Genomic DNA, 123,925 nt, shown 5'->3' on the forward strand with positions numbered 1-123,925 from the left:
TGTGCGGATTGAGGTTAAGACGTCTGGAGGGGTTACGTAGAGGCAGCAGGCACAGGACCAGGTCAATTCGATGAATGTGGGAAAGGTCTTCACCCTGGATTGGGTATAGTAGGGCTGATGATGAAAACGCATCACTTAGAAAGCTTCACCTAGCTAAACCGTTGAATTTACTGTGATAAAGCTTGGAATTGCTTCCTCTGTGTTATTTTGGTATCAAATATTTTGTACTGTAATCGTTATTTGTTCAAACGACGGATACTCGAATTGTCTACGACGAAAAAGAAGCAAAACAAGCCGTTATTTCAGCGATGCCATCTCGTAGCTTTCCAAGTTCGAACCACATATTACTGTACACAAACAATATGAAGGAACACTGAACAAGGGTAAATGGGGAACGCCTCAGTTCGCAGGCTGAGACAACGTTTCGACAAGTGGACTTGTCTTCGACACAATACAGACGAAAACAAGTCCGCTTGTCGAAACGTTGGCTCGACTTGCGAGCTGAGGCGTACCCCCTTTACCCTTGTTCAGTACTCCTGCATACCGTGTAAACCATCTTCTTCCTCTCGTTCTACTTGTACACAAACAAAGCATACTATTGTTTGCATAACTGCATGAAGCTTATCTCCTTGTTTCTACTTGTTAGTTCCATTTAATGTGAAATAATTGGTGACTCATTAATGTTTCCGGGAGATGTTCTCATTGGGGTTTTCGTGCATGTTGTAGACAGAGAAGTATGTTACGATGGGAACATCGATAGGCCATGGTAGGGTGCTATGCACATGGAAGAGTACTCAGCTCGCTTAGCAATTCATAAATAGTTTAAACAAATTTCGAGCATTCAACAACAATCACCTTCTAAACAACAGCATCGTACCTGTTACGCAGGTCTTTTCTTCTTATGGTGTTCCTTTGTTAATAATTCAAGGAGAATGTAAATTGAAGAGATGGCTCGAGGACACTCCATTCGGGAAAACCTGAGTCTTACAATAAATCATAAAGATACCCCTAGATGTTGGTACATTCCAAACTCGCCGTTCCATTTACAACAAATACAGCAGCTGAAACAGTGTAGCAACATTACAATATAGCGAAATTGGTCAGAGTACTCACTAAATAGGCACGCGCTACGTTCACTGTTAAAAAAAAAAGGTGACTAAAACAGCATGATACAGTGTTTTTGTTGGTTGACACGGGCTCTTATCAGCACATGCACATGCACATGCACAGCATGCAGTTTAGCAACCGTATTTTCGAGCTGAAACGGATAGTTTTGGTGCCTCCAAGATCTAGGCCCGCATGGAAACAGCACGCGCAAAACTGGCCTTCTGTTCCCGCCACTTAGGCAGCACTGCACCCCTAACTGGTGCAGCTGGCTTTCTTCTGCAAAGTTCCAAACGCTGCTTCTCTGTGCTGCGTTCGGAGGCAATGCGACCACATTGAAAGAGCATAAGATAACAAAAGCTTCTTTAAGATCGGATTGATTTGGTTTGCGGGGCTTAACGTCCCAAAGCAACTCAGACTATTAGAGATGCCGTAGTGGAGGCTGCAAAAGAGGCTTCGAATTTCTTGCTCATAAAAAACAATGTCCGAATCAGAAAAAGTCAGATCTTGCAGCAGTTCTTCTGGTTAACACGCACTAATGCCATGTGATGCAAGCAAATATGGAACAAAAACAATCCCGAAGTTATAAAGTGGAATTACTTAAACACATCTTTTGGGTGCAGCAGCAATCCTAAATTCTTAACTTGCTTTTGCGATCTTCAAGAGCTTCGGTTGTGTTGCAGTGGTTAGGGCGCTCGACTACTCTACCCAAAGATGCGGGATCGAATCCCGGCCGCGGCGGCCACTTTTCCATGGAGGCGAAAAGCAAGGCATCCGTGTTCTGTGCGATGTCAGTGCACGTTAAAGAACCGCTTGTGGTCGAAATTTTCGAAGCCTCTTTTGCAGCTTCTTAAGCTTGCAGTCCGCCGATACACGGTGTGGACGACCAGTGCTCGGGGTCTACACTACTTACTTTTTTAGAACAGCCTTTTCAGCAATCCAAACGCAGTATTCGTCTCTGCTTCTCTGCTTAAAATGAAGACCATCGCTCCATGGATAAAAAGCGTTATTTCCGTTACATTGTCCAGATCGGCGGCTACCACATATCCTGACTAGATGTATTCCTTTGCCAGTCTCCGCGCCACCCCAACTATTGTAAACTGCTGCTCCTTTCATGTTCCTTTCAGAGGCTATTGAACATTCCTTTAGTCTTCTGCATAATAACATTTAGGCCTAGCATTCTGGTTTGCCTGTCTTGATTATTCAGCCTTTAAAATTCGTCTCCTGAAAACCTAAGCAATGAAATGCCATCAGCGAGTTGCAGATTACTCAGTTATTCTCCATCAGCTCTTATCTCTAACAGTTCTCATTTCGAGCCTCTCAATACTTCCCCTAAGAAAACGATAATAATTGCTGAAGAGTAGGTGTCTCCTTAGCTAACGCCCTTCCTAGTGGCAATTCATTACTTTCTTCATCAATGACTGTGGTTAATGCGCAGCCGCTATAGATGTGTTCTAGTAGTTCATAGATAGCTCGTATACATCCTGTCTTTGAAACGCGTGCATGACTGCGAAGGCTTCGACAGTGCGAAATTATTTTTCAAACCTTATGAACACCATGTTTAAGGGTTTGCTATATTCCGAGAATGTTTTAATAATCTGGTTGATACTGTGGATATGACCCATTATAGAGCAGCCTTTAAAAAATCCTGCCGATTGTTTGGTTGATCCAAGTGCATTGTGACCCCGTATCTATGAGCTCACTAAAAATTGGCTGGGTTATGTCTGTTAAATCGATTTTAGTGCAAAAACATGAGAAGCAGCAGTTTAAGCTGTATATGTGGTGTCATCTCGGAGCCAACGAGTCAAATAGCGACAATTTAATCATGGGCTTTCAGGCCTGCTCCGGCGCAACGGTGCACTTAACCGCGGAGGCTACGTGTATGTGGCGCCATCTTACAGCGATCGCGTCAAATGGAGTAGGGGGTGCTTTACTTTAAACTGGCTATAGCAAGCAAACCCAGCCGCAGCAGTGGCTCAGTGTTTAATGCGCTGACTTAATGAACCTCAGTAGCCCGTGTTCGACACCGACCTGTTCGAATCCGCTCCGATGCCTTGTTTAGTGTGAAAACACTAACAAGAGGTCATGGTCAGTCATCGTTCATCACTATTTTGGCTGGCGAACTTGAAAGACTAGACAAGGAGGCTCGCGCTTGGCATGGAGCCGTTATACCGGACTTCGTCTGAATTACCCGTCCGAGACCACGCGGTTGTGGCCTCACGAAACGGCGTAGCCAATCAGAGCGACGGCTAAAACAAGATCGGATAATACCTACAGTCGGTATTGGTGAGCGTATCAGTGCTTGCGCACTACACCTTATACGGAACGGTTAGTAACCTGATCGGTCTGCAATTTGTCAAGTATTTGACGACCCTTTCAATGGATGAAGAAAAATTTAACGTGCTGATGCCATAAGCCACCCTTTATTGTGATCACTTCTCTTGGATTTTGAACCAAATATGAATACACATGCTTCGCTTTTTTGCAATATTTGGACAAATTGTTTATTTCCTTTAGTATATATCATGTAATTTCAGGTATATTTTGTCAGCCATTACTCAGTGAGCTTATCTCTTAGATCTTAGAGATAAATGAAACAAACAATAATAACTGTGGCTCTTTGCAGGTTCCAAGACAAAAACGATTTGGACAATTTCTTTACCTTATTCAAAACATTTTTAAAATCATTCAATAATTCCCAAACACGTAATGAGTTTTGACTAAAGGTTACTTCTTATAAATAACGTAGAAGATTACAGTATGTCCCCCATAATAAACCTAAACGACGCCATAAATGATCCAGTCCTCTGGAAAGAACAGCCAATCGACTGTCCTTTTGCATGGAGATTTGCTATTTCCCTCTTGTTCATTTTCCCTGTAAGGCACACAGCTAGCAGACTGTAATCGTTTCCCTTGCGTTCAACAGTTTTCACCCTTGATTTCCTAATGGGACAGAATGAAAAGCGTGAGTTTTTTTTAGTCATTGGATGGCCCATGTAGGATGCAGTGTTCGGATGATTGAGGATTTTCTGAACACCAACACTGTACCAGACACGCAGGTCACTTTTTGAGACAATATTCACTGTCAACCGACACAAAATGTTAAAAATATGAGTCCTGAGCAATTCATTAAAGAAAAGCTGAGCATTACAGTCAGCCGGGAAGAACGTCCACAAGTCATACAGTCTACCAACTCAACGTCCCATTTAGGACGACAGCAAAGAAGAAACACGTCAACTGAAATCGATCAGCATGAAAATATAGCGAGGTTTGCCCAAACAGGCACGACCTCCAAATGCCCAAATAACTCTATTTAGAATGGGCGACTAAAATAACATGGCGTTGCAGTGCAATGTTTTGTTCGTGGGCAGAGGCCCTATTCCCCACTTGCAGGGGTCAATAGGACACAATTTAGCGTCGATTTTTCCGAGCCTACAAGAAACATTTTGATGCCTTGAAGTTGTTTATCCTTATGCAAGTGCGGCGCGCAGCCTTGGTCCAATGTTATCTGCTATTATGCAAAATTGTACGCTCGATAAATGTGCCAGGCTTCCTAACGCTCCTTTCCTGTGCGCAGTTGGAAGGCATCGCGGCAGCTTTTAGAGCTTAGGATTACTAATTCCTGCTGAAGATCATAAGGTTGTGCTATATCCTTAGTATATTTACAAATCCAGAATATCAAAATGCGTTTTTATATGTATCTCCTTATTTTGTGATTTTTTTTCTAATCGTCATTTTATTGCGTCGCAAGAGACTAATGCTCGTGAAATAAGCCAGCTGCTGCAGACCTGAAATTCCCTGATTCTGACAATGTTTTCTACGGACAGGATATTCAATAACCTTTTTGCGGTTGCTTACGTAGGTCGCTCTCACATATGCTGTGTGGGCGCGAAAATCTGGCAGTCTAGAATAATTGCATTCTCAAAACGAGTTGTCAGCAAACAGACCACAGTAGTAGTTTCTGCTGCTGTTCATGAACTGAGGGCAATCATTCTCTCCTTGTACAGAAAGCGTTACAGCAGCATATTAAGCTACTGTGTATTTTGTGTCAGTGACGAAGACATTGACTGAACCTATTAGCGAGATACTGCATAATTACATCGCATGCTTACCAGCCCTGTAAATATCAGTGACATGGACTCACCTCAGCTACTTCGCACCAAAGAAGTGACGCAAAATGTTGCCTGCAGAAATGTCACTCTTATAACCAGACGATAAAATGCCGAAGTATTAGAAGAAGGTCAAGGAAATATTAAGGCGAAACTATTCGCTTGGGTGTGTAATCGCCACATTCGCTGACGCGTGCTCAGACAAACGCAATTATATCTTCATCCAACTCCAAACACACAAAAAAACGTTTTAGCCATGATGACAGAGTGCACGACAAGTCCAAACGCTTCTTCGAGCCTCATGCTGCTCAAGACTAATATTATTCTTGCACCTATTGCACGTCTGTATCAAGTATCAGTTGTTATGACTTCCGGAGAGATGGATTTCACCTACCAGATTTTCTATGCCACAGTAAATTACACCCGTGTAATGTGTCTTTTAGAAGCTGTCGGTAGCTCGCACTTTGTGATTATTGCCTTTACATGCCTGTCGTGCTGCGTAGCAACCGCAGCAGTCTCTCGAAGGCTGCAAGTAAGAGCACGGTTTTGTTGATCCAGGCAAGTATTCCGCGCATTCTTTTCTCAGGAACAGAACTTTCAACCAAACACAAATATTAAGAACTGCGCTTTTACTGAGGTTTGAGAAAAAAAAACTATTTGGAAAATGCCTATTAATAAGCCCGGCCTTTCAAATCATTCCGTAATTTTCAATCACACGTGGTTTTATAAATGAAAGATAATTCTTGCTAAATAAAGTGGAGCATCACAGCACGTGTCTTCTAAGATATAAAAACAACGCCCTGTTGTCAACAACAAATCCTCTGGCGTAAAGGGTCAGTCGATTGCCCCTTTTCATACAGCATTGCTTTTGTTTTCCTCTCTCTTGTCTTTCCTCTTAACTGCAAAGATCAGAGACTGATATTATTTGCGCCTGCATTCAGTATTTTCCACTCTTGTGTGGCTGTATGACAGAATAGTTTGAGTTTGGTTCGGTTTGCGGGGTTTTAATGCCCAAAAACGACTAAGGCTATATGAGACGCCGTAGTGGAGGGCTCCGAAAACTTCGACTATGTGGGGTCATTTAACTTGCGCTGACGTCACACAGCACGCAGCCGCCTTGTTTTCTGACTCCACCGAAAAGCGGTCACCGCAGCCGGGATTCGGTCCCGCATCCTTGTGCTCAACAGTGGCGCGCCCCAGCAACTGCACCACGGCGGGGCTCTTATTAGACAGAATGATTAGTGTACATTTTTATTTTGGGATCGATTCGCAATAGTAAAAGTGTTATCATTCCGAAGAAGTATTGCGCTCGCTTATCTTATAAAATATTCTGCGCAAATCTTGAGATTCATAGATCCAAGGAATTCAGAACAGCACAGTACCATACATGCAAATCTTCTTTTCTCATGTTGTTCCCTTGCTGATTATTTACGAAAAATATTGAGCAGATCAGCTTTCAGCACTTCGATGAAGGAAAGCAGATAATTACAGTAAGTCCACAAAAATGCTATAGTCATGTACATTCCATTAGCTCGAAGTCTCCTTCAGAAATAAAGGAAATGGCATAGCATACGAAATCTTAAAACATGAAAATTTAGGGTGGGTAATTGGAATACATAAAATCTTCTTAGGTACTACTTTCTCTATTTAAAAAAATACCTAAAGAGCATGGCGTTCACAAATAGTGTTTTGATCGTAGGCAGACACCCTATGCGTCACGTGCGCTGATCAATAGGACACAATTTAGCATCAATTTTTTCCAGCCTACACGGGACTTGCCTTGGTTCCTTGACGTTCTTTATGCTTATTGAAATATGGCACGAAAATTTGGTCTAATGTTATCGCCAATTATGCAAAGCTGTAGGTTCGATAGATGCTCCAGGCTTTCTGACGCGAAGGTTCTAAAGTTCCTTTCCTGTGCGCTCTTCGAAGGCATCTAGGCGTCTTTTAAAGCTTAGCGTTAGAAAGAACGGCTGAAGATCATACGTTTGGGCTAAAAATTTCAGCATCCTAATAGTATTCAGAACATCAAAATGCGTCTATATATTATTCTCCTTTTTGTTGTGAATTTTTCTAATCTACATTTCATTGCATCGCCAGAGGCTGATGCTTATGAAATAGGAAAGCTACTGCAAAACCTGACCTTCCTTGGTGCTGACATTGTTTACAACAGGCAGGATATTCAATCGCCTTTCTTGCAGTTGCTTAAGCTTGTCCCTCGCACATATACAGTGTGGACGGGCAAATCCAATGGTCTATATTATTTACTTTCTCAAAACAGACTTGTCAGCAAACCGACCTCGGTGTTTGTGTCTGCTCCTATTCGTGAATTGAAGACAATCGTTCGTTCCTTACAAAGGAAGCCTTACAGCGGCATCCTAACCCACTGGATATTTCTTGGCAGTAGCGAAGACATGGAACCTATTGCAGACGTGCTGCGCAATTCTACCGCATGCGAGTTTACCAGCGCTGTACATATCGATGGCATGGAAAGGTCACAGCTTCTTCACACCAACGTATTGACGCAAAATTTTGTGTGCCCGAATTCTTACTCTTATCACCAAAGGCAAAAGCGCGGAAACATTCGAATAAGGTCGAGAGAATTTTCGGGAGAAACGATCCGCATTGGGTGCGTAAACGACCCGTTCACCGACACGTGCTCTGACAAACGGAATTCTATCTTTATCAAACTCTTAACGCAGAAAAATGTTTCAGTGACGATTACAGTGTATAATACACGCACCAAAGCTTTTTTCGACCTGATGCTGTTCAAGATTGATATGATTCTTGAACCTACTGCACTAGTGTACCACGCATCAAGTCTGATGACTTACGGAGAGGTGGATTTCGGTTACGAGACGTTCTACGCAAGAGTCAGTAATACCCGTGTAATGTCTCTGTTAGAAGCCATTGGGAGTTCGCAATGTGTCGTTATTGCCATTTTATGCCTGTCATTCTCTGCAGCAACCGCAGCAATTGCTCGAAGACTGCCAGTAAGAGCAGGGAGTGTGCCGCATGTCTCTGTAGAGGCTTTGTTATTGTTAGCATCCCTTTTTGGCACTTCGACAAATGAACTACAGCGAGCTAAGAAGGTGAAAGTGTGCGTATTGTTGTACGGAACATGGTTACTTTTTATTTTGCCCTTCTCTGTCTATCTCAGAAGTCAGTTGACATCTTTGGTGACAATAAGTCGGCAGGCAAACAACCTGGATACTTTTGACGAGCTCGAGGAGAGACTCGATGACGGTTCTGTTCTTCCCTGCGTGCCCAGATGGTTCAGCACCCACGTTCACATTGAAACGGAGGAAAAGCCTGTTGGCGTGTTGTTCAAAAAGCTTCGATCCGCTTATCTGGCTCACAAGAACGAAGGGCTTGTCACCAGTTCTGAGATCGACTGTCTTCGATGTGCAAAACAAGCAAGTCGTGTTTGCTTTGTCAATAGATTATATAAGTGTGAAGTAAAATATAACGTTGCTCAAATCGGAGAGTTCAAAGAACCCTTTAGCGTCTCCCTAGGTGCCTTTCCCTTGAGCAAAGATTTCAATGAAATTTTTGCAATGAGGAGGTTCAAGCAGGCCATTCGAGAGGGATCTCTGTTTCACAACATTGAGAAACGATGCAACGAAGAAGTGAGCGTTGGAGGCCGGTTGGAACTTCGGACCTTTTTTGCGCACTATTCGGTGATACTGTTTTTTTGTTGTAGGAGTGCTTTCGCAGAACTCTTTGTAGCCGTCTGTAATCGATTGACCTCAAGACTCTTCTCTTTGCGCTGCATGTTTTAATGGGGAGTGTGAACGTAATGCGAATAATGTCACACAGCAGAAGCTAAAAATCCGAAATGTAAAACATGAAACGTCCCTTTTAAAATGCCCTTTTCTTTATACACAGCAACCAAAAGAAGCAAATAATATCTGTCCTTATCACTTTAAAGAGTAGCAAATGCTTCAAGTGATAAATGCTGGCGCGGTAGCTAACTTAGCCGTTCGTAGCAAAGAACTTGAAGTGATGCTCACTCGAAGGCTACACACAATTCAACCACCTATTTACGATGACCTATTCCTTGCCACTATAGGACAAACACTGGCCTCCTAGTGTGAAGAGCACTAAGGTATTTTGCATACATCTCCTTCGTAACCGCTTGAAACAAAGAAGCTGTAATAAAGTCCACTCATTTTCTTAAAATTCTTGAATTCATTTTTCGGAAACTTCAGGCGAAATCGCACAGACACTCTCTTAACAGCTGAAAGTTTAGTACATGCCTTTGTTTCTGTAGAGTACGTTTTGAGCTAGGGAAGAAATGTCACCATTAAAAGAGTAACCAATACTGAGGCCGAAACGCGGTACATTTCACGCGAACGCAAAAAACGTATGAAGCTATGTACTGCTTTTGAGGCGTACAGACCATCCGATTGCATGATCGTATAATCTTACGTGCACGCCTGCTGCAATAACTGTCACGTGTACCTCTTCCTTTATTAACCTTGACTATTTCGCGTGGTTTAGCAGAAAAGCGAATCATTTTTTTTCAAACCAGCCAACGATTTATTTGTGCCCACATTTCACGTTCCACCGAGTAAGCGCTCTGCAGTGCAAGCACCACGACCTTCACGGTGTGTCTTGGCGGAGAGTGAATTCCACCATGTTGCCGTGCAAGAACAGATTTTCACTGTGTGCCGCATTTCACAGGAACCTAACCCAGAAAGTGCTCTGCATAAGACAAGCGTGTATATCTGTGGCGAACGCTTTGTTTTGAGATTGTGGTGATGCCTAGTCTACTTTAATACAACTACAAAAAGCCTGAAATTTGTTGCATGTTTTCTAACTCTTTTTTTATTTTAAATGAGCCGCCTTCTAAGATCTGCACTATTACTGTTCCTGTGCGTGCTCTTGTTCCAGTAAGTATACGATGTGTGCTGAGTCCATGGCATGACACAATGTTCTAAACCAGTATTGTAGAGTGCTTCAGATAGAGTGATTATGATACCTTCCTGCCAGATAATAAATAAGGATGGTGGGTATATTGAAACTCTGGCTGCTGTCTTTCTTGCCTATTACTAATACGCCACCATTAGGCGCGCACATATACACACGCTCTTTAGTTGCGCAGTTCGGCGGCTCTGTAATGACTAATACCACACAGTGGGCTTTAAGGTCGAAGTTCTTTTTTTCTGCCATACACTGGTCGAGTAATATAAGATATTGTCCGACAAATGTCCACGAACTGCATTTTGTATGTCTGCTTTTATATAAAGAGAAAAAACAACGTCATTGACTTACATGTTTTCAATTGAACAACGTGGCGGAGCCTTCAAATAAGCTTTGCTGCCAACATTTATAAGTGAGCTGCCGAGAGAATTCAGAATGAAACACAACTATTTCTTATAGCTCACTGCGTCTACTTACTAAACAAGCCTATGTAACTGGCAGCCCTATGCGTCATTAAACAGGACTAACAACACTTCGGATACGTCAAATATGTTAACAGAATTAAATAAAATGGCTAGGGGCCGGGCTAAAAACTCGCCAGTGCTGGACGGCGAGTTTACCAATAAAGAAAGCCGAAAGCCCAATCAGGTTTACTGGGAGGTAATAGAGACTATATCAGCAAGTCTTTTTCTTGTTTGTGTTTTCAATTTCTTCAGGCGTTTGTTGTAAGCATATTACGTACTTCACCCAAATGTTTTTTGGTATAACATCCTTGCTAGTGCTACTATGAGTAATAACGCCAGCTTTCTGCGGTGCAAAAAAGGCTAATATTTATTTAGTTGCCAGAGTGCTTCGAATGGGAAACGTCGTTTTGCATGTTTGTGGCAATTGTTTTCCCAGCTTCGTGCCAGGTGAGTACCTCAGCAGGCCGGCTACTTTGCCATGTCGCTTGCAGGGCGTTCCTGTAGTGTAGGAGACATTTTCTCTTCACTTCGCTACAAAAAGTATCGACGTTGAATTTATCACAACTTATTTATGTCGTGGAAAAAGAATCTACAGGCACTGCAAGAGAACCATCTAGTCGCTGTGCTTATACGGTACGGTTCTCAAATGGAACTTCTAGTGTGTTAGATTCCCGTTGGAATATTATTGCAGCCGACTTTATTCCTGAAACTTAACTGCCCAGAAAGCACTCCTCTATTGTTAGGAACGCTTCGTGCCACTGAAATCTGTCTACAAGATTATTCGCTGGTCTAGACTGCTTTTCCTGACTCGGTAAATTCTTGAGGGAGACATTCGTGGACACGTAGAGTGTCAATGATTATAAAAAGAGGAGACTGATAGCGCCACAAAAGTAAGCTAAGTAAAAGCGAACGGAATGAGAATACAGGACTCTCCATATCTTTTTTCATCCATCAAACTGTGACATCATGCGCGGGACAGAACTATGTTAACTAAGGCACCTTTCACCGCATGAAAAAAACTAGCTTTGATAACACAGCAACGTAGCAAACGCAGCCCAATACGATGTCAGCTCATGCCTTTCCTTTTGTGCTAGACAGATCTATTGCGTGTCAGAGAATATTGTAGTATTTGACCTCCACTTGTCTACTGGAAGGAGATATTGCAGTTGTCGACTGTACCTCTCAGTGTTCCTATACCATCATTCTAATGAGCGCACAGCTTCTTTATGGAGGGCACGGTGGCACTCTTCCGAGCATCATGATTCACCATGTCTAGATCGCTGTGCAGGTTCTTTTCTTTGTATCGCCGCTGTCAAGCATCAGCCGACCTTATTCGCCTGGTTTGTCAGGACATGCGCTGTGGGTTCCTGGATCTTCACGCAGCACGTGTAATCAACCGTTCTGGACACAGGACTACCCTACCTTTACCATCGCAGAAAACAGAATACCGCATGGGATTCACTGGTCAGTGGCGTCAACGGAATACGCCATAAAAGACCCGGATTCTTCGCATCGCCCCAGAGGGCACGGCGGCACTCTTACGAGCATCATGTTTCACCATGTCTGGATCGCTGCGCAGGCTCTTTTCTTCGCGCCCCCGCCGTCAAGCATCAGTCGACCTGATTCGGCTGGTTTGTCAGAACATGCGCTGTGGATTCCTGGATCTTCACGCAGCACGTGGAATCAACCGCTCTGGTAACACGACTGCCCTACATTTATTATCGCAGAAAACAAAATACTGCATGGGCTTCACTTCTCAGTGACGTCAACGGAATACGCCATAAAAGCCCCGGATTCTTCGCATCACCTCAGAGGGCACGGCGGCCCTAGCTCTTTCGAGCACCATGTTTCACCATGTCTGGATCACTGTGCAGGTTAGATTTCACAATCCGTTTTCTTCTATTCGGACAAATTCTCATGCGCTCGTCATGCTACCATACCCTCGCGATGTGCTCAGATTGCTATTGAGTGTTAGTGTGTTTTTCTACTCCTGCTTTGTGGCGATGTGGAAAGTAATCTCGGCCCCAATGTCAAAGAAAAACAATGGCATCATTGATGAACTTAAAGAGATAAAAGATGCTGGTAGAGTACGTGATGCTACCCTTTCAGAACTAAATAAAAAGCTTACCAAGTTAGACGAGGTCTTAGAGTTAAACAAAGTGAATGAATGCAAGATAAAAAAAAACTTGAAGAAACGATACACCACCTTGAAGAAGCATTGTTGGCTCAGAATAAAAAACTTGTTTATTTTGAGGACCGTGCTCGGCGGAATAACCTTTTGGTTTTTGATATTAAGGAGAGCTTGAATGAAAATAGACAGAATCTGGAATTCAAAGTTGTCCGCCAGGTTTTTGAGGAAAAGCTTAGCGTCAGTGTAAGTGCAGTGGAACGCATTCATAGATTGGCAGGCTACGGAAGGATCGTACACGACCTGTGATTGTCCGCCTATACAACTACAAGAACCATTCAAAGCTAAAGGGCTCTAGCATATCAATTTCTGAGGATTTTTCTCAAGAAACCTCAGAGATAAGAAAGAAATGGCAGTCTGGATTAGTTGATAGCGGTCCGAATGACAAAATGAAACTTGTCCACGACAAGTTGTTTCAAACCGATGATGTATATGTATGAGACAGTGATAAGAACAGCAAAGTTTTGTTTCGCAACAGTACTAAATCAGATAATTGACGTTCTCAGGCTAAAGAGAAGCCTGCGCAGAAGCTTCTTTGCATTGTTTGGTTGAATGCGCAAAGCGTGCTCAATAAGTCAGAAAAGCTTCAATGTATTTTGCTCTCATATGATCCCCACGTAGCCATCCTCACAGAAACTTGGCTTCACGATGATAAATCCCAGATAACTGCATATTTCCTCCTTCATATTGTCACGCACGCCCCGCGATGGGGCTGTATTGGAGGAAGATGAAGGGTTGGAGGAGAAGCTGAAGAGGAAGAGGAAGCTGGTTTGGTTCGCTCTGGGTGTGCTAACGACCAACGCATCTAACACCCGCCGTGCAAACAAACCACGTAACAACTGTGGTTGAGGTACGGGTGTGTTAATTATGCCCCTGTTGACTTGGTGTGGCTTTGGACGCCGTTGCGTAAGCGCGGCCTGTCCCAGAAACTGTTGCACCAGTATACTGGTCCTTTCGTTGTTGCTAGAACGCATCAGCGCAGGCACCTTTGTAGTCTCTCGCCTGACCACCCATGGTAGTCGTTCTTGAAAGACTCAAGTAGTTCACGTGGCTCGCATGAAGCACTGCTATCAGCGTGATGAACCTTGACTTGCCCGGCGGGCTCCGTCTGCGAAGGGGGCAGTGTCACGCACGTCCCGCGATGGTCCTGTATCGGAGGAAGATGATGGGGTGGAAGAGAAGCTGAAGAGGAAGAGGAAGCTGGTTTGGTTCGCTCTGGGTGTGCTAACGGCCAGCGCATCTAACACCCACCGTGTAAATAAACCACGTAGCAATATATCTGCTATCGAAAGGATCGTGAAACAAAAGGTGACGGTACTGCAGTCCTTGTGAAACATGGGTTTTCATCCTTTGCGTTACCAGATGTTGACAATGCTCGCGAAAGCGTATTTTGCATAGTTGAATTTAGCGGCAGCACAGTCATTATTGCGGGTGTTTACAGTCTACCGGGATCCCCACCGGAATTCTTACTAAAGCTTTACAACCACTTAGAAAAATACCGTGATCAAAATATTATAGTGGCTGGAGACTAACCTTCCGGCTAATAACTGGGTGGAAATGAAGTGTGGATCCGCTGACGCCCACAGTTCAGAAGTGTTGCTTGACATGCTACTTGCCTATAACCTCACCCAAACAGTGTTTGCCCCAACACGAGTAACAGATGCTCTTTCCTCAATTTTAGATCTTTTATTTTGTTCTCACAGTATTCGGGATCGTACAACTAAAGTTCACGATGGTATTTCGGACCATAGCCTCATTTACTATACCTGTGTTTTTCCACGGGGCTCGCGATCTTACAAGCCGAAACCTGTTTTTGTCAAGAATTACTTAGCTGCCGCTGATCTCCAAATCACGCATTATTTAGAGAATTCCTTTTTTTTTGTTTCATGACGATGGCATTGGAGCATTATGGACTAAGTTTAAATGCTGCTGTCCCGTTTGTATAGACAAATTTAATCCTGACAGATTGAAAAAGGCTGGTCAAAGCAGCCCTTAGGTAACCAGAGAGCTACTCCAGATAAAACACAGGCTAAAACGCCGCAGAAAATTTAAACGAATTAATGACGATGTAGTTTCAGAGCTAAAAAGTACCCTCGAATGTAAAATGCCAGAATCTCGAGAACGCTATTTCACTGAAACTCTTGGCCGGTTCGCTGCAGAAAGCCCCGAAAATTCTGACAGTTCCTTGGGAACAAGGCTCATGCACTTCCCCTGCCATCGGGCATGAAGGCAAGCGACGACGAAAAAAATCCAAAAACACTACTTCATGCTCGAAGGCCTACTCTGCCTTAATCCCGTGGCTCCTAAATGTGCACTAGCTCCAGCGGCGATTGTCCGCAAAAGACAGACGGTCGAAGCAATCACAGCAGCCAGCCATGACACAAGACCTGAAGAGGTAGCCGCAGCTCTCGCGACTACGCGTCTCGCCTCCTAATACATAAACACGAACTCTAAAATATCACATAGTAACTTTATTAGGGTAGGCCTTCCGCATTCACATCACTGACACTCCGAAGAAGACAAGCTCACACAAGAAGACATCAATTGGTGGCAAAAAGATGACGTCATCACATTGTTTCTCAACGATACATACAGGGTTAGCCCACTGCACTGACTCGGCGATTGGAAAATGCTGTTGACGCTATTTCAGATCCGACTGGCGGGGAAGGCCTGAAGGCGAAGAGAAAAAGCGTACGAAAGTAAGGACGGCATCTTAAGGATTATCCTGAAGCTGAGCAGAGACGTAGCAGTAATTATTAAGGGCAAAACATGCTCAAGCGCGCTTCATAGACGAGAGGCCACTGTGATAAACATCACCTGAGAATAAACGGTGACCATACTATAAATCGCCTCCTCTGCTCTCATCGCTACGACGTAAAGTTGCAAACTTGTGCCAATCTTTGTGGGCAAATAACCATGCATACGTGTCATATGCTAGGAAGGATCTTAATGAAAGAAACTCTGCCATTTAAAGGATAATTGCTTTCGCATTCCCAAACACTACCGGTCTTACGTGTCTCTGCAAAATTGTTTTTCTATGTAGTGTCGCATGATCCAGGGGAGGTTTTAAGGCAAGTACAATGAAAGAAAACGCTGGGGACGGCATTTCAGTTTTAAAACATTTACTGAATTTTAAATAATATCAGGAGTGTGCACACCGGTTGGCGATGCAGAGCCGGATTTCGAAGAGTAGGGATAACGGGCCGTGGTGAGATGCGCATGAGCTATTCTGCTGGTGGAGGTGCGCGAACTGGTCAACTGTTCGCCTTAATGACTACAACCCATCACATGTAAATAGGGTGTTCTTGTACTCTTCCCTTGACTGTTTCACAGCGCAGTATAGGTTTGCCGTGTATGTGCTGTCAGTTTCTAACAACAACGCAGCGCCATGGCTATGATTTCGGGCTGAGGGCATCTAACTCAACATTCCTAATGTGCCCATTTGAAGCGGCTCGAAGCCTCTGCAAATTCATTCTAAGATGGTTATAAGATGCATTCACCTATAGGTCACCTATAGCTATCCTCTGACGCGCGTAGCTTATTAAGGCGTTGAGGTGGACATCATCACTGACACTCTTATCGTACTCTTGATGCGCATATTACCGCCTTTGTTTAGGCACAATCGAAGGACGTTTGGTCACTCAGTGAAAATTGGTGCACTCGTCAGCATTATATACTTTCTCTAAACAATATATTTATCTTAATTTCATAATTCAGTCTTTACGCGTCTCCATGCACAAATTTCTCGACTCATTTTAACAACGCCGATGGAGCAGTACCGCTCTAACTGCAAGCTTTCATCGGAACAGGAAATTGCTGGAACCTCGTGCAAAATGTTCTCAGAAAGCGGCAGCTTGTTTCTGTCTCGCTTGATTTTGCAGCAGTAGACGAGTTATTGCGCTTGCGGCGACATAGCCCGTCTTTGATTTATTTATTCCCTCAGGGTATTCAGAGATATCATTTGCTGCGGCAGTCATTTAGGTAGACGCGATACATTCAATAAGTCAATTACATTAACTCTTTCCTTTCACGCTTATTTCCTTCAGCTCCTTCAGCTCCATTCCTGCACGCGGCACCAATAATGAATCTATTCATATCTAAAAGGTGTCGCTATTGGTGCCGCGTACAGGCGGAAAGGACATTTAATCGTGGTGTGGGTCGGCGGATGAACATTTATTGGTGGATGTGTATCCGTTAAATGCATTCCTGCATTATAACCACGCTTCATGAAATGGTGCATACAAAACATTTCAACAAGTTACCAAAATAAAGTAGGAGCAACGTCAGACGATGACATTTTCCCATTACGCTCTCACGAGATTTGCTTTGAATCGTGTACATTAAGTGCTGGGGACAGACGTAGCAGCCCATAGGAGGTTATTGAAATTTTTAAATGTCAAGGCACTGGAGCTTCCACCCCGACGTGCGTCAAGAAACTTATGCATGTGAAACCTGTACGGAAAATATACATGCAGCTTGGCGACCAGCCGGTGTAAATGGACGAAAATATGCACACTTTCTTGAAAAACGTGTTCACGGGTACTAATCACTTCCGGGCAAAATCCCTTATGGTTCTTTTCGGGGATTTAGAAAATAACATAGTGTAAAATTTAGCTAAACTCAAACAAAATTTCACGCAAGGGTTTTATATCAGCTATATCAACAGAAAATGAAAGTACATATGAGCATTTTTGCACTGTTGCTCAAAGTATTGAACTCCAGATGAAAGCAGAGAACCAGAACATATCTCACATTGATTACGCGTCATGCAACCACAGACAACGCTTCGATAATAATAATAATAATAATAATAATAATAATAATAATAATAATAATAATAATAATAATAATAATAATAATAATAATAATAATAATAATAATAATAATAATAATAATAATAATAATAATAATAATAATAATAATAATAATAATAATTAGTTTACAGGAAAGGAAAGGCGCAGTATCTGTCACACTTGCACTGTGGACACCTGAACCGCGATTTAAGGAAAGGAAGGGAAGTAGGAGTGAAAGTGGAAAGAGAGAAAGGGGAGTCCTAGTGGAGGGCTAAGAAATAATTTCGACCACCTGGGGATCTTTAACGTGCGCTGACATCCCACAGCACACGGATGCCACTTCCTTCAACCTCCATCGAAACGCAGCCGCCGCGGTCGGGATCGAACCTGGGAATAGTAGCACTTTTCGCCGAGACTGCTCTTGCGAAGTAAAGAATTGTCACCTTCGTCATTTCACACTTACTTCGGAGCTTAGAAATTTTGAGTGCATATAGCATGATCCTAGTCACATTCCCGCTTAATAGTCAGGCTAGTGATCTCAAGAGCACCGGTTGCATTTGCTCACCACAGCAGCAGTGTTCCTTGAGAAAATCAGCTCTAAACAATTATTTAACCTGGAAAGTGTTAGCAGGCCTTTTCAAAAATCACCTGGTCAAAAACCTGTAGCCTTCCAATATGCAGGTACTATTTGCTCATTCACTCTATCATTCACCATATCTTTGAGAAGTGAGACGGTCTCTATAGCCGCTCCTATTTCGCGAGAATGCTCAGACGTGATGTATAAATCCACAATTACATATTGCCCGCAACTGTTCTCTCCGGAGATTCCACTATATATAGTGTAAGAGGAGGCGGAGAACTTTTGAAGGCCCCTCTTTTATATACATCAGCTCACTGGACCCCCATATGTGTCATATTAAAACACATTCCTTCTTGTGCCTTAGAAAACATTATTTGGCGTATGCATTTATTTCCCTTTTTATAACACACTGGCCTAATCAATTAAAGGGAGAGAAAACCCAATCCTTAAGTTTGGCATGCCGTTGTGGCAACAATATTTAACACGTTCCTTTCGTCCTTGATTGGTCCTCAGCAAAGTTTTTCTGATTCTACAGTATATCATCTTAGTGAGAAAGATGGTTGCTAAACTGGTTCTGATTTTCTTTTTTCCACGGAAATGCTATTGCTCGCTGAAATTCAACCAGATATTCGCAAAGTATTATAGTCTTCGTAAGGACACGAGTACTGAGGTTCTGAAGGGTCTTCGAAAGGGGTACGAAAATTTACTGCTAGGTTTTCAAAACACCGAAAACAAAAAGAAACGAATCTAATCGACCGCTTCTGAAATGCTCCTCTTTGCAAATCCACACAGATGTGAAGACTTCGAAGTTAATACGAAAGTGCAGCCTGCTGGGAATGAGCTGTTCTTATAACACTAAAGCCTAAAAGAGATCAACGAGGCAGAATAAATGAACGATTTGTCCAGAAAAATTGATCGGAGAGCCCTTTCATGAAGAAAGCGAAGAAAGACATGCTGCACCTCCAATCTCCCTATAACATAAGATGTCGAGACACTCTCTCTTTAGTGGGGACTCAAAGCGCCCGGGTACGCGCAGAAAGTAAAGAAATATTCCGGTACCATTTATCAGGTTTCATCTTGTTGCATCATTCTTCTCAATGATGCCAACATTAAAAATGTTGAGCTGTCCATATGCATCGTCGTCTTCGTTTAAGCTATCATTCACAAGCGTATGTGTGAGACAGACCTTATCAATACATTTAATTAAAATTATGCAAAATGTTTCGACACTAATTAACGAAAACTACCATGATGAGCGAGCCAATGTAAAGAACGATTAAATCTATAAGAATAACAACGACGAACAAACTATTCGTCCAGGGCGCAGAGTATTTATAATGAATTTTGAAATCATGCATACATACCTCTCTCTAAGATTTCTCCCTAAGAAAAAAAATTCAGTTGCAAAAATGTCAAACGCCCCTGGCGTCGCTCCCGAACAATTTATTTCATATAATTATATGCGAGCAGCGGCAGCTGTCATCTGTGTATTCGGTATAGAAGCCTGAAGGGAACCAAGACACTTTATTCAGTGTTGTTCCCCTGAAAAGCCATGAAATGGACAGTTCATCGAAGGGTGAGATCTATTATCATCCTAGGAGGACTACTCTCATCGACTGGTACGATTCTCCTCTCTGACAGAGTTAGAGTTTAGCTTATCATGGGGCGGCGAAAACTATCTTGGACAGGTTGTTCCATGAAACTTGTACACTATCAATGCATATAACAATAAAATGAGGCCACAGCTTCTCACATTCTGAAGATATTGTGCAAATGTACTTCGTCTTAATACTGGCATGCCCCATGTCTGGTTTGAAGTACCGGTGACTGAGCGGGAATGCGAGAAGCTTCTTGTAATTAAAAACAGTTTCCTCAGAAATGAACAAAATTTCTGATAGGCCGTAATTGACGTCCGCATGCTGATCCCTAATTTCTTCTGTTAAAACAAAGTCCCATCACAAGAAAGATCAGAAAAAGGCCGAAAAGTCATTTCATAAAAATGCAGAATGTTTTGCCGTGGTTTTATAATTTCAAATGTTATAAAGTAGTGGTCACTCAGCAAGCCTAATGAATAAGTCAAAAAGCTGCAAAATTTTCAATCAATCCAAGCAGTAGTTAGCAAAAGAATACCATTTTCCGAAGGTTCTAAATTATACAAAGCGTTGTAACATTTTATAAGAACTAGAGGTAAATGGGCAGTGTATCACTTCTTAGAATGAAGTCCTAAATATTAAATGCATTTAAAAAATTAAAGAGCACTGCAGAATCTACAATGGAGTAATGCGAAAGCACAGATGCTGCTGTTGATTGCTTCTGGTTCCTTCTAGTTGATTAATTCATTTCTTATTTACCCATTTTACTCTTTGGTACTTTCATATTGCGCGCGAACTCCTTCTTATGCCCTCTTTCGGCTCTACCTCCGGTTGCGTGACGTCACATCTTTGACGTCCCATTAATTCACTTCTTGTTTACCCATTTTAGTCTTCAGTACTTTCAAATTGCGCGCAAATCCCTTCTTACGCCTTTTTTCGGCTCTACTTCAAGTTGCATGACGTCACATCCTTGGCGTCACCTTAATTGACTGACTTAACTATTTTAGCACTTGATACATTCAAATGTGGCGCCAAGCCATTGGCTAATGAGACCATTTTCGCCTTTACTTTTACATTTTTGCCTCTACGTATTCACCTAATTAACTTATTGGATCAATTATTGTTTCGAAAACAACATTATGTCACCCTCTATCGATTGACACGACTCCTTATTCTCTACCACTTCTCAATTACTCACAACTGCTGCGGACACGATTTTGCTTGTTTTGCCTCTAATTATTTACCTAATAACCTTTCTTGCCTAAATATTTTTTCGAACACAACATTACGTCACCCTCTATCGATCGAAACCACTCATTAGCCTCTACCACATCTCAATTACTCAAAGCTGCTGCGGACAACTTTTACATTGTTTGCCTGTAAATAATAACTTAAATAACTTATTGGCCTAATTATATTATCGGCATAAACATTACCTCACCTTCTATTGATTGAACCACTCATTAACCTCTCAGTTCAGTCGTTCAGTGGTGTCCAACTCTTCGTGACCCTATGGACCATGTCACGCCACGCTTTCCGGTCTCTCACTATCTTCCTAACATCACATAACTTCATCTGCAGTGCCTCGAGGATGCCATCTAACCATCGCGATCGCTGCCTACCCCTTCTCCGGCGACCCTCAACCTTTCCCAACATCAAATCTTTCTCCAGCGACTCCTCTCTTCTCATCAGATGACCAAAGTAGCTGAGCATTAACTTAAGAATTTGACCCTCCAATGAGCAGTCAGGGTTTATGGTCGACAATATCGACTGATTTGATCTTCTGGCAGTCCAAGGAACTCTCAATAGTCTTCGCCAGCACCACAATTCAAACGCGTCAATTCTTCGGCGGTCAGCTTTTTCACAGTCCAACTCTCACATCCATACATCACAACTGGAAAGACCATAGCACGAGTTATACCGATCTTGGTTGGCAGACTAATGTCTCTGCTCTTTACTAGGCGAACTATTGCTCTCTTTCCCAGAAGCAGGCGTCTCCTAATTTCATGGCTGCAGTCTCCTTCCGAGGTAATCTTGGAGCCCAAGAACAGAAAATCTGTCACAGCTTCCACTTCTTGTCTATTGATGCTCCAGGACTTGATAGGGCAAGACGCCATGATCTTTGTCTTTTTAATGTTCAGTTTAAGCCCAAACTTCTCACTCTCTTCTTGTACGCGCATCAGAAGTCTCTTGAGTTCCACTTCACTTTCTGCCATTAAAGTGGTATCATCCGCATATCTAAGGTTGTTGATACGTTTTCCAGCAATCTTCACTCCAGCTGAAGACTCGTCCAGGCCGGCCTTCCTCATGATGCACTCTGCATATAGGTTAAATAGGCAGGGCGACAGTATGCAGCCTTGCCTCACTCTTTCTCAATCGGAAACCAATCAGTAAGACCATGCCCAGTTCTGACTGTGGCCTCTTGCCCTTCATACAGGTTCCTGAGGAGACAGATGAGGTGAATTGGAACTCCCATTTCTTGGAGAGCTTGCCACAATCTGCTGTGATCTACGCAGTCAAATGCTTTCGCATAATCAATACAGCAGAAGTATATGGGTTTCTGGAACTCTCTTGCTTTTTCCATGATCCAGCGAAGGTTGGCAATTTGGTCTCTAGTTCCTCTGCCCTTGCGAAACCCAGCTTGCATGTCCGGAAGCTCCCGATCCACATACTGCTGCAGCCTACCTTGGAGGATTTTCAACATCACCTTGCTAGCATGCGAAATAAGCGCGATCGTGCGGTAGTTGGAACAATCTTTGGCACTGCCTTTCTTTGAAATGGGGATGTAAACTGACCTCCTCCAATCCTGTGGCCACTGCAGGGTTGTCCAAAGCTTCTGACATAATGTATACAGAATGTTAACAGCGTCATGGTTGAGGTTTTGAAGCAACTCAGCTGGAATGCCATCAATTCCGATAGCTTTGTTCTTAGCAAGGCTGGCTAAGGCCCATTCAACTTCACTCTTCAGGATGCCGGCTCGAGATCAGTAATAACAACCGTCTTATGTTGGGTTTGCACATTTGGGTCCTTCTTGTACAGTTCGTCTGTGTATTCCTGCCACCTCTTCTTTATCTCTGAGGCTTCAGTAAGGTCCTTGTTTCGCTTGTCCTTTATCACGCCCAGCTTAGCACAGAAGCTTCGTTTTATATCTTTGATTGTCTTATACAGAGCTCCTGTGTTCCTTAATTGGCTGTTGTCCTCAACTGCTTGGCACTGTATGTTCAGGAAGGCATTCTTATCTCTCCTTGCTATTTTCTGAAAATCCGCATTGAGAACCTTGTATCTTTCTCTTTCCCCCATAACTTTTGCCATCCTCCTTTCCTCAGCTATTTGCAAAGCCTCTTCAGATAACCACTTTGCTTTCTTGCATTTCTTTTGCTTTAGAACTACCTTAGTAGCAACATCTTGTATTATATCACGAACATCAGTCCACATCTCTCCGGGCTCTCTGTCTTCTAGATCTAATTCTTGAAATCGATTCCTCACTTCCACAGCATATTCTAACGGAATTTGATCCAGATCATACCTGAAAGGCCTTCTAGTTTTCTGCGTTTTCCTCAATCGAAGCTTAATTTTGGCAACAAGAAGCTGATGATCGGGGCCACAATCGGCCCCAGGCCTTGTTTTTACTGCTTGTATAGCGCTTCTCCATTTCTGCCGGCAAAGAATATAATCGATCTGATTCCTGTACAGACCGTCCGGTGAAGTTCATGTGTACAGGCGCCTCTTGTGCTGTTGAAAATTAGTATTCGCTATGGTGAGGTTGTTTTCTTGACAGAACTCTACTAGCCTCTGCCCAGCTTCATTTGGCTCGCCAAGACCGAACTTGCCTATAATTCCGGATATTTTTTCACTCCCGGCCTTAGCATTCCAGTCTCCAATGAGAACAACGACGTCTGATGGTGGAGTGCGGTCTAAAAGGCATTGTAGGTCCGCATAAAATCTCTCAACGTCAGCTTCTTCAGCAGTAGTGGTCGGTGCATAGACTTGGATAACTGTTATGTTGAAAGGGTGACCTTGGATCCGAAGTGAAATCATTCGGTCGTTTTTGGGGTTGTACCCTAGCACTGCTTTGCCCATTCTTCTGTTTACTGTGAGAGCGACGCCATTCCTTCTCTTGGATTCGTGCCCACAATAAAAGACATAATGGTCACCGGAGTTAAATTCTCCCATTCCGGTCCACTTGAGCTCGCTGATACCCAAGATATCAATGTTCAGTCTGTCCATTTCTCGCTTGACGACATCCAGTTTACCTTGCGTCATAGATCTTACATTCCATGTTGGTATGTGATATATCTCCTCGCAACATCGAACTTTCCGGTAGCTTCCCGACACATCCACAACTGAGCGTCCTTTTGGCTTTAGCCCAGCCTCTTCATTCGTCCTGGAGCTACTAGGAATCGCCCTTTGTTCATCCCCAGTAACATGTGGGACGCCTTCCAACCTGAGGGGCTCATCTTCCGGCGCCATATCAATAATGGTATTGTGACTGGCCATAGGGTTTTCTTGGCAGTAAATACTGGAGTGGGTTGCCATTACCTTCTCCAGTGAATCACATTTTGTCAGAACTCTCTGCCGTGACCTGTCTATCCTGGGTGGCCCTACACAGCAGAGCTCACGACTTCATCGAGTTTCGCAAGCCCCTCCGCCACGACAAGGCAGTGATCCATGAAGGGGGATTAACCTCTACCACTTCTCAATTACTCACAACTGCTGCGGCATGATGTTGTGGATGCGGTCTGCGGGTGCGGCCTGTGGACAGAAATCTGTGAACATAGCGAAGTAGTGCTCTCGCATTAATAAACGAGAGGCACACTACAACTGTGCAGTTGGGGCGATACGTGCCTTTAGTTCTGTATCGACCACAGTGCTTCTTCTTCTCACCTCTGTGCACAATGCCCACAATGCACAATACCGCAAGGTGAGTATGTGCCCATCTGGCAACGTCGAAGGCGATGAAAGGCTTATGCCCAGCGCACATGTGCGGCCTTTTTCAGTGCATCGATGGACTGTGCTGTACAGACACATCTTCACGCTCAGAGGAAAAGTCAGAGAGTCAGAGGAAAAGAAAGGGCAGAAGGAAACGACACGCGGAACACTGTTGGGGCCAATACCCACAAAGTAGGCATGTGCACATACCTGCACTATGGGCATTGGCCTCAACAGTACTTCGCGTGTCGTCTCTTTCTGCCCTTTTTCATCGGACTGAAGCGGAGCGCTCAGCCTTACTCTCAGTGTGAATATCTGTCTATAGAGCATAGTTCATTGATGCACTGAAAAAGGCCGCGCATGTGCGCTGGAGATATGCCCTGGGGCTAAATGCATTTTTCAGGGCACTTAGTTTCGAAAATGCCCCGCAAAGTGCTGACGCTACCATAGCCAGCAGCGCGGAGTATGCAACGCTGAATAACGACAAAAATCAATGTTTACTGATATTTCAACTCTGGAGCGTGAATCGTTCAAGGAGTATAACCTTAAAAAAAAACTTCCTGGCTATGTAGGCGTGGTCCGCAGATTTCAACACTCCGCACTAGACAATTACTATACGGCTGTGTTAATTCGCAATACCTTTGGAATCAGAAGCCATTAGAGTAGCTTTTAGAGCAGGGCCGCCAGAAATTGTTTAAAAGGCACAGGAGAGGGTGAAGCCGTCTTATAGACCAGGAATTTCACGCCACTGTGTAGTTTATCTGCATTTTTATTTGAACTTCACTACCCTTTCTTTTATTCTCACTGCCGCGTATATGCGTACAGCCCAAGTTAGGAATTTATTTCATCTTTCTATCGTTATTAGATGCATCCATTTCTGGTAATTTACGGATTATGTTTTTGCATTGCTCTTTACTTCATGTATAGCAGGTTACAACCCTATTGGGGATATGGCACCTGAGAAGCCCAAGACACTAGGTGAGGCAAATCATCATGAAAACAAATTTCTGTAACCTTATGAGCACATAGTTTCACAACAACGCTGTTGGAAGGGCACACGATTTTCATTATAGAAAGTGCAATATGTTGGTGCAAAGACGAGGGTGTTTAAAATCTGTCTGCTGCTGCAGGACCAGGCAGCATAAGATAGATGTAAGCAAAAATGTAACGTATACTTGTTGCATCGCACATGATAATTCTGATAACTTTACTGACAAATAATGGAGCTCTGCTGGTATATGTTCTATATAATATAATGTTCTATAAAACTAATGTTTAATAAAACGATGAATTTCATACCTTGGCCACATTTTCCTACTCCGTATGTTAATAATTATTGACATTACCGCCATTTCAATATTATATCTGGCCCACTGATGCAATATCGCTGATGAATTCGGTGTGTTCGAGCTGCTAAGCGTGAAACAAAGGCCAAAATTAGCAATTGTTTAAATCCCCTTAAATCGAGTAAGACGTGTGAAATCGCTGTTTGGCAGGGTTTTGATTAGCGGTATAAATGGAGTATGGCGTAGCACCAAGTTTGAAAAATTGTTACACCCTTTATTTACTCGGTTTTAGTGCGAAAACACGTATACGATCATCAGAGCCAAGCAACTATCTTCCTTGTGCTTGAATCCCAATTGGCCTGACAAATTGTGACGTCGCAATTCACGTGTCTTGGCGCGGTTAATTCAAACAGTGATTTCACGTGGCGTCATCGGATTGACCGAGTTAAACACTGAGTAATTTTAAATGTGACAACACTACATTATACAATGAAACAAAAAGAAAGTGTTGGAGTGGAGCGGATTCGCACCCAAGAATACCTCGTTGGAAGCGGCTATAGAACACCACGGCTACCGCCGGATTTTTTTCATTATGTATGGCCTTTGCGGCCTATAGTAGTCATTCCTGTCGTATATTTGTAATATAACGTGAAGAAAATCTGTTCATTCTTCAGTAGACATACATGTTTACTGTTTCACTGAGGGTTTCTTCCAGCAGTGTTGCTTGCTTTGGATATCCATTGATTAGCTGGCAGGCATGTAGCCCCTTATTGTCGCTCCCTCTTACTGATAAAGGAATTTGTTCTTGTTTCAGAAAAGAAACCACAATGCCTCTTACCTGTTGATATAGGTCGATGGGGTTTGGGTGGTGGATACAAGATGCTGTGGTACTACAACAAGACATATGGATTGTGTTATTACGGAGAGTTCCTTGGTGTTGGCGGCAATGCGAACAGGTTCCATACGTGTGTGCAGTGCATGCAAGAATGCCTCAGTGAGTAAATCTCTCCCGCTTTGACCCAATGTCTATGCTGGTTTAAATTGCTATTCTTTAATATTTAATTGTTTCCTTTTTTTGTTTAGAGGGTAATTGCTTCCCGCTTGTGTATATATATATGTCTCTACAAAATAAAATCATTCACCATTAGAACCTCAAGTTAATTCCCATCGTAAAGAATACCTTTCTACCTTCCCATAATTCCTTTACAATTAGGGCATTACAGTGATGAGATCTACTAACGCGATAGCGTTAACGGCCCTGTGTCGCAGAAAACTTGATGTAGGCTTTGTGGCTGTGCCGTAAAAATCAGAAATAAAGGAGCAATAACACTTTTGCGGAAACCCACGGAGTCGAACACTGTTTCCTCGCTGTGCGAGGCGAGCACGCAACCACTCCGCCACCGAACTACTTTTTTTCAGCATGGTATTTATTACACCAAAACCGAACCGCATTGCTTCTCTCCGAATAAAGGTAAACCCACTGTATGCATTACCTTATGCTGTTGTTCAGTTATGGGTTAGGTGCGCCATTAGAAAGAAACTAATTACGGAAGTAATAGTTGAGCGAATAGCAAAGAGCATTTCCGCTTCGCTTACGTGGGGTGCGGCGCTAAGAGGAAAATTATTTCGATCTTACGGCCAGCGCAGGATTAAAAGTTATTAGGGCCTGGTTAAAAGGATCCCTACAACCCCCCCCCCCCCCCCCCCGCACCTCTCGCACACTCCACACTACCTGCCCTCTATTGCAATGTTTGACACTTGGCGCGTTTTAAAATTTCCTACAGAGAACACCCACCTTATTTACTCAAAGAATCTGAGGACTGTATTAACATTGCTTGAGCATATACTTACCCGCAAAGCTCACGGATAGACTGGCATCTAGACGGAGCTATTCTAAGAAATAACACGACACACAACACCCTCCCTAAAAAATCATACTGCGCAGTCAGGAGAAATAAATTTCTCGAGTTATTAGGGAGTTCCGGAATAGGGGGAATATATAATGGGGATATATAATGAAGATGGGCGGAGGGGGGGGGGGGGGGGGGGGGGTTGCGGACCGACAATGCGCACGCGAGGAACTCTGCGATGAATAGGCGTGGGCAATCACTCTGAGCATGCCGAACATGCGCACTCGCGCTCCGCTATTACTGTATTCACCTAAGGGTCATCCTATCCTAAAGCTCCCCATTTTCTTGGGTATTTCAATGAAGCAGGATATTTTAGAACGGTTGCTTGGCGGGCTAGTTGGTTCATATCTAACTTGTATTACAGCGCGAACCACAAGAAGGGACGACGACAGACAGAGTGAAAAGAGCGCTCTTTTCACTCTGTCTGTCGTCGTCGCTTCTTGTGGTTCGCGCTGTAATACAAGTAGGATATTTTAGTTCTATGAAATCATCCAGCAAGACTAATTAAATCGCGCCTAAGGCATTGTTTCGATAGGAACTGCGATATTGTGTTCCCCTATGCTGACTTAAACCACATCAACAATTATTATTCCAAAAACTGTCGTAATGCAGGGAACTAAATCTTTTCAAGATGGTGGCGCCTGTAGAAAATTACATCGTTACTGAACAAACACAAAATTACATTTTTTGTGCACTCAAATAATCGGTATTATACATATATATATATATATATATATATATATATATATATATATATATATATATATATATATATATATATATATATATATATATATATATATATATATATATATATATATATATATAATACAATTCGCTCAAAATTTCCACTTTCAAAGCAGAAGGAACTACTTTTGCATGTATAACACACCTTTTCTGCTTTCAGTTTACAAAATAAATTTACGTTTTATACGAGATAGAGTGTGCAGTTGGTTACACCGAGAAGCCGCCGCTGACGTAGACGGCGGTTGTCTTTAAGTACGTTATAGGACAGTATTAGAGGCACCTATTTTCTGGCTCCCCATGCGGATTCTCATTAGCGCATGTGCACTTTCCTTTAAAGTAGGGTGAACACTTAAACTATGTAATCGCGTTTACAACGCGCAGATTAGCGTCCTCCTAATTTCTAGAGGAATTTAACTTTTAAATGGGCGTGTATTTGTCAGCTTTTTTCATTTCAGTGCCAAACAACTAAAGAAAGGTATTTACGTTTCAAAATGCGTTTTCGGGCCTTATTATAGGAGAATTTCTTGAGATCTTCAACGTTTACCGGCCCCAGCAACTCGCATCTCCAATAACAACACAGACAATTTACCATGGCGGCTGTCAGCTATGAGCAGTCCCTCCAACTATTAACCTATTGCTTTCGTCACAGCTTTCACTGCTCATGCTAAGTTTATTAAAACGCACAACTGACACCAACAGCAGTAATGACTGAGGTCAGTTGATGTACTCTGACTGAAATGAGCTGACTCTGGAATGAAAGCCAGCTAGAACCAGTTTATTCCACGCCAACTGGGACCCGCTGACTTCCAGCTGGTAGGCACCTGAAACCAGTTAATGCCAGTCGAGTACCAGCTAGGAATACCTGAAACCTATGAGAAACAGCTAAAAGTACTCAGGTTACTTTTTCTTTTCATCCATTTGGGCGAGCACTGTACAAAGTTTTGTACTTTTATAGGCGAAACATGAGGCTGGAGGTAAGCGTGCGATGCGACGAACAGCTTTTGAAGCTTTCAACATTATTATTCATAAGCTGTAATTTTTATCTTTAGAAATCATGAAAACGGTTTAACTCTTTTTCCGACAAAACCTCGAAATCCGCAAAAAAATTTTCCCAGCTATCGGGAGGCCCCTGAGAACGGAGGGTCCGTTTTAGAATGAACCCTTTGAACCCTGGATAATTTGGCCCCGCTTAAGCTCTCCTGCAACAGATGGCGCAGCTGCCGTCCGCATCAATGCCTTATACATCCATTCATCTTCTTCAAGGCATTGGGGTTTAAGGACAGCGGAGAAAAACAGACTGCAGACCGTGAGCGGGAAGAAATAATCAGACAGAAGTAATCTTCTAATTGGGGATTAAAATCAGGGCAGGAGTTAAATTTCAGCCTTCACTTAATGCAGAAAAGGAGTGGTGTGTCATGAGAAGTATGTTGTTGTGAGGCATGAAGAGCATGAGAAGGTGATGCAAACTGGGCCCGATAACGCTAATGCGCTGAACTCTTAAAGGCGATGCTTAGGTGTCCTCCAATGTGTTTTTGTTATTTTGCCATCATTTTCCGTAGTACTTATTCCGCCAATACTGAGCCGTTTCACTTACTGTGTTTGACCAAATATACTTGTTAAGCAAAAATGCTTAATTTTTATTTCTTTATTTTAGCGACTGCTACCGCTGTTCTAATTATATATATGTATTCCACAAAGGGGAATTTGTGGAGAGCAAGTAAGGTCCACATTTATGTTTGTCTACACCGAGAATAACTCCACTCGTTTTCTCGACATGTTACTGTTAACCGGCCTAAGCTGTTACGTTTCCACAACCAGATAAAATGCATGCTTGCTAATTTGTAGATTATCATCGTTTAATAGAGGTGGCCATTCGAATTAGCACACCTACGGAGACAATAGCAGAAAATTTTTGTAAAGGTATGACCGGTCCTTTCAACTAACAATCAAATTTGAGGTGCTTATTGCTATATCTTTTGTCTTATACAACTCTCATTATTTCCCTGGTGTACATATATCTCCGCCGAACATATAAAGCTGGATTTAGCGCTATAGGCGTACGTGTAGCGGAAAAATGCTACTTATGTACGTCCAGTGATCCCAGAGTACTTAAATAAAATTTATCTAAGCATCTGTGTCCCAGAACAAAAGACTTCCCATTTATATCCGCTGTGTCCCGAAGGCTATAGTGTTCGTAAAGTCTCAGAAAGAGATCATTTCCCGGTACTCCTGAAGGGTCCAAGCGGTTCCGGCATCAATATTGTTTTCTTATATAGCATGCTTGTACCTACAGCTTATATCTTGCCTCCCCATGTCCCTAAATTATAGTTTGTCGGTCAGAGAGCAACACGAGAAATGTCATGGAAATAATATAATTTCACAAATGATATATTCCAAACGATCGGTTTTGAACAGGAGCTATCTGGATGTAAAAGTGGAATCGATCATATTGCTTTAAAATAACCTGTTGTTTTTTCTGTCTGTGACATTTATTAGAACGCTGTGTGTTTGGTGACATGAATACTATACTAATCTGTCATGATGTACTAAAGAAGGGGTATAAAAAGTGCGGCAACAGTGTACTAGAAGAGGGACGACGCTGAGCAAGCATAAGGGCTTGCCACGTTGATTTTAAACATGTCTAGAAATTAACCCCAACAAAAGCACATTTTTTTGCACTTTTGGAATTTCGCAGAGCAAAGGTTCACTGCATGAAACATTCATTCTCGTTTTGCTTCGCTCCGCAGCCGTACCAGAAAAAAGATCAAGCATTTCAACATATTCCATGGCAGTAACATCGTCCTCGTCACGGCTTAACGCGTAGGTAACACGAGCCAGCTGCCTGACATTAGTCCCCCGGGAAGGAAGAGCATCGTCCCGATGTGAGAGTGTGTACAAACGCGAGGCAAAAAAAAAAAAAAAAGGTAGAGATGTAAATGGCAATTCCACGGCATAGAATGCATAACAAAAAACACGACGAACAGTCTACAAAAGAATAAATAAAACGGAGAAGACGAAAGCAGTTTAAAGTGCAGCGTTTTGCTGCCACGCGGCAATAAGTACGGCTTAAGTCGCATCACGTGCACAATGTCAGAGAGTGGTCGCCAACGACCGAGAGTTCATAAGGAACAAATTCTTAATCCACGCTGCCAACATGGCGGAGCACTTGATAAGGTCCGAAATAGTGGTGTAGCAGTTTTTTCGATAATCATTTTCGACAGAGAGGGGTCCACACCCAGATGCGCTCACCTGGGTTGTAGGTCACTTCCCTGTGGCGCAAGTTGTAGGGTGTGGAGTCCGCGCCTTTTTGTGTTGTAATGCTCTAGCGAGCAAGTTGGTGAGCTTTCCGGGCTTGTTCAACGAAGGTGCCCGTGTATGGTGTTAAGTCTTCATCCGCGCGTGGGAGAATTGCGTCCAACATCATCCGCACTTCTCTTCCGTAGACTAAACTGAACGGTGTAGAGTGAGCTGTTTCTTTAGCCAAAGTCTTGAACGCGAATGCAACGTAAGAGAGTATTTAGTCCGAGATGTGTGCTCCACATTCACTCACATAGAAATCATGCCGCTGTGCAGTTGGTCGTGAGCCCACTTGTTTGAGAATGGTATGCTTTCCTAGTTCGCTAGCTGGTGGGTCTCATCTCGAGAATGTCGTGAACAAGATGAGCTGTGAATGACTTGTCTCCTGGACTGTAATGACGACGGACGGAGCACCACGTCGGAACTCAATCGCGCGCTTAAAGTACAAAATTTTGATTGCCATGCATTGAAGGTGAGCCTACGTTTTGACATAACGTTTCAGATAATCTGTCTCAACATCTATTAATCTGCTTCCTCCGGACGACATAGGAAATGTTCCGAGAAGGTCCATTCCGACTTGTTTAAAAAGTGTTAGAAGCCTCGATAGAATGGCCAGACGGTTGGAAAAGTGGCGTCTTCCTACGCTTGAGCTCACGACAGATCCAAACTTATCGCTTCACAAAAGAGGCAATCTTGCGTAAGTAGTAATTTTGCAGTACTCTAGCAAGTGGTCGCGCGAATCCAAGGTGCCCGAAAATCGGCTCGTCGTTGCAGGTGAGGAGGTCTCGTTGCAGAGGGCGGCTGGTATTACCAGGAGATAATTCTATCCACTAGCGGTAGAGTTTTGCTTATAACCCGGCCACGCTTCTCCGAAGACAGGGGGATGGCCGCTTTAGAGCCAGGTGTGATAGTATCGATGAATGCTGGCCTTCTAGATGCTCTGTGAGCAGTGAGGAAACATTCGCCAATGTGTGACAGGCTCATCACAATACGCCACAAAAAGCTTGTGCTAGAATTTCGAACACTCCAGACCGCTACGTTAAACATGAGGTCACTCATGGAATAAAACAAAATACAGCATGCAATTCAAAACTCGAAGAATGTCTCCAATAACAAATCTTAGGGTAAATGACGTTTCTTGAAGAAAGATGTGCACGCTTCAGTCCGGAATCTAACTCACCACATTTGCTTTGCGAGCAAAATGTGCGAAGTACCTACCACGCAATGCCTCGAGGTTCCGAACAATGTGCAGTGTATTTGTACCTCATGGGATCTTTCACATGAAGGAGCATCTTTCGAGTTTATTCGATTGGGCGTATGTGTAATTAGGAATGACCACAAGCTGCTTTCGCGTCAAACTCTAGTCGCGGAGCTACAGCATCTCTTCTTTTATTCAGTTGTGAGGATCGTTATGGCCTTCAGTGCGACCTAATTAGAAACTTTTGTGCTCAAGCTGTTTCTGTGCTTTAAGCTTCCTCTTACTGATTGCTTTGAAGACTAACATATGGCCCACCGGTTCGTGTTGGCCGATTTTGGATGCCGCCTACTTGTCCGATATTTATCTCCTCGGTGATTTTTATTCATGCCAAAAATAACCCCAGCTTAAGAAGTGGCCTTCTATTGGTTTTTCAGTTACATATAACGAGGAATTTTAAATGCCACTCTCTGACTGCAACACAGTCCGGAAAAAAGAAACGCATTTATAACATGCATTCAGATGATATTTCCCACTGTAAAACGTAACTGGTGCACTAAATCATCTATTGCTGGTCGATTTTGACTGCCCTTTTTCGGCACTTATTCTCGGTCACCATATTCCCCAAGGTATTCGTCATATGCCTTTGTTTAGTTAGGGGTAGAACGAGAGAAATAACAGGGCTCAACATACGAAAGAGCATTGGACTTACATTTTGACAGTTATCTTCATGAGGAAAGTTTAAACCTCATCCTGAACGTGGGTCTTCTTTCCGCCTTTTCAATTATTCATTGTTGTGAAAATTACCTTTCATTCTAGATATGTATCACTGAATGTGCTGTAGACTGTGGTGCCTGAAAAAAACAAAAACAGAAGCACCTATTGCATTTTCCTTGCTTTCGTTTACGTTGGTTATTTCTTCTTGCATTTCTTATATGCTCTGAAATGCATTTTTCGTAAAATAAAGGTTCTCTACTCAGCTTTCCTCCCAAAACACCTTAAATTTCTTCATTTGATCTCTGTTGAATCATTACTCATTATTTCCAGTATTGCTGTGTCTTTCATAATTTGAATTTTTCTTAGTTGTTCTTTATTATTTCCAGTTTTTCTGAGTCGTTATTAGCTGCAAATTCAGTCATTCAGGGGATTTTAACGTGCCCACGAACTTTTGGTACCTCCATCTGCTCTACTAGAAGAGAAAAGGGGTCCTCTGTTCATCTGCTGGCTTCCAACCGTGGGGGATGGATATTACACCTCGCCGTTTAAATGTGGCACACGTATATACCACGCCACTGGTCACCGCCTTTTGTTAACAATGAGAGGTCTAATTCTAGCCTATTAATCACCAGATATCTGTCGAATGTCCTAAAGTTCACAGGCATATATTACACCTGTGTGGGTATTTTGGATTGATAGTGTCCAACGACTCTTAACGATATTGCAATCAAAATGAAGCATAAGCAGGTTGTACAGAAAATAAGCAACACTGTATGAACTGTACAGTAATTAAATATGTGTAATAGTTAATGTCTTTATTTCTGACAGCTAATATATGCGCTCACCCGAGGTCAGTTCATGGCGGATTTCATCAAAACGACTAAAGGTGTTACCTTCTGCTTCACTTGGTTATATCAGGTATGTCGCCAGTTTGTCTTAGTGCTGCAATTAGCAGTTTGTTCATGTTTTATCAGGCATTCATCAGTTTGTTTTAGTGCTGCAAATAGCTGTTTGTCTCTTCAACATCACGTTCTTACACTCATTATCTCCTCTTTTCAAAAGCTTATGCTGCTGTCCTTTCTTCCTTCGACGGTTAACTTACCTATGTCCATAAACTGCAAAAATGGGTCCAGATTGATTTTGTTGGACACATTGGCAGCAGTTAATTGCAACTATTCAAATACAGCAAAAAAAACTACTCATCAAGTATTAGAACAGGACAGATCACTCTGTCGCGCAGTTGAGTATTTTATGGTATGCAAAATTCGCCGCTATTGTCTAAAGACCTCGCAACAGAAAAGTTGCGTCGGCGTAAGGCTCAAAGCCCAAGAGCCGACTTCTTTATAACAGGCGACGCTTCAGTGTTGTAGGTAGCGACGCTGGAACCTGGGACGTCTGTCATGTAAAAGCACAGTGTGAGAGCAGGGTGCAGCACAATTATAATCCCTAGAAATGCTCCGTGCTTGATCAACTTTGGTTTAGTAGGTTCCGGCAATAGAAACTTCTCATTGGCTAATCATTATGACATATGCTGTAGAGTTGAGGAATCGCGCTGCGAAACGTAAATTCTGTTTTGTCGCTATAAATCACCGCGCATGATGAATCGAATCGAGGTATAATATATGATAAGGGATAAGGATTCCATTTACAGAAGTCGTGCAAAATTTCCGGAAAACGTTTCACGACCCCTTGGTGAGATGGCAGGATGAGATGGGGATAAAACTAGAAGCCATTTGATCGCGTCGCATTCTTTTGTAGATGCACGGCTTTGTGTCTACGCCAATTTCTCTCGCAATAAAAGGGCATCATAAGAGTGTACAGCCTTTATCATAAGTATAGAGCCCATAGGGCTTACGTCTGAGCAACACTATGTGGCTCGTAATGCATTCCCAGGTTTCCAAACTTGTTGAAGGCAAGATTTTTCGTCCTACCCTTAATGGCTAGGACATCAACGATTGTAAAGAAGTCATAAAATACGGCTTAAAAGCAAACCCTCTGAGCTCTAAAGTTTTGACAAAGGCTGCACGTTTGAGATGCACGCAGTGAGTTATTGTGAGAAACTAGACGAAGATTGAAATCGTAATCGTTATCAGTGTACCAAAAGCGCATGATGTGAAGAAAAGTTTGCAAACGAAGCCGCGCACGAAGCCAGGACCGCATTCACGTCATACGCATAAATTTGAAGCTTAAACGCCAATAAAACCAGTGTGAAATATATTGCTGCGAACCACTGAAAGCTTTGTTTATTTTTGTTGTAGCCGCCAGTACGTGGCTTTGTTGCTGTGACTGTATTGCACGGAACGATCTTGTTCATGCTCAGTGACGCCGAGACGTGGCTCTATCGTTTTCTTTGTCACACAAAATACGTCGACATTTATCTAGAACGATACCAGCCGTTCGCGTCCGTTTGCCCACTGTTCGAGGTTTGTCTTCCCCTCTTTTATGTGTTTATTCTGATCCTTCTCTGTCGACCATACATTGAGCACTGTCGAATCAACGGGCATTTGTCGTTCGACGTCCGCTGAGCCCTCTTGTTGTTATCGCCTCAACCCTAGTTGCTTAGATTTTTAGCAGGCGCAAGTCAGGCCGATAAGGAGTTCGTTTAAGCTCAACTCCAATCTCCTCATTTGCTGTCTTCGGCATTGTCGCAACAGCGTGAAAATACATTCCATGAAAGAAAATGAACCTATCTCTCAAAGGATCTCTAGACAGTATACCGAGGAACCATTGCGCCCGCAGGTGTCAATCCGGTAGGCGAGGAAGTAATTTCTTAAAGACGCACACATTTTCCCTAGGTACGCTTCCTGCAACCTTATTCAAAACAACTACTATTGCATCCTCGTTGTCTTAAGTAGCATAAGATGGTTATCGCGCTATTCAAATGTTTCCTGTTAAACCTCGTTCCGCGTGCCACCCGCGGTAACAGAAGACCTTCCAGTCCCCCTGTTTGAACGAGTGGGGTGCTGACAGAAATTCTGAGTAGGTTACACCCGACCTATATACCTAATCAAGTGGAATGTTGAAGTCAATTCAACGTATATGAGCCAGCACCGAGCGCAAAATTCAAATTTGGGGTTACGATCCAACATACAGAATGTGATTTTATTTAGTATGCTTTCTGTTTCATTCTGTTAGCATGAAATTAGGAGACGGCTGCTACTGGGAAAAAGAGCAATGGTTAGCCTTGACGGCCTAGTAAAGAGCAGAGACATTAGTCTGCCAACCAAGATCCGCATAACTCGTGCTATGGTCTTCCCAGTTGTGATGTATGGATGCGAGAGTTGGACTGTGAAAAAGGCTGACCGCCGAAGAATTGACGCGTTTGAATTGTGGTGCTGGCGAAGACTCTTGAGAGTTCCTTGGATTGCCAGAAGATCAAATCAGTCGATATTGTAGACCATAAACCCTGACTGCTCATTGGAGGGTCAAATTCTAAAGTTAAAGCTCAGCTACTTTGGCCATCTGATGAAAAGAGAGGAGTCGCTGGAGAAAGATTTGATGTTGGGAAAGGTTGAGGGTCTCCGGAGAAGGGGTAGGCAGCGAACGCGATGGTTAGATGGCATCCTCGAGGCACTGCAGATGAAGTTATGTGATGTTAGGAAGATAGTGAGAGACCGGAAAGCGTGGCGTGACATGGTCCATAGGGTCACGAAGAGTTGGACACGACTGAACGACTGAACTGAACTGAACTGTTTTATTATCTCCAAGATCAGTATCCTGTACATCAAAAAAAGATTACCTATACTTTTGTTTTTTTTTTTAGTCATTGACTACTGGTTGCCCTTATCTGTGTCTCACAGCGAGCCCCTCCGTTTCTTTAGACTGGTTTGCTGTTTCTTACCTTGAACAGGTAAAATTGACCGCCTCTGATGTCGTGTGCGAACCTTTCTCATAAATATTTCTCGTTGTGTTTTGGAACCAAAGAGGCGCGCAACAGTTTCCATTTCTTTCGAAATATTTTGGTAACTTCTTTATTTCATTTCTTCTATATCTTTTGATTCCAGATACTTTTGTAGTCAGTGACAATTCTGCGCAACATTAGTTCGAGAAGCAGAAGTTTGAATTAAATCCAAGCATTAAGAACTGTGCGTTCTCTGAGTTTTGAGACAAAAACGATTTCGTAAATGCCTATTCATATGACCCTGTTTCTCAAATAATTCGATAATTGCTAATCACACGTGTTTTTTTTTAATTGAATATAATCTTGTTAAATAAAGTGGAGCTTCACGGCACGTGTCCTCTAACATATAAAGGCGACAACTGTTGTCAACAATAAAGTTCTCTAGCGCAATGAGTCAGTCGGTTGCCCCTTCGCATAAATCTTTGTTTTCTTCTCTCTTGTCATCCCTCTAAACTACACAATTCACAGGCTTGCATTATTTGTGCCTGCATTTAGTCTTTTTCACTCTTTTGTGGCTGTATGTGACAGATTGATTTATATTTGGTTCGGGTTATGGAGGTTTAACGCTGCAAAACGACTCAGGCTGTGAGAGACGCCGCATAGGAGAGCTCCGGAAAATATAACGTGTACTGTAATCGCATAGCACAAGCACTCCTTGTTTCGCGCCTCCATCGAAAAGCGGCCACCGCGGCCGAGATTCGATCCCGTATTCTTGGGCACAAAGGTGCAGCGCCCTAACAACTGCACCACCGCGGCAGGCATGGGGGATAGAATGAAAGGTGCACATTTTTATTTTGCACTCGATGTAACGCAGTAAGATGCCAAGTTTTCAGAGTCGTCTCGCATTCCCTTGTATTTTAAAATGTTCTAGGCAAATCTTGAGTTTCATAAATCTAGGCAATAAAGAACACCGTGATACCATTCATGCATATATCTACTTTATCATGATCTTCACTTTCTGATAATTCACGAAGAATGTTCAACAGTTGACCCTTCAGCATTGAAATGAAGGAATACAGAGTCTTGAAGTAAGTCACCAAGAAAACCCTGTAGTCATGTTCATTTGACTAGCTCGAAGTCCTAGTCAGAAATAAAAAAAACAACAACAAAAAGTACGAAATCGTAAAACATGCAAATTTAGCGTGGTTACTCGGAATATATAAACTCTATTTATAAACTAATTTCTCTGTTGAAAACAACTACAGCGCTTGGCTGTACCATGCAATGTTTTGTTCGTGGCCAGAGGACATATGCGCCACTTGCAGTGATCAATAGGACACAATTGAGTGTCGATTTTTCCACACCAACAAGAAACATTTTGATGTCTTTAAGTTGTTTATCTTTATGCAAGTGCGGCTCGAAAACTTGGTCCAATGTTTTCTGCAATTATGAAAATTGAGCGCTCGATAGACGTGCCAGGTTTCCTAACGCTCCTTTCCAGTGCGCCGTTCGAAGGCACCGCGGCGGCTTTTAAAGCTTAGGGTTAGCAATTCCTGCTGAAGATCATAAGGTTGTGCTATATACTCAGCATATATACAAAATCCAGAATATCAAAATGCAGTTACATATCCATCTCCTTAATTTTGTGATTTTTTATAATCGTCATTCTGTTGCATCGCAAGAGACTAATGCTCGTGAAATAAGCAACCTGCTGCAAGACCTGACATTCCCTGATTCTGACATCGTTTTCTGGGGTCAGGATATTCAATCGGCTTTTTCGCAGTTGATTAATGTTGCCTCTCGCCCATATACAGTGTGGACGGGCAAATCCAATGGTTTATATTATTTACTTTCTCAAAACAGACTTGTCAGCAAACCGACATCAGTGTTTGTGTCTGTTCCTGTTCGTGAATTGAAGACAATCGTTCGTTCCTTGGAAAGGAGGCATTACAGCGGCATCTTAACCCACTGGATAATTGTTAGCAGTGTCGAAGACATGAAACCTATTATAGCGGTACTGCGCAATTCCACTGCATGCGAGTTTATTAGCGCTGTATATATCGATGGCATGGAAAGCTCTCAGGTCCTTCACACCAAAGTATTGACGAAAAAGTTTGAATGCCAGAACTCTCACCCTTATCAACAGAGGCAAAAGCGCAGAAGCATTCCAAGAAGGTCAAGAGAATTTTCGGGAGAAACCATCCGCATTGGGTGCATAAACGCCACATTCGCCGACACGTGCTCGAACAAACGTAATTCTATATTTATCGAACTCTTAGCAGTGAAAAATGTTTCAACCAAGATGACAGTGTATACCACAACTCCCAAAGCTTTTTCAGATCTGATGCTGTTCAAGATTGATATGATTCTTGCACTCACTGCACGTGCGTATAAAGCATCAAGTGTGATGACTTTCGGAGAAGTGGATTTCGCTTACGAGACCTTCTATGCCAGAGTCGGTCATACCCGCGTAATGTCTCTGTTAGAAGCCATCGGAAGCTCCCACTGCGTGGTTATTGCCTTTCTGTGCCTGTCATGCTCTGCAGCAACCGCAGCAGTTGCTCGAAGACTGCCACTAAGAGCAGGGAGTGTGCCGCGAGTCTCTGAAGAGGCTTTGTTCTTGTTAGCATCCCTTTTTGGCACTTCGACAAATGAACTAGAGCGAGCTAAGAAGGTGAAAGCCTGCATAATACTGTACGGAACGTGGTTACTTTTATTTTGCCCTTGTCTGTCTACCTCAGAAGCCAGTTGACATCTTTGGTGACAATAAGTCGGCAGGCAAACCACCTGGATACTTTTGACGAGCTCGAGGAGAGACTCGATGACGGTTCTGTTCTTCCCTGCGTGCCCAGATGGTTCAGCACCCACGTCCACATTGAAACGGAGGAAAAGCCTGTTGGCGTGTTGTTCAAAAAGCTTCGATCCGCTTATCTGGTTCACAAGAATGAAGGGCTTGTCACCAGTTCCGGGATTGACTGCCTTCGATGTGCAAAACAAGCAAGTCGTGTTTGCTTTGTCAATAGATTCTCTACGTGTGAAGTAAAACATAACGTTGCCGAAATCGGAGAGTTCAAAGAACCCTTTAGCGTCTCGTTTGGTGTCTTTCCCTTGAGCAAAGATTTCACTGCAATTTTTCCAATTAGAAGGCTCAGGCAGGCCATTCGGGAGGGATCTTTGTTTCAGAACATTTCAGATTTGTGCAATGAAAAAGAAGTGAGCGTTGGAGGCCGATTGGAACTTTGGACCTTTTTTGCGCACTATTTGGTGATCCTTTTTTGTGTTGTAGGAGTATTTTTCTCAGAACTCTTTGCAGCCGCCTGTACTCGATTGAGCTCTAGACTCTTCACTTCGCGCTGCCAAGTTTTAATGGGGAATGCGAACACAATACGGAAAATGTCAGAGAGCGAAAGTGCAAAACCCATGAAGTAAAACGATGAAACGTCTCTTTGAAACCATCCTTTTCTTTCAGACGAACAAATCTGTCAAAGCAAACTAAAGCAGAGCGCCCATGTCCTTACCAGGTTAAATTCGCAAATATTTTAAGTTATAAATGTTGAAGCGGTAGCTAACTTGGCCTCTCGTAGCAAAGAACTTGAAGTCCCTCGAGCTCTACAAATACTTTAGCCACTTGTGTACGATGGCATGTTACTTGCCACTATCGGACGAATCAATGGCCTGTTAATGTGAAATGATCTTGTGTATTTTGCATAGATGACCTCCATTATCGCAATTACCGAAGTAAAAATTAAAAAAGAAGACAAAATACAATCCCACTTGGCCTCGCGCTTAAGTCAAAGGAACAGCGGATATTGATAATTGTTATGAAATGTCAAGTGAAAATGCTCAGAAACTGTCCAAACCGCTAAACGCCTAGTACATCCCTGTGTTTCTGTGGTGTACGTTCTGAACTGTGGAGCAAATGTTACCATTAGAAGGGTGACCAACTAATGAAGCCAAAACGCTAAGCATTAGACTGCAACGCAAAAAACGTATTCAGCCACGTACGTGCTCGTTTTGAGGCATAGGGAATATTCGACAGCAGAAAGGTATGATCTTAACCTGCACGCCTACTAGAATAATCATCCCATGCATGTAACGCTTCCTTTTTTAACCCTGACTTCATGGCGTGGTTCAGCTGAAGAGCAAAGCAGTTCTTTCCAATCTGTCAACGCATTATTTGTCCCCACATTTCATGTCCCAGCGAGCAGGCATTCTGCAGTGCAAGCATCACAAACTTCATGGTGTGTCATGACGGAGAGTGAAATCTACCATGTTGTCGTGCAAGAACAGTTTTTCTTGAGTGCCGTATTCCACAGGAACCTACCCCAGAAAGTACTCTGCAGAAGAGAAGCGTGTATATTTGTGGTCAATGCTGTCTTTTGAGATTGTGATGATGCCTATTCTACTTTATGACTATACTGCAAAGAACGGGAAATTTATTGCCCCTTTGACAACTCCTTTTTGTGAGTTTTAAATGAGTGGCCTTAAAAAACAGCCCTATTACGGTTGATGTGTATATGCTCCATTGTTCCAGTTAGTATAGGGCGTGCGCTGAGTTCATGGCATTAAACATTGCTCTCAACCATTACTGTAGAGCTCTTCACATAGACTGAGTAGAAAGCATTTTGCTGGATATCAAATAGGGATGGTGCGTTTATTGAAACTCTGTCTGCCTGTGTTTCCTGGCTATTACAAATGCGTCACCATTAGGCGCATATATTTAATAGCGATCGTCGGTTGTGCAGTTCGGCGACTTGAAAACAACTAATTCCACACCGTGAGTTTTTAGGCTGAGGTTTTTATTTTTATCACAAGCTAGCTGAGTTCACTTAACACAGACTCCTAAGCATCTCCATGAACTGCCTTTCGATTTTCTGCTGTGAATAAAGCTATAAAACAATGTCATTGACTTACGTGTTTTCCATTGGCTGACGTGGGCAAAGCCTTCACATACCTTTTGCTGCCAACATTGAAGAGTGAGGTGCCGGTGGAACTCAGAATACGAGTAACGCACGGCTCACTGCATCTACTGACTAATCACACCTGTCTAACTTGTAGTTTTAGGCGTCATTAAACAGGACTAACAACACTTCGAATAGGTCAAGTCTGTTAACAGAATTAAACAAAATTTCTAGGGGCAGAACCCAAACCTAGCTAGTGCTTGCAGGCGAGGTTTCCTATAAAAGCAGAGACCTTAGTAAGGTTTACTGAGAGGTAATAGAGATTACATCACCAAGACTTTTTATTGCTTATGAATGTACTTTCTTTATGCTTTTCTGTCAAAGTTGCTGCCATGGTGCTTCACCCATCGGTCTCCTGCTTGTATAACAGGAAATGTCATTATTATTAGAAGAAAATAGTAGCTGACCGTGAAATTTACACATCTGGTACTGGATTTGCAAGCTTTCAAAACTTGTTGCGTATTTGCCTAGTCTGCGTACAATTGTCACTTGCGCTACTCTGACTAGTGACATCAGCTTTCTGCTGTGCAGAAAGAAATATTTACTTTGGCTGTTTGAGGGTTTCGTGTAGACTACGTCCTTTTCCATTTTTGTCGTAATTTTTTCCCCAGCTGTCCTTCATGCCGGGTGAGTACCTCAGCAGGTCGGCTACTTTGGAATACCATTAGCAGTGGGTTCCTTTTGTCTATAGGGTGTATCATCTGTTCATTTCTCTACAAAAAGCCTATGCATTGGATTTGTCATAACTTATGTATGCTTAGGAAAAATCTATTTTCAGACACTGCAAGAAAGTCAGCTTGTGGCTGTCACGCACCTCTGAAATGGTTCTAGTGTGCTGGCTTCTCTTTTGAACACTGTTTCTGCCAATTTTATTGGTGAAAATTAAAACAGCCCAGGAAAACACTGCTCCGATGATAGCCACGCTTTGTGCCACCGAAATTCATCTACAAAAAGCTTTCACTGGTCCATACTGCTATTCCTGACTCATTAATAAATACGTGAGGGAGACATTCGTGGACATGTAGAAGGTAAATGATTATAAAGAGGAGACTTTGCCCTATAAATATACAAAGTAAAAGCAAACAGATGAAAAGGCGAGCTTCTTCATATCCTTTCCTTCTACCAAAGTGTGCTAGCATGGGCGAGTCAGAACTATGTTAACAAATGCACCTTTCACCGTATGATCAAACAAGCTTTTATAACACAGCAACATAGCAAGCACCGCCCGATACGACACCAGCCACATGTCTATGCTTGTGTGCTCAAATAGTTTAATGTGTATCAAAAAATAGTGTGATGCTTGACTTCCACTCACCTATGCCAATAGGTGAGTGGAACGTTGATGTAGTGGACTGTACGTTTCAGTGTTTCTGTACCACCATTTTACTCAGGATACAGCTTCTTTGTGGTAACATCAATGCTTATAGTTCAGCATCCATACAGCCAGGAACAGTTTTAAAATTAGTTCCTAAGGTATCATTGACAAACTCAGTTCCCTAATCTGACGACACACATATGCGGAGTGCACATAGTAGTCAGCAGGTATTGATTTTTCGGCGCGGTCACGATAGAGACATTTAAGGAACTTGAGCACAGCATAGCGTAATTGAATGCCCTTAGCCGAGCTCACTTTTGAGGCCTCTAAGCCTGAGCCGAGCCCCTGTCATGGTTTCCAAGGAGCCCCTTTCACATCTGGAGGATTTGCCGCTCATACAGTTGGGTGTATATTTTCGCTTGCTCGGTTCTTCGAAGAGATGCCCTCGAATGAGCTTCGTAAGAGCAGGTAAAATCCAACTGTTAAAACGACAAAGGGCAGTGATTCTTTGCTGATAGAAGTTGCATCTTTCTTTTAATTCGGTTGATCTCTCGACACGTAGAGGCAGTGTTTTAAAAGTACGTTTCCCCTAGAAAACGTCGATTTGTGCCCAACCAGGCGTTGCACTTTACGCTCAAGCAAAATCTTCCTCAACTACTCCGCCGTGAGGCACGAAATCGACGCACATTTTTGTGAAGTCAGCGCAGCACGAAATAAGCCCATGCGGCTTCTGCGTCGGGCATTCCAGAACCTTATAGAAATGTCTCCTTCTCCGTGCGAGGAAAACTCGTAGCGTTGCGCGCATCGACGTCAACACTTCCTCCTCACCCGGCGGCTACGGTGACTCGCCCGGCCGAATAAGCAACCAAATCCCTCTAGAAGGTTCGGCGGAAGTTGACCAATGACGACATGCGTCTCGGCGGGAAGAGGAGAGGACGATGCAGAGCGAAAGGTGGGTGTATCTGCGCGCCGGCATTGGCTCATTGTAAGAGGCAGACGCAACGTGCCCTATTTAATGAGGCTACGTCTCTTCAGCCAGCCGGTCAGCGTTACAGCAAGTGTTGCTGCGAGTCAGCCAGTGCTACTGCTCGGCTGCAGGGGTCAACCCGCTGTTCAGCAAGCCTGCGAGGTCTGCGAAGGTTGCCCCCCCCCCCCCCCCCCCCAAATCGTGAAAAATTTCCCATTTCGTGGGAAAAGCAAGCTACTGAGGGAAAAGGGGACATTTATTTTTAACCCTAACCCTTTTACAATGTAGGAAATTTCTGATGTTGCTGGAAACTGCTGTTACGAGTAATGTTTCCTCAGCAAAATGTGTAGAGACACAGTGAAAACTCCAAGCTGGCCTTTTTTTGTGTATGTATGCTTGCGGGGGGGCAGAATTCCGGCCCATCGTAATTTTCCTGCTTGGCCTTACCTTGGTTGCAAACCCAATGAAGGCGCGCATGGCACATCGCACAAGCGCCCATACTGTGCCATTCCGAATTCACTATTAGGAAGATCGGAGGGATAGCTTTATTTTGTTATAGTCAAGTGTGTGATATCTTTTCACGTACACATTGATTCCCGAAACGCATTCAGATACATTCCGAACAACTTTCTGTGGCTCTGCAGCAAAGGCCATGCAGGAAGGGGATTTTTACGAGTGTGCCGTGGACACGATCAGGCCTCGGTCCAGGGGTGCGGAGGAGAGAAGAGGTAATTACGTTATAGAAAAGGTACGGGGTCTCGAGGTGGAGGGGTTAGTGCAGGCCGCTAGCGCCATAGGGTCAGCCTGCACAGCGCTTCGCGAAGGCGCCATGAAGAACTATCTTCTTGATAAACGTTATGAGTTGAATTTAAATTTTATTTTTTTGTGCTACTTTTTTAATAAATTTAATTGGAGGTATTCACTCTGAAGTTATTATTTAACAAAAAAAAATATTTCGTGGGAAAGAAGGGAAATTTTGTGTTGACAACTGCAAAAAATCCAGCTGACCATTGTGGCAATACTGCGCGAGGGAGCGGCGCTCCTCTACAGGGCTGCCACATCGTGACTCTCCAGACATCGGTTTGTCACAGTGCACCGTGAATAATTTATTGTTTATTTGTTCTAACTTTATCGTGTATTGTTAAGTGTTGTAAAACCTCTGAGTTTATTGAAAGCCTCTCTAGTTGCATGCTTTGCATTGCCTTTCTGTGAACCTCTCTCATATTTGTATTTTCAGTGATAGTGTAAATTGCTCTGTGTCGTCTTTTGCTGTGTATAAATTTGTTTTTGTTTGTCAATTCTGACTCCCACCCTTAGTCTGGTTTGAACCCGCGAAAGCTAGGTATCAAACGGTCACCCCCTTCTGTCACTAGAGGTAGTTGACTTCCGGGTGAGTTTGCCACGAAACTCCAGGGCATCTCCTATCAGACCGAGACAGCTCCCCACCCCCCTCACTCTAAGGGTGTCTGGCAGTGTGCACACTAATAGTAGCGCAACGTTATAACCTCTAATTATTAATGGGTGAGACGTGGTAACACAGATATGACAGTCGAATTATGAGTCGTGAAAGCAGGGTTCGGATCGGTCCGGGCAGCCTTCTTTGGAGAAAAGCTGAAAGCAGGTGCCTGGATTATACGATCTCAATGTATTTTAGTGAACCCCCCTCGATCGACGTATACTGAGACCTAAACTATGCCGCTCTTCAAAACCTGAACACCTTTCTGACAAAAAACCTCCAAAATTCAAACAAACCACTCTTACGGCAAATCATATAGTATTGTTTAACCTTCGTGTCTGGCATCATAAAGGTGTGCTCATAAGTTATTGTTGAGATAAAAGGTGTACTCATAGGTTATTGTTGAGATAAAAGGCGTGCTCATAGGTTATTGTTTAGATAAAAGGTGTGCTCATAGATTATTGTTGAGATAAAAGGTGTGCTCGTAGGTTATTGTTGAGATAAAAGGTGTGCTCATAGGTTATTGTTGAGATAAAAGGTGTGCTCATAGGTTATTGTTGAGATATGGCTCCACCTAACCAAGACCTGCCAACTGGTCGGCGTGGCCTTAAAGTTGCTGGTCAAACTTGGAACCAAAACGTTAGCTCTATTGCAATTCATCTCCCCATTTCAAACGAGGTATTCGAGTTACCCTCTTCTGTCATGGGTGTCGTGATACAAAACGCACATCCCAATTAGTTCAAAGGTTATTTGTTAGGCCTTTTGGCGCTCTTTGGCCAAAGATGCCCTTGCGCCATAAAAAATCAGTCCATCATCATATTTGTTAGGCCGACACATCATTTAGAGATCCGCAGGAAGCAGTGTGTAACAAGGTGGCAAGTAATCCTGGCTCGTTTTCACGTTACCTGGAACATAGGCCCATTGTTGACGTGAAAGGTGATCGTGTAATAAACTCACTCTTCACAATCCTTACGTACAATTCTATACACATAATTCGTAGAATTATTCATCCGGGTTTATACGTAGGTAAGTATGTTTGCACCAAGGACACGACTACAGTGCTTAAGCCAAGCTCCTGACGCATTCATAGTCTTTCAGCCAAGCGCCGGGAGACTTAACCATCCCATTGTCCCGCCTATTGTTAACTGCGTTGCGATAAACGAGAATTCTGTACCAGCGCCGTCGCGACAACCACGACGCTATTTTATATAGATACATCAAATGCTATAAGATTGGGTGTTTATCCTACGTGCAGTTTAAGCATTCAAGTTCATATTTTCAAACTGCCAATTTCCCGTCTATCGCTTCAGATTTCCTTACGTCCGTCATACGCAGCCAAAGCAGCCTCTGAATGTTGCTGAAACTCAGGGTGCATCATGGCGGCTATGCGCTGGTGGCACTCGGAGGCCGATTCCAAGGCTACCTTTCGAGTTCGAGCGGGGAGGCCGTATTTCATAAAAGGCAAAATGTAAAGAGCCCATGTTCTGTCCAATTCCAGGACATAGCAACGAACACCATTTAGCCCGAATTCCCGGCACTTGAAGCGACGGCCTCCATTATGGCTGTCTTACAGCGATGTTTACAGCTCCCAAATTTTTTTCCAACCTCCAAGTTTTTATTCCTTGCGTTTTATTTACAAAACATTTGGCTATAGGCACCGTGCGCATCGAAGTTTGCAGCGATCTAGATCCCTTGCCTCTTCGGCCAAACTGAAGGGTATAGCCAGTTCCATGTTATTCTATGCGCTGTTAAACCCCTTGCAAACAGTCACGTTCCTGTATTAAGGTTCAATCCACTTCTTGTCAAATCTCGTCTACTGTAGCGTCACAGATAATGGGCATCTTCTGTTGCGCTCAAAAAATTGAAAGGAGGGATATTATCTCGCTCAGAAGCCATTCAGAAAGGAGAAAGGCCTGCACAGATTTATATGTCTCTAAACTACGTCCTGTGCTATAGGGATGTTATCATTCCAAGATTTAGCAATCATTCATGCCGAAACGGTATGCATTTGCCCACGAAGAAAGAAAGCGATAATCAGCCGTATACTTTATCATGACGCTGATGAGAGCTACCGAAAGCATCACCCATAAATCAGCCTTTGTGGAAGTTCAACTTTATTTATCTGCAAAGAGAAATAACTCTGGAAGTGGTGAATGCATTACTTATGCAGACATTTCGCATCTCAATCAGTAACTGCTGTGCAGCTGCAAGCAGCCGGTCATTGACAGCGCTGTCACAATAGAAATGAGTTATACCAGATTGCCACGTGTTAAACTGCGTTGGAGCGAACACCGTATTACACGGTTACCTACATAACTTGTTGCCCCAGCGCTTTGACAGCTATTTTTTTTTTCATGATTCAAATCAAAGGACATCATACTTCTGTAAATGTAGACTTGTTGCTCCTCCTGCTCTTGATCCACTCTGCACGAGGTGAGAGCAGAGTTCACGTTATGCCAGAAGATTCCCCAGGGCTCTTTAAGATATCCGGACCAGGTATAATGTGCCTAATGTAGAGGAAATCTTCACAATATTTTTGTTTTGACCTAGTATGAGTGTGATCCGTTTGGACAAATTTTGAAGTTCATTCTTCTTGTTGCATGCTTATAAAGTTTTGACTTATGGTGCAGATGTCTATACGCAGAAATCGTTTACAATAGTCGGGAAGTCGATAACAAGACCATGAAATGCAGATTATGTCAGGTGTCCAAATTTCTCCTCTTTCCGGTCGAAACAATTTCGAGGAGATGTCACAAAAGCAGCTTTGAAATACATTTGAATTTTCTGCCTCTGAATAAATAGCTTGAACAGTGTCATTGGCTGACGCCTTTTTATATCTTGTACTCAGGCTTCAGATGCCTTTGATTGCCATCTTTTTGTGAGTCAGCCGCGGGTAGACGTCGGGGATTAATTAAATATATCCCTCATAGCAAAGTCCACTTACTTGCTAAGCAAAATTATGGAACTGTTTTCTACCGGCGTCGCTGACTATCAGTAACAGGTCTTAGGATACGGCAAATAGATTACCCAAACTAACTACACTTTCTTTGAGTAGGAGATAAAGCTCGACTTCGGCTAAAAGCGAGTGTACGTAAAGGCTGCAGAATGATCTTTCAGTTTTACTTGGAGATAATATAGATGATCGACGTAAAATCATTCTCTTTGTTGTGTGTTTAATATTGGTAAGCTTGTTCACAGTTCGTCGCCTCTCAGGTCTCCTGCGGGTATTTCAATGAAATCTCGCAATACATGGATCAGAAGGGGAGATTTCTTTAAATTTGCAAATTGAGTGCATACTTGGAGAGAAATAACTGATGTAGTGTCTGATTAGTCCGTGTAAATTCTCGTTTGCGCTTGTCAGAGTAGTGGTTCGAGCGCTCAGCTGTGCATGCAGAAAGATAGGCTTTATTATTCAGGGGGCCGCTTGTCATGTTCACTTTGCCGTGTGGGCTTCCTATGAGGTGAGCCCTTCAATAGGCCTGCTACTTTACGTCAATTCATAAGTTACGAGTGTATTTTGTAGTTCCTCGGATGTTTTTCATCCAATAAAGATAAAAAGAAGCCCCGCTGCAGTGGTTCCATGGTGGCATGGTTAGGCGCTCGACTTCTGCGCCCAAAGATGCGTGATTGAATCCCGGCCTAGACGGCAACCTTTCGATGGACGCGATAAGCAATTTGCCAGTGTCCTATGCGACATCAGTGCACGTAAAAAAAAAAAAAAAAAAAACCCGAAGGTCGAAATTTCCGGAGTCCTCCAATACAGCTTCTTTCATGGCGCAAGTCGCTTTGGGAGGTTAAACCCCATAAAACAACTTTATTTTACAGGTAGAGCTATGAGAACAAGTCGACTTCAGGGCCCACACAGAAGCGGAAGGGGCTGTGAGGTTTCCGAGCACGTTGGAGAACCCGATGCAGCGGGCCCACACGGGGGACCCATAGCCGTTATTTTGGCATGTAAAATTCAATCAGTCGCTTAGAAGTGAAAACCAGGACTTAACTGTGCAATTTTGTTTATTCTCGAGACTCCCCAGTGCAAGCCAAAACTCAAGCATATTACTGGATGTTCACTTTTGTAACATTCTTTTTTTTTTTTTTTCAAATGAACAACACCTGGTGCAGTGCATGGACTTTGGGACATTTCTGAGGCCAGCTAGTGCGTCAGCACAGAAACGGCGGAGGCGCATCCTTTGCAGACGAAAATATTGGGTCTGGTCTCCTGGATGATGCTGTTGGGCCCGCACTCCAGGCCCGGCCTCTTGACCACACCTGCACGGCATGAGACATAGTGGTGAGGTTCCAAACAAATAATAAATTACCTCAACCTACGCAACAGAAGAACAGTCGTAACCCATTCAGTGTGCAAAACGCAACTCAAAGATATGTGGAGTGGAATTTAGTGTACCCGAAGACGAAAAAAAAATATAAGAGCAGCGAAGCAAACTGCTTTAGGAGAACACCTGATAGATTCGTCTCGTGTTACTTGAGAAAGTTGTCGCTGCGCTGGATATAAGCTAGGATGAACATGGTTGCAGGGTAGGCGTTCGGGGAAATGTAGTGGGTAGTGGAAGAGGGAAATCGCTCGTCCGTTCCTGAAAAGGAATAGTTCTTGTCCTGAGTCTTGTCCATGACTGAACACTAGTCCTGTTTTGGTAGGTCGTCCTCGTTCGCGGTACTTAGTCAAGATTAATGAGCGCCAAGAGCACAGCCAAGATATTAATGGAAACGAATTGCGTACTTCTGTTCGAGTCTACAAAGTAGGCAGGTAAATAACCGAATTATATTTATTTAATTATTTATTTATTTATTTATTTATTTATTTATTTATTTATTTATTTATTTATTTATTTATTTATTTATTTATTTATTTATTTATTTATTTATTTATTTATTTATTTATTTATTTATTTATTTATTTATTTATTATTCCCCTCACGCCCAAGGTATTACAGAGGGGGAGCGGTAAAACGCGAAAATAAAGTCTGGAAAGTACAGCAGAGGCACATATTTGAAGAACACGTCAGTACACAATGATGGCTACAGCTTCACGAAATATCTCGTAACTGCTAATGCGGGCAATATGTGCGGGAAGGTAACTGCAGTTGGGTAAGGTACGCGGCAAGAATGAATGAAGAAATAGGTGTTCCTGCATGAATCGAAACCGACCTTCTTAGGATGGTCAGCACATTGGAATATATAAATTTGATGACGGATTAGGCAATCGCGAAATACGGATGATACTACAGCTTATATACAGATGATTTTCTTGTTTTACTTTCAAGTACCGTACATTTACGATGACAATGCATGGGAATAGCTGTGCACTCGACAAGCTGGGCTCCGTTGACGCCCTGGCAACATATTCATGCTGCAGCTGATGTCCTACAATACTTCAAGATATTTTTCTCGGAACAGAAAATCTCCTGTTGTATTTTCCGTCATCCATCGGCTAAACAGATAGATTCCTGTGCTCTTTTTCCATCGCTCGACTTCTTTTACGTCTTTCGAAGTGAAGTTTAAGCTCATGACAGCGACATCTCTAAGCAGCTTAAGTTCCTAAGTACAACTGATACCACACTCACATATACTCTTGTTGCGCCAACTTTAGTGTGTTTGTTATCTACGATGGCATGCCATGATAACGCGTTATGAGAAAAGCGCTGCCCATTTGTCCAAGAAGTGTCGTTCTCGCTAGCACTGTGGCCCGTGGCTGTAATTCGAATATCGGCCTCATCTCTCCATGTGCGAATATATGAAGTGTGGCCACTGACACTGAACAAAGGCAGTAACGTCTGCGTGCACGCTCTCAGCGACAAAAACAGCAACGGTTGCTGGTGTACTCACATATGGCACGATCAGTGCCGTAGCACGGACACTTGATGCACACCAAGCCGGTCTTCTGGTAAGCGCAAACTTGATTGCTACCGCACTGGGGACCCTGTAATGGGCGCACAAAGAAAAACGAATGAGCCAATACCAGCAGTTCGCTACCATTGTGTGAATTCTTCTATTCAAAGAACTTACGTTAACCCTTTTATAAGTAGGGTATTAAGGAATCATAAGGTACTCCAAGAGAGTATTCGACATGGTTATGTGCTACAGTTGTTCTTACAACTCTTGTTCATGAAAAACTTTCAACTTGTTCAGCTATTCATTTTTACTTAGAAGCCTGCTAGAAGTTTAAAGGGTACAGAACACTTAAAACTTTACTGAATACAGTTTTCAAAAGGCCCAGCCTCAAATTCCCTTCAAGCACGTCGCAGCAGCTTTACGTTACGGTACCTACCCCTGTCAACAGCTCTACACAACAACGCTCGCACAAACTAGAAAGCTGACTTACAAAAGTTAAAGTACAAGATAGCCCTCAGTTACAAGCAAGTGTTTTGAAGTCCTCTGCAGTTTACCAGAACAAACAGTAGTATGTGTACTTACGTTTCTTCCTCCACATCGCGACTCCTGCTTTTCTAGAACCAAGCCTGGGGAAAACAAAATAGAAAATGAGTTCGCAGATCGCAGCCTTGTCGTCTTCAAGCAAGGAAAGAGGAAGAGGCGTGCTTTAAAGCACACATTTTTTTTTTTTTTGCGCACACATTTTTTTTTTGCCTTTTGCTATCTTCCTTCTACGAATACCATGAACAAATATTGCAGGAATGCCTGTAGAAATGTTGCCTTCTGTGCGCCGTTACAAAAAAGCTGGTTGGTTCACAGAAGCCGGTTTCAATTAGATCTAAGTTGTAGTCGAAGACTTAGCCAACCCAATTGAACTGAAATTCCGAGCAAACTTGTAACAATATCCAAACGACAGCTTCCAATGCGAAAATTTTCAAATATGCAAAGGTTCACAGCCTATCAAAATCGTATAACATATTGCCAGGGGGCGCTCTGAGCGAACGACGTTGAAGTGAATCGGCTCCGCCCTCGCAGGGCGTATCTTAAATTGTTGATTATAAGGCAACGCACCATGAAATCAATGGCCGAATAATCAATGGCATACCAACTAGCCCAATTATTTGCTTTACTGAATCTTAAACTGTGACCATGGATTTTCACCCGTACCGGCTCGCTTAAGCTAGCCCCAGTATCTTAAATTGTTGATTATAAGGCAACGCACCATGAAATCAATGGCCTAATAATCAATGGCATACCAACTAGCCCAATTGTTTGCTTTACTGAATCTTAAACTGTGACCATGGATTTTCACACGTACCGGCTCGCTTAAGCTAGCCCCAGTCAACAACACTGTGACAATTATGTCCGTTTGTAGTTCTTTTACACTACAAAATAGCCTTCAAAATAGCCTTCACTGACGGCGGCTCTCAGGAGGACACACAGTAAACTTTTCATTTTTTTTTAATTCGCGGGCCCTGCAACGTCCCGTGGGAAGGAACTATGGTACGTAGTAGCTGCTGCTTTTTGTGACTGCGCAAGGCAGCACATGGGGCGTTCTGGTGAACAGTGCTATACCCAAAATGATGTCTTTAGAACTCACACTCATAAGGCGAAGATGGGCAGTCCTTCAACCGGCACTCGAATCCAGGGTCACACTGTGTGTAAACACGAAAAGTTAAGAAACAAGTGTTAGCAACGCTTCAACAGAAGACGGGATGCGAGAGGGGAACACTGAAAGAGGCCAGAGTATATTAAATCCTTCTACAGAGCAGACATGCCTCCTTACATCGGCTTTCTACCGCTCGTACTGACGCCTTCAATAAAGAAAGCAACGTGCATTAAAACTGTTCAGCGTCCTGGACAAAGCGCTTGATTTCTGCGTACGACAATTTATTTTTCCAGTGACAGGTTGGTTTCACCTTGACTATAAGAGACATTTTCTTGGTCTAGAGGGGAGTTAAAATCCAAGCAAGCACTGCTTGATTTGAAACACTGCGAGAACTGTAATCGCACTGTTGCACCTGTTCTGTGTAAGTAAGCGCAAAATGCCTAGATGATGGTACTTACGGAGCATGATGTATCGGAAACGGAGATACCTGCAAGACAAACGGAAAGGAAGCGTTAGGTTCGAAACTGCTAACAGTTCTAAACTTGGGTAAAGTCAGCTAGGAAAATAAAGTGTTCGTTACTTTCTCACCTAAGCAGAAACTGACATAGCATACTCACAGCGATGATCGGTCTCACAGTTGGCTCGGTTGGAGTAGTTAGCGTGGACGACGCACCGCTGGCCTCCAGAACAGTCGGCATCCTGTGCAACACAAAGGTCGAGCGTTGGGATCCTTGCGAACGATTCAGAGAATATTAAGGTGTTGACAAGCGCGTATGCGATTATATTAGCAAATTATTCCTCACTAAACTCATTAGGAGCCAGTGAACAACATTAAAAACGCGTGAAGTGTGTCTTCAGGACAACTTTGCATAAAAAGGGAAAAGTTAATATACGGAATGTATTTTTGACAACATAGGCACATCGGTAATTATTTATTTTTCTGTACTAACAGCAAGACCTTTGCGAACAGCTGTGGCCAATTTTTTTAGCAAAGTATTAAAATGCACCGCCTTCAATAAAAGGGGACTTGCGCAAAAAAATGCAAATGTGCTTCACATTTTTCAGAGTGAACTTCGCTATTTCCTGCTTTACACTGACTTTCTTCTTTCATAAGATTCTCTGTCATAGATAACCTGCAAATTCCACTCTACAACGTATATATGGTGTCCTTCAACACTACTTTCTCGATTATTCATTAGACACATTTTTAACGACCATTGAATTGTAAGAGCTCTTTTTTTTTTTTGTATTGTATTTCTGTTTGTTCATGGTTTGTACTATTATTCTCCAATGTTTTGTTCTTTGTTCCCGACACTATGCTTCTCCAAACCCACTCCTACAATAGCCCAATTGGGTTGCAATATGTTCAAATAAATAAATAAATTTGAATTTTTTTTCTTTCTGGTGAGAGTACCATATCCGAAGGAACAAAGTTGCGCCACTGGTCAACGTTGGTATGGCTATGCGTCAACAAACTTACGCACCGTCCGACAAGTCGTTGCTGAAACTGCCAGCCCATAGCCTGAAAAAAGGAAATCATTGTCAAATGTCAGCTGCTGCTTCCTCCGAGAGACAGTGACGCAGCATTTTTGTTTTAATATTTATACAACAGTGGAATAGCTAACAACTAATTTTCTGTATAGTTATGGCCTCTCGCAGTTCAAAGGTTCGGAATTTAGGGCTTTTTCACAATTTCTTCCTACAACCCGGGAAGATATCGACAATTTTGAAGGGTATGAGTAGTTAAGACTACAGTTCTTTCAGTTAAACCTGAGAGAAATAAGGTATTTATAATTTAGAAAAGGTGGCACGTACAACGTTTCCCGCGTAAATCGAAAGCATCGCTAATCTGACTGAAGTGACACAAATACTCGGATAGGTCATTGCACCTTGTGCCGTGAATAATTTCGGGGGCTAAAACGTGGCTTAAAATATATGCTATTTCTTTCGTGCAAAGCTTATTGTACGTTACAGCAAAAACCACGAGTATTGTTTGCTCAGTAGCTGAATAAAATCTGTCAGTATGGAATAACATACCTGTGACCAAATCTAAATTGTTCTTTTACAGTTTGGTCGAGGTTCGAACTCGCGAACTTTGACTTGCTATTTAAATACACTGCTCCTAAACCACGCAGGCAATCTCGCAAACCCTCTCTACAAGCGGAGCTTGACCTGTGCTTCATGGGACCTTTCACCTCAGTTAGAAAGCACGCCAGAGGGCCTCAAGCCGCTATGGAGGTCCACACATAATGCGCAGCTTAAGTTCCTCTTAGTTTGTATTTATTCACATACAGCTTTAGCCAATCCCATCTTTCCGGCCCAGTGTCAAAAGCCCAGGAAGCCTCAGGTCAGCGTTAAACTTACCCGCCACCTTATAGATTTATTTACTTGTTTATTTTCGAAATACTGCCAATGCCTTTTTTGGGAATTTTTACAGGAGAGGGCAAAGCATACAAATACAGATATAAGTACAAGTTCGGTGCCTATAAATAACAAACAAAAAACACGCAACACACATGGCAATACAAAGTAAATAAGTAAAACAATCATCTAATAAAGCTGAGAATGACACTTCCATACAACTCATACATTAGATTACACGACTGTGAACACGGTTATGGCGAGATGAATGTAAGCACAGAGCTCTCAGCCAGCCTAAAAAATTCGTCTATGGTTGGCTGGGTTGTGACTGATGGATTCAAGGAGTTCCAATCTCGCCCACCAACTGGTGGAAAAAAGACATATCGGACGGTATTATTGCCACAAACATATTCTCTCAATCTCTCAAGATAGATCTCAATCAAATTTAATTGTCACCACTTCACATGTCTCCAAAAGAAGACTGGCCATCTGAGCAGGAAGCAAGTAACAGTGCTTTCAAGGATATGCATGTTTGCATTTGCGACACTTCTCACCTGAATGCGTTAAATATCTTTACAAGCAAATAATTTTCACGATAACATTTCGTAAAAATAACAATACATTGATGTTTGAAACGCGTCTGAGTGCACGTTGTGCCTGTTGCGGATGTATCATAGAATGTTTGCTGCCCCAGGCAAGCGCAGTTGCTTTTAAGCTATCCACAGAACCTCTTCCCGGCTCCACAGATACCCCCTTTTACCAAAGCAAGCAGACAGCTCGTGTCTGACCTACTGAAAAACAAGAACGCACATTTCTAAAGTATTTCTCCTTACCGACAAGGGCTAGTGCAGCCAACGTGAAGTGGAAAGATCCCATAATCCTTTGTGTCTATCCACTCGAGGTCCGAGTTGTCCCGTCGAACTCGTGTCAAGGAGCTGTAGAGAACGGCAGCGGAAACGCGATGCACTTATATATGCGGCATCCAAGCAAGCATTGACCACGCGTCACAGCAGAGTCGTGGCAGCAATCGCTGCGACCCTTGCAAGATCCTGCGGCAAGCATGATGCTTTTCCTGCCCTCCTGTGGCGATGTCCGCCGCTTCTTATCACTGGAAAGCTGGTAGAGTCAGCGGTTCGTGCGAGACAAGTCTGAGAAGAAGAAAAAAACGAGCAAGAGAGGGATAGTAGCAGGAAAGACTCGTTCTGAACACACGTGCGTGCCCTTCAAGATTGTTTTCAAAGATCTATATATACGGACATTGCGCATTGCTTTAGATGGTTCAATGGCTGATGTGTGCAGTTACAGCACCAGTGTTGTTTTAGTGCATGTTCAGAGCATCTGTTGTTGCTTACGAGTTAAGGATAAAAAACATAAGCACCAACGTAACCCGACTTCGGATTTCCAAATTGTGCAAGTTTGCGTGGTACTTCAAGTGTTTAAATAATTAATTTCTGCTGCCGCTACCTAGGCCTATAGCCGCGTGAAATCTTTGTTGTCGCAAGAATATTTATGACGCCCTGCGCTGTCTATGCTAGCAACATTTACAATTCCTCTGAACACGTGCTAGATTGCACGGAACACTGACTCCGTTATTGTAGACGTTGTATTTATTTATTTTACATAGAAACCGATAGCAATGCTCGTGCTACACTGAGGAACTGGCTCTTGAAATTTTCCTATATGTTGTTATGAACGCCTTATATTAACAATTATGCGCATTACATGCAAAAGCCGATAAAAACATGAATCGCAGATTTTGCTGTCAACAACGTCTTTTTTAGGGCAACGAGCAGAAAAGCCGTTGAGCAAGTGATGAGAAAAACCGAGAGGACCATGCTCTAAGGTGCCCCCGAAATGATTCTGCCCTTAAATCTGGAGTAAAAAGCAGAAAAGCCGTTGAGCAAGTGATGAGAAAAACCGAGAGGACCATGCTCTAAGGTGTCCCCGAAATGATTCTGCCCTTAAATCTGGAGTAAAGTTTTTTATTGCCATTCATAAACTTGAGCTCATCTTACCTAATTCACAACTAGATCGATGTTTCTTGCAACAAACTACCTACCAGCCACCTGACCTGCCGGTAGCTTTGCGCAGGCAACACAAGACCAATTTTTTTGTGCGTGAAAATCACGCCGCATGCGCTATTTGCAACTAAAATGTCACCATCATGCAGGTTCTTGAACAACCAGAGGACTCCTTTATTTTAGCTGTACAGGCTTCATCGATGGTAAAGTGAAATAGACTGAAAATATTCGTGTGGTCGCCCCCACTTGGGCTTCCTGTTCCGCGCATGCGTTGGCATGCAGCAAATATTCGCAGCTGCCTGACCTTATAACATACAAAGGAAACAAAAAAAAAAAGGCGATTATCACAACTAATACCCCTGTCACACGAGCACTTTCAATTCTCATTCAAATCGATTTGCATTTAGACTTTCAAGAAGTATTGAAGCATTCGGTGCTTCACGAGCTCTTTGACCAGTGAGAAATTTCCTTCGTGTTAGTTATAGGCGACACCAAATGCTCTGCTAGCAATCAAAGCATAAAAATACCTAATATAAACAAGCACAATGCTCTCACAATGATCTGGCATACCTTTTTAATACATTTATGTCTTAATATTTGCGATTTTATAGCATTCACCCACTGTTATTTTAGAGCTCGGTGACGACGAGAGTGTTAACGCCCACTGTCGAATGTGCTTGATATCTCAAGAGCGTTTGAGGAAGCGGCTTCGGGCCAAGCAGGCATGGGCTCGATTGCACTTTGAAGTTGCTGTGTGACATCGTCGACCTACATTGAGTTGAATGCAGATCGCGTTTAATGAGGATCGAAAGTGCTCGTGTGACAGAGGTATAAATCGTAGCAGGTGAAAGGAAGCAAGAAAAACGCAGCACAGCTCTGCCCAACCGAGCTGTTTCATAATTACTTCGCGTCGTCCATCTGTTGCGCTGTATATCAAGGGTAACACGATTCCAACTTGTCCACCTGTTTTCATTTCAAGGAGCTAATTTTAGAGGATACAGCAAGAAAACAGGCTACAATGAAATGGCATCATTCCCAGGAACTATTGCAAACCGAGAGACGATCGCACGCTGGCCGAGTATAATCGGCCAGTACTCCCATAACAAGCATAAACGTTTCATTTACTTTGTCTCTTATTGCCTATTTCGTATACATTTTAGAGCTGAGAGAACTCTACAATGGTGCTCTGTATATTTACCTAGACAGCCTGATCCCTGCATGCCTGCTGCTTATTTGCTTTTGATTTTCTTTTCAGACTTTCACAGAGGGGGGGGGGGGGGGGGGGTGCGAAGCAACGAAAGTGCGAAGACCAAATGAAGGCAGCAGCAGTAATGGGATCGAACAGTCTGCCATATTGCTGGGTGCAACCTCAGTAAAGCATACAATTTTATCCTCTTAAATCGGCGCTGCCGTTTTCGTAACTCCCTGCTTCCTGCTACGCTCCACAAAGCCGTGAAACAATTCCCTACGAAGTAGATCAATCTAACAAACCTTTCGAACAGCGCCTACTAAACGAGGTTCAACGCCATCGAAGTTCTCAGGTTTCTTTCTAGGGCAGTGCACTTACTTCCTAATGATTATAAAGCCACGAAGAATTCTTAAACAGCCGCACACCAGTTTAGGAAGGTCATTATTGAGGTGCGCATGAGCAAAAAAGATCACCACGGCGTTAATCTACGCTTTTTTATTTACGAACATCGCCAAAAACGACATGTTCGCAAGTGGGCGAGATGAAGCTCGAGATGGTTCATTCCCATATATCACGCACGCACACACACACACACACACACACAAACACACACACACACAAACGCGCGCGCGCGTGTGTGTGTGCGTGTGTGTATGCGCATGTGTTCTTCTCTCTCTCTATCTAGCTCTCTCTTTATCCCACTCGCACATTGCCGTTGAGTTTTCGCATCACTTCAAAGCTTCAGAAACGTCCCGCTGCTCCGACCAATGCCATTTTATTACACCCCACGTAAAGGATTTACAGTATGACTGGCGCATTGCTGATTTTATACCATTTTGCCAACTGATTGCGTAGCCAATTGTGACCTTTATGTAGTCTACGCAGCCTCAGATCATTCGTTGGCACACTTGCGCTAATAAAAATTGCAGCTCAAACCTTTAATTGTGCAAGTCTCCGTTCACACATTCTAACCTATGTGAATCACTATTTAAAGTTTAAACCTTTGACAATCCTTACACTCTTAACTTTTTGGAGAACTAGCTCTCCTCAGATTCCCTAACGCCAATTACGGCTAAATCTCTTTGTCCGAGTCCTTCCATCTTTGAGTGTTTTTTTAAAAAAAGTAATGCGTGGGTGTATTTACAGTTGTAAGCTCGAAAGCGAAAAAATGTTTTTACCTATGTGACTTTCAGAATAACCGTTCTTTTTTTTTAATCTGTTTCATCGCATTTTGCTAATTTTTCCGCTTTTCATACAAGCATGCTTCTCATATTACACTAAACCACATCTGTGATGATAGTATTTCCTGTCTCGCCGTAAGAATTCCTTCTCTTTTCTTTTAACTTGGCACCGAGCACTGGCCAATTTATCGTAACGAGCGTGACAAAACATAACAATGCCACCGTTGAGTCCTGTCTGAAAAGGGCTGCTTGGAGTATTTTCGACCATTCCTAGAATTTCCGAAGACATAGGTTTGACTAATACCTGAAATGAATTGGAAATAATAAAGAAAACTTAATGTCTTAAAGGATTTCGAATTATCCTGCTATTCCTGACTAGCGCATGCGGGCCTCTCACACAGCGATCTGTTTAAAACAAAACTTTTACCTGTTAGTTCTGCTATTCTCAGGTAATACTCTGTCAAGTATAGGTTTTTTTACTCACCCCATTCATGTCTCTGTCACCGTGTGCAACCTTTCAATCACTTCGTGGTATACGGTGTCCGCTCGCAGTGAGGCTATGCTGCGCGCCTATGTATACTTTCGTCAAAACATCGCACCCTTCCTCCACCGTAATGCTCATGCATGTGACTGGAAACTCCCAACGCAAGGAGTGATGTTTCTGATCGGTGCAGGAAGGAACAAACCGCAAGGTACACGCAGAGTAACTCGCTACACAACGTTAAGCAGCTGGCGTCTTACCTCAAGGTCAAAAAACCTCCCAGCGATGAAGAAGCATGCTGATCGTTAACAAAAAACAACGAAAAGTCCCAGAGAATACACACAAATGCACTACTCATTCAACAAAACAAAAAACTTGCTTTTCCTGTCACGCACAGTCGCTGAGGTGAGCATTAAGTTATGCGCGAGAGAGACCCAGTCCATCAAAAGAACCGGAGACACCGTGCGGGAGCAGGAGAGCGATACAGTGCACTACCTCGCTCCACGAGAAGCTATACAGACAAACACGACTCGAAGACTTCGCTCAGCCTTTCGTCACCTACCCATTTGTTCTGTTTGCATTTGTTTTTTGTGTGGTTGATGTTTTTCCCATTCGCGTTCCTCTGCGCTCAAGGACTTTGACCGCGGCAATCGTAAATTTGCTTGCGCTTGTCAAGATGGCTCGCTGCATTTGCTTCTCCGTTTCTCGGTTGTTGCGTTCTGCCCTCAACGTTCACACTGGGACGGGCGAAGAAGAGAAAGTCGACATGTCAGAAAGCAAGAAAGACCAGCACCGGCACTCCGTCTCGGCTGGCCTCCTGTCTTCGTGAGGTGCCCGCGCCGCCGCTTTTGACGTAGAAGAAGAATCTTCCGAGCATCCGACATGGCGCTTGCTCCTTTTACGCTCTGTGTCGCTGCCTTCCTGGCCGCCCAGCTGTGGACGCCTACGGTAAGACGCTTTCCATTATAGCATTATCTACCTATCTTGTTCCAACACGATCGCCAGTACGTCGTTGTCAAAGCTAACCCTTGCTTGTCCTTGTTGTCCGCAAGCTTGCAGTGAAAAGCATGATTTTACTATCGGAGGCAGCGATGACAACCTCCGGAATACGTTTATGAATGACTCTACTCGACACCTTGGATCGCTTTGTATACGATAGAGTTTTCTGCATATTAAGCTTATTGGTTTTGCTGTCATGCTTGCTTGCAGAGATTAATGTTGCATAGTCGCTTTTCTGGAAAATATCTCTGCCTTACCACTCACCCCTAGCAATATAGAGTGTTCTCGACAACATTCCAGCATGTTGTTATCGTATACCTTACCGCCAGCCACCAAGGACACGTGCGTTAATTGTCACGAGGGGCTAGGTTCATAAGATCTGGGTTATTGGGAGCTGCAAATCGGCTACTATAAACTTGCTTGGTATAATTTGGTTTACGGCGTTTAACATGCCGAAGCGGCTCAAACTATGAGAGATGCCGTAGTGAAGGGCTCCGAAAATTCGTACAGCCTGGAGTTCTTTAACCTGCACTGACATCTAGCAGCACACAGGCGCCGGGCTTTTCGCTCCATCGAAAAGCGGCCGCCGCCACAGCCGGTATTCGGTCCCGCGTATTTGGGTTCAGCAGGGGAGCGCCCTAACTGCTGGATCACCGCGACGGGGTAACTGCAAACTTGCGCTCTCCGATTTGATAGAGAATTGTTTATATTATTGTGCGAAAAAGCGACAATTTATTCAAATGTTTCTATGTTCCAGCGATGTTAACTTAAGCAAAAACGAAGGACAATGCTTTGCCATTTGGAAATTCTGCACTTATACCCAGGGAAATATCAGGGGATGGAGGCAACGTTCTTTCCATCATATGAATTGCATATCCAGCGTATATGGCTACCGCATCATAGTTGAGCACAATGTGTAAATGTGATGAGGACAGCTGTAGTACTCTAGTGCCTCAAACGAAGTTATCTGCACTCCTATAGAGAACAGAATGAATATTGGGCTGTAAAGATATGAAATATAGGTTACACGTGCTCCTGTTGTATTATAAAGCAATTCTCTCAGTATAAATGTTTTGCCCTCATGCAACTTGAGATACTCTGATATAAATGTTTTACAACCAATGATAGGGCAATTTAAGTCGATGTTTAGTGGTACTAACTCGAAAGGGAACGAAAATTTTCTAAAACTATGTGCAGCTCAAGTAGAAGGTACGTCTTTATTGCCCTTAGAGGTGACATGGCTAAAATGTCAGTTGAGATCAATTCAATGTGGCTATCAAATTGAAAGTTTGACTTCCCAAACATTACAATTGTTTGTAAAAGAAGAACACAAAGTAGAAATGTTTTGGCGCGCACTGGTTGTCGTGATATAGTACAGCTGAAATCACAAATCATCGTTTGTGTCTGTTTTAACATAGATTCTAGTACCATACAGGTTATTTCACCAATGCTATATTGCAGGGCAAGATTCTTACAGAAATCTAACGGTTCATATCACCGTCTAACAGCGAAGTAATTCAACTGAACTGCACACATGGCTAACTAATGCTTTTTCACGCGCAGGTGACCCAGAAAGCACCAAACGTGGATTCAGTCAGAGGTGAGTCGCGCTTGATTTGACCGATGCTCTCGCTTTAAACGAGGCCTTGTTTCTGCCATGGAGTAACTGAAAAAACGCTTCTTGTGAAAATATTGGTGTGATACGGCTTTATGCTCAATTAAACAGCCCTTATGTTTTAATCATATTCAATGCCAAAATTTTTGATAGCAGAGGTTTGCCTGAAACGCAGGTCATTGTCATCCTCTGTTATAGGCGGTGCTCTACAGTGCCTTTTGCCACTCTCGCAGGGCCCACTGGGTGCGGCCTAAATGCAGAGGCCAAGGTTGTCGACGGCTCCTCGTTGTCGGCCAACAAGTACCCCTGGGTGGTGGGTGGTACTCTGTACTTTTACTTCGGGATTAATTTTTCTTACATAGTCGAACGACATGAGAAATATTTTCTGCTATCAGCGACTCTGGCATTAGACTAATTCGTCGTAGCCAAATATTCTTGTGTGCTTTAACTACGGAGTTTTCGAGAGTTTGTAGCTGCACGGCTGCGCATGGATGAATGCCAATGAGTAATTACTCCCTCATAACAAATCTACTTCAACCTGGATGTTTCTCCTAAATATTCGACCGTCCATGTGTTCATCAGTGAAAATCTCAAAATATAAGGTCAATGACAGCTGCGTAGATGTCACCGCTCTAATCAAAAGTGGGTTAGGTGTTTAGTGCTTGTCTCTTACCGGCGAGCAGTTTCGATATGGCCGGAATATTACCTACCTCTACGTCAATATTGAATGCTGTGGGACAGGGTTTGCATAAGCGCACGTTTTGCTTGCATAGTGAAAAAATAATTCGGTGTCTTTTAAATGACTGGGCGTTTATTACCTGCCTGTATAACCGCTATCCTTGACGCGTGGTTTTTCTGTCGGTCTTGCAGTGCTCTGTGGTATTAAACTTGAACCACTAAAGGAACAACCATGAAGGAAGAGAATATAGCGTTGGGGAGCCATGCGACCGCATAGCTGATTAGAAAAGTGGGCCATCGCCTAAATTTTCTCTTTTCCTGTTTCCTTATTTGCTATTGTTACAACTACTCATTCCAAAATTACCGCCGTGAAACACACAGCTTTTCTCAGCATTTTTCTAATGTGTCCGCCCTCACATTCTATCTGCCGATTCCCACCAATGTTGTGCATGCATCTTATCTTTCCTGGCCGCAGGTCCGGATCTCCGCCTTCTACAAGCCGATCGAAGGCTTCGACCAGAACGGCACCGACTCGTGTTCCATCATCAAGAGTGAGCGCGTAAGTAATACTATAGTAATACGCCGACAATCCTAGCCGTAAAACGCCTTTGGTCTACTTCGCACGCACAGGGTCGTTCATTTATACCTATAACATGGTCACTGCTTTCGAAGCGCCATTACTTACGACCCGGCCTCCCAATAAAGCTGAAGGGCAGACCATGCTAAACACTACCTCCGGGTAAATCTGTGTTTCTGCCACTTTGGACGCAATGTTTTGGACTTTGGACGCACTGTTGCTTTGAAAGCAGCGACCATGTTATATATTGAAGTGAACGACCCTGTACGTGTTTGAAGAATGGTGTGGGCTGTAGTCAGATACAACTCAAGAAACAAATCGGCAGATATGCCCCTCAAAGAATCCCCCCTCCCCCTACCTCCTGCAGCAAATGCCGTTGACTGATTGTCGTAAATGATCCCCTGCTAACGGCCCTCAGCTCACTTTTTTTTTTGTGTTCCTTCGCGCTCTCTACATATTTTATCTATCGGCTGGCACGCGTGGCGCGCAGTAACGTGTGCAGACCGGCATTCTATGTGACCTCCATATCCACGGTATTACCAATTATGCGTGCAGCGACCAGAATTCATTGCTTTACAGGGCTGAGCGTAATCTGGGTCCCGCATATCAACGTGTTAGCTTTGAGAAAATCGTTTAGTCGAAAATTGGGCGGACTCCATCGGAACAGTGCCTGTAAAGTTCTGACTGATCGAGAGTTCCGGAACTGTGCGTGTAAAGTTCTGACTGATCTGTAAAGTTCTGACTGATCGAGAGTTCCGGAACTGTGCCTGTAAAGTTCTGACTGATCGAGAGTTCCGGAACTGTGCCTGTAAAGTTCTGACTGATCGAGAGTTCCGGTCGCATGGAACTGAGCAAAATCCAACACTAAATAAACTTGAAATTTGCGGTTGAAACATGACTCAAAGATCATTATGACATCTAATAATGTAAAGTAAATAAGTTCTCAGAAAATGAATTTTAGTGTTGTGCGAATCGAACACGGGACTATGTAGGCCACTGCTCCTCGTTCAACGAATTGGATTTAAGGGATGTCTTGTGTGCCCTGTGTGAAATAAAGGAACAGTTTCCGTGGCTTCGAAGTGGTATGCAAAGGGCATCCCAGATCATTTAAGAACTTAAGCGTCCGCCGATTTTTTTTTTCTAAAGCCTAATGTAATTACTGAGCTCTGCCAGCAAATATCTAAATCAAACAGGTGCCTGACTGGCTGTTATAATCAGAAGGTGAAGAATTTAAACTTATTTAGCAAAGCTACTGAATAACATGATGCGGAGCTGTTTTCATTTCCTTTAACAGTTGTATTATTACGTCACACAAGCGCTCTTCCTACCCCAAAAAGCTCATTTCTAAATTTATTGCCGGACTTAGTTAAATACCCAGGTATATCACCTACCTACACACATGGTAGAACGAGAAAAAGATCACTGCATTTTCAATATCATTACAAATATTTATATTAGACCATGGTGCTATATTGAAGCGAACCATTCAAATCTTTTTTTCTGTTTCGACAGCCGCCAGCATGCGCTCTTATCATTGAGAACCTAGCGAGCGGATTACATCTGTATTCTTTTTTTGTTCATGCTCGTTGTTGCGAGACGCGGCTTTATCATTTCCTTTGTTGCGGCAAATTGTTCGAGATGTATCTCGAAGGATTCCAGCCACAGGCTTGTATTTCTACTATGTTTCCGGTTATGCTAGTCACTGTTGACAGTTTTATATAGATATTTCTACTCCCCTTTTAAATTCAGCGCTGACAAGTGAAACGACCATTCTTTGTTCGATCACCGCCGAGCACAGTTGTTGCTATCACCACCGCCGAATCGCTTAGTTCTTTTGTTGACGCAAGTCAGCTTAAGACGGCATTGTTAGCGCAAAACACACACACACACACACACACACACACACACACACATACACACGCCCGCACACGAGAGAAAAGGAGGGACACGGGACAAGTCAGCTTAGTAAAGAATTTCTTCAGTGCTCTCCCAGACTCCATTTCTGTCATCGGCCTTGTCACCACCACGTGACAATATCATATTTTGCATGGTAACAGTAAGGTATATTACTGTGTGACGTTTCACAAGAGCTATGAGGGATAGTGCACAGCGCCTGTAAATTAACGCGAGAACGTTAAACGCTCTTTTCTCTAAAATATATCTAACGTCAGCGCTGCTGGCGTTGTGAGAGAAGAATTGGGGGCATGTTCTTGGCAGATAGTTATCGGCAGGTGGCATGGTCAGACACTGATTAGTCGGTGGGTTGCGTGACGTCACGACATGACATGACATGGCCAGGTTGGCAGCTCGGGTAGCTCGTTTGATGGGAGGATGATGTTGAAAGCAAGCCCGGAACCCCCTGAATCCCTAGTCACGCATTCCACGCCTAGGCCGCTCAGGCACTTTAGTACGACTGTGGCAAACCCGGAAACCTTGAATCCCTAGTGACGCATCCCACGCCTAGGCAGCTCAGGCACTTCCGTATACGACTGTGTTAAAGCTGAGATTTATTCCGGGTGGTCTTGCACATAATGTGATAGGTGACAACTGTATGAGATCCCACGCCTAGGCTGTTCAGGCACTTTCGTACGACCGTGTTAAAACAGAGATTTATTCTGGGTGGTCTTGCACATAATGTGGTAGGTGAAAACTGTATGAGATAGAATATTTACAAGCACAAATGTTGGGATTTGTGAATAAACGAGTACCAAAGTGCATGTGCGCAAACGAAGATCCGTAAGGGGAGCCAGCAGATAGCAGCCATACCTTTGTCGCAGCGTATCATTAAAGGTGGAGCTTAATTAATAGAAAATTTTTAAACTGCCTGGGATCCTTCAAAATGTAGAGACCCCACAGCACACCACTGCTTTTGCATTTTTCCTCCATCAAAATATAACTGCCGTGGCCGAGATTCTATCGTACAGCTTTAGGTACAGCAGCATGTCTTCAAGTACAGGTTTCTCGGACTTCAACTTCCTGACTTTTAAGTGTGGGGAGCCTGCGAAGGACTGTACGATACACTCATGAAAATATTGGCTGCAATGATCTAACCTTTCATTGCGTATAAAAAATATTGTTTAACTCTGTCCAGCACTCATACGCCTTTCTTAAGACTGCCATAAAAAAACTAATGGGCGGATTTTTTGTCAATTAATAGGAGACATAAGCGTCCCAGGGGAAATACGCGGATGTATAAATTGTTATGGCGAAAACATGCAATATAAGGAAATGGTTTTTAGACAGCTTTCCGCATAGATAAGCTCACAGCCATAATTTATGGGTATGTGTATGTCTTGATAACATGCTCAAGGCTGATTTATTTTTGTATACTAATTCAAAGCAAGCGAATTTACAAATGATGTATGGAAATCTGATTACATTTATTCCTTTCGCCAATATTCTGCTTGTTTTTACTGCTTTCCTGTATCCCTTTTTGCGCACCTTATTTCGTAACAGGCTTTTATCAGTGCTTACAGTATGAATGGAAACTAAATGTGCTCACCATGGGCGTTTCTAACACTGAGTAGTCCACAAAGCCCTAATATTAATTTTATTTCTATAACTTTCAGAGCAAGATGAGAACTGCCCGTTCCGTCAACAAAAACCTACAGACAATAGTGTCTCTGTGCGGCGGGTCCATGATTACCAGGAGACACGTGCTGACCGCAGGCCACTGCTTGCTTCCCGAGTAAGATGGCGCCACTAGCGAGTTGCGCAGAAAACTTCATTTGCAAGTCTAATGTGCTTCCATATTTCCATAATGTAATTTGAGTTTTTACTAGCCCCTTTTTCTACGTTCTTACTCTAGTGTTGTTTCCTTAAACGCTTGCCTTGTGCAATTTTAATCATTCATATCCTTCTGTTGCGAGCTGCCGCTTCTGTGGGGAATTGTCTCTAATGCTGAATAATAGCCTAGGAGCGTTTATCGCCGTAGTTACTTGAAAAACTCTGAGAGCCAAGAAAGGAAGCGAGTTTGCTAAGTTCTTCCTAGAAGGAAGGCTTTCTCAAACCGTCGCCACGTGCTGCAAATTACGTTTTTTTTTTTTTTTCAGCTGTGCAGCAACATCACATCTTGTAAATAACACTTGTGATACAGTAGAGCGTTGAGCTAGTTGGTCAGACATGATGAAACACGCAACTGAATAGGTGAGAAAACATAGAAGAGGCACACAGAAACACACATACACAAGGAAGATGCTTGTGATAACACTTGTGATAATCGCGCACGCCATGACTATGCGAGGCGGGTGGTCATAACTTCATAAGTGCGATTGTTCGTTATATATAAATATGACGATCTATTCCGGACCGCAGGTTCCTCAAAAATTACAAATGTCTGACACTTTAGGAGCATGATCATACTGTCCTCTTCAACGACCAAGCGAAGGATCCGTATATAGACGCTATGTCGTGTCTACGCAAGATGAACAAAAAATGAGAGTACCGTATTTGGTATATAGCAAGTGTAACTTAGTCTAAAGACAATAAAAGCAGAGGAAGTCTATGACTCTGCCTCTTGTTGACATGAAACTATCTATGAACACTTTGAAAGCAGCGTTTTCACGACTTTCCAGTGGAGCGAGGCTTAGGGCCGGCAAGGATTACGAACGAGATATATCCTTCCTAACTATACGAAATGATTGCTGCGCAAGGTCCCCTGGCTTTATAAACCTTATTATTACTACAAATCATTGGTGCTCAACATTTCTCCTTCTTCAAATTTCAGCCAATTCAAGGTCCAGGAGTTAAACTGATCACCGAGATATTTGCCTGTTTGTCCTACCGTACATTCCAGTACGATGTTTTAGACAGCACGAATTTCTTTGGGCCTACCGTACATTCCAGTACGATGTTTTAGACAGCACGAATTTCTTTGGGCCTACAAATGACCGTCGAGACCTCAGGGTCATCGTAAAATGATGAACAATTTCACCTTTCATTCCGATATTTGCTCAACTCTTTTAGTTAAACCGCAGTGCTTTATCTCAGAATATAGGCCTAAAAGCTGTCATAATTCGATTCCACCTCATACTATCTCAAACACTGATATCATTCGACTATGGATTTTTATATAAGAAACTTCTTATAGCGTTCTGAAACATTTCAGTGTCCTATCTTTTCCCTCTGTGTGTACAGGATAGGCACCAATCCTTTATAGATACAGCTTAATGGAATACTATTCCTTCCTCTCGCAATTCTTTACAGGAATGATATTCCCATCTGGCTGTATCTGCAACTTCCGATTCTGACCATCCGCTTGTTGAAACGACCTTTATTCCTTGTAGAGAGTTCAAACCCCGCTACGTGGTCCGCTACGGCTCGCCGCGCACCTCGCGCCAAGCGACGGCATTCGTGGCCAAGGTGTACAAGCACCCCAACTGCCACATGGTTAACCAGGACCGCGCCGTCGACGACGTGGCGGTTCTTGTGCTCCGTTCGGCATTGCCCGTACCTCCGGTTTGCCTACCCCGAGCGGGGGCGCCCCTGCCTTCGGAGGTCACAGTCGCCGGATGGGGTAACACCATACCGAGTGAGTTCCCTCTCTTGGGGCACAGAGCAGGAACAAAACTATGCTCCGTATTTAAGCCTTGATCACTGCGTCAAGAAGGGTCTGCATCATTGTAGACGTGTGTGGCAAATGTAGCAGAAACGTCACAGCTTCGAAATCATGAGCTCCCTTTCTGGTCATTAACTTCGACATTGTGTGTCCACCTTTTCGTCATAGAGGTCGTACGGTGGTGTAATCTGCAGTGTGGCATGCACTTGTAGCCGGCAATAGTACGAATAAGCTTTTGCGGCAATAAAAGTAGTCCACACGTCGCAGTCTCTTTTTCGCTTTTGCTATGGTAGAAAGTTTGGAAGTGTTTATTCTTTTCATGTATGTGTGCTCATACCACATTTTTTTCGAACGGCGCTCTGCGGTGCGCACGAGTGGATATATGTCCCGTTAATTGGTCTCACTAGGACGATGATCGCAGGCATTGACTCGTTGCAACTGCCGGAGCTGCTCAAGGAGGCACAGATGCACGTGATCTCCAACGAGCGCTGCCAAGAAGAGCACTCGTACGCCAACTTGCAGCACCAGATATGTGCCCAGCCGGCGTCGGGTTTCCCGGGAGTGGTGAGCGATGAATGATGGCACTGGTTCATCTCACGGATTGAATTCTTGCATATCTTTAAATAACATTTGTTATGAGTATGTATATAATTTATTTTTGAAATCTGAAAAGTGAAGTCCACTATTGAACAAGCTCTACAATCGCGATAACATCTTTCTGCACTCTACAATTTTGCGTTTTGTTCGAAAAGAAGAACTTGTGAAAGCTGTGCGACTGCCACGATTACGCCACATCGTCTTCTCCGCACAATTGTTTTCCCACTCCATTCTTGACACTACTGAAAAGAGATGTACATGCTTAGCTTTATGAGCCGCTGCTTAGCATTCCCCACTGTCGTCAGCGCAAGAACGGTCCAAGTGCGAGATAGTCTGGTGCAAAGTAAGCCTCCTTGTTTTCGCATGGCGCCATTTAAACCAGCCCTTCAGTTCTCTCACACAATGAATTTTTTTTTTCAATATAATTCTCATTAAGATTACCACAGATATAACTTAAGTGCTTTTGGTGGAAAGCTTGCATTTTGTGACCGTATGGGAAGGAATAGTCATGCCTCGTGATCAATATGTTTCAGTCTTTCAAGCTGACAAATCTTCTGTTGATTGATTGATTGATTGATTGATTGATTGATTGATTGATTGATTGATTGATTGATTGATTGATTGATTGATTGATTGATTGATTGATTGATTGATTGATTGATTGATTGATTGATTGATTGATTGATTGATTGATTGATTGATTGATTGATTGATTGCGCTTCTCCATTCCTAAGGGAGACTCTGGCGGCCCGTTGATGACAAAGGGATCTTCGGGCGAGTGGACATTGGTGGGCGTGGTGTCCTGGGGCAACGAGACCCGCTTTCGGACGTCCCCGTTCGTTTTCTCCGACGTGACGGCGCTCCTCTCCTGGATACAAGATGTCGTCTCCATGCCCATCTGGTAGCACTGTGATCGGCAATGCTTGAGGCTGGCCAAAGTAAAGGGGAAGGAGCCTTGTTGTTGTTACTTGGTGTGCTGTTTTACCTGTGATCAGAGGGATCCCCTATGCGCATTTGCAAAAGAAGCCAGGAGAAGCCCATAGACTCTCGCGTCCGTGAATAGGATTTAATTGCTTCAGATCATACCCTAGAGGGGACGTTGCAATTGGCATAAAAATCATTTAATCTCTCGTACTCTCGTACGGCCTCAAATATTTCAAGCAAGTGACAATAACAACGAATATGAAGGGGCTTTAATACGCAAAAAATTCCAGAAACAAAGAGGATATACCTACAAGATCATGGGTCATTGTCATGAAATCGCGCACATTTCTACACTGTATGGTGACGATCCATGTAGGGCACTTTAATGCAGTCATAGAGTGCCTTAGTTATAATGTCCGGCTCGGGTGGTATTGAGGCGTCCTAATAAAGCCAGCCTACCAAGCAATACCTGGAGAAACTGATCCACTCTTTACTATTAAGCGCCCCAATGTTCATGATGATTATGGTACATGCTGCACGCAGAACCGGCCAGACCTGTGTAGTTTATCATAAATGAATATAGCTGCGCTTCAAACCAAATCTTACTAGCTCAAACAGTAGTCAGTTCACGGACGCGCGATGCATATTCGCTATTTGCGTGTTAGAAACGCAAAACCATGCTTAATTTTATCACCGTCCCTGATGTCGCTACAGGTGCTGGTTGTACTGACCACGTTTTGCATATTGGCGACCTTATTATCACTGCCTTTTATATCTACTGTCTCTATCAATGCCAAATGGCACTATCTACTCGCTGAGCAAACGTAACACAAATTTATGTTCAAATGCTGCATCACTTTGATAAAATAAATGAATCCAAATGCTTGAAACCACCTCGCAAGTTTAATTATCTGTCTTTGGTGGGAACTCGTCATTCTGATATCTTTATACACTATGAGAAATTGCAAAAGCTGGGGGTTTAACGTCCAGAAGCAACACAAGAAATATGAGGGACTTCTTACTGGAGACCTCTGGTTTAATGTAGAAAACTTATTATTATTTAGCGTGCGCTGACATCACGTAGCGCATAAGCAGCTCTTTTTATTTCGTTGCCATCGAAATAATCCCACCAAGGCCGAGCGTTTATACTGCGAACTTCGTATCCGCAGCCTAACGGCAAAGTCTTTCAGCCGCCATGACGAGCATTTCTTGGCATGATTTTTTTTATTTTTTACATGCGTTATCTTTCGCAAATTTAAGCAACGTGCTTTGTAAAAAGCTTAGAACACATTTATTTCTCTTCTAAGCCCTGTAGCGGACTCCTGCAACGTTTTTGGAAGTCTTGTTCATTGCAGTGCCAGGACAAAAGATATTCCAAAGTTCAGAAGACGTTGAGCATGCATTATTAACCACAAGGTGTTGGTCACAACGAATGCTCTAGGGCTTCAAACTTTTCACAAATTGCACATGTGCACAAAGCTGGGTGGTGGCAGAGTGAGCTTGAGTATACCATGCATTATTATTACCACAAAGTCGAGAACAAAGCGAAACAATCTGAAATAAGGCATAACTGCACCTGAAATGTGCCTGGAAGTGCCCAAATGCCTTGTCGGACGTTGGCGTTATACGTCAACAAGAAGACCTTACATTACACCGCTTACCGTATCCTACTATACTTACCTTACTGTTATTGGGCACCTGCCAACAGAGCTACATCTTAATGATGCAGTTAGGCAGGTTTCCGAGAACAGTGGCGTTTAGACAGACTTTACACCATTGGGACGAACTGCTGAATATATTATCTATTCACTTGACTATAAATGCCTGATCAAGCACACATGTTATGCCGTATCCTTCTTATTGAATTCTCTATTCTCTTCCATCGAAAGTACAAATCGTTGCAACATGGTAGAAAAACGCTTTATTCGTCCATACCATACCGTAATTAAGTGATAAAAGTCTTGGAAGCTTCAGAACAAAATAATTGAGCATATCTGCTTTCTGTGAACCAACCACAATTTGTACTTGCATGATTCATTCAGCAAAGACCGTCAGTAGGCTACACTTTGTTTTTCTCAACCTGAAAGATTATGCAAAATTCCGCAGCAGGAAAGATTCCAAATAAGGTGACAGAGATAAACTATCCTGCCGGGTGCCAATTTTCATTCAGGTCCAAATACACAATAACGCAATGCTGCTGCCGCATCATAGCAGCTGCCTACGGACGACCTTGGAGTGCTTGAGGGTGCTCGCCAGGGTGACCAGAGGCACGATAAAGTTATCTGTGTCCAGCTCAGAGGCATCGAGCTTCTTCAGCTGTGGCAGCTCCTCGCATGCAGGCGAGCCCTTGGTGTATACTCCACAAACTAGCCCCAGGGTCTGTCCAAACACGTTCTCCGCCAGCGTGGCCGCCAGTCTGGGAGCTTGGGTTTCTTTGCAGTCAACCAGGGCCTTGTTGTAGCAGCTCAGAAGATCGTAGTAGTAACTGTGCGCGCACACAGTAAAACGTGGGAATCACCGACCCCGTATGGTCAATGGCAACTGTTCCAGTCCAGCTATTACTTTCTATTTGACCTGATGCTGCGTGCATGTTACCCTCAGCAAAACAATTCCCGATATGGAACGAGGGGGTTTACTTCCAAAGGCGTACGCATCTAGGTGGAACAAAGTGAGAGATTAAGTAGTATTTGTAATTTCGCACTAAGCTCCTCCCAGACCTTGTGCCAGGGCAGGCACGATTACACTAAGCTGGCCATAGAAAACCTGGCTAGCGACAAACGCACCATGCTAGGTGATAATAATAATAATAATAATAATAATAATAATAATAATAATAATAATAATAATAATAATAATAATAATAATAATAATAATAATTGGTTCACAGGAACGGAAAGGCGCAGTATCTGTCACACTTACTCTGTGGACACCTGAACCGCGCCGTAAGGGAAGGGATGAAGGTGGAAGTGAAAGTAGAAAGAGAGAAAGGGGAGCCGTAGTGGAGGGCTACGAAGTAATTTCGACCACCTGGGGATCTTTAACGTGCGCTGACATCGCACAGCACACGGACGCCACTTCGTTCCGCCTCCATCGAAACGCAGCCGCCGAGGTCGGGTTCGAGCCCCGGAACTCCAGACAGTAGTCGGGCGTCTTGCCACTGCACCACCCCGGCGGGGCGCATGCTAGGTGTGCCAGTAAGATATATAGGAAAACGTGCGAGACCTGGCGACGGAAGCTAAAAATGGGCTGATTCTGCCCATATTTGCCCAAGCAGATCATTTGCACAGAAACGGCACTTAACGGCTCTCAGCACTGCCAATAAATTTGACGGGCACATGGCAGTCATAACATATGCAGACTAATTTCTTAGGTTAATATCAATTAGGACGGGTCTCCTTGGTATTGCGCGAAAAAGCCTGCAAGAGATACCCGTATTCCGTAAATAGGTATATCATCTAAATGTTCACTCGTTTAAGTTAACTATTGAAAACATAGAATTCAAATGTTTAGAAACAAATGCGAACTGGGCATACATCTCTATCGGAACCAGATCCCTTTTTGTAATCATCCTCAAAGCAGCATTTCTGTTTCGCAAGCAGTTAAATGGTATCAGCATCCCGTTGTAGGAAAAAGGTCAAATTATAATGTAACATTTTTCAATTCCATTACTCGAAAGCAGAATTTAAAGCAAGGCTTTTTATAGCAGCTCCTGAGCATGCTAGTCCCTCATAATAACTGGCTGAACCAATCCCACGCACGGTTGCTGTACGCGTGAGTTGGCACCCGTTAAAATGGGAGCAAAACGTGCAGCTTCACTACAATGGTTTCATTGGTATGTTTTGTTCTAGGACGAGGAAATTTAGCGAATCAATAAGAAGAGTGTGCATGTCTTACCAGCAGCCGTAGGCTACCTGGCTCTCCAGCGGCGCCTTGGCAACGGCAGTGTTCAGGTCGACAACCAGGTCACGCATGCAGGCGTTCATCTGGACACCAACCTTGTTGATGCACCGAATCGAGTTGTTGTACACTGTATTGAATGATGAAGCATGTTGAAAAGAAATAAGCTAGAAATTACGTACTCTAAAATATATATGAGAGCCCATCTTGGTTCATTAAAGCTGAGGCAAGGAGCATTTTCTAAATGGGCCTCGTTAGTGTGCCGCCGTTTTAGTGCGGCAGGCAACTGTGCTATGGTCTCCGAACGAAGAATGTGACTTCGGCATTCGTGATTAGGGAGGAAAAATAGGTTTTAATAAATTGTGGGGGAAGTTCCCTCCCCCCTGCGGATCCTCGTTTGGGTACATACTAGCCCCTCAATCTGTGCTTCTGTAAACTCACACTTATATTCATAAGCATACAATTGTGAGCTATCATTATGCGTGAAAGATCACCCGACCTGGATGACCATTCCATTTTAACTAAGCCGAATGAAAGTACCAGCCTGGCCTATAGACGTGATGTCCGACTCGGGGACTCATAGGTAACGGGTATCATCCTCACCTCGCCCTCGCATCCCAAAAAACCTGCCGGATTATTTGGCAGCTCCTGTCAACTTGGGCGTGTCACGTGACCTCGTGACGTCACACAACCCGCTGACCAATCGGAGCCCGACCAAGTCACCTGCCAACTGCCGCCTGGCAAAGGAATGCCGGCGATTTTTGCGCAAAACGCAAACAGCGCCTGCGCCTCAGTTTTCGGGGAACGGTGCTTTATAGCTAACGCTTCAAAAACAAAAGACGGTGCAACTATACGCAATACTTCATCGCGCGGCGAAACGCAGTCCCTGTCTCCTCACTCTCCTTCCATTTTTTTATTAATCTTTGGTTAGCGGCGGTACCTAAAGTGACAAAAAGTCCTTGAGATTGAGCTAGTTGGAACATCTCACAAATGATGCGCTGATTAGTTTTACACGAACAAAGGAACTGGACAAACGCTGAGGTTAAGCGCTTAGGTTAAGCGCTGCAGGTTAAGCGCAAAAATTGCGCTTAACCTCAGCGTTTGTCCAGTTCCTTTGTTCGTGTAAAACTAATCAGCGCAGCGTTTGTGAGAACCTAAAGTGACGTGGACTTTTTCTTGGACGTCCCCTAAGTGCAATTTACATAAGCCATAAATTGTCATGCACTGTCCATACAGTTCTCCCTAAATACTAATGACGAATCATTATAGCGATGCGATCAAATGCATGTGCCAAATCGGTTATACATTACCAGCGCCTGGCTCAAGTCAATCTCTTTCAGGATTTGAACTGCCTGTCATTTGTATCTGTTGCCCTTGCGCACAATAAGGATCATTTTACATTTTGGTAATGAGGAAAGGCGGCAGTCGTCATCTGTCCTCCACTACGTCCAGATGAAATGCGCTAAAAATAACGGCCAAACTGCTCAGTCATTTCGCGCTGTGAGCAAGAGCTTCTCTTTTCTTTTTCTTTTTCTTTTTTTTTTTTTTGAAAGAGAGACTCTTTCCTTCCAAGAGCGACCCTCCTGGTCCGGTCATTGGTCTGGGCGCCCGTCTGCTGAACACAAGGATACTGGAGACACGCAGAGTGCCCGTGTATTCTGCGGTGACTCATAGCCTGGTGGCTCCATATAATTTATACTCCGAGTCGCTTTGGGACGTGAAATCCTATAACACAAAACAAAAACATTTAACCGGCATCCACCTGTCATATAAGAGAGCATTTCCTTCCTTGTGCAAAGCGTATATAATCTCTATGCATAAATGGAAGTTAACAAAACAAAATCATTTACGGATGTACCTTTGTTTTCCACTTCCTTGTGCAAAGAATATACAACCTCTATGCATAAATGGAAGTTAACAAAACAAAATCATTTACGGATGTACCTTTGTTTTCAAAATTAGCTATGTGCTGTAATAAAACACAACGTCATATTCAATTTTCGGGACGTGAAATCCTATAACACAAAACAAAATCAAACATTTAACAGGCATCCACCTGTCACATAAGAGAGCATTTCCTTCCTTGTGCGAAGCGTATATAAACTGTATGCATAAATGGAAGTAAACAAAACAAAATCATTTACGGATGTACCTTTGTTTTCCACTTCCTTGTGCAAAGAATATATAATCTCTATGCATAAATGGAAGTTAGCAAAACAAAATAATTTACGGATGTACCTTTGTTTTCAAAATCGGCTATGTGCTGTAATAAAACACAATGTCATATTCAATTTTTTGACGTGAAATCTTATAACACAAAACAAAAACATTTAACCGGCATCCACCTGTCATATAAGAGACCATTTTCTTCCTTGTGCAAAGCGTATATAATCTCTATGCATAAAGGGAAGTTAACAAAAGAAAATCATTTACGAATGTACCTTTGTTTTCCAAATTGGCTATGTGCTGTAATAAAACACGTCATATTCAATTTTTGGGACTTGAAATCTTTTAACACAAAACAAAATCAAACATTTAACCGGCATCCATCTGTCACATAAGAGAGCATTTCCTTCCTTGTGCAAAGCGTATATAAACTCTATGCATAAATGGAAGTTAACAAAACAAAATCATTTACGGATGTATCTTTGTTTTCCACTTCCTTGTGCAAAGAATATATAATCTCTATGCATAAATGGAAGTTAACAAAACAAAATCATTTACGGATGTACCATTGTTTTCAAAATTGGCTATGTGCTGTAATAAAACACAACGTCATATTCAATTTTTGGGACGTGAAATCCTATAACATAAAACAAAATCAAACATTTAACCGGCATCCACCTGTCACATAAGAGAGCATTTCCTTCCTTGTGCAAATCGTATATAATTTCTATGCATAAATGGAAGTTAACAAGACAAAATAATTTGCGAATGTACCTTTGTTTTCAAATTTGGCTATGTGTTGTAATAAAACACGACGTCATATTCACATCATTGTGAACGGCCTATGCATTTGATTTTATTTTGTTTGCGTAGCAATGTTTTCACTGACTTATAATATAACCTATTACACAACAATTAGGCAATCAGCAGTAACCGTATATTGACTATAGGGAATGCATGGAAGCTGCTAAAATAAGCGTTCGTGATAATCTAACAAGAGTAGTGATTAAAAACAATTGTCTTCATGTTTGCAATCACCAGCACGCGCGAATGTCGATGACTAGTCCGTAAAAGGGTGAAAGCGCTTGCATAATACATTGAAACAGCGCTCCACATTCATTTTCTGGAACCATAATTACTCGGGAGCGTACACGAAGAAGCTCCGATTATCGCAACTTTATGGTGAAGCAACGTTCTTCTGCGCTGAAGCCAAGAAAATGGCAGGAAGCCTTGATCAACAGCTGCATAAAGCGTGCCAATTAGCACCGCGCAGGTTCCAAACGTATGAAAGGTTTTCATTTTGCAATAAAGCGTTGCGATGAAAATACCTGGCAACATCTCGCATTTACAGCTTAATAGATCGTGACTTCCTCTTTACATAGCGAATCTGACCTTGGCGCATGGAAGGCGGAAAATTAAGCCCGAACATCGTAAACCGCTCCCACTCTCGTTGCACCTAAAGGAATGAGGCTAATTCCGTCACTTCTGTGTCAACGCCAAACCCTGGCGAATCCCAACTCTTGATGTGACCCGTTTAATCAGATCACCACTGTATGAAAAGCATATAGCCTGAATGCACGGATACCATGTAAGATATATGAACACACAAACAAACCGTGACATTAAAAAGCAAACCTAACTAAACAGAGGGTGTAAGTATTGTACTTCTTTTTTCTTATTGACGAGTTGTGCGCACAAACAACAGTCACAGGAAGAAAACAGAGATCATAATGCCAACTGTCAACTGGTTTCATTCTAGTCGCTCAGAATCATATAGGCAGTGTGACACGTGCCTAAACAAGGGGCGAGGGGGAGATAAATATTGCAAATCAAGACCACGAAAAGGACAACAAAGCCCGCGCAGGAAGTTCTTTTCCTATTTTACATCAGTACATTGGCTATAAAAAGCGACTTGAATGCAACCAGGGTATAGTTTGCACGCTTTCTGTCCTCTTTGTTTTCTTCTTGTGAGTGAGTTTTTTTTTTTCGTTTTTGTGCGCGCGACTCGTCATTAAAAAGAAAAGCCGTGCGCCAACTAGCCCAATTAGAAGTTCTAAAATATTGCACAGTGCGCCATTCATACACCTGTGAGCCACATTTGTACTGGAAACCACATAGAAACGAGAGTTCCTATCGTTTGTGACCAGGAAAACAAAACGATACCCCAAATATGAGATGGAAAGGAGGTAAGCCTGCTTTACAGGACAGTCAGCGTCCTTGAACGCGCGGCAGTAACAGGGTATACGGTAACGCTCCTTTTGTGCACGTCAGCAGAATAACTGCGGTGCATCAAGAAAGTCACATTAAGCTACAGGTAACTGCACTCATGCCCTGAGGTCGGCATAGTAGGCTGCTCAGCGGAAGGGCCACGAACGAAGGTGAATTACAATCTATAGTTTATATACGCGATAGGTGTAGCGTATACGCGAGAGCGTAATTTGAAGCCCGTTTGCGGAATTATTAAGCCGCCACTTTCGTGGTCTCGAACAAAGTGTTTCCTTCCTTTTCGTTCTCCTCTGCCTCGCGTACGTCTTAAGCGCAAACAGTAGTATCTTAGCTTTTGTTTATAGAACGCTCAGCTAAACGAAGGCGATGGAGTAGATAGCGAGCACTTAAAGCCTGCTACTACATTATGAAGCAGAAGTCGAATTCCGGATGCAAATATTGTAGCGGAAGCCGGATCTTGCAACACGCTAAAAAAAAAAGAAAAGATTGTTTTTCTATGTAATGTTTTTCCCTCTCTCTTGCAGGAATATGTAAGTTTTTAATGTGTGAAAGCTCATGTCGTTTGTTATCTGCAGGTAAAATCAAATAATTGAAGGATAGGGGTAAAGTTGTACCCGATGTGCTTGAAAGCTTTCACATCATTTCATTTTAGCGATATAACGCGAGCGTGAACTGACGGCTTGATTAGCATATGGGACGGGCTAATCTGCAAACTGGGCGAAATAGGCTGCAGCACGAAGTTGCATCAACCTAGAAGTCCGCTTGACCTTCAACGAGCCAGAGGTCACACTGTATACGATGACTATACAGCTTAACCATGTTACCGCCTATAGTGTAGCACCACTTGACTTTTGACGGTATGTCTTCCCTCTTGTCGTTGAAGGCGTCCTTGACTCCATAGTCTCGGCAATTTAATTGCTGCAAACCCATGCCTCACCATGTCTACACCCAAGTCTAACCAAAGCTAAGCCAGCTAAACGACGTTTTCGCTTCGCTTAACTAGGTTTAGCAAAGTTAAGCCTCAGCCAATTTTTTATTCCGTTTTATCTCCCGGTTATGAAAAAAAAAAGGGCTGACCTGGCTCCTGAACTGGTGATGCACAGTCATGAGCATTATGGGAGGGAACATAGTTTGACCACTGATTTATTGATTGCATAATTATATGCGCCAAGCGGAGCTTTCTTCTAGTAGGCTTCCTTTTGATGCATCATATCCAAAGGTCGTCTTCATATTTAATGAAGAAATACCGATATTCGCAATTTTGTGAAAAAAAAATTTGTTCCCTTTCACATTGCGAATGACTTTACATACAAACCAGCTAGTTTACGCGGAGCCCATCCGATGAGAAAGAACTTATGATTACAATAAGACTAGGTTGCAGTGCATTAAACAAGTCTCTTTTCAAATTATAGCAACAACCTCAAAAGTATGCAACCATTACGTCCATGCTTATCTGCGAGGCCGACGGGTGGAGACTAACGAGTAGACTAGCAGGCACGAATAACCACAGTGAATTAAGACAGGTTTTAGTCCTGAGATGGCTGTAGTCCGATTGATGACGATGGTGTTTGGTGACGACAACGACGTAAAAACTGTCGAGAATTTCCGTGCTATTAGAAAATTTTGAACGTTCATCAATCCACCCACTTTAAGTTCTAGAAACGTCTTACATGTATGCAAGGACGAGATCAGGGATATGGTTTGGTCTGTGTATGTACAGCCTTTATCAAAAGTTTACAGCCCAGGGGGTCTACTTCTGAGCGATACTTTGTGGCTCGTAATGCGTTCCCAGGTTTCCATACTTGCTGAAGGCAAGAAGAGTTTTCGTCCTACCCTCTCCAATGGCTAGACCTTCCACAGTTATTATGGAAGTAATATTATGCGGCTTAAAAGCAAACCCTCTTAGCTGTAAACATTTGATAAAGGCTGTACGTAGGTGCATGTCGTAGCTGCCTTCTGTTTTCGTTATAGACCCTTCATGTCCACATATTCGATATGTACCACAGTGTCCTCCAGCTCCATTCTAAGTGTACTGACTTTATCTTAAGCGAAGACAACTCGTCGCAACGATGCTGAAGTACTTAATTACCCAGACAGCTATCTGCACTAGCCGAAATAGCTTCCCAATGCTTCACTGTGATTTTTGTATCAGGTATCTTTTGTGTTCCTGCCGACATCGCGTTTGACAGCGAATGTCTTCTCACTGTCGTCGTAGCAAGCTTTCATGACAGTACTCGAGTAAACCCGGGCATAGCATGCAGAGAGAACCACGTAATGCCATTGTGCTCACTCATGTTCAGGTCCGTGCCCGGCGTGCAGACAGCCTCGATATTCTCGTCCGCAGCGTCTAGGGCCAACAAGGCGGCCACACGGGGCAAGCCTACGGCGCACTGCGTTGTGTAGTTCTGGGTACACCGAAGCTGCTTGAAGTGCAGCCTGGGAAGATAAAGGCAGGGAGATGAATGTATGTTCAATTATAGCGTTAATAGTTTCAGATCTATCTACAAATACACTTTCATTCACTTTTTGCGACATTGCACAAACTACAGAAGATTAACGTCATAAGAGGCTTGCTTGTATGTATTCGTTAATACGAACGATAAACACGATTACACATTAAAAGACGATGGTTGGTTGGTTTGTGGGATTTAACGTCCCAAAGCGACTCAGGCTATGAGAGACGCCATAGGGGAGGACTCCAGAAATTTCTACCACCTGGGGTTCTTTAACGTGCACTAACATCGACAGCACACGGGCGCCTTACTTTTCGCCTCCAACACATTAAAAGACGACACAGCAAAAGCGCTCACTCGCGAATAACCGTTTATTTAGGAGAAAACAGCGCTATAATTATACATCTGAGAAGGCTAATATACAAAAAGAAGAAGTTAGCCGCTGTTTCACTCGGCTAAACCGATTGAGAAATACGGAAGCAGTGTCTGGCTATAGTTTGGTACCATTTAGCCTAGTGGTTTAGCATTGAGAAACTAGCGCAGAGTTTTGTACAGTACTCAACCTCTTTATTGCGAAGCTTACGTTTCAACAGGTAGGTATGTCATCAGTTCGAATGCCAATCGCAAACTAACTTTCAACTTGATTATGCGATACATGCTAAATAAGAAACGAAATCGTGTGACGTCACATTAAATGCTGCACTAAGAACGGCTGCGTCAAAATTTCGTTACCAAGGAGGGAAAAGAATGGAGGTTCGTCAATTATGCCATACGAGAAAAAGATGCGCCCGATGCCATAGAATGGAAGCCCACTGATATATATATAGTGCATAACATTATCCGCTTCGGTAGCTCTACAGCGGCTGGCGTCCCAGTTGCTGTGGCATATAAGCGAGTCATGAGCAAGATTTTTGCTCGCCTTTGACGATCATAAGTGCTTTTACACTAAACAAATCATTGTGGTCACATAAGTGGTCGGTCACTATTCGTGGAAGATGAAAACGGAAAACATGAGGCAAAAAATCTTGTTCTCTCAAGGAAGACGATTTCATTGTGCGTTAGTGCAACCGATGAGTGTTGTCGACGCACGCGCCATATAATTTAGGGATTCATCGTTACTGCTAAGTCCGTGAGGGATGCTTTAAACATCGGGGTGCTTATTTAAGCATCGCCTATTAAGGTCAAAACGCTATTGCGTTGTCGGACCCCGCTCGCATGGCGAATTCAGTAAGTCTACCTTTATTCAGATTGAACAAGGGAGCCTTCGCGACCTATTAGCGTGTGTGTGTCTTACAGCATGAAGTTCCTAGGTTCGACTAACAATCACAGTCAAAGGTGACTCCGTTTTCATTTCGGCTCAAATATCTTCCTTTAGTTAGGGAACTTGAGAAATTAAGCGTCAATCTGAACATTTCAAACTGCTCCTGAATTTTCCATGCGGATTTTTTGTTCACGGCTAACGAGATCGACGACTGCGCCGAATTTTCAGCGACATGGGACGGTTAACGGCACCTCATTAGTTTTGTTAATTCAACCGATGAAGCGATGTGCCTATAAGAGAACGGTGCTGGAACGGTGTAACTGCGGGCATGAAAAATCTCTCATATATTGGATCTAGACGAGGAACCATGAGCACATATTGAGAGAGCTTGCAAAGCAGAGGCAGGGTAAATGAAAAAAAAAACCACTGATTATTCTGTTAAGTAATTTATCAGTCAATGCAGCATACCCACAGTAAATCAGGCTGAAAAAATTCGCCCTCGCGAGCATCGCCAATCCTCGCAGCGACGCATGAGCAGCCGCAACTCCCGTCCCGGAAAGACTTTTGAAAACAACCGATAGGTGGCTTTCAGTGGCGCCCCTATAGACAGTGCATGGGGCGTATACGTTGCAGAGATGCGTACATTCAGACGTTTGTTACCGCTAGCACTGCTTTCTTAGTGCGATTGTCACGTCGCACTTGGTATTTGTGCGGTTTGTCAAAGTGTTTTAGTTTCTTTGATTTCTATGGTAATTTCGTGCCTTTTGCTGCAGGGCGTCCAGTACGCTGAACGGCGCTTTTACATTTGTGCCATTTACAAGTGTCCTATAGATATCGAAACCGGTCTCTTCGTTCATTCACCTTCCCAGTGATTTATGTTTAACTCCAGACGACTTCGAAAGCCATGTCTCGCCTACCAGGCAGCGGGGCAGCGTAATACCGTACGATTGCTGTAGGCTAGTGTGTGTGCACGCGTATTATCTATCGGTAGCAAAAGTTGACGGGAATGCGAGCGTATGTGGAAAAAACATCAGGTATATTAATACAAGCCAGTCGCCAATAGTACGAGCTAATGTAAAACGTTATATATGCAGTACGTTTCACGCCCTGTCAATGTTACGTAGTGAATAGGTTTCGACGTCAGGCTATAAACGTTTTATTTTCGAACTCAGGCATGCGCATCACCCCATCGTACATAAAACTAGTGGCTTTCGGTTTAATTCATGCTATTTCTATTTCAGAGTGATTGCTGCGAATCGATCCAAACGAGTCAATAACGGTGTGCTCAAAACGCACAGTGAACGTATAAAATGTCTGAACCAGAAAACATGCCAACTATCACCTAAATAAAGAAATTAAAACAACCGACGTATTTTATACTCCACAACCGCGCTATGTATAAATATAGATTTTACTACCTATTGGAGTAGTATGCGTTTCAGTGATGCCAAAGGGCAATCTTTCTGCAATAAAAAATGCAGTAGTTATATAAATAACGCTTATCAGAGAAGCGGGATTACCGTATTGCCATATGTGCACTTCAGCCGGTTATCACATCGCAAAGTACAGAGCATGAAGCCATCACACGAAAGGCGGTCGCTGGCCGTATACAAAGCGCAGCAAGGTCTTCAGATCATCCAGGTAGTTCTGGTAGCGCGTTCGGCTTCCAAATATCGCTGTACCTGCCGTAGAAGCACTAAGTCTAAGCAAGAGTTACTACAGCTTTAGCATCAAATAACATCATGATGAACTCCTAATACATCTGAAGGACTCGCCAGATGAACGAGTACACTTATTTGTTTTAAAACGGCTTCTGTCGAAAGGGGATCATCCAGGGCACTTACGCGCACTGTTCCTTCAGCTCCTCCTCATTCTCGGCCATCCGGGTGGTGTCCGCGTAAGGGATGAACGCCTTGCCGCACCCGTCCAGGATGCTGGTGGCGCATTGCGGAGAATCCATCAATGAGTTGCCCAGGGCGATGCCTAGAAGATGAAAATAGAAATTCATGGTAATCACATGCTCTGTAAGGCGGATAACCTGTCCATATCTATTTCAATTGTGGGCACGTTCACAATCGCTGCATTTGCCGGACGTAAGCACTCGCAAATTGAACTCTGCTTTGCGAAGGTTAGCGGAGCAGGAGTAATTACAAGGGGTGTTCATGTGATGGCACTAGCGTGGGGTGGCACTTCGTGCGAGGTGTCACTCCGTCCCCTAGATGTCCACTCATGCACTGACACTCGACGGTCAGAGATGCTTAACTTAGGCCGATAACCTTCGTTTTGTAGTAGTTAGCGCTGTAAAAAAAGCAAATACAACCTGCCCAATATTGCCTACAACGAGCCGTTGGCAGCAGTATGTTCTGGTTTGGTTTGGTTTGGGGGGTTTAACGTCCCAAAGCGACTCAGGCTATTAGAGACGCCGTAGGGGAGGACGCCAGAAATTTCGACCACCTGGGGTTCTTTAACGTGCACTGACATCGCACAGCACATGGGCGCCTTGCTTTTCGCCTCCATCGAAAAGCGGCCGCCGAGGCCGGGATTCGATCCCGCGTCCTTGGGAACAGTAGTCGAGCGCCATAAGCACTGCGCCACCCCTGTGGGGCGTCCGCCCTATAGGATTTAAAACAGGAACTGACCTTCCGGGAGAGAACAAATGAATAATTTTCAGGCGTATAAGCACGACTCTCAACATGAAATCGCAATCCTTTCCTTTGTAAAAAAATAACGCTGCCCTCTATTGCAATTTGTTACAGTTAATACCAGTGCTTGAATATTAGGTAAGACGCGAAGCCTATAGAAAACTACTGCCGTGAGCTTCACTACTTCTTTTGCACTCACAATACCGCCTGTCACGCTCTGCTTCACGAGGTGAGCTTCAAAATATTCTACATCACACTTAGAATAGCGTCGCTGGCATTTTTTTTTTTCGCGCTCGAATAATTTTCTTCTAATAAAAGAGATATCTGGGAAAGTTGGTACCCTAAGCTTAAGGTTGGTAAGCTGGTAATCTTCTTGCTTTGGGGCCTTAGCAAGAGTACTAAATTTTGCGAATTCCCACTGCCACTTGAGTTATGGAACATGATTCAACACGACGGTCAAGGTTGATAAGAAGTTCCAAGGCCACAGGGTCAGTTTCTAGCGGGATAGTCAGTCACTTGCGGCACCTTAGAGAACCCCGTGACCCTCGTATGCGAGGACGAAGCCTCCTCCACTCCATCCAGAGTTCTGATCTTCGGGGGCGGGGGCAAGGTCATAACTTCCCCTCTACTTCGCCGAAGAGCAAACCATGTGGTTTGAGAACTTGTTCCCCATAATTACTTGATCAGGCGATTTACTGATTAATACTTATGGTTGAGCAAGAAATTTTAAGTGTAGACCATAGCACAAGACCCCATAGGAGACGGCTGCATGCCTCGCCTGTTGTATGACTACAATTTGGTCCTCCAGAAGTGAGCTAGCATCTTCTCCATTTGCTCAATTCGGGATTTCCAAAGGCCCCGTTCTGCAGAACATCAGGAGTCGACGTTGTCGGTGTTGTGAGCGCAAATTCATGGGAATCACTCTAGTAGGCTGTACTTGGCAGGTGACAGGGCCCAGCACTGATACGTCGATGGATCGTTTGATGAAACGATACCACATGCTGTTACAAAGCTCGTAGGAGCGGCCGACTCTGGTTGCTTATTTCAGGTGGAAGGGTGTAATCTCCCAGTGCTCTTGGATGCTGAGTCATGCACTCTACTCCTAGGCCATGCAAGCATGTCGTAGGGCTTGACAATCTCCAAAACGAACGGGGCAGGGGGAAAAGCTCAGATGCTCGATGTATAGTAGAATCCTGCATCAAACAAGACAGCGCTGATTATTAATTAATGCTCATTTTAATTCTACGTGTACGTCCTTTACGCAGTAAACGTGTGGCTCCTCTACAAACGAAGCATATCGCAATCGTTTTCGTAAATGTACGACGTTCGCCTGCTGAAAGAAAGGCTGCCCATAAAATTACTTAGTAGTTTTTGTTTCTTGACCTTATCTTTGCTCGTCGTTGACGCAACAAGACAACTCACCTGCCAGTGAAACTAGCTCTGCGCATGATGGGTACGAGCCTCAGATTATCGGCACCGTGCCAAGATTGCGCCAACCGAAGTACAGGCGGCATTCTTCATCTGTGTATAAATGTAAATGGCAGTAATTTTGCTACAACGTTTATTTCATAGTTCAGCCTTCGTGTCTGTGCCATTTCGCTTTCTTGCTTAAGCATTGTGATGCGAAAGCGTTAAGACTTCCGTTAAGTTGAAAAAGACCCTAGCGAAAAAAATCGTATGAGTCACAATAACCTCATATAAATTTCTCATACTAAACCCATACAAATCTCATACAATCTCATATAGTTCTCATACGTTGTATGATACCTGTATGAGATTATATGAGGCTTATACGAGTTTCGTATAAGAAATCTGTATGAGATTATTGTGACTCATAGGGTTTATTCGCCAGGGGATGCGCCATCGGCATTTTGGGATGCCCTTGTCAGAAGCAAAATATGACGTAAATGTCATAAAACATGGCATGTAACGTGAATTAAAGATCAACGCAGTCCTAAAATGATCTAACATCAACAGTAAATGATTTGAAGAATTTTAATCTAGATTTGGACCATTTGAACCGGAACGTTGGTTGCAAGTCACGCCTCATCTATAACCCCCATGGGCAGGCTCGTACAACGTCGGTACAAGCGGGAGTTTGTATGGGTCGAGTGTCCTTTGGCATCGAGGAAGGACTAAAATACTGCAGGCCGCTACCGTGTCATAATCTCAAGATAGTGTTTTCTGTATATATATTTGGAAAGAGAATAAAATAAGCGAGCCGTTTCCAGTCAATAGTCGCACAACCAATAAGTACAGCGTCTGCATATGCAAGAGGTAAACGCAACCAAACGTTTCAAAATCGTGGACTGTCCTATACAGGGCAGGACTAGCTGAGAGTGCTAGACTGCGGTATTTTTTCATTCTCTGAAGTTAACTACGAGCAAAGACTAAAACTAACTTTTTAATCATTGTCGCCGTGAATGAATTTGTGTCAATTCAGAAGTTGCACATCATCTCGGCGAACCACTGGATAAAATATGGCACCAGCGTATCATTTAGTTTAAGTATCCCTTGTTTACTGGTCCTAACAGAAAGCGCGCAACATTAAGGCTTACACGGGACAGTGGTGCTGCTTCAGCGTCCCAAGGCGTGCCTCAAAGAGCAAAATCCTATTTTCCCTTTTAAGCGCAGCTGATACCTCCAACAGGGCTTTGCAAGCGCAATTGGGGGGGAGGGGGGGGGGGATAATGGGGAAGTGGAGAAAGGATTTAACTTTGCAGAACGAAAAAGTACTGCATACTAGACCTCGCCATCGTCATCAGCCCTCAGTTCTTTTCACTGGTGTAGGACACTTTGTCTTCTTTAAAAGTACGATTACCTTTATTTGGGACACTTGATACAGGCCGAGCACGAAGTAACAACTATGGATTGCTATCCTTGCATTATAGTGGCTGAGTTTGGAGGGTTATCAAGCGTGAATGAATAGACGCGCGGACTTAGAAAGATTCGTGTCGAGCGGAATGATCCGATGGAATAGATATTAGCTGTTCTCTCTCTTTTTCCTCTCTCTCTCTCTCTATCTCTCTTTTGCGCTAGCAATAACGAAGGCAATGTTTTCAGTTCGCCTTTTCTTTTGTCCTTTGAGGAATATAAGAGCCCACTGATGCATCACTGCACAATAACCCTCAAAGGTGCTTCAGGCTGGATATCCCTTTTTTCCTGTATCATCGAAAAAAGCACACTTTGTACGTAAGGAAGGTAACAAAAGCAATGTAGAGTCCGGTTTGCTTTCCGCACAAATGGATTATAAACTCATTCAGCGTAGGATTGGTTTTTGAATCTATGTTTTTTTTTTTCTACGACCCGCAACATTATTCATGGTTCTTTTTTTTTTTAATCAAAAAATAGGAAACTGAAGTGACTTGTGAATTTGGAACCTAGCTGCTCGGAGTGGAGCCGTGTTATTGATCTCCTGCCAACCGTGATCGTCATTGCAAGACGAAGAGTACAGTATACCCTTGCCGATAAAGAGTTGGGCATAGCATAAGAACTTCCTTTACAAATTAAGAGTCGCTATTTTGCCCCCAAGGAAAAACGTGCACATACAACCTATAAGTGTATTTGCTAGCACTGAAGAAGTTTACAAATGTACAAATACGCATGTCTGTTACGTGTTATCAAAATGTTGTTTCTTGGTACTATGATGGTCTGGCTTCCATGTAAAAGCTGCCTACGTCGTTAAGCGGTTATGATCCGCGGAGGGCGGCTAGGCTTTGGAAGAAACAAGACTGAAAACTTTCCACTAAATTCGGTTGGCTCCGAAAGTATTGTTGGCTAAAATTAGACACTTATTATGCAGTTTCTCTTCTCTCTGATCTATTTACGTCGTCCTACGAGCATCGATCATTCGGTACACTGTATCAGCCCCCCTCAAAACTACCAGCATTAAAGGCATGTGCTCTAAGACCTGCCTACTCCGTCCGCTCTCCTCATGGAGAAGTCGCATATGCATGGATGTGACAGAAGACTCACGCACTTGTGGTTGCGACGTAAAATGAAATATATTATTGCCGTGTTCATTGCTACGGGGCTCCTGTTAGCGCTCAGTAAAGCCTACGCTGAGACGTGTAGATTATTCTTTGTTTTTTGCTTTCACTGCCACGACTTCATATTCTGTCACACTGATAAGAAAAGTGAGGCAATCTGCCTACGGCTCGTAGTCAGCAGTCCCATCAGGTCTTGCGACTGCCGGCGAAGTGCGCGTAATCTGCATGCATTGGGAAATATTTCAGAGATACCTTTGGCATCTTTACATGAGTGCAGTGACTCAAGAAGTGGGAGGTGGCGGCATTGCTAATAGCGCCAACTACCGAAAACAGGTCTATAACTACAAGGTGATGGTCGCCTTCCTTTGTTGCCAGGTCTCACGTTAAAATCCGCCATCAGCCCATAAAATTAAATAATTGTTTTGTAGCTGCCCAGACCTTGTCATAGGTATTCAGGAAAAAATTCAGGCGTTGTGAACAACGACGCTTTGGGCGTCCATCGATGCCCAGTAGGCAGCGCGCCTCGTCCTCGTGTACGCAAGTCGGCCAGGCCCATTGACCAGGAATCGAACAGCTATAGGCCAGGCTATTTGAAGCAGTGCCAAATCCGGCCTGTCGGGCATTCACGATGATATTTGCGAATGGGCTCCTTGCGATCTGCTGAACGCCCAAGATATATGCAACGCATCATGCACGCTAAGACAACAATCATAATAAGTGGTTTTTGAATAAAGGTACCCACTATAAGTTTTCGTTTCCGTCTCTCCCGCAAGTTTACTAGGTATTTCACCCGCCACTGCCAAGCTAACCTTTCTCACTCAAATACATACAAGCGCAGACTTTCACACGGTATGGGACGCAAGCCAGCATTTAAAAACAATATATTTTTTCTTCCTTGTTCAAGGCTATAGGAACCATTCCAAACCACTACGCTATCCCGCTCTCTTCATTAGGAGAAAGAGAAGGACTGAGAAAACCAATTTTGTACTCGGGGCAGGCTTTCACACGAGAAAATGGCAACGTGACCGCATGCCGCATTCGAGGCAGGTTTCATGTCCCCTTAACAAAGACGTCAACGATTGCCGACGTTCATTACAAGGACAAACTAACAGTTGCACACCAAGAATCAATATCAAATGGGTCAGTTCGGTGTCTGTCGTACAAGATCGGTAAACCTTTCCTTCTCTGATGGCAGTAAGCTCTATAATGAAAGTGACAGTGAGGAATGGCAAATGAGTGTAGTGAATGATAGTGCAATATGGTTAAGAATAGTTCGAGCAAAGCTCGTCGCTTTTTTTTCCTCGGCGTTCGCTTTCCTTTTAAACAAAAAGACAAAAGACCTAAGCCCTGTTTCACTTCTATTTTTTCCTCCTGCCCTCTCGTACTCTGTTACCTGCAGAATATTAATTTGAACTGACCGAGCGTAAACGGCCGCCCTCGTGTTGTCTCTCTGATTACGTAACACTCTCTCGCCGCGTCAAACTCTTGCTGCCAACAAGTTACGACGGGAAATGGCACTTGCGTGGTCATAATTTATTGCTTGCGTGGTGCAAAGGTGGCACAGACTTAATCACACTAATTAGCATAGTTTAAAGCCATGTTTACTGCTCGTCGATTCATATGGTGATGTGTAGTGCTTTGAAGTAATGCGCATGCTTGGAATTCAAGAACGCAAGGTCATTCATTCGTACTTCGGGAAGCTAATCGAATGGACAGGCGGCCCTAGGGCGGTATTGAGCTCGCTTGTGTTTATCAAGAGAAAGCAGCTGTCAGTTTAAACAACACAGCAGTGTCAATGACCAGACAGTAAAGCGGACATAGAAGCTTCGGCTAATTGACCGTGCCGAACACGTAAAGGGGGTAACAACAGCCCAGACGGGGGCGCGGAAAAACATCTGAAGAAAAAACATGTGTCGGGACATTACATTAAAAAACAGCCTCAGAACGCTAGAGGAAAACGACACGCTTAAAAGGAGCATGTTCGGAAAACGACCAAAGCGCTTACAAAAAGAAAAAAGAAAAAGAACAGTACAAAGACAGAAGCTTAACCAATGAGAAAAATAAACAGCATGACGACAAAACAGCGAAAAGCAGTATGGTGAAGTGCGGCGAGAGCAGTAAACTATCACAGTGATTATTGCGAAGGGTAAATCACATCTCGTATGGCAGCATTGTTCAGTTAGATCAAGGAAGGAAGGAAGGTTAGATTGTATGCAACAGTGGTTGGGAAAACAGCCTTTATGTCTATTGTAATCAGGCTTCTCTTAAACTGACCTTTGGCTCTTCGAACGCTTTGTGAACTAATCGTCTAAAGCACAACAACGCAGCTTAAACTTTAAGTGCCTTCTAATATGATTAGTGTGTCAGCATCAGGCATCACTGCGCTTCCGCTTTCTCGACAATAATTAAAGGAGCAATTCTTTTGCTGTCGCAATGAAATTAGTTTTCTAGGGCTTGCCGTCCGAGGTTGGTCAGAGAGCCGAGTCAAAAGCGAAAACTAAACTCACGAGAATGTCCAAGCCAAATTAAATTTTCAGCTGTATATATTATACTGGCATAGTAAATAAAGAAAGCTAGAACATTACGGCCAATCCATCGTGGGCTGCATAACACTAGTACTACTTCTACGCACTCTTAGAAGACTAGCTACAAGACAGACAAGCCCATACAAGGGTTGGCTATTTGAGGTCCCAACCACTCTCTACGGACACTATAGAGGTAGGCCACAAGAAGCAGTCCTCTCTCCACTGCTCTTCAACATTGCCCTTATGCTTTTGCCAGAACAACTCGATAGCATAGAGGGAATTCGGCACGCCCCCTATGCAGATGACATCACTATATGGGTGACTAGAAGCAATCTGAGGGAGATGGAAGAGGTGCTCCAAGAGACTGCTTCGACTGTCTAGAAATATGCGGAAGAGGGTGGGCTTTGCTGCTCTCCTGAAAAATCGGAACTTCTTATCATGCGAAGTCCAGGAGATAAAGCCCAGGAGATGAAGCCCCTGTCAAAATTACGCTGCTCGATGCTGTGATTCCTGAGGTGAAAACAGCGCGTATCCTGGGGCTGCTAGTTAACAACAAGGGTGCCAAAGCACCAATGATTACTAAGCTGCCTACTGTATGCGAACAAGTATAGTTAGCACGATCACCCGTATAACCACTAAAAAGAATGGGATGATGGAGAAAGACACTCTTCGCTTGGTTCAAGTCATTATACTCAGCCGAATCATGTACCTGCCCCCGTACCTTCGGATGAGGAAGTGCGACCTAAACCATTTCGACGTCATAATTAGAACAGCATACAAGGAAGCGTTGGGACTGTCAGTCAAAACATCTACAGCGCACTTGCTACAGTTGGGAGTGCACAATATCATGGACGATCTGATGAGGCCCATCTCTGAATCCAATATGCCAGACTATCAGGAACAAAAGCTGGGCGCGCGGTTCTGGAAGACTTAAAAATCAGCTGCCCTTGATACGCGGAAGCAGGACAAGACATCGCGAAGGAGGGGAGGGACAAGTTTTTCACTCTGCCCCTTCCTAAAATTATGCACCCGGAACTTCAAGAGAGGAGAGCGAGGTCCAAGATGATGAACAAGAGCTACTCTAAATCAGAGGGAGCCTTCGTGGATGCTGCGGGTCCGACCATATCGCTGGTGCATCAGGGGCAGACGGTCAATCGACTTTCTGTTCGGCACGGGAAAATTGCAGAGCTGGAAGAGGTGGCGATCGCCATGGCTGCTGCGCATAGTAATTCTGAATGCGTAATTACGGACTCGCAGACTGCATACCGAAATTAAATGCGGAGCAGAATTGAACTGCTAGCCTGCAAGATCTTGTAAAAATCTGGGGTATGAGTTTCGCGCAAGGAGCTTAATTGGGGCAGCTGATCCTATTTCTCAGTAATTGCTGAAGCGTTCATGTATAACATGTATGAGCTAATTAGGATTATGGACCCTTAACAAGACGTCAGCTCCATATCACTGCGTCTTCCGCAGCCTGTACTGTTCGGTAGCCGAGGAAGGTACCGTCTGTATACGAGCTTTAAATTAAAGAACTCGAAAGCTATGCTAATTCCAAGAGGATATTTTGCCCTTCATTCCGTTTCCCCTTGTGATGAGAGTCTGCGCATTTTAATATGCTAATCAACAAGTGTGCTGCGCATTAAAACGTTTGCGATTTTCGAAGCTGACATGAAATAAAATCTTATAGATGCCATATGAAAGCGATACCAATGCTAATGAGTAAAAACCTGAAGGCCAGCAGACACCACGGACGGTGGACACTGTACATGTATTCGGTCCTAATCTTGTGGCGCCATGTATTAGGTGCCATCTTAGTCGAAAAGAGCCGTCTGATACAGCTCTCCTCACGAACTGCCTGATTACGTGAAAGCTCGATATGGTTTGTTACATAAGTTGTCGATAAGCAGATGCCTAAACTCGTAAACTAATATTTTGCTCTTTATTTTTATTACTATTTGTGCAGTATGTTCTTGTTTTTTCTTGTGGCGCACGCGACCCCGGGTTTGGTTCGTTTGTCTTCACGTGTGCAGTCGCTACTGTATCGCAAATTTGCATCTGCGCCGCACTGAGGATGGGCCGTCAGTTATTATTCTTCATAAGCGTTTCAACCCCTTCATGGATCACTGCCTTGTCATGGCGGAGGGGCTTGCGAAACTCGATGAAGTCGTGAGCTCTGCTGTGTAGGGCCACCCAAGATAGACAGGTCACGGCAGAGAGTTCTGACAAAATGTGATTCACTGGAGAAGGTAATGGCAACCCACTCCAGTATTTCCTGCCAAGAAAATCCTATGGCCAGTCACAATACCATTATCGATATGGCGCCGGAAGATGAGCCCCCCAGGTTGGAAGGCGTCCCACATGTTACTGGGGATGAACAAAGGGCGATTCCTAGTAGCTCCAGGACGAATGAAGCGGCTGGGCTAAAGCCAAAAGGACGCTCAGTTGTGGATGTGTCGGGAAGCAACCGGAAAGTCCGATGTTGCAAGGAGATATATCACATAGCAACATGGAATGTAAGATCTATGACGCAAGGTAAACTGGATATCGTCAAGCGAGAAATGGACAGATTGAACATTGATATCTTGGGTATCAGCGAGCTCAAGTGGACCGGAATGGGAGAATTTAACTCCGGCGACCATTATGTCTTTTATTGTGGGCACGAATCCAAGAGAAGGAATGGGGTCGCTCTCATAGTAAACAGAAGAATGGGCAAAGCAGTGCTAGGGTACAACCCCAAAAACGACCGAATGATTTCCCTTCGGATCCAAGGTCACCCTTTCAACATAACAGTTATCCAAGTCTATGCACCGACCACTGCTGCTGAAGAAGCTGACGTTGAGAGATTTTATGCGGACCTACAATGCCTTTTAGACCGCACCCCATCATCAGACGTCGTTTTTCTCATAGGAGACTGGAATGCTAAGGTCGGGAGTGAAGAAATATCCGGAATTACAGGCAAGTTCGGTCTTGGTGAGCCAAATGAAGCTGGGCAGAGGCTAGTAGAATTCTGTCAAGAAAACAACCTGACCATAGTGAATACTCATTTTCAACTGCACAAGAGGCGCCTGTACACATGGATTTCACCGGACGGTCTGTACAGGAATCAGATCGATTATATTATTTGCCAGAAGAGATGGGTGAAGCGCTATACAAGCAGTAAAAACAAGGCCTGGGCCAGATTGTGGCACCGATCATCAGCTTCTTGTTGCCAAAATTAAGCTTCGATTGAGAAAAACGCACAAAACTAGAAGGCCTTTCAGGTATGATCTGGATCAGATTCCATTAGAATATGCTGTGGAAGTGAGGAATCGATTTCAAGAATTAGATCTAGAAGACAAAGAGCCCGAAGAGATGTGGACTGATGTTCGTGATATAATACAAGAAGTTGCTACTAAGGTAGTTCCAAAGCAAAAGAAATGCAAAAAAGCAAACTGGTTATCTGAAGAGGCTTTGCAAATAGCTGAGGAAAGGAGGATGGCAAAAGGTATGGGGGAAAGAGAAAGATACAAGGTTCTCAATGCGGATTTTCAGAAAATAGCAAGGAGAGATAAGAATGCCTTCCTGAACATACAGTGTCAAGCAGTTGAGGACAACAGCCAATTAAGGAACACGAGAGCTCTGTATAAGACAATCAAAGATATCAAAGGAAGCTTCTGTGCTAAGCTGGGCGTGATAAAGGACAAACGAGTCAAGGACCTCACTGAAGCCTCAGAGATAAAGAAGAGGTGGCAGGAATACACAGAAGAACTGTACAAGAAGGACCCGGATGTGCAAACCCAACATAGGACGGTTGTGATTACTGATCTCGAGCCGGGCATCCTGAAGAGTGAAGTTGAATGGGCCTTAGCCAGCCTTGCTAAGAACAAAGCTAGCGGAATTGATGGTATTCCAGCTGAGTTGCTTCAAAACCTCAACCACGACGCTGTTAACACACTGCATACATTATGTCAAAAGATTTGGACAACCGTTCAGTGGCCACAGGATTGGAGGAGGTCAGTTTACATCCTCATTCCAAAGAAAGGCAGTGCCACAGATTGTTCCAACTACCGCACGATCGCGCTTATTTCGCATGCTTGCAAGGTGATGTTAAAAATCCTGCAAGGTAGGCTGCAGCAGTATGTGGATCGGGAGCTTCCGGACGTGCAAGCTGGGTTTCGCAAGGGCAGAGGAACCAGAGACTAAATTGCCAACCTTCGCTGGATCATGGAAAAAGCAAGAGAGTTCCAGAAACCCATCTACTTCTGCTTTATTGATTATGCGAAAGCGTTTGACTGCGTAGATCACAGCAGATTGTGGCAAGCTCTCCAAGGGATGGGAGTTCCAATTCACCTCATCTGTCTCCTCAGGAACCTTTATGAAGGGCAAGAGGCCACAGTCAGAACTGGGCATGGTCTTACTGATTGGTTTCCGATTGAGAAAGGGGTGAGGCAAGGCTGCATGCTGTCGCCCTGCCTATTTAACCTATATGCAGAGTGCATCATGAGGAAGGCCGGTCTGGACGAGTCTTCAGCTGGAGTGAAGATTGCTGGAAAACGTATCAACAACCTTAGATATGCGGATGATACCACATTAATGGCAGAAAGCGCAGTGGAACTCAAGAGACTTCTGATGCGCGTACAAGAAGAGAGTGAGAAGTTTGGGCTTAAACTGAACATTAAAAAGACGAAGATCATGGCGTCTTGCCCTATCAAGTCCTGGAGCATCAATGGACAAGAAGTGGAAGCTGTGACAGATTTTCTCTTCTTGGGCGCCAAGATTACCTCGGAAGGAGACTGCAGCCATGAAATTAGGAGACGCCTGCTTCTGGGAAAGAGAGCAATGGTTAGCCTTGACCGCCTAGTAAAGAGCAGAGACATTAGTCTGCCAACCAAGATCCGTATGACCCGTGCTATGGTCTTTCCAGTTGTGATGTATGGATGCCAGAGTTGGACTGTGAAAAAGGCTGACCGCCGAAGAATTGACGCGTTTGAATTGTGGTGCTGGCGAAGACTCTTAAGAGTTCCTTGGACTGCCAGAAGATCAAATCAGTCGATATTGTCGACCATAAACCCTGACTGCTCATTGGAGGGTCAAATTCTAAAGTTAAAGCTCAGCTACTTTGGTCATCTGATGAGAAGAGAGGAGTCGCTGGAGAAAGATTTGATGTTGGGAAAGGTTGAGGGTCGCCGGAGAAGGGGTAGGCAGCGAACGCGATGGTTAGATGGCATTCTCGAGGCATTGCAGATGAAGCTATGTGATGTTAAGAAGATAGTGAGAGACCGGAAAGCGTGGCGTGACATGGTCCATAGGGTCACGAAGAGTCGGACACGACTGAACGCCTGAACTGAACTGAATAAGCGTTTCAAAGCTACTCTTATCGCCCATCCTGCCTTCTGTTGCATCCTGTGTTGACGGTGTATCTCATGATTAAAATTTTGGGTTGATTTAAAATGCAGTTGCCTATGAGTTCGAGCGATCGTCTTTTGCATCTCTATGGTTGACAACTTAGTGAATGAGAACTGCAGACTTATTCATGCACTTGTGTCCCGCTCGTAGCTTCTACTGCATCGCACTACAAGTTATCGTGGGAAAAATGTGATTTAATATATTCCCTTGTAGTAAAGGAACACTTTCGCAGAGCCGATGAGGCTTGCAATCGAAGGTCTATGTATGAGAATGGCTTTTACCAGACGAGAAAACAAAAAGCGGGGCTCCTTTCCTGAAAATGTTATCATGCTTTTAGATGACAAAACGTCGCACCAAGCCTAATTGCGATGTTCACTGGTCGCTCTGGAGCAGGTTTTCTTACTCCGGGATGAAGATTTCAAATTCCACTGGTCGACCAATATAGGTTGCGCGTATTCCGCTGGTCGTTTTGGAGCAACTCGGGGCGCTCCAGCTTAATCTGCCGATCAGAGTCGGATACCGCTGGAAATTCTAATCGGCTATGTCGTTACTCTGGGATGTTGCGGGATATTTTTGTCTGTTTTAGTGGTTTAACAGATATCAGCAGGAGACACTGGGCATCAGTATTTCTTTTTCTTTTTTTTTTTTTTTTTGCGCACGTATGTCGAAATACGTCTATCGAAAAACGTCTACAGCGCTAAGATCGGGCGAAAGCAAGTTGCAGAGAGCCCACTCTTGCCTACTTATCAATGCGACACACATTAGTGCTGTATCAGTTCCGCCGTTCGCTCTGCAAGTTTCGAGTGGTCTACCAAGGCTGATTCGCTCTGTAGGTGCTTAGGTAGCTCTATTGCGATTCAGGCACCCAGCTCCAATCGACCAGTGGAAATCGCCGTAAGATTCTCACCACATGGAGCTTGAGCTGTGAATTATACCTGTGGCCTCTGCTGGCGTAATATCTATATGCGGCTAGCCGCTGTGGTCAGAGACACATTCCATGTCGGCGTTCTCTCCTGCGTGAAGACGTGCTGAAAATTAACGAGCAATTAAAAACGCTCCATAACGCCATCATCATCATTATTCAAAGTATTTCTCATATCACTCTAATTGATAACCGCTTGTGGCCAAGTTATTCCAGAAAAATTGTTTATCTTATCCGCTTGCTTTATTTTTGCGCTCCCCCTTCCCATCCCCCCCCCCCCGCTTCGCTTGCTTTGTCGTGGAATTTTATTTATCCTCATAACACATCAGTTATCTTGCCATGCCCTGTATATATGCTCACTTCGACCAGGATCGCCAGCTTGTTTTAGATTTTACTTGAAAATTCTCCCTTATCTATTTCTCTCTATAGCGTACCATTGCACCTATCACCTTTTCACATCTCGCTGCATTTTCTTCATCTTAGTTTTAGGTATTTTCGTCGGTCTCTTTGCTTTCACACCCTTCATGTGTTCTAGCGAGACACAAGCGCTGTACGCGTTTTTTTTTTTTTTTTTTGACAGATTCTGAGAGGTTGTCAATCCTCAACTGAGAGTGCCTGTACAGTGCCCTCGACCCCATTCTTATCCGCCTAAGGATTTCACTGTCGCGATCTGGCTCAGCTGTCACTGCCTGCTCTAAATCGATGCATTCCTTTAAAGCCTCCAATGCTCCATTTATTCTTGCAAACTGTCCCCGCCCTGGTTGTGCAGTGGTTAGGGCGCTCGACTTCTGTGCCCAAGAATTTGGAATCCCGACCGCGGCAGTCGCTTTTCGATGGACGCGAAAAGCAAGGCACCCGTATGCTCCGACGACCTCCGGCGCTGCATGTTTATAAACAAAAACAATACACACACAAGAGAATTAAGCCAAGTGGTACAGCTAACTAGCCCGCTCGCAAGTACTACTGAGCCTGTATGCTGTGCGATGTCAGTACACCTTAAAGAACACCACATGGTCGAAATTTCCGTAGCCCTCCACTACGGCATCTATCATAGCCTTTGTCTCTTTCGGACGTTAAACTTCATAAACTGCACCATTTTGCAAACTGTTCTGAGCATTAACTTATTGATTTCTGGTTATTTCAGAGGCCCAACATTGTTATTTGCCCGAATCAGTCATTGATTATGTTTTCCATTTTGTCGCGTAAGTTTATCGGCAAAGCAATGTCACCACCGGAGCGGAGTGACTAAATTAACTTTCGTTAGCTTCAATCCCCAAATATTATCGACATAATTCCCCAGTGCTTCTCGTAATCAATCAGTGAATAGTACTGAACTGATCTCTGTCCTTACCCGACATCCTCCATGGTTGCAATTTTTATCGCATTTCCTATGGAGGACTATAGCAATTTCACAGCACCCATGGTAGTTTTTTTTTTTTTTAGTATTTTGCAATTGCCTTTTCAAAACTGTGCTGTCTCAATTTCCGCATTACCACCCAGGTTTCTGCTCAATAGTTTTTTCGAAGTCGATGAAAGCTACAGTGAAAAGTGTCATAAGTAATGTAGGAGGCATTTATGTTCCGTGCATGGTCTAGGCTAAACAGTCGGATCTACCATAAGAATAAGCTAATCGTGAAAATGTTGCAACGCAATTGATGAGTACTACCCAAACAATCATATATCATCCCGGAATTTAATGACGCCATTTCCACTCTATACCGTTGTAAAGTTGAATACTGGATAATTTCAGAAACTTTCATGAAAGTCTAGTTCGAAAAACAGTGAGTTATACGTCGGTTCGTACTGTGTACAGGGAATGTATACAGCGGGGCGTACGTTATGTATGGGAGACAATTCAAATAAGGGTTGGCATTCATCCGAAACAAACTAATCGACTTTAATGGTTGACTTTATTGTGCAAGATCATATTCCGCATTTCAAGGTCGTCAAAAAGAAAGAGAGGCATGGTTTTAAATTTTCTGCATCGGCATTGTGCATAGCAGCAACGGAACTCAAAGCTAAGCTTTTGAAACATCTATGAGTTGTCTGTCGCATTTTCGGTTTGAAAAATAGTTTCAGCGCACACAATACCTGTGCCAAAAGCACATGAAAACTTTTTCATCCTATAATACACAAACTGCGTTATATTGTTTGCATCTGAGGATAAAAAAGCGCCTTTTTTGCACATATATATATAAGGCAAGAAGTCCTAATTAAAAAGCTTTCAAAGGCGCGTTCCAATGCCTATAAATTAATTTAAAGACTGTACTTGCATTCAAATATTCAACGTCCATGGCCTTAAATTTCGCGGCCGCAACCTTGCATCCTAAGACCAGATATTTGAAGGTTCAATCCCTAATTTTATTTTAAAAATCATCGTCCCATTGAGCCCTCTCATAAGTAATGTTCACCCTGTTATGCAAAAGGGCTGTACAAACCGCACCTGAATATATCCTTCACAGCTGCAGCAAATTGTTCAATATCTTACATTATTATGCTTCTCTTTTAGGTGAGTCCCTTTGGTACTGGCTCCTTCTGGGTACCACAAATGTTCTCACTTTTTGTGTTTAGAAAAAGTTTTATTAGACATGAGACATTCACATTAGACATTCACATGAGCGACGACAAATGACTAAAACAGGAATTGCACATGATTAACAACAAAGGAAAGTGCACATAAAATACATCTTAACGAACAAATACATCGCAGATCAGTATTTACATAGAGAATAAAATTTGGGCAGTTCATGATGATGATATATACACATTTGAATGCCAATGTACATGAAGGTATAGACATGTGTAGAAAATTTGCCAAATAAAATGAATATAAACATATACAGCAACCATATGCACAGTATGTATTGAACATGTGGGTTGCAACGTGAACAGCTGTGAGTGGACGTATATTTGTATTATATTGCAGGTACCAAGGTGTGTTAAAATCCACTAAGTACACGTCTATTCTACATGTGTGCTGTAATGTCTGCGTGTTAAGACATGCGCGATTTATGTTGTTCAGTGCAATTTTTATGCTGAATCATACTAACGCTCTCTGAAGCGTCCATAGTGTTCGTTTTCAGCTGCGTAATGCGATACATATTATAACGGAGGTTTTGTTAAATATTGCACATCTTCCCTTCATTTGTGTGTGCTATAATAGTTATTAGTCCATCGAGTATGAGTTTGACCTCCAAGCCATTAGCACGCGGATACGAGTGCTCCATGAACTTAATCGGAACAACCAAGAATGGCAATTCTAACTCGACGTAATGAAATCATGCGCCACTCACCGCACAATGCGCCGCACAGGGCGCCCAGAAGCAGAAGCCGGTGGTTGAAAGAATCCATGACGAAGTGTGCGCTGGTCGTGAGCTTGCCGCGTCTTTTCAAAGGATGCACTCACACCATCGTCCACTAGCCCCCGAGGCCATGTGAAAAGAAAGACTTTGTAGAGACGCGCCAAAGTGAATGCCAGATGCGTCTTGTTCGCGTCTTTAGAAAAAGAAAGGAAAAGGAAAAGAACGAATCAGTCGCAATCACGCCTGGGAAAAGACGCCGACGAAGGTCCCTTAATGAGAATCATTTCTCTCTTTCTCTCTTGTTCTTTCCCACTTGTATTTTTTTTTTCTTTCTAGAACAGAGGCTCTCCCAAGCAATGTTTCTCCTCGGCTGTCTATATATATATATTTTTTTTTTGCTTTCGCTTTGTTACGCCATTTCATTCTTTTCTTACATCTCTCGTCCTTGGCAAACTAGCAAGCCGACATGCGACTTTCAGGCGAGTTATACACAAGCCTTACGCAACTCCATTTAAACATAACTAGTGGCAGTTGCAAGATGCCCTACGGAGCAGATTCTCGTGCTCTGTCGCATGCGCTCGAGGGCACGTGGCGCGTGCAAAATGTACAATGATTAAAATATGAGGAAAGTAATTGTAGCTTAATGGACCAGCCTGTGAAACAAGCTTGAGAAAGTGACCGCGCCTGCACATTATAGTGGCATGGATGAGCGGTCGCGATGGCTCGAGCTTTATCTGCCCGGGGCCACGCTCTTGTAAGAGAAGAGAGTTCATCACTCAGCCCTAATCCGCTGATATTAGGAGTTCGTGTTTCGTAAGCGCTTTCCGGTCTCCTTGAGCGAATCTCAGTCAACAGTGGCGCGATTCGAAGGTGGCTCATTTGAAGCCGTCTTTTTTTAAGGAGCTTGGCGCCGTGTCATGGTAAGATCGAGGGTGCGGGTGGGGGGGGGGGGGGGGGGGGGGGCATTGGAGCAGCGGGAAAGGTAACACAAATCTATGACGCGGCGGTGGCGCTACTGTAAATTAGGCCTAGCCATAGCAAAACAGCAAGCGTAACCATGCAGGTGCTGCTTTCGCAGTCCTGCAGATTTAACGAGAGCTACAGTAGCCATTTTTTAACAGCAGAGGCTATCAGAAATAGCGAGCGCCACGGCTCCAGCGTAGTATGGTTGAGTGACTTCATGGCTATCACGGCAGAGGCGAGCGCGGGGTTACGGTTTTGGCCGCGACTGCGGCTAAGTGACATCACAGCTGTCACGTGGTTTCTTCTTGTTTCAAGGCAACGTTCTTAGGTTCAAGGTAAAACACGCGCACACGGCGGAGAAGCTACGGAGACGAGCAATAAAAGCTGCCACTTTTTTTAAATAATAAATTAGTACATAAGAAAGAAAAGAAGCAGTATCAGTGACACTTTCTCTGTGGACACCTGAACCATGCTGTAAGGGAATGGAGGAAGGTGGGAGAGAAAGTGAATAGAGAGAAATACGTGTCGTAGTGGAGAGCTGCGGAGTCATTTCAATCCCATGGAGATGTTTAAAGTGCACTGACATCGCACAGCATACGGAGGCATCACCGTTTCGCCTCCATTGAAACGCAGCCGCCGGCCGTCGAGTTCGAACCCGGGTCCCCCGGCACAGTCGTCGGGCATCTTAACCACTGCGCTGCCGAGACCTTTGTTTAGGTGCCCACAGAAAAAGTGTGGTCCATACAACGCCTTACCTTTCCTGCGAACCAGTTTCTTACTGCTAAGGAGTAATTTCAACCACCTGGGTATGTTTAACATGCACTGACATCGTACAGCGCACGGACGCTTCGAAACGTAATCGCCGGCGTCTTAACTACTGAGCCACCGATGTTGGACCCCCAACTCAAGTTTTTGACTTGAGGTTGGAGTGTGAGGTAAGAATCAACCTTCCAAGGTTCTTGAATGCCTAGTCAGGCACGCTACGTCTAGGACACGCAGGCACTTTCGCGCAGATTGGTTAACCCTTAAGTGCTTTATTTTTGAAATTTTTAACGATAACTGCTTATTTCTTTTATTGATAATTTCGAATGATACTGTATAAAAAAAAGCCTCTGGATATTGGGAGAATAATTCAACCATATGCCAAGCCAGATTGGCACTACGAAGTTAATTTGTTAACATTATATACCAAACCATGCACGCCAGTAATAAACAACCAAAATCATTTAAATACAACAGCCACAAATGTTCCATCCGTATCACTTCTGCGGGAGGACAACGCTTGCCTATTTCATTTGGGAAGCTTCAGCACTCCGTGATAAATTTCAAAACAGGGAATTACACAAAGACGCTTGTTGCAGCTACTTTACCAACATCTGGTTTCTTTTTTCAACTTTTTCACATTTTCTCCGACTTTTCGACGGCAAAAGAAGCATTTTTTGGTCGGCATTGCTTTTGCTTTGGCTTGGAGGAATATAGGTAAAAAAGTGCCCCTGATTGAGACGTACTGCATCAAGGACATCAGATAACCGGCCGGGCATGCCTTTCTCGAAGGATCAAGGTACCCATTTAGGATCGGCTCAATGAAGGCAGGGTGGTAGTTTAGGGGGGTCATCTTCCCTCAGTCTTTTTGATACAGGACAAATGAGTTGAAAGTAGCATAATCAGTCAGGTGGCAAAAAAATCTTGTTATAATATACATTTTGCCATTTTCGTGGGATGGGGTAGCTGGTCAGCATCTTATCTGATTTATCCGCACCTCCCATCTTGTAAATATAGTCACGCACGGTGCTTGGCTTCGTGGCATCTCGCCCCTTGGAATCTTTGAAGCTCTCCATGCTTGCAGTATGCACTGTACTCATGACTGACACCACGGTTTTGTCTCGCCATTGGATAGCAACACATTTAGTGCGCTGGTAAGCCTCTACCTCTCCTTTCTTGAGCTTCTGTGCTTGAAATTCTGTAGCCATATGTTCGGTTCCGGATAAGAAGATCGATGAGCTCTGGCAAAGTATAGAAGTCATCTGTGATGAGGTAACAACCCTTGCCCAGCAAAGGCTCGTGGAGCCTAATCACTACTTTGGTGTCAATCGGTGAATTGGGTTCAACATTTTCTAGCCTGCCCACTTTATAACTTTTCCTATATAAATCAGGACATTCCACACATATCCGGATGATGCGTTGCAAAAAAAATAAATTCAATATTGCTCCCTTCAGTGAGACATACTGCACCCATCATAAACTGCCTTTGTAGAGCAACAGACTTTAGTCTATCCATATTTATATCTCTGGACTGTATGACGTGCGGATTTTTTTTTTTCATTCATCCAAAAATGGCCATATCTTCCACAGCTTGGGCTGTGGGTGGGTACTAAGGTCTGTGACGCTGGTATTATCATCAGTGTGCGGTATTTGCATTTTTAGTAGGAACCAGTTGCAGCTCATCGATAATCCAGAAATTGGTGCGAATAACAACTTGTTCATGATCTAACAGTTCTCAAAGCTTGTAAATAATTCCTTGCATTAGCAAGGCTCCGGGGAACACCCACATCTCTTCTTTCAGATGGTAGTGTTCGCAGGGACGATAGCATTTCAGTTCTTCAGCCGCGCTGAGATTAGATTCATCGACCCCTAAAGAAGGTAGCCACGCCGGGATGGCATAGTGGTTAGGACGCTCGACATCTGCACCCAAGGATGCGGGATTGAATCCCGGCCTCGACCTCTGGTTTATGCACTTCCAGGTACCTGCATTACATATACGAACGCATCAATTATAGAAAATGGCGGTAGAACAGCAGCTACTAGTCCAACACACAGTGAACTAAAGGTACATAAAGACTATGTTTCAGAATACCCGGATCCGCTTATGATGGAACTCTATGCAATCAGCGATGCTATAGAGGCCATAAATAAAATAGATTCCATAACAGCAGCCCACATCTATACAGACTCCTTAGCCGCCATAAAACAACTGAAGAAAGTGACAAAGACGCTATGTGTAACCCAGGGAATCCACGCACTCAATAAAAAAAAAAACAAAGATACGCATCCAGATACATTGGACACAAGACGATGCTGAGAACGCTGAGTAGAGAAAAGTTGACCACCTCACACACGAAGTTCCAAACACCAATGCGCCCCCCACCAGGCTCCCTTTTGATTCCCGCTCCGCTGTTCCCATCTTAGCATCCTGTTTAAGGAACAGTACACGTGCCCTCATTCCCCCGTGTGCATTCCCCCTCCCTCATCACTTAACGAGATTGGAGGAGGTTTCCCTTAGAAGGATAAGAGCTGGGACGGCCCTTACCCCGTCGGTAACATGCTTGAGATGGGAATCTCAAGCAGACATATCGAACCAACCACATGCCCGAAGTGTTCCACACCAGCTGCAGAAGTGGATGTTCGCCACCTGCTGCGTACTTGTAGCTGCATGGATGTTCGCCACCTGCTGCGGACTTGTGCAGGGACAAGGGCATCAAAGACACAGATTCTGCACGAAGTGGGACTAACCACAATAAGGGAAGAGGACTTCTCTAAATGGCTCACCGACAACGATAAGAGCGGGAGCCTGCTCCGGTTTCTTGCGGAAAATAATTTACATCAGTTTCTATATTATGCCTTATGGCAAGCTTGCGTAAAAAGTGGAGGCAAAAAATTAGTGGAGGCAAAAACAAGGCCTCCGTGTGCTGTACGATGTCAGTGCACGTTAAAGAACTTCAGGTGGTTGAAATTTCCGGGGTCCTCCACTACGGCGTCTATCATAGCCTACAAGTCGCTTTGGGACGTTAAACCACACAAACGAAACCAAATTACAGAAATTAATTTTCGTCAGAAAATTGGGATACATATGTTAGCATGTCATCTGCAGAGGTCAAAATGAAAGACTTGACTGGAACAGCCAAAAACAGAAACCGAGGAGGTCTCGTCGGATGATTGCTGACGTCAAGAATAATCCACATGCACGCCCTTGCAATGTTCGTTCATAGCTGTTCTCATCGGCATCAGACGGAGTGCTTAATTCAGAGTAATCGCTGCCCTCACTTCCAGACACAAGATAAATATCGGTATCTAGATCATCATCATTGGAAGACGATAACGAAGGCGAAAAGTGTCTTTCGGGCTGAAGGACGAGCAGAGCATCCGTCGCTGCCACCGGATCCCATGTTTTCGTCAGAAAGCGCGCTCCTGCCATAGAAGAAAACGAAATCTTCAAGCAAATAGTGCTTGACCGAAACCGCATATAAGCCGCAGATGAGCGCTTCTCGTCCTGGACGCTCAAAGGGAGAAGCTATTCGAAGAGGACGAGCGGAGCAGTATGGCTCTGCTCGTCCGAAACAGTTACAACAGTTAAAGCTGAATTTCATATGAATTTACGTTGTGACCAATCTCTTGAGCAAGAGGGAGGAAGAGAACATGGAAAATGGAATGCGCAGCTCAACACCATCGATGAACTGGTGCAGCAGCGCCGTGATGCTCGCAGACTCAAGGCCACTTTGTCACATTCCACGCAAGCACTGAGGGCGTATGCAACGTCGCACATTATTCTTGAGCCATCTGCACCAGTTCTCCCTCTCTGGAAATTTGTACAGTTAGAAAACAACAAGCCAACTGATATCCGCAGACCAACGTCTGCTAAATCGGCATTGTTGCTTCGCCAGAAGTTTGAAGAGCAAGATACTCACCTGCCTCAAGATTCCATAGTAGTGTACGTGGATGGAAGCCTGCAAGGCTGTGAAGCCAAAACGGCAATCTACTGTCCACGGAGACCTAGCCTGAATCAGACCACTACGTTTCAACTTTCGGAATCACTTACATCTTTCTGCTCTGAGCTCGGGGCAATTCAGGAGGCACTCTGCTCCGTACTTCCATAACCATGCTCCCTACAGCCCACGTTGTCATCCGCACTGACGCACTTCAAGCAGTACGTCTGCTCCGACGTGTAAGCCGCTGCCCTAAAATTTGCCAAAACATCTACTAGCTTGCGGCGCGCATCCCACAGTCAATACGCATTGAGTGGGTCCAACGGGATCTGCTGCCTTCCCAAAGTCAAGCTGACTTAGCAACCCGCCTCGTGAACCAAGACGCATCAATCACACGGCTTCTCGAAGTAGACGACACTACCCTTCTTTTGTCAAGAAAGGATCACCTCCGGCGCCGCACACGTGCGCTTATCCCTCCGTGTGCGATATCCCTACCCCGCGGTCTCACCCGTGCAGAGGAGGTTGCGCTTAGGAGGATCAGGGTCGGTGTTGCCCTTACACCAGCTGTCACTAGGACGTGGTCATACTTCCAGCACTTATATCCCCGCCCAGGGTGCCCGATCTGTAAAAACGAAGATATTGAGGCCGACATCCACCACTTGCTGTGGGACTGCCCAGCACTCAAACCAACCCGAATCCGGCACCTGAGCAAAGCTGGCCTTTCAGCAACCAATCCTGCTTCATACGTCACTTGGACGCAGGGACCTCATCATCGCGCACTTCTGGACTTCATAGAATCAGCCAACCTTTTTCCATTCATTTAATCATTTATTCATCCTTCATCTCATAACCTACTGATGCCCTGAGGCAATAAATATCGATTTAAAAAAAAAAGAACATGGAAAAGTCTGCCTAAAGTGTACAACCGCCATTTGTAATCCTTCAAGAAGCTAGTAAATTTTAACTACATTGACTGGAATTGACTTCAAGAAGTTGGGGTATGCATGGCGAATATATATATATATATATATATATATATATATATATATATATATATATATATATATATATATATATATATATATATATATATATACCGGGTGTCCCAGCTAACATGAACCAAGGGTTAGAAAATAAAATATGTGAGGTAGGTCAGTGAAGCCAATTGCATACAACTGTCAGCCTCCTTGCGCACTACAAACAATTTTTTGTTTTGCAATTACTTAAGTAGCTAATTTCGTCAATTTTTCTATCTTACTAAATATCACCTCGAAATGTGAATTGGGAAGTTGTAGAGCACCTTCAGAAACCCCCATTTCATTAATTGCGATAAAGAAAGTCTCACGTGTATCTTTTTTTCCAGGCTCAAAATAAAGCCCGCGAAATACAAATAATACCACGTGACTAGCGCATTTGAACGCCACGATTATGGTGCTCTCAGTCGTGGTTTGAGCGAACGAAATCAGCTGCGGCCGTGACACGATGGTCCCGTTGCTGCGGCAGGCTGAAATGTTGGCGATTTGGCAGAAAAACACTAAGGCAATTGGAAGTTGCCGAGAACCCTTAACAAAATGAAAAGATATGAAAACGAAGCGCAAGCAAATGATTTTTGTACAAACATTTTTCACACATGCTTCAATCTAATTTTAATTTCGATAATAATAAGCTTCACATATGCGTGAAAATATCTTCAAGAGATGCAAGCAGTTACCAGAAATTTGGAGGTATATAAAGATTCATTCAGGCGACAGGCAAAATAATAATTGTACACAAGTTTTCAAACCACAACTTTCACTGCAGCGAACGACATGCCTACGCTTTTGCTACCTCATTTACTGCTTGTCACTGGGGATATTTTGGCGGCTTCATCTCGGACAAAGATCTGGATCCGCACTTTCCCGAAAACACTCACAATCTCTTTTACAACATCGTGGCAGGCTGGGAAGCAAGATAACAGTCAAATGTTATCTTTTAGCCAGGCCTGCAGTTGTGCAGCGCTGATTGAATTTTTGAAGAGTGCCTTTCTGTTACTGTGAAAAAAGTTTTCAGCAATTTCTGCAGTTTCGATGGCTGCTCGTCATGGGTTCGTCAATAACATGTAAGATTGAGAAAAGTGATTGAGATTGAGCGAAGCGCGGCAGTCGTTAAGACGGAGCCTGGTTCATAATTTCGATTCCACATATCCTGCCAGGTATGTGATTGCTCAATCGGCTTCTGAGGTCAAATCAAGCAAGTCATCTAGATACTGAACTTCATCTACACTTTGATCACTTCCTTGTAGTTCGAGGCCTAACAACATAAATCCTTCAACTTCTACATAAATGCTGTTTCGGCTGGGCCTCGAAAACTGTGTGAGCGTCGCGCTTCTCAGACTACACTTGTATTCATAGAGCATAGTAACGGGATTTTTAGCTCTCAGCGTTGAAAATAAATTTTCAAGTGAGTCCTGACTTGGTCTGCTCATAAAAAAAAAAATTTTGAAATTATATTATGTTGAGCATTTCGGATTGTGCATGCAGCGCTGTTATAGTGGCCACGGTGAACCCAGTTTGTACAGGTTTCCAGGGTGCCTTAGTTGGAGCCCCATAGAACGTTTAGAAAATAAATCGATGGTGTCATGTAAAAGGTATGCAGCGTCATTGTAGGCTGCCTCCACAGCGTGGCTAAATTTCAGCTTCGTGGTCCTCGACATCAATAATCGAAACCACTGAAACACTTTAGAAGTGAACCATGCAGTAGAAAGTGCGCCCTTACTTATTTTGCCATGTACTACTAAGAGGCGCAAGCCGGCCGCTGTATCGTTATGAAAAATGCTAAATGTGAACTTTACTTTCATATTATTAGAGAGATTTAGCTTACCATGATCCTCGATCCACTACCGTGATCCGCCACCGCGCGTTCCACTGCGCATGCCTAGATTCCCTCGACGCCGACAGATGGCGCCACATACTTGATGTCGGCACATAGACCTGCCGCGTCGGGACCAATCAGCTTGTGCGCCCCGCCCACGCGCGGTAGAGGGTCACGGTGGCGGATCGCGGATCCCGGTAAGCTAAATCTCTCTATTATAATGGTTCGGGTGAACTCATGATGAGGCTAGGTGCTGAGTATGTTTTAGCTCACTTTCTTCATCGTGTTTAATTAACTGCTTTACATATTCCAGGTCAACAGGATTTGTTGGAAGCTGATGCTTTTTAACTATATCATCTGGGAGGTAAATACCCTGGCCTCTAGTTTGATGTTTTCTGAGATTGTTTAACAGATGTGGAACATCAGGCATAAACCACATCTTCTGGTTTTGTCACAAGGGTGAGCGCAGCTCTCGCAGCTCATCGACGGTTTACTGTACTTTCCGGCATGAATCCCGAACAGCCGCCAAAGTGCCATATATGTTCCCTCCGCCCATATCCGAAACCACAACATAATTTCTAACCCCTAGTGATTCACAAGTTGTCATTATCTTGATTATTTCATCTCTAAGAGCACTTGCATGGCATGAATTCTCTGTTAGATGGTAGCCAATCAGCTGCTTCCATATAGACGATAGTCCGCCAAGCATAAAAACGAAATCGTGAGTCGCTAGGCTATCTTCTGGGAGTGACCCATCTGCTAAAGGCAGAGTGGGTGTCCCCACAACATTACAATAGGAACGATCGTATACGAGCCCCGATGTTATCTGCATCTCGTCTAGCATGACGTCTTTTGGACTTCGTGAGGTTGATCTGGAATAGTAAACAGAGGAAAATTTAGCATAAGCTGTTATGCCATGAAACAACTATACGTCGCTGAAACACTACAGCTACTTGAGAAGTAACACAGCTCTTATTTCAGAAAGTAGCGCAAATATTGGTGCATGACAGTGGGTTAACATTATAATGCACTGTTATAAATTTCTACATACAAGATATCTTGCAGACTACTGAAGCAAACGCAAAGATAGGTGAGGCTATGAGCTCTGAATACCTTTATCTTTAGGGGGTTTAGAATGTCTGTCAGGAGTCCAGGCCGGAACTTTACGTGCTGGTTGTGCCGCTGAAGGGTACTGTCTGTAGGAAGAGGGTATCCAGGTTCTCTCAAAGTTGTAGCCACGAAATCCGCAGGAGAGGCACAGTTTCAGAGAGTGAACAAGAGTGTCCGCTTCCCACCACATTTCTTGCATTGATAATCTCTCCATCGATCGCATTCGGTCATCGTTGAAAGAATTCTTGAGTCTCTTCTTCAGTTGTGCATGTTTGTTTTCGCTTTTGATATGTCTCTTTCTTGCGAGTGTCAATTTTCTATTAGTGTCTTCCTGAAGGCGCTTCAGCTGGTCTATCCGATCCTAGAGCGTCTGCTGTGACGCTGGAAAGGACAGCATACTTTAAGCAAAGCATTAAACATTGCCTCCAGCATACTAAGATGACCCCGAAAGGTCGCTTACAGGGGTGTTGGTGCGAGGAGAGAAGAGGAACTCCGAAGCTGACTGTAGGATCTGGCCTGCAGGTTGTGTCAAGGGAACCTGGTCAAAGAAATATCCATGCATGCCTTGCGAGAGGCTAGAGCATAAACCAATGCTAGCTGTTACCGTCAGATAATCCTGTGGCCCTATGCTGCTCTCTACCAGTGCTATGAGCGCTCAACTGAAAATGGAGGCAGAAATATACCCTTACAAAAATGCATGTTGGGTGTCTATAGAAATTCGGATCAGATGTGTCAACATACGCTGTTGAAACTCTATCGACAATCATCGACATCTTTGAAGGTGCCGTGTTGACCCGATGTTGTGCTCTTTTGGAATTTTTATTTATTTATTTATTTATTTATTTATTTATTTATTTATTTATTTATTTATTTATTTATTTATTTATTTATTTATTTATTTATTTATTTATTTATTTATTTATTTAATCATACTGTAAGCCTTGCCAGGCTCTTACAGGAGTGGGTGAACTGATGGGACCGAATAGTGGCCCATGTGTTTCTTAAGAGCGCTTTTCGAATTCGCGCCACTGAAATTCTGTTGATTTCAAGCTCAAATGCTTCACAAACTCTGCAAGTGACGCTTTTTGATTTTCTGCTACCTTTCCACTCCTATACATCACAGCTAGGGAAAAAGAAGAAAGGAAGCAAGCGTGCATACTGCTTTAGCGAGGGCAGCTTTACCAAGCCGTCACTCGTTTGAAACCACGCTGTCTACGTTGGCTAGCCTGCCTGCCCCTAAAGCCCCTTTATTGAGGGGCTTTACCCGCCCCTCCTTTCAGCCTCTCCCCACTAATAAAAAAAAAATACAGAAGAAAGCGTGCGCACGGCTAGATGCTCTCCCTCCACCAGCTCGAAGCCGCGCTCCGACGGCCAAGCGCTTTTCTCACTGCCCCAGTAGAATAAAAAACAAAAAAAAAAAACAAAAAGAAACGTCGACAGGACACGCAGAAGACGTAGTAGCCCCACGTCACTTTTGTATCACGTGATTGTGCGTTCACGGTGTGCAAAAATACCCTCCCAGGTGAAGCGTTTTGCTTGTTGCTATTTGCATACCCCGCCGGGGTGGTGCAGTTTTGTCGTGCCGTGACTGGATATCTGCGTGAAGTTATGCTTGCTTATAGGTTGTTAAATGTGCGTTTCTCTCATAAATATCTGTGCAATGTCACCAAGAAGAAACTCTGTAGAGACCTCACTGACATCATGCTTCCCCAGCCATTGTACCGTTTGCCATACCGTGGAGGCCCCGGACAAGACGTCCTTAAAAGAGTTAAAAGAATGCAGGTAATATCTTAGTTAAAACTTTTTTCTTTAAATTGCACACTAACACGCTACCCGTTGAGACATGGCTTCATAGCAAAGGCATCTTCGTACCCTGGACTACCAATTGTTTTTTATGCAAAAAACCTGAAACAATAGAGCATGTTTTTCTTGACTGCTGGGACCCAATATTTCACTGGGATGTTTTACAGCGCACGCTTAAGAAACAGTTACCACTCGATCCATATGGAATAAGGTTCTTGCTGATAGAAACATCACAGGATATACCATATGATTTGATTATGCTTCTGGGCCTGCACTCAATAGGGAAAACGAGGATGCAATTTGAACATGCTGATCTTGTCGTGCGTCCTGTTCGCGAGAATTTTGTTGGAAGTGTCGTTTCACTAAGAGAGTGTTACCGAGCACTCCCTGATCCACCAGAATGGATTACCTTGCTTGATGTTTTAGTGTCGCTGAGAGAATTTTAATCCGTGTTTGCCGAAGCCTGGCTTACGCGTTTTATGCACTGTATTTCTGATTTCACTTTCAAATGTCAAAGTCGGCAATAAAGAAAAAAAAAAGCCTGGGTGGTGCAGTGGTAAGACGCCCGACTACTGTGCCGGAGTACCCGGGTTCGATCCCGACTTCGGCGGCTGCGTTTCGATGGAGGCGAAACGAAGAGGCGTCCGTGTGCTGTGCGATGTCAGCGCACGTTAAAGATCCCCAGGTGGTCAAAATTACCCGTAGTCCTCCACTACGGCTTCTCTTTCTCTACTTCCACTTTAACTCCCACCTTCCCCCTTCCCTTACTCCGCGGTTCAGATGTCCACAGAAACAAGTGTGACAGATACTGCGCCTTTCCTTTCCTGTGAACCAATTATTATTATTATTATTATATTATTATTATTATTATTATTATTATTATTATTATTATTATTATTATTATTATTATTATTATTATTATTATTATTATTATTATTATTATTATTATTATTATTATTATTATTATTATTATTATTATTATTATTAATTGGAGGTAATATTATGTCGCCTTCGAATAGGACACACGCATCTTACTCATAGTTTCATTCTCAAAAAAAGATGAACCCATATGTGAAGACTGTGGACATGGACTGACGATAAACCACATTTTAATTTCATGTAAGAAACTCGAAAAGCTACGGAAAAAGCATTTCACTCAATTTTACACCGAACAGATTCCATTCCATCCATCACTTCTCCTAGGAGAGAATGCAATTGTAGACATTTCATGTGTTTTTAGTTTCTTAGAAGAAACATCTTTCCTGAACAAGCTATGATATCTTAACACTTCATTCCTTCTAAAAAAAAAATAATATACCTTGTGCTTGGCGCATGATAGCCTGAGTTGCTTATGCGCCATAAAACACAACACAACACAACTCATTATTCGCAAGTTCCGCGACCTATAGAGGGCGCCACTGGAAATCCAATACGGCTGCCCGAATGGTGGTCCGGCTAATCGGCGGCAGCGCTATTACAGCAGCGCTGCGCTAGCAGATGAAGCCTTAAAATTAAAAAAAAGATGCTATTGTCGAGAAAGCTCTCATTGTAGGCTCCGTTGTGTTACCACCGCACGAGCATTCAGTGCGTGTGTATATCAAGTGCAGAAAGACGCAGGGGTAGCCGGTGTGGTATGCAATTCATTCGACTACTAAGGGCGTGGAGCGACAGCTGTGACTCGTACTGAGGTGGCTCTAATCGCGGCAAGAAAAACGGCAGACAATTCGTGTGTCGATAGCAAGATGAATATTTAGAAATTCTGCGGCTCTTACCTTATTCATGGCACTCTCTTCAACATGAAGTGCACGCGTTCACGCCATTGTAGCCGTACGCCGACCTCGTATTCTGTGGCCTCGCATTTCCCCCGATTTCGCGTTGCTGCCTAGACAAGCGAAATGAAAGGCGCTGGAAAGTGGGAATGATGGTTTACAGGGCTCATTTCAGCCCATGCTATTCTCGTTTGGAGTACCATTGATATGTATTGATTTTGAATTAAGTAAATTGCGAGCAAGCTCAGACAAAAGTATTTTTCAGCAGTGATCGTTTCATAATCGGCGTAATTCCGGCTTTAAAACGAGAACAGCTACGACTTCCTGGGTACCACTAAGGATGCTACTGCTTCGGATGTTGCCCCACGTCGCATAAATTCAGTATACATACTCCAAATTTTTAGTGCACGCGCGGTTTCTGACTGCAAACGCGTCACACGAGCCATCACGTGGGAAATACTAATTTGATTTCTTACAAATACATGTACGGTCTTTGCAGCAGCGGTTGCCGATAAAAAATGTTGCGCTCAATGGTAGTTAACAGTTTCCGTCAGTCAAGGTCATTGCTCCATGGTAAAGCGCTAACAATAAATAATTAGGACCAAAATGCGTACCAAAAACTGTCACAGCCTTGGTTCAAAGTTTTTCGATGTTATCCTTGATAACTCATCCTTCCGATGTAATCCTTGATCAGCTCTAGCCATATGTTGCTAGCGCCTTATTCTTCGTGCCCGTTCTTCTCACGCTACTTTAAATGTTCACGATACCTATAACCGACATGCCGACACGGAGACTCTTTCTCGAGCTTACGACCAATAGGAAAATTATGTATGCAAGTTAATGTCGTTTTTGGTTGCACAGCTGAATGTTGTGCGAAAGACAAATAACTTAACTCGGCAACTGAATTTCCTGTTTAACCGATATTGTGTGCTTTATACGCATTCGTGGACGTTGCGATAAGCTCTGGTTATGTAAAAAAAAAAAAAAAAAAACTCGAAACAGAACGGCACGCGAAAAGCAGTACTCAATGCGACAAACAGCTAAACAGCATAGATGTTGGGCGGGAGGCGCCTCTGCAAGCAGGGCGTCCTCCACCGCTACCACCCTTCGGGCGATGTCTGAAGTAGCCGCGTGGTGGCGGCACCGTACGTGGAACTTACGAATGTCAGGTGAGTGTGAGTGCCTGGCTTGAATGATCATTCATTACGACGGCAGTGTTAGCATGGCGGAAGTAGAATGGTGGCGAAGGCTGGGCCCAAAAGCGGTTCAGCGGTACCGCAGCATAGCCACAGGTCGGGGGTCCAACCACTCAGATTAAGAAATTACGCTACTACAAATTAAAGTATCAATCAACATAAAAAGAATAGGCATTTTGATAACTTCGCTTGTGAATGAGGTAAGGTATTTTAAAAATACATTCTTAATTTCTTTTAAATCTTGCAACACTCTTATCACGGCCGCTCAATGGAGGCGCACTTGGGTGCGGCCCGTCGCGTCGCCCGGAAGAGCCGTATTGCGCCTAGTTCTCATCGCCACCGCTGCGGCGCCACCGCTCCGTGACGAAAAATTTAATAAATAGAATGATGGTTTAGTTCACCATTCTAAATCAATAATTAAGATATAGGGAGAAAAATTAGCATGATAGCTACTGTTACCACCCCGTTTCAAAGGGGACGCTCCTATATTCCATCCCCCCCCCCCCCCCCCGCCGGGGTGGCACAGTGGTTACGGCGCTCGACTACTGTTCCGAAGGACGCGGGATCGAATCCCGGCCTCGGCGGCCGCTTTCCGATGGAGGCGAAAAGCAAGGCGCCCGTGTGCTGTGCGATGTCAGTGCACGTTAAAGAACCCCAGGTGGTCGAAATTTCCGGAGTCCTCTACTACGGCGTCTCTCATAGCCTGAGTTGCTTTGGGACGTTAAACCCCACAAACCAACCATATTCCATCCCATCCATCCATCGAGTCCGGGCGGAGAGCTGCGCGCAGCGGCCGTGACTGTGCTTTCGTTTCGGCGTCCGCGTGGTCGGCGGTTGCTCAATTTAGGATTATGAGCGGCAGTTCACACAATGTGTGATGCTACGTGCAAGTTTGCTATTGATAAGGTGATAGCGGCATGTCATCCATTTACAACGAGAATCGAGGCAGTCATGTGCTTCGCTGAGTGCGCATCCATTTAGTTGCGTTTGAACCACTGTAATAATGTATTAGATATTCCAATCTTGAAATCGGGACAAGGTTTGGTGCCATTTATTCAGCGTGCACTTTTCTGGAAACTTACAATTCAGGACATAGCGTGAGAACATTATATTGTTCAGCCTGTCCCTCCGTTTTCACTGGAAATAATATTCAAGTGGGTACCACCAACCAAACATACTAGCTAACACAAACTGTTGCCAAAGAAACAACACAAGACAGCCAGTTCAACGACACGCCCGCAAGCTCAGGCAATATTTTTTTTTTCTTTTGATTATGAAGCCGCGTGATGCACAGAAGACACGCAAGCTTATTTTACAAGCGAAGAACTTTTCTCGAAAAAGGTGCAAGCGTGATTTTTTCCACCGTCAAATTGATGTTACCTGTTAAGTTGGTCAGTAGTGATCGCATTAGTTTGGTTAGGTCCTTAGTGTAACTGCGGTCTTCTCTCTCGCAAATCAACTCCGTAAATTGCACAAAATTGGGAAGAAGGGATGAAAATTACACGTTGAATAGCTTGCTGCTTCTTCTGACCTCCATGCACTTCATCACCTTAGTAAACGAAGGTGCATGGTAATTTTCAGATACCTTAGGCGTCCATCATCAAGAATTTTGATAAGTCCAGGGTTTGCAGGAATCACAAGGCACAAAGTTAATAAAAGGATGGGGACTAATAAAATAAAATTATTGACACTCTAAAGTAAGCACTAGAAGATATTTAAACTTTGGTAATATATAAATAATGAAAACACAGGCAGGCACTGAACACAGAATAAATAAAAACGTTTCATGAGATTCTGTAAAAATATTCATACTTTCTCTTCAAATGGACGTGCAAGGTAACCAGCCACGAATGCATTCGGTGCTAACTGTATGTCAGCTGCTGATTCACACCACACATGAATGAATCCAAGCTGACTCGAAAACTATCTCGCAGCAGACGTGCTGGCAGTTGGCAAGGTACGACTTTCATAATCACGAATGCCAAGTTTTATAGCTGCCTAATTGTTGATAGGTGTATTAGCAGATTGTTGCTTGCAAGATGCCAACCTGCACAAAGCATGGCAAACAGTGTATAATCTCAGTCGATATCTTTTTTTCCCTAGTGGAACCTTCAGTATTTTCTCCGAGGTGAAAACTGCAGCCATTGCGTCAATTGCCTTAGGCTGCTAAAAAGCGATACTATAGACCCGTTGTTGAGGACCTGCTTTAGGGCGTATCGGAAGCTGAAAATAAGATTCGGGTAAATGCAATGCACTAGTAAGGCACACCGAAGACTTTGATGTAAGATACTTAATGTGATCAAGAAGGTACTTAATTTGCGCCATTGTGGATCTGGTTGTCATGATTGTTGCTTCGTACGTTCGTTTGGTTAGCCTTTGCTGCGACGTGCCTCCTTTGATCTGAATGTCTTCGATATGGTAAAGTCCAACTCTAACCAAGAGAGTCACTCGTCATCTGACAAATAGAGCGGCTCCTTTTGGTGTCTTCATGGCTTCACTTATGCGATGTTGTGCAAGGCATACCATTTTGATATCATTGTCATAAAAGTGATCGTGGCGGAGCTATCTGGAAACACACATGCTTCAGGATGACACGGAGGGTTGCCAAGGAGGAAATGAAGTGTAGCTATAACAAGTGGGGAAATATATCTATTGGCCTGCGCACATTCATTTTTTCAAGGTTGTTTGGCTCAGCATGAGCCCGCGTGAGTAACTTAACTTGTAATGTGGGCAGTTCGAGAACACGGAGAGACGGCTGAAGGAAGCAGGATCTTCAGTTTTAAGTTCTTCCTGTAATCGTCATCTGTGAAGTGCAGTGGAGTATGCCAGAGACTTGTCACTCAGCTCCCACCGGCATCCCGTCCTAGCCGTCCCGAGATGTGTTTTTCAGCCATGCTGCTCGACGTTGTGAATCGCACGGGAACTCATAGTAACCGATATTTTCTTGCTTTCGTGGTGCACAGCGGCACACAGCAGTTGCCTGGCATGTGCTGCATACGCTTAGGACGCTGTTGACACAGGCACCGATGACACGCATGCAGAACTATTAGAACCACGCGGTTATGCTGAGTAGTCAAAACGAAAACACGCACCAACACAGCCAGCGCGCTCCTTCCGCGTCGTCTGCTAGTCCGTGCTGGCGGCGCCTTGTCATAGAGTGGTGGCGTGGCGCCCCCGCAGAGAATGACGGCAGAAACTGTAACTTCTCCCAATACGCGCTTCCCCAGCCATTGAGGCGCGATGCGACGGGCCGCACCAAGTGAGCCTCCATTGAGCGGCCGTGCTCTTATCGCCCCACCCCCTTGCTGTTGCATCGGTCAGGAGGCGCTTCCAGAGGTAACGAAGGCAACGGACATAACGAAGCTGACGAAGCACGAAATGGTTTCTTATCACTGTGGCACGGCCGCTCAATGGAGGCGCACTTGGTGCGGCCCGTCGCGTCGCGCCTCAATGGCTGGGGAAGCGCGTATTGGGAGAAGTTACAGTTTCCGCCGCGGGGGCGCCACCACTCCAGGACAAGGCGCCGCCGGCACGGGCGAGCAGGCGACGCGGAAGGAGCGCGCTGGCTGGGTTGGCGCGTGTTATCGTTTTGACTACTCAGCATAACAGCGTCCTAAGCGTATGCAGCACCATGCCAGGCAACTGGTGTGCGCCGCTGTGCACCACGAAAGCAAGGAAAGATCGGTTACCATGGGTTCCCGTGCGATTCACAACGTCGAGCAGCATGGCTGAAAAACATATCTCGGGAAGGTTAGGACGGAAAAGGAAGCCGGTGGGAACCGAGTGACAAGTCACTGGTATACTCACTGCACTTCACAGATGACGATTACAGGAAGAACATAAAACTGAAGATCCTGCTTCCTTCAGCTGTCCCCTCCGTGTCCCCGAACTGCCCACATTACAAGTTGAGTTACTCATGCGGGCTCATGTTGAGCCAAACAACCTTGAAAAAATTAATGTGCGCTAGTCAATAGCTTTATTTTCCCCACTTGTTATAGCTACACTTCATTTCCCCCTGGACAACCCCCCGTGTTATCCTGTGTGTTTCAAGATAGCTGCGCCACGATCACTTTTATGACGATATCAAAATGGTATGCCTTGCCCAACATCGCATAAGTGAAGCCATAGAGACACCAAGAGGAGCCGCTCTATTTGTCAGATGACGAGTGACTCTCTTGGTTAGAGTTGGACTTTGCCAAATCAAAGACATTCAGGTCCTAGGAGGCACGTCGAAGCAAAGGCTAACCAAGCAAATTAACGTACGAAGCAACAATCATGACAACCAGATCCACAGTGGCGCAAATTAAGTACCTTCTTGATCACATCAAGTATGTTGCAACGTCTTCTGTGTGCCTTATAAGTGCATTGCGTTTAACCGAATCTTATTTTCAGCTTTCGATACGCCCTAAAGCAGGCCCTCAACAGCAGGCCTGTAGTATCGCTTTTTAGCAGCCTAAGGCAATTCAAAGGCGGGAACGACAGAGTTGACGCAAGGGCTGCAGTTTTCACCTCGGAGAAAATACTGAAGGTACAACTAGCGAAAAAAAAATATATCGACTGAGATACACAATTTGCCATGCTTTGTGCAGGTTGGCATCTTGCAAGCATCAGTCTGCAAATGCACCTATCAACAATAGACAGCTATAAAACTTGGCATTCGTGATTATGAAAGTCGTACCTTGTCAACTGCCATATCACGTCTGCTGCGAGAGAGTTTTCGAGTCAGCTTGGATTCATTCATGTGTGGTGTGAACCAGCAGCTGACATAGAGTTAGCACCGATTGAATTTTTGGCTGGTTACCTTGCACGTCCATTTGAAGAGAAAGTATGAATAGTTTAACAGAATCTCATGAAACATTTTTATTTATTCTGTTTTCAGTGCCTGCCCGTGTTCTCATTATTTATATGTTACCAAAGTTCAAATAACTTCTAGTGCTTACTTTAGAGTGTCAATAATTTTATTTTATTAGTCCCCATCCATTTATTAACTTTGTGCCTTGTGATTCCTGCAAAACCCTGGACTTATCAAAATTCTTGAAGATGGACGCCTATGGTATCTGAAAATCACCATGCACTTTTGTTAGCAAGGTGATGAAGTTCCTGCAGGTCACAAGAAGCAGCAAGCTGTGCAACATGTTAATTTCATCCATTCTTCCCTATTTTGTGCAATTTCCAGAGTTGATTTGCGAGAGAAAAGACCGCAGTCACACTAAGGACCTAACTAAACTAATGCGACCACTGCTGACCAACTGGACAGGCAACATTAATCAGACAGTGGAAAAAATCACGCTTGCACATAAACCTTTTTCGAGAAAAGTTCTTCGCTTGTAAAATAAGCTTGCGTGTCTTCTGTGCATCACGCGGCTTCATAAACGAGAAAAAAATTGTCAGAGCCTGCGGGCGTGTCGTTGAACTGGCTGTCTTGTGTTGTTTCTTTTGCAACAGTTTGTGTATAGCTAGTATGTTTTGGTGGTGGTACCCACTTGAATATTATTTCCAGTGAAAACGGAGGAACAGGCTGAACAATAATGTTGAACGCTACGTCCAGAAAAGTGCACGCTGAATAAATGGCCCCAAACCATATCCCGATTTCAAGATTGCAAATATCTAATACGTTATTACAGTGGTTGAAACGCAACTAAATGGGTGCGCACTCAGCGAAGCACACGACTGCCCCGTTCTCGTTGTAAACGGAAGACCACGAATGACTTGGAAAAGCCTAGTGATGATGACTTGCCGCTATCACCTTATCAATAGCAAACTTGCACATAGCATCACATACTGAGTGAAACGCCGCTCATAATCTTAAATTGAGCAAGCGCCGACCACGCGGACGCCGAAACGAAAGCACAGCCACGGCCGCTGCGCGCAGCTCTCCGCCCGAACTCGTCCCGGAGCGGTGGCGCCGCTGCGGTGGCGATGAGAACTAGGCGCAATACGGCTCTTCTGGGCGACGCGACGGGCCGCACCCAAGTGCGCCTCCATTGAGCGGCCGTGACTGTGGAGTGGTGCTTGCTCTGCGCAAACTAGACCCAACATATTCAACAGTGGCTGTAATTACAGACTCTTATTCTTTGTGCTTGTCGCTTTCTTCGAATATGGACTCGCCAATTTTAAACACCTTTCTTTCATTGCTCCCCTCACATTTGAGCCTCATACATATAGTGTGGGTACCAGGACACAGCAATGTGACAGCCAATGAGGTTGCAGACAGACTAGCCAAAGATTCTCTGAACGGCCCTGTATTGCCCATCCTCCCGGCAACAGCGTACATAACAGCAGCACGATTTCGGCGGCGTGCCTTATTAAGCACGCAGTCTGGATCTATTTTATCCTCGGATGACTACCTGCACCTCAAGTATTCCTGGAATAGGAAATTATGTCAATCAGAGCAGACTGAGGTCTCTCTAACCAGGCTACGCTGTCGTATTCCGCCCCTAAATTTCTTTATGCACAGGTCTGGTTTGGCGCTTTCTCCTGTCTGCGCATTCTGCGGGGAACCGGAAACAATAAACCATTTCTTGATATTTTGCCGCCGTTTTACCATGATGAGAAAACGGTACTTAGAGAAGCCGTTACAACAGCTGGGTCTTAATTTGAGCAGCCAAATTTTATTATCGTTCGGTGCCACCATGCTTGGGTACAGCCACAGGTATGTCTTTAACGCCATTCAAAACTTCTTAATAGAAACAAAACGTCTACCTGGCTAATATG

General features: G+C 43.7%; 3 protein-coding genes across 3 annotated transcripts; 1 reads left to right on the top strand and 2 right to left on the bottom strand.

The window, feature by feature from the left end:
• Nucleotides 1-50,454: 50,454 nt before the first annotated feature.
• Nucleotides 50,455-57,242, bottom strand: LOC146175964 (uncharacterized). Its single transcript, XM_084580884.1, has 8 exons — nucleotides 57,067-57,242; nucleotides 55,357-55,394; nucleotides 54,490-54,571; nucleotides 54,331-54,359; nucleotides 53,864-53,918; nucleotides 52,807-52,850; nucleotides 52,219-52,312; nucleotides 50,455-50,643 (listed from the first exon to the last, which is right to left on the bottom strand). Exons 1-8 carry the CDS (start codon nucleotides 57,107-57,109, stop codon nucleotides 50,528-50,530), a joined length of 501 nt encoding a protein of 166 aa, XP_084437010.1. The 5' UTR covers nucleotides 57,110-57,242; the 3' UTR covers nucleotides 50,455-50,527.
• A 4,745-nt stretch (nucleotides 57,243-61,987) lies between these two features.
• Nucleotides 61,988-72,346, top strand: LOC146175965 (chymotrypsinogen B-like). The gene is made up of 8 exons (XM_084581228.1): nucleotides 61,988-62,053; nucleotides 63,668-63,704; nucleotides 63,953-64,032; nucleotides 64,873-64,956; nucleotides 68,544-68,662; nucleotides 70,260-70,504; nucleotides 70,953-71,095; nucleotides 71,863-72,346. The coding sequence occupies exons 1-8, from the start codon at nucleotides 61,988-61,990 to the stop codon at nucleotides 72,031-72,033; spliced, it is 945 nt and encodes a 314-aa protein (XP_084437354.1). The 3' UTR covers nucleotides 72,034-72,346.
• A 1,668-nt stretch (nucleotides 72,347-74,014) lies between these two features.
• LOC146175966 (uncharacterized) lies at nucleotides 74,015-102,905 on the bottom strand. Its single transcript, XM_084580885.1, has 5 exons — nucleotides 102,812-102,905; nucleotides 85,900-86,038; nucleotides 82,632-82,777; nucleotides 75,947-76,079; nucleotides 74,015-74,537 (listed from the first exon to the last, which is right to left on the bottom strand). Exons 1-5 carry the CDS (start codon nucleotides 102,867-102,869, stop codon nucleotides 74,258-74,260), a joined length of 756 nt encoding a protein of 251 aa, XP_084437011.1. The 5' UTR covers nucleotides 102,870-102,905; the 3' UTR covers nucleotides 74,015-74,257.
• Nucleotides 102,906-123,925: the final 21,020 nt, after the last annotated feature.

Source organism: Amblyomma maculatum, chromosome 10, assembly GCF_055883805.1.
Source record: "Amblyomma maculatum isolate TAMU_Amacu chromosome 10, ASM5588380v1, whole genome shotgun sequence".
NCBI lineage: Eukaryota > Metazoa > Arthropoda > Arachnida > Ixodida > Ixodidae > Amblyomma > Amblyomma maculatum.

Excerpts from the sequence above, each read along its gene's own strand:
- LOC146175965 (XM_084581228.1), top strand. The coding sequence starts at position 61,988 with ATGGCGCTTGCTCCTTTTACGCTCTGTGTCGCTGCCTTCCTGGCCGCC. Across the intron at positions 64,033-64,872 it reads CCAACAAGTACCCCTGGGTG|GTCCGGATCTCCGCCTTCTA; the intron begins GTGGGTGGTACT and ends TCCTGGCCGCAG. Across the intron at positions 70,505-70,952 it reads ATGGGGTAACACCATACCGA|GCATTGACTCGTTGCAACTG; the intron begins GTGAGTTCCCTC and ends CGATGATCGCAG.
- LOC146175966 (XM_084580885.1), bottom strand. The coding sequence starts at position 102,869 with ATGGATTCTTTCAACCACCGGCTTCTGCTTCTGGGCGCCCTGTGCGGC. Across the intron at positions 86,039-102,811 it reads CCTGTGCGGCGCATTGTGCG|GCATCGCCCTGGGCAACTCA; the intron begins GTGAGTGGCGCA and ends TTCATCTTCTAG. Across the intron at positions 76,080-82,631 it reads GGGCACGGACCTGAACATGA|TGTACAACAACTCGATTCGG; the intron begins GTGAGCACAATG and ends CATTCAATACAG.
- LOC146175964 (XM_084580884.1), bottom strand. The coding sequence starts at position 57,109 with ATGGGATCTTTCCACTTCACGTTGGCTGCACTAGCCCTTGTCG. Across the intron at positions 52,313-52,806 it reads CGCGATGTGGAGGAAGAAAC|GGTCCCCAGTGCGGTAGCAA; the intron begins GTAAGTACACAT and ends CGCCCATTACAG. Across the intron at positions 50,644-52,218 it reads CGGCACTGATCGTGCCATAT|GTGTGGTCAAGAGGCCGGGC; the intron begins GTGAGTACACCA and ends CATGCCGTGCAG.